This window comes from Cornus florida, unplaced genomic scaffold, assembly GCF_030987335.1.
Source record: "Cornus florida cultivar Cherokee Brave unplaced genomic scaffold, ASM3098733v1 CherokeeBrave_3.0.0_Hap2_Chr11, whole genome shotgun sequence".
NCBI classification, from domain to species: Eukaryota; Viridiplantae; Streptophyta; class Magnoliopsida; order Cornales; family Cornaceae; genus Cornus; species Cornus florida.
Window position 1 is genome coordinate 53606408 of NW_026775581.1, and position 144179 is coordinate 53750586.

A 144179-nucleotide genomic window follows, 5' to 3' on the forward strand; every position below is an offset into this window, starting at 1 on the left:
GCTCTGATACCATTTGTAACGGCCCACTCAATTGTGATGACCTTGTGGGCGAGTGTGCCGTGGGCGGGTGCGAGAGACACTGTCAGGCTAACACACTGGCGAGCTGCGGGTACACAAGTCCCACATCGCCTGGGTAGAGGAAATGTGAAGTGCTTATATGTAAGTGCATCATCTCCAATTGGTATGAAGCCTTTTGGGGTGAAACCCAAGAGCAAAACCGTGCGGGCTCAGGCCCAAAGCGAACAATATCATACCATATGGTGGAGCGGGTCGTTACAAATGGTATCAGAGCCTGACCCAGCCGGAAGTGTGCCGACGGGGACGTCGGGCCTCCAAGGGGGGTGGATTGTGATGACCTTGTGGGCGAGTGTGCCGTGGGTGGGTGCGAGAGACACTGTCAGGCTACCACACTGGCGAGCTACGAGTGCACAAGTCCCACATCGCCTGGGTAGAGGAAAGGTGAAGTGCTTATATGTAAGTGCATCATCTCCAATTGGTATGAGGCCTTTTGGGGTGAAACCCAAGAGCAAAACCGTGCGGGCTCAGGCCCAAAGCGAACAATATCATACCATGTGGTGGAGCGGGTCGTTACAAATGGTATCAGAGCCTGACCCAGCCAGAAGTGTGCCGACAGGGACGTCGGGCCTCCAAGGGGGTGGATTGTGATGACCTTGTGGGCGGGTGTGCCGTGGGCGGGTGCGAGAGACACTATCAGGCTACCACACTTGCGAGCTACGGGTGCACAAGTCCCACATTGCCTGGGTAGAGGAAAGGTGAAGTGCTTATATGTAAGTGCATCATCTCCAATTGGTATGAGGCCTTTTGGGGTGAAGCCCAAGAGCAAAAACGTGCGGGCTCAGGCCCAAAGCAGACAATATCATACCATGTGGTGGAGTGGGTCGTTACAAATGGTATCAGAGCCTGACCCAGCCGGAAGTGTGCCGACGGGGACGTCGGGCCTCCAAGGGGGGTGGATTGTGATGACCTTGTGGGCGAGTGTGCCGTGGGCGGGTGCGAGAGACACTGTCAGGCTACCACACTGGCGAGCTACGGGTGCACAAGTCCCACATCGCCTGGGTAGAGGAAAGGTGAAGTGCTTATATGTAAGTGCATCATCTCCAATTGGTATGAGGCCTTTTGGGGTGAAACCCAAGAGCAAAACCGTGCGAGTTCAGGCCCAAAGCGAACAATATCATACTATGTGGTAGAGCGGGTCGTTATAGTTCTCATGGAACCTAAATGGTTCGATTCCATACTATACGGTTCCGATTCCGATTCTGTTTTTAAAGAACCGTTGTTTTTAAGCAATACCCAGATCTCAAATCTAATCAGAAAACACCCAAAACTACTCTTATCGGATCCCAATAAAACCTTTTTGCCCAAATTCGAGTTCCTTTACTCCGCCGGCATTTCGTGCTCTGAGCTCGCGAAGATGGTATCCATATGGCCACTTCTACTGAAACGAAGCTTGAAGATCCAAATCATCCCATCTGTCAATTTCTTCAAGAATTTATTTAATTAAGATGATAAGCTTATGGTGGCCTTTAAAAGATTCTATGATACTGTAATGTGCTATCATAGTGTTATTACATTCCGCAACATCGAAATTTTGAGACAAAACGGTGTACCGGATTCGAAAATTGTGTGGGTATGTACTTATTATCCTCGGTTACTCGAGGCAAAGCCTGATAGATTAAATGAGGTATTGGAGGATGTTAAGAAAATTGGGTTCAACCCTTCAAAATTCCAATTTGTTATAGCAATTCAGGCATTGATGGCGAGCAAATCAACATGGAAAAGGAGGATGGAGGTTTATAGGAAGTGGGGTTGGTCTGAGGAAGAAACAATGTTGGCTTTTACAAAACATCCTTGGTGTATGATGATATCCGAGAAGAAAATAATGGTGGTGCTGAATTTTTATGTCAACACAATGGGTTAGAAGTCTTCCCTAATTGCCCGTCATCCAAAATTAATGTCACTGAGCTTGGGTAAGAGGATAATTCTCAGGTGTTCGGTACTAAAAGTTTTGTTGTCAAAAGGTTTGATTAAGGAACCCATTAGCATATGGACATTGTTGGATTCCACGGAGAGTTTGTTCCTCAAGAAGTTTGTGACCTGTTATGAGGAAGCTCCTCAGTTGTTGAAACTATATCAAGAAAAATTGGACCTTTCAAAATTACATGGTCGTGATTATGATGGTAAGAGTGGCTCATATCTTCTTCCTAACTGAAGTGGCTTACACATCCCCTATACTTGCTCACCTTTTTGAATTAGGTCTTTATGAACGAATTTTTTTTCTTTGGATTTTAATTATCTTAATTTGATTGTTTTGCCAAGTATTTATTCAATTTTGTTTGGAAATGGTTAGAGATTTTGTGCTGCACTAATATATCTTTCCTTCAACTGAATGATTTTTTTGTTGTTGGTGCAACTCTGTCTTTGCGAGATCTTCTTAATCTTTAATTTCAAACATGGATGAACTAGGTTGTTGTCATGTTACAGGTAGATTGCTGATTTAATTCAATTCTACTTACTAAGCAGCTGCTGTGGGATTTAGTAATCAACTGCGCATAGATATTCTTCATGTTCATGTAAATGGGCCGTTAGACATGCATGTATCACTATGTATGTATCATACAGTTTGATTTCAGGGTAGTTTGGAGGTTGCCATGTGAAGTTAAAGGGCCTCGTCTTCACCAGATGATTCTGAATCCTACAAATCAACATACATCATCATCCTGACTTTTCTCCTCAATTATAACCTCTGATGGAGTTTGACTCGATATCCTACCTTTCCCCTCATTAATCTTTACCCCATCACTCTTCTCAACCATATTTTCACTAGATGAAGCAACCTCGTCACCATCACCGTCAACTTGAACTACATTCTTGCTTTTCTCCAACATCTCCAATTCCCTCTTTTTCTTCTCCAACTCAACCTCCAACCTCTTCAACTCCCTCTATTTCTCCTCCAAATCAACACCACTTGGAACTATCATTCTTATTTTCCTTCACAACCAGTTTCCCATATTTCTTTGATTAAACTTTAATTTCAACCACGTTCTTCATTTCCTTCACAAAAATATCATGCTTCCACCTCACAGTACTGCTAAATTTCTGGGTTTTTACTTGATGTATATTATATTCATTGATATCAAATAATGATGTTTTTGTCATTTCTTTTGCGAGTCCTTTAGCTTGTACTTTATGGGGTTAACTATAGAGAATGAGAAGATAGGTTGGGAAATGTCTTAGAAATAGAAAGCACATGAATTCAACCAACTGGTTTTACAAGCCCTTGTTACTTCATCGGGCGGGTCATGACCAGGGGCGGCTGGAGCCTTAGGTGAGTTAGGCGGTTGCCTAAGGCCCCATCCAATAAGAAGGCTTCATAATTTTTTATTTCTTTATATATTATAACTTTCCTAAAACAATTATAGTATTTCCTTTAATTATTAAACTTTAACGTATAGAGAAATTTGACAGTTGACCTAAAAGATTTATATTCTTTATATTTTTTTTTTTAGGGGCCCCAAAAAATTTTTTCTTTATATATTGTAACTTACCTAAATATATTTTTTTTCTTATATTATTAAACCTCAACAAATACAAAGTGTGCCCAAAATATTTCTATCTTTTTATACAACCACAATTATGAAAAAAAAAAAATTAAATTCAATAAAAAATAATAAAAATATTTCTATCTTTGTATTATTATATATATATATTTTTTTTTTTTTTTGCTCTCTCTCACCCTCATTACATCAGCATATATACACACACTAAATATTAAATATATATTTAAGTGAAAATTGGTAAAACTTTCTATATTTTTCTAAGACTCATATTAATTTTTATTTTCTCTTTTTTTCTTACTCCTTATATATTTTTCTCCTCTCTCATTATAATTTTTTTTTTTTTTTTTTTTTATCTTCTCCACTGTTACAATTTACAATCTCACTCTATAATAAGATTTTGAATACACTTATATTCTATTAAAGAATTTATTGGAGTATTATACCAAATTATTCAAAATTAGTTTCTATTATTCTATAACTTAAATTAATTTATAGTTTTATTAATTTTTGTTATCATAAAATTATATATATTTTGTTTATAATTTTTATTTATATTGTTAAATGTGACTATTAGAAAGCACATGGCCAATTAATTAACAATGGAACTAGAGTTTGGAAAAAATTTAGCGATAGGTTTAAAAATCACAAAACAAATAATTAGCATAATACTGACATAAATATATGGGTAGATTTAATTAAAAGGCCACTTTATTTTTTTTCGCCTAAGGCCTCAAATAACATTAAGCCGCCCCTGGTCATGACAGAATAATTGTTTCATCAGGTACGTTCTTAATAGTTGTATTGCAGTTTTGGTGTGAATAGCAAACTTCTTATTTTCTATAGGCTACATTTGTTTTGAAGTACAATATTTTCCCGGATCATATTTTCATTATTTCCGGAATATTTTCCCAAAACAATCATCCAAAAAAAAAAAATTTCCCGAAATATATTTTCCAAGAGCAATGCTTAGGTCCTCACTAGTGAGGATCTATACCATCCTCAGATGTGAACCAATAATAAATATACATATCATCTTTAATTACTAAATTTAATATTGATGAGCGCTGAAAAGTGTGCATTTAAACCCCTTAAGCTTGAGTATTCTAGGACCTTTATCTATCATACTTTTCCGTTTTAGACTAATTTCGTGTTATTGCCCTTTTCAGGTGCTTATCACAAAAATAAGTCAATTCAGCCAAATAAGAGCATTAAAGGAGTTAACTCAAGCTGAATGGAAGAAAGGAGTTAACTCAAGCTGAATGGAAGAAAGGAGTTAACTCGAGCTGAATGGAAGAAAGGAGTAAACTGAAGCAAAGTGTGGAAATTCAGCATGTTCGATCGATCTCAGCATTTCTTCGATCGATTGAAAGTTCATCGATCTAAACAACTTAAGATGGATCCAAGCCATTGTCCTTATCCAAAAGAATCCAATAAGTTCGATCGATCCAACATTTTCCAGATCGATCGAAATGATTTGATCTTATCCACACCTACCACCCACCTACCACTTTTGTCTTCTTCCCAAAAATATCTCATAGATTTGTCTTTATTCAAAAAGGAGACGCCAAAGAAGATCGATCTCTACAGCATTCGATGGATCTCAGCCATGTTCGATCGATCTCAACACAGTTCGATTGATCGAACTTTCTTAAGTCCGAAAAAAAATAGATTGAGCTCATTAAAAGTTGGGTCATGGTGCAATCATTGGAAGGACCTTCGTGTACGAGCCCAGACCATTGGGGTGACATTTGACCTACCTATATAAGGATTGAGAGCCACTTTTATGGCATAGTTGTTATTCATAACTTGTATTTTCTTATCTTGGAGAGGAGGTTGGAGATTAGAGAGTTTTTACACATTTTGAGAGTTCTTCCATTCTTCTAGGGTTTCTTGATTCCTACCATGGAGATAACCCTTGAGGGTTGGATGACTACTTCAATGAGTGGCTAGACATTTACTTGGGGCTAGAGTAGCCCCTAAGTTTGCTTCCTAGACTTAGTTCTTTGTATATTTTTGGGGATTTATTTGTAACAATGTTTTGATCTTGGATTTTTATATATATCTTGTGGTTTCTACTTGATGTGTATGGATTAATATTTTCAACTGATTATCTATTTCTAACCATATGTCTATGTATGCTAGAATGGATAATTCATGTGTTTTTCTCTAGATTTAGTGGAATTTATGCATGTCTATGTGTATGGATGAAGTTAATCTAGAGATGGTCAAAACATAGAGCTTAATTGAACACTCTTGCAATTTATTTGATGGTTCACACTTGTTTCTTGATGGATTGTACCACAACTTTAGCTTACTTAGTTAAATTTCATGTCTTTAGTGCAAATGTAGTGTAGTTGCTTTAAATTCATTGTTAGGTGGACAATCTACTCTTATTCCTTGGTGTTCCATACTTATGAATGCATTAGGTGTATGTTTCTAGATAGTTGTGTGTGCATAAATTGTGGTTTCATTGAATGGATTTTGGTCTCATTTGATAGGTTGTGCTTTTCATTTGATTTAACTTGACAAGCTATATTTATTTGTCATCTATGCCTAGTTTCAATTAATATTACACACACACACAAGTTACAAGTCAATTTTCCCATTAATTTACAATTGCTAGTGTCTAGTGAAGTCAAGCTTAGTGGTGAGCTCTAGTACCCCAAGTCCTTCCCTCTATATCTTTCTTTAATTTATTAATTATTGAATTTTGTTTACTTTAATTTCAATTGCATAATAGTTTAATCAATCAATCCAACCAATCTTTGATCACTCGACCTTCTAACCCTATATATTGTTTCCATTGCAACGGTACCCATAAATCCCTTGGGATGATCCTTACTCACCCTAGCTATATTTTTAGTTAGAGGTAGTGGTGGCTTTTACAAATTTAAAACTTGGCCACATTGCATACTCACACTCTTAGTTCAACATCTTTTGCAAATTTTTGGTGCATAAGTACGGCACACACCAAATATGGTGGGTAAATACTCACTTACCAAATCACAGAAATGGTGATTTATTATTGGTCCACATCACTAGTGAGGATGGTGTAGATCCTCACTAGTGAGGGACCTAAGTATTATTCATTTTCCAAGGGTTGTAACATTCTTATATTTGGCTGCAAACATTGCAATAAAATAACTATGTGAATGTGACAAATAAATGAAATGTAAAACTTTTTGTAGTTGAGTTTGTTAGGTTTGTAGAGGATTGGGATTTTGAATTCTCCTACTTCACATTATTGTATTTTCCTAATGTCATTCATTCTTGTTACGCCTTGATTTTTATTTTCATTGTAGTTTTAGGGATGACTGTGGTGTGTCACCGTACCATCAAGTTTGAGAGTGTGCATTAAGGCGAGGGCCAAGAGTTTTACATTTATAAAAGCCACTACTACCTTTCACTATAAATATAGCTAGGGCGAGTAGGGATCGTCCCAAGGAATTGTGAGGGTTGAACAAGGTTGTGGAATCGCTGTTAGGGCTAGTAAGTTGAGTGATCAAACAATTGGTTGGTTGGTTGATTAGACTAGAGAGCAACTAAATTAAACTAAGTAATAACAAAATAATGCAACTAAGAATAAATAAGAGAGAGAAGAGTCTTGGGGTTTAGAGATCACCACCAAGCAATGCATTTCTATACCATTGACAAGTGACTAATGAGGGCAAATGGTGTGTTGCAATATTGGTGTGTGTGTGTGTGTTTGGTGGATTCAACAAGCAAGGATGGCTAGTCAAGCATGTATTGTCTAAACACCATGTGAAAGGCACTATATATCTAAGCAATGAAGCATATATTGTCTAACAACATGTGAAAGGCACAATAGATCAAAACAAGTCATTAATCTTTTCATTAAGCTCACAATTCAAATACAACACAAGGTTAGAGACATATACTACTTGCATTCAAAAGCATAGATCATCAAATAACAAGCATGGATTATCCTTCCATTTAACACTACACTATAACTACACTACATCTACACTACTAGCATGAAAATAAACTAAGGGAGAGGCACAATCCATCAAGGAATAAGTATGAACCATCAAGAAAATCACAAAAGCATTCCATTAAACACTATGTTTTGACAATCTCTAAATCTATAGCATCAATACACATAGACATGCGTCAATAATACAAAATCTAGAGACAAGCACATGAACATCTATTCTAACATACATAAACATATGGATTGAATGAAATGATCAATTGAAAGCATTTAACCACATAAATTATTGAACAATCAAGATCTATATATATCAAAGTGTCAAAACATTAATTACAACACTAATCCCTCAATAATACACAAGATTAAGATATAGAAAGCATGCTTGGAGCTAACTCTAGCCCCAAGAGGATGTCTAACCACTCATGGTGATGTTGCTCCAACCCTCAAGGGCTAACTCCATGGAAGGAATCTGCTCCTTGTTGATGAAAAGTCTCCAATGGTGTCTCTAGCCTCCTTCTCTTTTCTTCTACACTAAGAATAGCCTCTAAAGTTGTCTCTACCAAATGTTAAGTGTCTCCCTCAAAAAGTGCATCATATTCCTTTTATAGGTAGGTCAAGTGACACACAAAATGAGTTGGGGTCGTGCAAGGCATATTCCCCAATGATTGGATAAAGGACAACTTTCAATGAACTGAAAATTTAACTTTTTCACACTGGAGGAAGTTCGATCGATCAAATCTTGGACTTGGATCAATCGATTGCTGAGATCCATCGAACTTAGGCTGGATCGATCTTCATTGGTGGCGTTTTTTGGATAAAGAAAAATCTGAGATATTTTGAAGATATTTTTGGGAAATGGACAAAAGTGGTTGGTAGGGTGGTACAACTAGATAAGATCAATCATTTGGATAAGGACAAAGTAATTCGATCGATCGAAGAATAGTGTTGGATCGATCGAACTTTTGAGATCTCTGAAAATGTCATCATGGCTCTGATCCATCTTGAAGTACTGAGATCGATCATATTGGATCGATCGAACTTTGATCTGAGATCGATCGAAAATATTGATTTCCACCTTTTTCTTCCTTTTACTTCCACTTGGCTCCTTTCTTTGATTCATCCCAGAATTGCTTCAATTAAGCTCTTATTTAGCTGAGTTAGCTTATTTTCGGGATAAGTGCCTGAAAATGGAAATAATACGAAATCAATCTAAAACGGTAAAGTAAGATAGATAAAGGTACTAGAATGCCTAAGCTTAAAGGGTTTAAATGCGCACTTTTCAGCGCTCATCACACCCCCAAACTTAAATATTGCTAGTCCCTAGCAATGAACTAGAAAGTAAAGGAATGAAATAAACAACTATACAAGTATGAATCTATAAAATAATAAATGGATAATGCCACTTTCGTAGGGAACACGATTACATTTAGTATATGCAATAAGCCTTTTAAACCCCTAGGTTACCCCAAGTGGATGAGTGAAGTCTCGCGAGGGTTTCTAGAAATGATACCCACAAACATTAAGCTCATTCTTTCCAAAAGAGGTACCAACATTGCAAACAAGCATTGGGAGAAAACTACCTCAAGTATGCAATTTTTCAAACATTTCCAAGCAATCTCCAAAAATCTCAACATCAAGCAAATAAGTATGGTCCTCCACATATCAAGAAAATGATCATGCAAATCAAAATAACTCTAGAATCCTTTTTGAGTTGACCGGCACCAACTAAAGAAATGATCACATCCTTACCCTCAAACTAGCACACAAATCTAGTACCGATCATCAAGACAAAAAGTGAACCTTTTTATTAAAGCTTTATTATTCTAGGTGCGTTTATTCTTTTCACTCGATTTTTTTTTTTTTTTTTTTTTTTTAAGGATCAAAGATGGAAGCATAAGATTTCTAGTGATTCATGAGGTCGAGCGTTAGGTCAATGACTCCCAAACCAGACGGCTTTAGGGCATTAGGCATTCAAATACCCCTACGGACTTACAAGCTTAAATCAACTAGGCTACAAATCAAGACAACCTTGGTCTAATCATTTCCCACTTCTCACCATTTGGGAGAAATTCTCACTTTTTTATTACTTTTGCAACATTTTTTTTTTCTTTTTTTTTTGTATTCAGTTATTAACCTAGAGTTTGGGCCCTCTACCTTTCGGCGCGAGATTTTCAGTGCTTGATGAGGCTAGAAGTCCGGCTACTTAGTGAAAAGGGGTTGTTATCCACCTTTATCAATAATGAAAGCTTTCAATGCACTACTAGCTCAATTGGGATATAACCAATTCAATAATCAACAAAGCATGTACCCCACAAATGAATGCAAGTGTGCACCGGTGCTAATATAGAATCCTAGAATGAATCTCAAAACAATCACAAAATCAAGATGATGTGGACCACAAATGCAAGCAAGATATCAATCTTTCGAAAAATTTACTCCTAAATGGCTTCCAATAGGCATACAAGGAGTATTGAACTCTCAAGTCAAGCAATTTTTAAATTTTAAGTAATATAGTCCTCAAAAGATCAAAATCATAGCTAGATATGGACCAATCATAGAAATATCCCTCAAATACACAAGTCATACTCAAAATCTTGAAATTTAAAGCTAACAATGCAAAGCACCATTCCCCCAAACTTAAATGGCACAATGTCCTCAATGTGCAAAGAGAACAAAGGAAAGAGTATACCAGTGCAACTAAGCAAGAATGATCGGGACTGAAGTATCCAAAGTGGGTGGCATGGCCCCCCCAAACTTGGGATTAACTATGGTCCTGAAAATTGGTACTTGGATAAACTCATTAGATAACAAAATGGGATAATTAGTACACAGTAGACATGCAAGTGTAAATGGGATAAATAGATAAAGAGATAAGAGAGGTATAAGGGTGGTCCTGAAAATCGGATAGCACTTTCTCACTGAAGTCACTGTGATGCACCTGATGGAGTCAAACATACAAATATGAGAATATAATCATATGACATCCATCATAAAAATAAATATATAAAACAGATAAAGTGTAGGTACAACAGAAATATCAAAGCCGACAAACCGGCTGCAAAAATAATAGTACTGTACAGTGACAAAAGTAAAGTATCAATAGTAGAGAAGGATCATGAAAAGATAGAAGAACTGGAATCTTAAGAAGATGGGGTAGGACGGGCAGGTAGGGCTCCGCGGATATCTCTGGATAGATCTCGAAAAATAGTCGCGACATCTGTACGGAAGGTAGCAAAATCAGCTTTGTGGGCAGTAAGATCAGCTCGTATAGCAACAACAGCATCCTCAAGAGTCTGCAGGTGTACTCCAAAGACGGGGGTCTGATCTGGAGCCTCAGGTATAAAAAAGTCAGAAGAAAGATCATGAGTATGCTCCTCCTCATGTACTGGCGACCTGGCTGGAGAGTGCTGCTCTGCATCATCTACAGGTCGCTCTAAATCAATGTCTATATGCTCGGCAGCTGGACTGACTGGTACATCGTCCACTGCGGGATTTGCTGCTGCTGCCTGAGCTGCTGCTTCTGCCTCCTCAGCCTCTACCTCCTCTGCAGCCACTACTGTGTGGTCCTGCAGTCTAGTAATGATGGCATTGTAGCTCTTGTCCCAGTCCTTCTTCAAGAAGTGACAGGAACCTCTCTCAGGGTGCTCCCGAGAATGAATAGGGTAGCGCTGGTCGATCAAAATCTGGGTGATGAGGTGGCCGAATGGGAGAGACTTAGCCCGTCCGGGCTTCTCCTTGCTAATATAGTCGTCAAATAGCTTCCTCATCACGCTCTAGATGAGCGCAGGAATAGATACCCAGTGGCCTGTGTAGAATGCGTAGAGGGCTGTCAGATAGTCTCCTCTCCGCTGGATCTTGTGCCCGGCCATATATATATATTCTGAAAAAGAACGGAATCGAAAAACCATAGGTCATCTGGAAGGAATGTGCGGGTGGCGAAAGTCTCGCCATCGGCATGGTGACCTGTAAGAAATACTGCCATGTCGGCATAAAAAGGCCTGTATAGCCTCGGATATAACTCTTGTAGCTCGGAGGGCATCTGTGTGGACAATGGCAAGATCGGGCTAGCGAGTCCGCAGTGATAGTGATCTGATGGCCATCTATAGTAGTGATCAGCTCTGCTGTGGTACGCGGGGATGGTCGGAGGTTCTGGAAGAACAACCGTACCAGCCGCAGGTAGACTGGCTCTGTAACTGGGGAAAGAATAGCTGCAAGGCCCCTCTGAATAATGTCGTGGTAAGCTGATCGGATCAGCGCCGATCTAGAGAAAAAGTCTGTGTCGAACATCGACTCATGGTCTACCGCCATATGTGTATATCTAGGCGCGGGCCTATCACGCTCCTGAGCTGGCTGAGTTGGCTGGCGTGGTGGAGATGGTACTGGTGAATGCTCAGCTCCAGCATGTGGTGGAGATAATGATGGTGTAAATGCAGCCTGAGCTATAGAGGTGGATGGAATATGATAATCCTCAGCCTCATGAGCAGGTGACTGAGGTGAAGTAGGCTGTACTGGCTTCTCCTGTGCATGAAAGGGCTCTGTTGGCTCCTCTATCCGTGGTCAGATATGTCTCTGAGGCCCGTGTTGCCTCTTGGCAACAGTCTTGCACTTAGTCATAGCCTGAAAAATAATTTAAAAACTTACAAGGGGAGTTAGTACCAGAATTAAGAATTGAAAGCACAAAATAGAAACATGCATGTCAAATAAGATAGACAAATCATATAGATGACATGAATCTATGCAAGTGATAGGATATGAAATATGCTAAACAATATAAGTATGAAATGCATCCAATGTGGAATGTCACAGGCATTGGGCATATATGAGATAGCATGAACATAAGGCATGATGAATGAAGTGTGTGTGAGATCTGTGAAGTTCGATCGATCACAAAAAGGTTTGAGATCGATCTCAAAACTTCGATCGATCTGAGGTATGAGTTCGATCGATCTCTCAAGATCGATCTGAGATTGAAGTTCGATTGATCTAACTGTGCGAAGGTGAAAACTCAAAGGTCACAGATCTGTGACTTTGGAAGCATGGGGGCCACACAAACAAAGTCGTGGGCCCATCAACATAACAAATCATCAATTACCATCACCCAAACAAGGCCCATACTCCTATAATCAATTCGAAAATCAAAAATATAAAAACATATATACACATATATATAAACATGCTTCAAGCTCATCAATGGTGGATTTCATCATCATTCATCCTAGATCTAGCATGTAGGCAACATATATTATCAAATCAAAGCTTGAAATGACAAAGTGTGGTTCGAATCTCACCTCTTGTCGCGAGAGAAGAGGAGATGAAGAGGGAGTGAGATTCGGGGTGAGCTTAATGTCGCCGGAGGTGTCACCGGAGATGAGGAAGATGGAGAGGGTTTGGGGTTCACGGCGACGATGAGGGAAGCAAGGGGTAGGGTAGGGAGTTATTGGATCGATCTTTATAATCGATCTCACAACTCTCGGTTTTATTTTTTAAAAACATTTCCTTATTAGTTCGATCGATCAAACTAAGATTTCAGATCGATCGAACTTTGATGAACTATCCTCAAAGTATTTTTTTTTTTTTTTTTTTTGAAATTTTTGAAAAATGAAAAACTAAAATTAAAAATTGTAAAATCAAATAAAATATTTTTGGATTTTTTTTTAAATTTGAAAAGTCAAAATAATGAAATGAAGAATTAAGATCGATCAGAATAAGAGTTCGATCGATCAGACAAAGAGTAAGAATATGCAGGTTTATGGCTCAGAAAATTGGCTAAGTGTTGGAACTTGAGATCGATCGAACTTGAATATTCGATCGATCGAAGAACTTCAGATCGATCTTGGAATGTTTTCGATCGATGAGACAAAGAGCTGAATATGCAGGTTGATGCAGGCTCAAAATTTTCTAAGTGTTGGATCATGAGATCGATCAAACTTTGAAGATGGATTGATCTAAGGTCTTCTGATCGATCTGAGAATTAGTTTGAACTATGGGACAGAGAGGTGATTTGGATGCAGGTCAAAAAAATTTCTAAGTGTTGGATGCAGGTGGAAGTTCAATCGATCGAACTCTCATTTGAGATCAATAGAACTTATGCAAAATGCTCAATCACAACACAAAAATTCATGCAATCCTAATCACAGTTCCTATTAATGCATATGAACCAAAAACAAGTATCTAAACTTCGCAAGAAATGAAATTTAAGATAGAAATAAGGGAGGAATAGGGTTTTGACACCCTACGAAATGGTTTTTGCTAGTCTTTAACATCTTTACCAAGACATTGGGCTCTTTTAGTCCGGATCAAAGATCTTATAATGCATCCCCTCCTTATTGGGGTGATAAATGCTTTGAACTCCACCCAACAAATGGTTCTTTGAAGAACTTTTTGGATCAAGCTCAAAAGAAACTTTTGATCCTTTATCTATGCAATCACAACCTTTGGGCTTCCATGCTCTTTCAAATCAAGAATTTGAAACAACACTTTGACAATGTAAGGTTGAAGGTGATCCCTTTAAAGTTTTGGTCTTATACAAAAGCTCACTTCCTTGACATTGAAGATCATGACATTTATCTACAACATTAACCTCTCCTTCATATTTGTCAAATAAATTGGATGTGGGATTAAAGATATTCAAATTCACCATCATGTGGCCAAATGAGATCTTCATTATCCCCGTCCTACAATTGATGTTGGCATTAGCGGTTGCCAAGAAAGGACGGCCAAAGATAACGGGAATTTGGCTCTTAGGATTGGGGACCGGTTCCGTGTCAATGACAATGAAATTAACCGGGAAGAAGAATTTATCAATCTTTATCAAAACATCCTCAATGACACCTCTAGGCCTCTTGATAGATCGGTCGGCAAGTTATAAAACTACCAACGTCGGTTTTAATTCACCTAGTCCCAATTTGATATAAACTGAGTATGGAAGAAGGTTAACACTTGCTCCTAAGTCAAGAAGCGCCCGATTAATGATATGGTCACCAATGATGCATGAAGTAGTATGTAAACCGGGGTCCTTAAACTTTGGCAAAGTGTTATGTTGTAAAATTGAGCTTACTTGCTCGATCAAAACCACTTTTCGTGGTGCTTGGCTTTTGTTCTTCCATTTTTGGGTGCACAAGTCTTTCAAGAATTTGGCATAAGCCGGAATTTGCTTGATTATATCCAGAAGTGGAAGATTGACTTTCACTTACCTAAACATTTCCATGATTTCATTGGTTTTTGCCTTTTGCTTTTCCTTCAAAATGGACCCTTTTAAGGCATCCAGAAATGGAACTTTTGGTTCAAGCACTTTTTCAGAATTTTCTTTTGAACTCTCTTTAACACAAGAAGTTCTTAAATCACTTTGTTTCAAATCATTTTTTAGCAAAACTTTTTCAACATCATTTTTCAAAACTTCTTTTTCAAACACATTTTTCAAGACTTTCTCTTTCACAAGACCATGTATATGCAATGAAGGAGGAATGGGATGTGAAACGGGACGGGTGACAACTTGAGGTTGCACCAGTTCACTCTCTCATTGGACACTTCTACTTAATTGTCCACAATCCTACCACTCCGCAAGGTAGTCACCGCATTAACATATTCAATGGTGTGGCCTACCGATGAGGAATGGGTTTCCACAACACATTGTTGCTTAGGTGGGACATTAATAGGCATCTTTCCCTTCTCTCTTGCATTAAGAGTGCTTGTTATTTACCCTACTTGGGTTTCTAGCTTTGCAATAGATTGAGAGTGAGAATGGAGCAATTGTGTGTTAGCCTCTAAAGTGCCCAAAGCATTCAAAACTTTTTCTTTAAAGGCGGGACTTCTAGTATTTCCTTGGGAATAAGATTGGTTAGGAAAATGAGAATTAGCAAATTGATTCCCTTGTGATTGATAAGGTCTATAACCTTGGGATCCTTGGTTTTGATGTGGAGGTGAAATGTACTTCCCTTGAAAACCACCTTGGGAAGGGTTTGAGCCCTCTCCTTAGTTTTTCCAAGAGAAATTCGGATGATTCCTCCAACTTGGATTATAATGAGTACCATAAGGATTATTCCCTTGGTTCACAAAAGCTGCATTGACTTGTTCATTAGGTTCATTGTGTACTTGTCCGTGAGGACAATGAGAAGTAGAATGAAGAACACTAGAACAAGTCATACACGTTTCATTTGATACACGATGAGAATGGTTAGGGAAGGAAGATACTTGGTTCGCCGAGTTTTGGTTAATCAAAAATTGATCAAACCTTTGAGATAAAGACTTCATTTCGGCGGCTATTTCATTTGAATGGTCGACTTGATGTAAACCAACACTCTTCCTACCTTGTGAATTTCTACCATTCTTGGATGATAATGTTTTATGCAAAGAATTTTCACTCATGCTCTCATAAAGAAGCCACACATCATCCTCATGCCTATTAATGTATGAACCACCCATGGAAGCATCAACCATACCCTTGTAATTGTCCGATAAGCTCTCAAAGAAATATTGAACTAATAACCATTTGGGCATGCCATGATGTGGACACTTCCTAAGCAACTCATTGAAGTGTTTCCATGCCTCATGAAACGTTTCTCCATCCCTATGTGTAAATTCTCTAATTGAAGTTCTCATAGCATTGATTTTTGAAACCGGATAGTACTTCTTCAAGAACTCTTGTTGCATTTCTGCCCAAGAAGTGATTGAAAAAGGCCTAAGATTGTTAAACCAATACTTTGCCTTGTCTTTTAAGGTGAATGGAAAAAGTTTGAGTCTTAAGACCTCTTCCAGCATGTCCGTATATTTTACAGTGGAACTTACTTCAAGAAACTCATCCAAATACTTGTAAGGTTCTTTACTTGGAAGTCCATGATAGTTAGGAAGCATATGAATGGTTTGTGGCTTAATTTCATAATGATGTACTCTAAATGGAGGCAATTGGATGCATGTAGGTACATTATACTCATTAGGCACATAATGGTCTCTTAAAGTAAGAGGTGGATTAGCTACTTGAGGTGCAACATGAGCACCTTGGTTTTGAATTCCTTGATTGATAATGGGAGGTTGTGGAGCATACATTGGCCTTGGCATTCCATATGGAGCTTGGCCTTGTTGTTATGGTGGTTGGTGAGTGTAGGCTTAGGCATGCCTAATGGTACTTGTATGTTCTTATTGTGCACGTTAGGATGAAGAATACCTTATTGATCTATGTGGCCATGGTCCTCAACATGATCATCGTTATGGTCATCCATTGATGTAATGGATCGAGTAGAACTACAACTTCCTCTTCCCCTAGGATTTCTAACTACGGATTCAAGATGCAAATCAAGAGGGACAAGAGTTGGTCTCAATGAACGACGTCCATGCATGCACAATGCAAAACACAACAAGCACAAAGAATGACAAATACTATGCCTTCACAACAATGCAATTAGACTTCTTCCACAAACACTTAATTCATACTCCCATGCTTTAACAACAATGATACAAAGAACAATTAAGATTGCCTCCACGCGGGCTCACGATTTGTCTAAGAAATTAAGAACAAGCCTCCACGCGGGCCGACGATTTAACTAAGGGATTGAGTAAAGAAAGTCTCACAAAGATCCTTTAGCACTTCAACTCCAAATTTAAAACTTAGCTCAGCAAATTTTTTAAATTTTTAGTTTTTTACTTTCTTTGCTTGAATGCTCCTTTACTTGCTTCCTCTCCAACAATGCACCTAGTCAAGTAAGAACAACACAATAAGTAACCAAAAAGAAAAATAAAAATAAAGTAAAGACACGATCAAAAGAGTATTAATCCTAATTGATTCCACAATTCCACGTTGCCAAATCAAATCAATCCCCAGCAACGGCGCCAAAAACTGACTATGGTGTGTCACCGCACCATCAAGTTTGAGAGTGTGCATTAAGGCGAGGGCCAAGAGTTTTACATTTATAAAAGCCATTACTACCTTTCACTATAAATATAGCTAGGGCGAGTAGGGATCGTCCCAAGGGATTGTGAGGGTCGAACAAGGTTGTGGAATCGCTATTAGGGCTAGTAGGTCGAGTGATCAAACAATTAGTTGGTTGGTTAATTAAACTAAAGAGCAACTAAATTAAACTAAGTGATAACAAAAAAATGCAACTAAGAACAAATAAGAGAGAGAAGAGTCTTGGGGTTTAGAGATCACCACCAAGCAATGCATTTCTATACCATTGACAAGTAACTAATGAGGGCAAATGGTGTGTTGCAATATTGGTGTGTGTGTGTGTGTGTGTGTGTTTGGTTGATTCAACAAGCAAGGATGGCTAGTCAAGCATGTATTGTCTAAACATCATGTGAAAGGCACAATATATCTAAGCAATGAAGCATATATTGTCTAAACAACATGTGAAAGGCACAATAGATCAAAACAAGCCATTAATCCTTTCATTAAGCTCACAATCCAAATACAACACAAGGTTAGAGACATATGCTACTTGCATTCAAAAGCATAGATCATCAAACAATAAGCATGGATTGTCCTTCTATTTAGCACTACACAACAACTATACTACATGTACACTACTAGCATGAAAATAAACTAAGGGAGAGGCACAATCCATCAAGGAATAAGTATGAACCATCAAGAAAATCACAAGAGCATTCCATTAAGCACTATGTTTTGAAAATCTCTAAATCTATAGCATCAATACACATAGACATACATCAATAACAAAAAATCTAGAGACAAACACATGAACATCTATTCTAACATACATAGACATATGAATAGAATGAAATGATCAATTGAAAGCATTTAACCACATAAATCATTGAACAATTAAGATCTATATATATCAAAGTGTCAAAACATTAATTACAACACTAATCCCTCAATAATACACAAGATTAAGATATAAAAAGCATGCTTGGGGCTAACTCTAGCCCCAAAAGGATGTCTAGCCACTCATGGTGATGTTGCTCTAACCCTCAAGGGCTAACTCCATGGAAGGAATCTGCTCCTTGTTGATGAAGAATCTCCAATGGTGTCTCTAACCTCCTCCTCTTTTCTTCTACACTAAGAATAGCCTCTAAAGTTGTCTCTACCAAATGTTAAGTGTCTCCCTCAAAAAGTGCATCATATTCCTTTTATAGGTAGGTCAAGTAACAAACAAAATGAGCTGGGGTCGTGCAAGGCATATTCCCCAATGATTGGATAAAGGACAACTTTCAATGAGATGAAAATTTAACTTTTTCGCACTGGAGGAAGTTCGATCGATCGAACCTTGGACTTGAATTGATCGAACATTGCTGAGATCCATCGAACTTAAGCTGGATCGACCTTCATTGGTGACGTTTTTTGGATAAAGACAAATCTGAGATATTTTGAAGATATTTTTGGGAAAAGGACAAAAATGGTTGGTAGGGTGGTACAACTAGATAAAATCAATCATTTGGATAAGGACAAAGCAGTTCGATCGATCGAAGAATGGTGTTGGATTGATTGAACTTTTGAGATCTCTGAAAATGTCATCATGGCTCTGATCCATCTTGAAGTGCTGAGATCGATCATGTTGGATCGATCGAACTTTGATCTAAGATCAATCGAAGATGTTGATTTCCACCTTTTTCTTCCTTTTGCTTCCACTTGGCTCCTTTCTTTGATTCATCCCAAAATTGCTTCAATTAAGCTCTTATTTGGCTGAGTTAGCTTATTTTCGGGATAAGTGCCTGAAAATGGAAATAATACGAAATCAATCTAAAACGGTAAAGTAAGATAGATTAAAGTACTAGAATGCCTAAGCTTAAAGAGTTTAAATACGCACTTTTCAGCGCTCATCAAGGGACTGCACACCAAATGGAAGAACTGTCAACAAAGAGGAGTGAATTGTCTTTGTTTGACATCTAAAAGACCTTAGAGATTTTTTTTAAGTTGTTTCGGGAGATTTTCCAAACACAAGATGATAAAATTATTTTTATTTTATTTTTTTATATTAATGAAAATAACTTAATATTTCACACAAAATTGAATAACTCAACATTTCACATGAAATTTGTGCAATAAATTATTAATTTTTCTTAAAATCTTTATCTTTCATTAATCTCACACTTCATTTTCGTATTCATTAAACTTATAAAAATAAAAATAAATAAATAAATAAATAAATATATATATATATATATATATTAGTTCAATTAAAATCTAATTATAAAAAAGTTTTTTTTTTTTTTTTTTGCCTGTCAAGAAAACATGCCATACGCCATACGACATTTACAACAAGATCATCAGGCAGATACAGAAGATCAAAACACATAAAACACCATCCCAAACTAACTAACACCTCTTATAGTCAAGATCAACAGTTTTGACAAGTCAAAGAAAATATGCCAGCTATAGAAAGAAAACCACCACAACAAAAGAAAAAAGCCACCGACAAAAACCACCGGCGAGAGAACCAAATACACCAGCGCAGGCAAAGACGACAAACGTCAGCAAAAGACGCAGATGCATCAGATCCACTCACAGCACAAAATACCAAAAAGCTCCAAAAAGGAACAGATAAACAAACCCAACTCCGGCGACTCAGCAACCATTTACCTTTGGAAACGGCACAGATTAGGAGATCCAGAACAAAAACTCATGATGAAACATGAGAGACGCTGCGCACAGCGAAACCTCGACGACGGCGAGGAAAATAGTTTTCAATATTTTGGTTCCAACAATTTGAAGATAGTTTTCTCTCCAAATGGACTCATTTTCATTGTTGTCTAACACTATTTATTCGATTTCTCAACCGAATATCGAGGTTTTTGATGGTAAAAAAAAATACCAACGGTGAAAAGAAAAAATTTTATTTTTCCTTCAACAATTGAAAAATCGCTTATGCCATGTCTAAGTCATGTCCAACTGCTCTGGGTGACAAAACACCATTTGATCAAATTTTAATTTGATAAATGAGAAGATCACAAGGTGGATTGAATTGGCATTTCATCCTACTAAAGGTGACCAGAATTCTTCCATGCTTAGTGGGGGAATCATGTAACCCAACATCCTATGTTGATGGGCACAAGGGCAATTGGATGAAATTGCACTTCTGGTAAGCTGGTCATTTTAAAGGATGAACACCATATTCCTTATATTAATATGAATATGGTTTATAATTTATTTCCTTTCAAGTGTGGTTGCAAGGTTATCTTTGAATCTGGTATATTCCTTGAAATAATCTTTTCATTAAAGGTATGTCTAAATTTGTGCAATAATTTATGTTTATATTGCCAAATTCATTAATTAATAATGTGTTATAAACTTGGTCAATGAACTGAATCCTTTTATCAAAGGATTTGTCAGGGATTGATCGAAAGGTTATGGTAAAACCTATATGGGTCAATGCATTATAGGTAGCATATGAAAATTTAGTAGTCTAGCTTTTATATATGTTGAAAGAAATATGGTACCTTATAACTGATCTCTGTCGATCACATTATTGATGCTCATTTTGAATATACTTATATTTATTACTTGAAATCTGAAAGCTATAGTAGGTCACTTTTCGCTTGATTAAATCATATTCTGCGATAAACGAGAAGATCACAAAAGAAGTTTATTGTCTTTCGAGACACGTGCCATCAGTTGATTGAAACTAGATCATCTTTTCACATTACAATTAGTCAAAATCATGCGATATCTATGACTAGTGGGGGGATCAAATGACAATATAAGAAGAAAGCTCTTAAACTTCTAAAGTGGCATGCATAAGCATAATTTCTGGTAAGTGATGCATCTGAAAGAGATCTTCAAATTTACAAATAATGGCTTCGAGGTGAATTCTAAATTCATCAATTTTTCGTCAAAAATTGGTATGATTGTCGAAATGAGCCACTCTATTAACAGTATGCTTTCCAGTTATAAAACTGATTTTTGGTTACTATAAATTTCTTAATTTATGGCATGCCATATACTTGATTACATGAGTTTAAATTCATTAATCAAAAGAATAACCAATGGTAAGGTTCATGTGGATCAAAGTATTACATGTAGTATGTAAACTTTTATTGATGTGTTGAAAAGACACTAATATTAGAAATTTGATCCATATTGACATGTTTGAGATGAGCTAATTATATTAATGAGGGAAAGTGATATGTTATCATTTTATTGATGATACTAATTTTTATCCTTGAAAGCTCATTTTTGAAAGCTCCTAAATAGATGAATGAATGTTTGAGAAAACAATGATTGCAGCTAAATTTCAGATTGATAAAAAGAGATTCCAAGGAAATTTTGGCAATTATTATTTGCCTATCATGTTCTTAATTTGAATTTTTGACATGATGGATCTTAGCAAGGCCGGTGTGATTGTGTAAATCAAAGTGTAGGGCCTCAACATGGATTTACTCTAACGCAATCCAATTTTATCAATTAATCTTAAAAGGTTTAAAATCTTATCAGATGATACAGTCTTTTGTTCTTATTGATCCCAGATCGAAGCCAGTTTGCAATCAAGGTAGTGCATTGAATCAACTTGAATTCTCAAATTATTGGTGGTCATTATGAAGCAATGAACTGTACCAAGGCAAACACAACTTGTTATCAAGTACAGAAATAATCTGGTAAGAGATCATTGCATTTCTCTTATGAGAATATAGAGGTACTTGCAGAGTACTATGGATCATGGGTCAGATTATTGCAAATACCTAGCTGTTCTTTGTTATGGATGCTCAAACTTCGTACCAACTTGAATCTTCACCATGGGTGGAGTTATGATTTCTTGGAAATCAAAAGGGTGGACTTGATAACTCATTCCTCAATGGAATAGGAGAGGAAATTGATTGGGTAAGGAACTTACTGGAGGGTATTCCAATACGAAGTAAGCCTATACTGCCTTTGAAATATTTTTGTGACAATAAGGTTGCGATGCTTCAAGCTCATAGCTAGTGTTACAATGAAAAGTCCATACATGTGCAATTGAAGCACAATTATCTGGAAGAGATCCTGGCAAATGGATTATCATAGTTTATTGTGTCAAGGCCAAATCTCATTTGCAGATCCACTGTCGAAAGACATGTGAAGGGACCTAATGTCCAGGGCTGAATCTAATTTGGCATATCCACTATCAAAAGACATGTGAAGGGACTTAGTGTCTAAGGCCATATCTCATTTGGCATATCCACTGTCGAAAGACATGTGAAGGGACCTTGTGTCCAAAACATCTAAAGGGATTGGAAAGAGCCTGTAATCGACGGTTATGATGTTATGGGAACCCAACCCAGTGATATTTCTCCTGGGTTCAATGGGAAAAATAAGTAACATAACAACTTGTGTGAGTACATCAATGTTCCTTTCACTATGATGTGATGTGGGTGCTCAATCCTGTAATCGAGGAGGTTGAGATTTAGATCTCTTAATAAATCTATAGATCGATTTTTGATTGAAGTGTACAGGATCACTTCTGATAGATTCACTGACTAACCTTTGAGGAGGCTGAGACTTGTATCTCTGAATGAATTTTATAAATCGGATTTCCGATTGGGGTGTACATAATCAGTCTTGATAGATTCACCGATTTATCTTGCAATGAAGAGGATGAGATTAAATTCTCTTAAAGGAGTGAATCCACCCATCGAACAAGCTATGTATAGCACGCCGATATTATTTATCAGTGGGTGGCCGGGATCGGGACCTCCCACTTTCATGGGAGGGAGTGGGGAGGAAGCAAATGGAGGAAGGCAGGGAGCAGCGGCTAGGGTAGAGGCCAGAGAAAAGTTGGGTAGAGAGAGAAAGATAAGTTGATTGTCGTGTGTCAATTATAAAAAAGTTTCATATAGTCTCATTTCAAACAAATTGACACTATGTAATAAAGTGGAATTTATTGACACTTTTACATTCCTTTGGTGCATTAAAATGTAACCTAATGCGATCTAATTATGAAATAGTGATCATTAAGTTAAAGTCGGTTGAAGAATAATTTTTCTTTCTTTAATCCAACTATTTTTCAATGAAGGGACCTTAACTTCATTTTTAAAAGAAATAATGTCATTTTTCAAATTAAGATTGGCTAAGAAGAGAAAGTTCCAAATTAAAATTATTAATATATTTGTGAATTCGGCGATGCATGATATTGTATCTTTTGTCAATGGCTTTGAGAGCAACCACACTAGTTTTTTCAGATTTTGGCTTTCCAAAATGGTCACTTCAGTTTTTTTCCTGAGTCACATCAGTAATTCCAAGAGCCACGTCAGCAACTTTTGCTTTCTAAAAACAAGCACTGTATTAGGCTCTTCAAATTTTCGCTCTCCAACAAAAAAAAAAAATTTCTTAAAAGTATTTTTAACCTTTTCCTAAGGGCCATATTTCTAACGGATACATTTCGTGTACTAGAATTTCTATTATGTAATAATTTTTTAAGATTTAAAATGATGAAATTATTTTTCAACGGTAATATTTTTCATTCAAACAATATCTTTGCAAATTATTAAAAAAGCAAGGATTGATATTATAATTTTCAATAATACATTATCCATTATGGATTAATAAAAACAAATAAATAAATTTAAACAAAAAGTTAAAAAAAAAAAAAAAGTTAAGAAAAAAAAATAGTTAAGATTGAGAAAATAGAAGATGAAGTAACCTGAATGGTAGAGAATAGAGATGGGTTAGATGTGAGGTGAATGGTGGTTTTTTTGGACAAACAGGGCCTAAAACAATATATTTTTTATTTAAATTTTTATTTATAAAAAAGTTCAAAACAACGCATTTTTTAGTTTTTTTCCCAAAAGCTATTCTGCCAAACATTGCCTTAAGGCACTATTGCTGCCAGATTAAAGAAAAACCAACCGCTGCCCCCCAAAACGTTTTGGCAAAAAAACAAAGAAAAAGAAGAAAGAAATTCCACAATCGGGTTCGGGATCGCGCTATTCTGTGAGCCAGCCTACGAGTCCTTGTGGGTGCTCACCCAATTAGCGTGGGGCCGCTGCGGATCAATTGGGCCATTTTGCTCTCAAAAATTGGGTTCTACAAGCGGGCTATAAATGCTCTGCTGACTTTATCTTCTTCATGAGGGAGGGAAATCATTCATGTTTGGAAGGAACTGATGAGTCAAAAAAGGAGAAGGAAAGGGAAAAATAGGAAGGAAAGAGATGGAAAGGAATGGAGGAAGGAGACAAACAAGAGCCAGTGCGGGGCCAGCATTTTAATTTAAGGGGGTAAAAAAAATAATAAATAAATAAATTATATGACATATAGATTCTTAAAATCAAAGGAATCATTGTATGATTTTTGTTAATATTTTCATTGAATAGAGTTGTAAATCTTCGTATTTTGAAAATCATTTATGAAATTACCCCTACTAACTTTATAAAATTATAGTATTAAATTTAAATAAGAAAAATAGATAAAAAAAAAAAAAAAAGAAAAAAAAAAAAGAAGAAGATGGGAAACAAAGTTACATACTACAAGAGGAAAAAAGAAGAATTTTAAGAAGTAGGGAAAAAAGATGAAGAAAAATGAAAGAAAAATGAGAGATCTTTTAAAGGAAAAAAAAAAAAAAATTGTTACATACAGGAAGAAAAAATGATTAAAAAAGGAAAGAAAAATGAAAGATGGTTTAAAGAAATTTAATTTTTTTTTAAAGGAATTTAAAAAGTAAAAGAGAAAAAAAAAAAAAAAAAGTTTAGGGGCATTATATATAATTTTTTTCTATATATGTAAACAATCACAAAAATTATCTTATATTTATAGATGGTGGGGTCAATCCAGGGGCACGTGCCCCTCCTAGGCCTTAATTGGCTGACTAGAGGCTCACTCTTACTCCCTAATAAGGCTTCATTTGGATAAACATGAAAAAAATAAATAAATAAATAAATAATAAAAATGAAAATGAAATGAAATGATACCAATAACCTTTATTCAAATTTGGATAAATTATGAGAAAAAAGAAAGGAAATGATAGTATTTCTATTTGGAAAATATAGAATAGATAAAACAAAATAAATGATAAGAATTTAATTACTATCATAACCTTTTTATAAAATGTTATAAAATGAGAGTCAAATGTTATAAGAGGGTAGTTTTGAAATTATGAAAAATACACTTACTCACTATAATTTCTCTCCAAATCTTCTCATTTTTTGAAGGATAACACATGAGGTAGGAATGGGGCGGGATCTCATTCCCCGTCCTTATCCCCGTTTAATTTTGTTACTCCCATAACCACCTCAAAACCCGTTGAGTTTTTCAAAGTAGCCCTCATTTTTGTCTCCATTTATATAATCGGTTCCCCAAAATCACTCTAAACAGGACGGGACGGGCGGCCACACGCAGGTGAGAATTTTTGCCATCTCTACACATGGGGGATTTAGAGGGATAACTATCTCTCTAAATCTTTCCCAATCCTTTCTTCTCTCTACTAAAAGCTATTCAGATTTTCACTATCTTTCTTTTATTTTCTTTTCTTTCCAAATCACTCAATCCAAACGAAGCCTAAGAAACACTACAGAGTGTATAATTATAGGCTTTGAAATTTTTACTAAGCCATATTTGTTATGGTGTCCTCATATTCATCGTCAACTATTATTTTCCACATCCTCTTTGTATTGTTCGGATTAATCTTTTTTCTTTTTCTTTTTATTATTATAAGTTTATAGTTTTGTCTTTAATATGTTGAGGGCAATCCATATGCCAGTAGGAGAGGAAAGATGGTAGGGGAAAGAAGAGTATGAATGAAAGAGAAACAAAAGAGAGAATAGATTATGAAGACTAAGTTGAGAGAGTGGTACCACCAGAGAAGTGAGGAAAAAAAGGCTAGAGAACACTGTATAATATATTTTTTTAGGGTAATTTTTGTCATATAATTTAAAAAATATAGAAGTGGAAAGCCTTAATATAATATTCCCTTTTTATAAGGTAATTAATAGATTAAAGGAAACATAATTAACACATTAGAAAAAATTTGACAACCTTTTTTTCATTGGGACCACAACTTGCATTGATTAATATAATAGATGCATTTATTTGGTAATTAATATATTAAAGGATTCACAATTAATACATTAAGAAAAATATGAGGCCTCTTTTTTTCATTCGGGCCTTAAGGGGCAGCCTTAACGAATACTGGAGAGAAAAGGCGCAGCCTCTTCTTTGGATGAGTCCTAGTCGCCTTATCGTTGAGCCGGCCCTAGAATCACAGTGTTTTATCACACCTTTAATCTCCAATGATTTTATTTATAGATGCTCGTGTTTTAAATTCAACAATCCATAAACTGTCTCCATCTCTCAAATCCATCTCAACTTCCACAAATCAACACTCATTTACAGTCAATTAGCTCATCAATTCATGTGGGTTGAGTCCACGAACTGCTATTTCTGCTTCCAAATACTTCAATTTCAAACCCTAGACAAAACCAGATTCGGTTCTCTACTTCTTCAAAAAAAAAAAACACATAGTTTGAAGAACTCGAATTTGGGGAAAAGGGTTTTCTCGGGATCAGAAAAACGCCCAAAACTTCTCTATGGGATTCCAAGAAAACCATTTTGCCCAAGTTCCAGGTCTTTAACTCGGCTGGCATTTCGAGCACTGAGCTCACCAAGATCCCAACTATATTGACATAAAGCTTGGCGAACATTAGTGAAGAGTTTATTTCGTACAGATGGTGAGTATGCTTTTGTTTGAAATATAACATGTCAATCAATTCACATTCATTAATCTCCGAGCAAATCTGTGTTCTCTGTTTTAGTTCCGAAAATTGAAACTTGAAGCTCAACAACATGGTGCATTGAATTCTCCGGTACTTTTGTAGCCCTTGTCTGTTATCTGTTGAGATCAGTCTAGGTGGTCTTGGTTTTCTTTGCTATATAATTTTAGAACTAGTTCAATTTGTTAAATTATGATTTTGATTTTTAATTCTAATGATGCAAATATCTAGCTCAGTGTTGTATTTTTTTTTGTTTTTCTATCCAGCAACGGTTATCTTCGTGAAAGTATAAATAAATGACATTGTAAAACGTTGTTGTCTTTGTTCAAGTGTGACATTGTTGGTTGAATTCATGATTCATTCCATATGCCATCTTCCTCTAAAACATAAAAAAGGTTACCAAACCCGTCTTCAACTCTTTGTGCAGTGTGAGCATAAAACGTTAGGTGAAAAAACAACTTGGAAGGTTACCAAGCCTACCTCTAAAACATCCCAAAGTTCAACCTTCTTCTGGGTGCTTTTGCCAGACTCTAAAATATCCCCAAAGTTCACCCTGTTCTTGCTTTTGCCTGACGAAAACACCAGCATTACGAGGGATGCCCGTGGCTGTTCAACATTAGGTATTTATGATCAGTTTTTTTTTTTTTGGTTTTCATGATCTTAATTCAATATTTTGGTTAAGTATTTATTCGATTTCGTTTCTAAATGCTTAGATACTTTGTGCAGCACTAATATATCTTTCATTAATCATGTATGCATTTAGCTGAATAATTTAGTAGTTTTTGTTACAACTCTGACTTTGCAAGATCTTTTTAATAGTTAATATGAATAATTTGTTACAACTAGGTACAGTCATGTTGTTGCTGGAAGATTGCTAATCTAATTCAGTTCTACATCAAGATAACATTTTGTTCCAATTCCCTAAGCAGCTGCTGTGGGATTTCATGACTAGTACTGATCGGTTTAAGGAGATTGTGGAGGAAGTAAAGAAAATGGGTCTTAACCCTGAGAGAATGAATTTCGCTTTTGCAGTTCATGCACTGAGTAAATCAAATTGGGAAAAGAAGGTGGAGGTTTATAAGAAGTGGTTTTTGTCTGAGGATGAGATTTTGGTGGCTTTTGGGAAGAATCCATGGTTTATGATGAAGTCGGATGCTAAGATTATAAAGAAAATGGATTTTTTTGTCAATAAAGTGGGTTGGGAGTCTTCAATTGTTGCGACGAGTCCAGTGCTTATTTGCTTGAGCTTGGAGAGGAGGATCATTCCAAGGCATTTGGTTTATTAAAGTCTGCTGTCAAAAGGTTTGCTTAAGAACAAATTTGGCTTGAGTTGGATGTTGGAGTCTCCTGAAAGTTACTTCCTAAAGAACTATGTGAAAAAGTACGAGGAAGAAGCTCCAGTGCTTTTGAAGTTATTTCAGGAGAAGTTGAATCTTTCAAATGTTCAGCAGGTTCCGACTTCATTCTCGTGTTCTCACTATGTAAAAGTGAAGGCAGGTGGGGGTTGAACTTCCAAGCGAGCTGGTCAAGCAGGCGTCAATGCCTTTATCTAGTTACTGTCGGAAGATGGTGGTATAAACAACCCCATAGCGAAAAAGCCTTCAGTAAGGAGTTCGGGCAGAGGAAGATAACCCATTGCATTCACTACTAGAATATGGGAAAAATGAGGAACAGAGTGGACTTCCTTTTCAAGGTCATACCATACATCTCTCTGAATCCAACTATACATTGGTTTCTCCTATGTTTACTCTTGTTGGCCCTGGGTGGTGAATTTGCTTTTGCATGAAATACAACGTGGCAATCAATTCACATTCATTAATCTCTGAGCAAATTTGAGTTCTACGTTTTACTTCCGGCTTCCGGGAATTGAAACTTGGAAGATCAACAACATATTGCATTGAATTCTAGGATGCTTCTGTAGTGGTTTGGCCCATTTGGGCTTGGTGTGATATACCATTGTCCGTTTATCTGGGAGATAAGCCTGGTGATCTTGGTTTTGTTTGAACTAATTCAGGTTGCATTTAGTAACGTGTTCGTTTTCTGTTTTTGCAGTCGCAAAGAAACATAAACATAATTTTGTTTTTCGAAGTAAAAACAGAAAGCAAAAATAAGGTTCAGTAACTTTTGCTGTTGCCACAATTTTAATAACAAAAAACAAAAAGCAGTGTTTAGTAAAACATTTATTACAAAAAAAATTTTCTTTTGGAAATTTTTTTAATTTATTTTTTCTTCCATCTATCAAAATCTAACTTTCAATCACAATAAAAAATATAATCTAAAAAGGATAAAAAATATATATATATATATATATATATAGGGCAAGATAAACGTACAATTGTATAATGTATATATATAGAATATAAAAATAGATTTTATATATACATATATATTAACAAAAAATCTGAAAACAAACCACAACCAATACATGTATAACAATCAGAAAAAGCTAAAAAAAAATATATACAGGGCGTACAGTTGTATAATGGAGATATATAGAATATAAAAATAGATTTTGTATAATGTGTATATATATAATATAAAAGTACTAATGGAGTAATATCAGTGGTTGTGTAATGTCAGTTGTTACTAAAAAAAAGAGGAAAGCAGTGGTGAAAACGTTTCCTCTGCTACAGTGAAAAAACACAAGAAACATCATTTTGATGTTTTCTCTTTCTTTCATAAAAATGAGAAATGTTTTTTATTAAGAGGAAATAAAACAAATTATTAAACATGATTTTTGTATTTGTTTCTCCTTTTTAAGGATTCACAATAAAAAACAAAAAATGTTTTAGGTTATTAAACACACCCTCAATTACGTCAAATAATGATTTTGATTTTCAATTGTAATAATGCAAACATCTAACTCAGGGTCGGGTTTTAAATATTTATTTATTTTTTAATCCAGCAGCTGTTATCTTCGTCTTTCCTTCAGAGCACAAGTAAATGAGATTGTATAACGTTGTTCTCCTTATACGTGTGACATTGTTGGTTCAATTCATGATTCAGTCCATATACCAACTTTCTCACAGTCTGTATTGAGAACTTTCTTTAAGCTTGGTTATGATGTTTAATTCATGATTCAGTCCACTTTTAACCAGCTATATGTAAAAGCATAACAAGCTATCTTTTGATCCTCAAAAATAAAATGAATTGCTTAATTTAGTCAAATTATTTGGTTAAGCAATAGAGAGTATTTGATTGACAGTTTAAGGACGACAATTTTAATGGCACAGACAGGTACGGAAAAAACAAAAAAATAGAACTTGACGGTGATAGGATTTGATAAAAACTCGTCCTACCCTTTATATATATATATATAAATTTTTTATTTTTTTATAACTATATATGCATTTGCGGTTATTGCTTCTGTGAAAATAGTAGCTAAATAATCTCTCTTAAGTTCATACTAAATTAACCTAACCTAACAAACTCTTACCAACAAGATTTTTTTTTTTACCTTACAAGTTTAATGTTTTTTATTATATATATATTTTAATGGCCCTTCAGTGGGCTTTCATTATTTTATTTTATTTATTTATTTTTCTAGGTTGCTGTTTATTTTGTTATCCAAACGGTTGACGGGCTCACTTATCTCCCAAGGGGTGAGTATGGATTTTGAGAAATCAACTTGCCTCCGGTTAAGTTAAAAAATTTCTTCATAATATACAAAATATGCAATTAAATCTCTCGTGTTCGAAAAATTTCCTTATATTTTTTATAACTTTATGGGGTAAGTGTAAAAAACTCCCTCATAATATAAAAAATGTGCAATTAACTCACTGTTCCTACATTTTACAATTTGTACAAATAAGGACATTAGGTCAATTTAGTCATTGAAATGTCTAAAATACTCGAATAACAAAATTAAAAAATATATAATAATAAAAATCAAAATGTCCTCTCTCTCTCTCTCGTGTATATATATTGTACTCACTTTCTTGTGGGTCTCTCTCTCTCTCTCTCTTTTGTATATATATTGTACTCACTTTCTTGTGGGTCTTTCTCTTTCTGACTACTTTCATATTTGTTTTCATATTTGTCTGTTTCTCTATCTTTTGTTTTGTAACAACTATATATATTGATAACAGTGTGAATTCATGAGATATATATATGATATATATATATATATCTCATGAATTCACACTGTTATCAATACAATTATACAAGCCTAGTTTTGTTTCTCTAAAAATCTTTCTTCTCTCTCTAGGGTGCTAGTAACAGAGATGCAATTAACCCTCCTACTAACAGAGATGCAATTAAGCTACAGTAACTCTAGTTTTAGAAGCAAAGTCTTTCTTTTTCACTCTAACAATTTGTTGCTCAGATAACCAAAAGTTAGGAACCACCGCGTGTAAGATTATTTATTTAATTGTAGCCCACATGATTTGAACATGTGATATATTACTTGATGACTAAATAAATAGATATCAATTAATATTATTTATTTTTGGTCAACTTATAATTACCTTTTTGGTAATTACTTATTAGAGAAGTGTTTTCTTTTTTTATTAATTACTTTGATGGAAAGTAGAACTATGTTACTAAAAGGAAAACTGATCATCTCTCTACCTTTATAAAAGTGTATATACTCTATCAATTATTATGTACGATTAATGATACAACACGTAAAAGTTTTATATGTGCAAAAGGTTAAGAGAGAGAAACTAGTTTCCACCTTTATTTGTTGATCAAAGTTGCAGATTAGTTCGTGGTTAAATGATCTAGACGTTGGATTTAATCTCAACAAGATTTAGTATCATGAATCGAGGTATTTATATCTAACCATTTATTTATGCATTATATATATGTGAAAATCATCAAGTTCTAAGATATGGAATTTATATAAATTTGTGATTAATGGCTTAACATAAATTATTAAAGTTTACATGTGGTATCAGAGCTTAAGATTTAGGAACTCGTGATTTTCCTCTAAAGTTGCATAAATAAAAAAATAAATAATTGTATAATTTATTTTTTATAAAATTCGCACACATATATATTTAATGATTATATAATCCATTCTATTTAGGCTCGTGGGAATAATTGTTTAATATATGATTAATCTCCTAGTGGGTTTGTTTTGATCAGTTTGTATAGCAAGCAATTTATTTGCTACTTTGATTTTCAAGCATGATTGAATTGGTTGGAAGGCTGTTAATTGATTCATGTATGGATTTACAATACAAGTGATTCATGCACATGCACATGTGACGAATTTTGCTTTGATGATTGTTTTTTTGTCTAATATGAATATTTTAAATAAAGTAATTAAAAGTATAATTAATAATATAATTGAATATTAATATTCAACTTATGTGTTTATTTTGTTTATACCATTATACTGATTGTTTTGTATAAACATTGGCTTAATTAATTACACATTAATGTTACCCGAAAGGTCCCTTAATCATATATGTCATGAACAGTATTTTATTAAGTAATTAAATAATTACTTACTTAAGTTTTATTTTATTTTATTTTATTTGGAATCGAATCTCTAAAATAATATGAGTGTTTAAAAATTTGATTTTATTGGACATGTAAATAAATTATTATATTTGTACCCATACATACATACATGATGAAGAATCAATTTTAGATTAATTCAATTATGATCTTCAAGTCCGAAAATAAAAATAACATATTTTATTATGTATATAACGTAAAAGGATATTTTTTATTGAATTTTTGCACTATTAAGTTTCTGGGATTGAACCTACCTAAATTTGGATCGATCAGTATGAGTATGTGTGTATAATGTTAAAAGGGTAAATTAATGATAAATTAGTAACTAGCTAATTTAATATTCATGTTATGTGAGGGTTAGTAGCTACCAAAGTGGTCTAATCATAATGGTTAATGAATATTAATTTTAGTAGTAAACATAATTGCAATATTTCATGAATTATGATGTTTATTATTTTTTGTGATATTCATGAATATTGAGTTTATTTAATTATGAGAAATAATTCTCCAAAGAGAATTGATTTTCAAGTGATTAAATGAAAATTAAGGGATTGCATGTATTTTTTATTTAGGTAGATATATGATATCCAAATGTAACTTATCTGTTTAAATACATCACCAATAAAGGTGTACATATAAATACAAAAAAATATCATTATTAGTATTTTATAGTTGTCACCCAAAAGGGTACTATAGTTATACATTGTATTTATATTTTTTAAGTTATATAAACATGTTGTTAACTTAAAGCATTATTGTTGTGAGCATTTTATCTTATTATATTTATTTTATTATATCTCTTAATGCGCATGCTACATCTGTTCTGATTCTCAATAGAACTAACTTCTTATAATAGAATGAGTAAGTTGAATTCAAAATTTAGATGTGTTAAATCTTGATTTAGCATTTTAAATTGAGAAACCTACTATTATTACTGATAAAAACAGCGAGGAAGAAAAGATTCTCTATAAAGTTTGGAAGAAATCGAACAGATTAAGCATTATGGTTATGTGAATAATTGTTCCCCATAGTGTTAGTGCTAGGGAATATTTGACTATAAGAATATTTTCGTATTATAAATAAATATCTAAAACGAAAATTATTAATTTATATCATTACTATGCATTTTTATTGGTACTCTTACCATGTATAGGTATGTTCTTAAGATGACTAATGTTGCTACAAAATTAAGAACTTTATGGATGATTGTGGATGAGAATTTTCTTATTCAATTTATATTCTCAATTTTTTGTCTACTCAGTATGGGTCATTTCAAATTAACACTATTAAGACAAGTGGAAAGTGAAAGAATTGACCATTATGTTAACTTAGGAGGATACAAGGCTTAAGTAGCAAGGTAATCATTAAATTCATCTCATGACCCAATAAGTTATAAAGAAATTTAGGAATAAACCTGAAAAGACATTAAGTGGGCAACTACCAAAATTAAGAGATTTAGGTCAATCTACTAAAAGAAAGGAATATAATAATGTAAAAGTGTCATTAATGTATTGAACACTTTTAGAAAGATTACATGGAATATAAAGAATAATTCAAAAAAGAATGGTAAGCTTTTGGCTTTTGTATATTTCGAATTACTTATTGAAATTCTTTTTAATCCATGATAGGTTGACTTAAGTACTAATGTTTCTGTTTCTAATAGATATCAGAATTTTTCATGGCCTAAACCACAAATTCAAATAAGAATTTCTTATTTATGATAATTGGAAAAAGTTTTGATGAAACCATTATGACATTATGTTTAATGTTAGACAGTAGATTTTATTTAAATTATTTTAAACTTTTTATATTTATTCAATTTCCTATACTTTGATTTTATTTCAAAACTTTTTGTTAATGGTTTTTCATTTAAATTTAATAATGATGTTTGTTCAAGAAATTCTAATTTGTGAGTTATGATATCATTGTTGATGATTTCTGTAAATTCAAACTTGATAGTTTATTTATTAAAAAATCTTTTGATCTTGCATCATAATATTAGAATTAAACATAGCTCAATTAATAGAAAAGACTAAGTCAATATCTAGTAAAAGGTTAGGAAAATTAGTAAAGGATATGATTATTCTGAATCTAAATTTTACTGTTTTTGGTGTGTGTGTAGATTGTATTAAAAGTAAACAAACCAAACACACAAAGAAATGAGCCACAAGAAGTACAGAGCTTCTTGAAATAATTCATACAGACATTTGTAAACCTTCTGATGTTCCATCTTTTGGAGAAGAAAAGTATTTTATCGTCTTTATAGTTGCTTTTTCACATTATGGATATATCTATTTATTGCATGAAAAATCTCAAGCAGTGGGTATTCTTGAAGTATACATAAATGAGGTTAAAAAACTATTAGATAGAAAAGTGGAAATCATAAGGTCATATAGAGGTGGTAAATATTATGGAAAGTATGATGAAACAGGTTAATACTCTAACCGTTTGCTAAACTCCTTAAAATATTTGGCATTTGTGCTCAATACACTTTGCTATACATGCTACAGCAAAAGCCTGTAGCTGTAATGCATAATTGTACTCTTATAAAATTGGTTAGGAGTATGTTAAGTAATTTCTCGTTATCCATAATGTTGTAGATGTTAAGTAATCTAAAGGGTACAAGTTTTACTATCCTAAACATAGTACGATAATTACTGAAACCAGTAATGTCAAATTCGTTAAGAATAGTGAAGTCAGTGGGAGTGATAAAAAATAAGAATTTGATCATTCCAGAACTCAGAGTACAAATCTCTTTACCCATAACTTCTAAGAAAATAATTGTTCCTTCAGTTATTGAATCGTATAATAACGAAGAACAATTGAATGATCAACAACTCTATAATAAGATTGTTACCAATGAATAGATTGTAGAAGAATCATAAGGAATAACATTAAGACGATCTCAAAGAGAACGGAGATCTGCTATTCCGGATGACTATGTGATATATCTGTAAGAATCTGATTTTGATATATAGATCCGGTTACATATTCACAAGTCATTAACAATATTGATTTTACTAAATGGATTAGTGCCATGAATAAAGAAATTATAAAGAAACATTCTCTCCAGTATCTAAGAATGAATCTTTTAAAATATCATGGCATTAGTAACTTATTATGATTTAGAGTTACATCAAATAAATGTGAGTACAACTTTTATGAATGGGAGTTTATAAGAGAAAGTCCATTTGGAACAACCTGAAGGCTTCACATTAGAGGGTAAAGAATTCATGGTCTATAAACTTAAGATGCCAATATATGGATTTAAACAAGCTTTCTAATAATGATATATTAAGTTTAATGATATCATTATTTCTTTTGGTTTTAAGGAAAACACTGTTAATCAGTGTATATACTAGAAGGTTAGTGAGAGTAAGTTTATATTTCTGATTCTATATATTGATGATATTTTATTTGCTAGTAGTGATCTTAGTTTATTATATGAAACTAAAAGTTATCTCTAAGAACTTTGAAATGAAAGATATGGATGAAACATCCTACGTGATAGTAATAGAAATATTTCATAATAGATCATGCGAATTTTTAGGATTATCTCAGAAAGCATATATTGAAAGAGTTCTAGAAAGATTTGGTATGGAACATTATTCAACCAGTATTGTTCCATACATAAAAGGAGATAAATTCAACCTAATGCAATCCCAAAGAATGAGTTAGCTAGAAGGTAAAGAAACGAAAAATATTCCTTATGCATATATTATGGAGTTTGATGTATATACAAGTTGATATGTGATAAAAGATTATGTGCTCACACTTAGGAAGACATTTTTTAATTGGTTATTTATTTCTTTTGGTTGAAAGAACAATATTATGAAAAAGTATAAAGTAATTTTTTATTACTTTGTCTATTATGAATTTTTAATTAGTAGCATGTTTTGAGGCTCCAATTTATTGTTGCTGAATTTATTTCAGGATTTGGAGTTATGGGTACCATTTTCAAATTGCTGAAAATTTATACTATAATTGTTGATCTTCTTGTGTGAAAAATGATAGGTATTCTAAAGTTGAAATACTTTATCATTAAAGAAGATATTTAGAAAACAACAAATATCTATTGAATATATAAGTATACAACTTATTATTACAATCCATTAATGAATGGACTACCACCCAAGACATTTATGAATATGTTAAAAGAATGGGTCTTGAATGCAGTCAATGATGATTATTTTTTAATTGTGGATTGCTTAACAGTGCTTATATATATTTGACATTTTACGCTCATTAAATGTGTTTATGATATTTTCTATTAATTAATATACATGTACATATTGCTTTAATAAGTGGTAATATGAATAGTCTTGGAAAAAACATTATTTTTTAGATTATTATTGATACTTCTCATTTATAGACTATGTTGAATAGATTACTAGTGTTGTGGTACATGGAAGGGACTGTGTCATTTATAGGAACATACAACCGCCATGACTCACATTGGTAGTTTGTTTACCATGATATTTATGATGACCAACTTAATACTTTAATTTGATTTATGGTGCACACTAATGACTATTTTACTAAACCACTACAGAAATTATCATATGTGCCAAGTGGGAGAATGTAAGATTATTTATTTAATTATGGCCCACATGATTTGGACATGTGACATATTACTTGATAACTAAATAAATAGATATCAATTAATATTATTTATTTTTGGTCAACTTATAATTACCTTTTTGGTAATTACTTATTGGAGAAGTGTTTTCCTTTCTTATTAATTACTTTGATGGAAAGTAGAATTATGTTACTAAAAAGAAAACTGGTCCTCTCTCTGCCTTTATAAAAGTGCATATACTCTATCAATTATGTATGATTAATGATACAACACGTAAAAGTTTTATGTGTACAAAAGGCCAAGAGAGATAAACCAGTTTCCACATTTGCCTGTTGATCAGAGTTGCAGATTAATTCATGATTAAATGATCTAGACGCTGGATTTAATCTCAGCAAGGTTTGATATCATGAATCGAGGTATTTATATCTAACCATTTATTTATGCATTATATATATGTGAAAATCATGAAGTTCTAAGATATGGGATTTATGTAAATTTGTGATTAATGGCTTAACATAAATTATTAAAGTTTACACCACGAACAAATTGGAGTAGTGGTCATTGTAGGGATATATATAACAATGTTCATGTACTTTAATTTTTTTGGGTTTTTGGAATGTAAATGCTGCTTTGAGAAGTAACAAAATGATCTAACATAGATAAACAACAAAATGGACACAATTGAGCAGGCTACATGGTGATAGGCGAAAACTAAAGCAAATTGAGATGATGCCAAAACCAACACAACATTTATCTTATTGTAAAAGTCTGTATATAGACTAAGGGCATATTGAAAATATTCATCTTCAACGAATATCAATAATCTGTATATTTCACGTTCCACAAAATAAACACGTTGATTGTTCGTTTTCTTCATGTTTTTACCAATTAAATATTTTGTGGTGTTAGTTTCATTTATATATATAATCTTGAAATGCTATATTGTTTTTCAAGCAATTTTCTTTAGAATACATAATATATATATATATATATATATATATATATATATATATATATATATATCAAAGTAGTGATTTTTCAGCGAGAATATAATATTTGTTATTTATTAATTTATTTATTATCAAAATTATGATTTTGCAGCGAAAGTTAATTGGTTGTTATTTAAGCCTATGAAACCGTGTGGTGATCTTCTATGTTGTAGAGAGAGAAAAAGACTTACCCAAAATATATATATATATATATATATATATATATATATATATATATATATAAAGAAAGAGAGAGAGAGCTGAGAGTAGGGGTGCATAAAAGAATCGGAATCGTGGAACCGAAACCGGAACCGCGAAAACCGGAACCATTTTTACCGGTTCTCACGGTTCCAGTTCCGGTTCCAAATTTAAGAACCGTGGACATACGGTTCCGGTTCCGGTTCCAACCCGTGGGAACCGGTAAGAATCGGAATTGTATATATTTAATTTAATACTAAAAAAGAAGTAAAGATAAGTCGCTGGACATTAGACACGTGAAAAAAAAACATATTTTTTTTTTAGTTTTACCCTAAATCTCTCACTCTTTCAGTCCTCGCCAGTCGCCTCCTCTCAAATTCCCAATCTCTCAATCTTAGGGTTTGATGAAGTGACGAATGCCCAAGTCGTTCTGCTGTCAGTGGTTCCGTCTCTGTTTTCGAGGTTCGATGCGGTGACTAAACTCACTCTGAAATGCGATCGCAGATCTGTGAGCATCGGCAACGAAGCTCTCAAGCTCACTCTTTCCAATGTCGAAACCTAACCCGTCTGAAGCTCCGTGCTTGCTAAGAGTTGACCGACGCCGGCATGTTGGTCATTTGAGGAGATCATTATCGATGCTCTTGATCTCCCCGACTAAATCTCTAACCTTCCCGATGAGTGCTTAGCTTGCATATTCCAGTCGCTTGGCTCCAGTGATCGGAAACGATGCTCTCTCGTCTGTCATTGGTGGTTTCAAATCGAGGGACAGAGCCATCACTATCTCTCTCTCAACGCCCAAGCCGATCTGCTCTCGGTGGTTCCGTCTCTGTTTTTAAGGTTTGATGTGGTGACTAAACTCACTCTGAAATGCGATCGCAGATCTGCGAGCATCGGCGACGAAGCTCTCAAACTCATCTCTTTCCGATGCCGAAACCTAACCCGTCTGAAGCTCCGTGCTTGCCGAGAGTTAACGGTTCCATACTATATGGTTCCGGTTCCAGTTCTGTTTTCTAGGAATTGTCATGAACGGTTCCGGTTTCGGGCGGAACCGTAAGGAACCAAACCGTGTGCACCCTTAGCTGAGAGAGATGGTTTAGAAAGAAAGTAAAGACAAATTTTCTTCTTTTTCTTCTTCTTCTTTTCTTTTTCTTACAGCAACAAAGGCATTTTGGGATTTTTATGATTAGGGGGCAATTTGCTCAAATGGTGGATAATTCAACGATTTATATGCACTTAATTTTTAGTGGGGGTGTTTCTTGCACATTTTTTGTATAGCAAGTGGTTTTTTTGCACTGAACCCTAACTCTATATATAATCTCTCTTAAGTTCTTACTAAATCAACCTAACCTAACAAACTCCTACCAACAAGATTTTTTTTTACCCTACAATTTTTACTATTTTTTACCATATAGTATTTTTTTAGGTGGCTCTTCAATGGGCTTCCATTATTTTATTATTATTATTATTATTATTATTTTGTTGATATTTATTTTGTTGTCCAAATAATTAATAGACGGGCACGGGCTCACTTATCTCCCAATGGGTAGGTATGGACTTTGAGAATCAACTCGCCCCAGGTATAGGATTCCCATTAATTAAACAAGTCGGGGATGGGGTTTAGGCAAATCTGTGGCATACTCACTCCATTGCAATCCCTAATCAGCTTTTTTTGGTCAATTTTAAGAGCTTATTAACTATGTAGCATAGATATGGACATGGGACATGAATACGGCTTGGACACAAGTATATAAATTTGAATTTTTATTTATATATATGTATTTTAATAGTATTATGAAACTTTAATTCATTTCTAATTTTTATACTATGACTTTGCGAGTTGTAATGATTTTTATATCACATATATATATAGTTATTCCACTACTTACAATATTATTTAATGATTCGTTTGTGGTCATATGTGTATAATGTCAATTTTTCATAAAGAAAAAGTTGAACACTGAAAGGTTGGGAAATGTAGATGGGCCTGAGCCGAGTCGGATGCAGCCCAACACACTTGACCAACTTGGCTGCTCACCATCCTAAAGGTCCAAAAGTCAGGCTCAATGCACGCAGAGTCTAAAACAACAAGAAAAGGCTTCCATTTGGGTCAATTTGTATAGTTGGACCACCCCACAAAGGAGGGAGGCCAATCTTAGAGAAAAAATATAAGAAATTAGGGTAAATGTGAACTTCTATAAATAGAAGTGAGAAGGGGAAAGAGGTTGATTGTTTGGAATGTAAGAAAATCTTTTCCTAATATAGAATGGCATTGCTTGCATCTTCGAACACTTTAAAATGTGTTCATATTATTTTCAAGATTATCGGGTAGGCTTGTGTTATAAATGTTTGAAAGTGTCGACCTAAGTGTCCAAGAAGTGTTGGCAAAGTGTACGGAAGTGTCGGGAAAGTCTCTAAAATAATAAAAATTTATTTTTATTTACGAACACGTATATAAATGATCGTACATGTGTTCAAGGAGTGTCCAACACAAACACGATACGGCTCATTCGTATGTCCGTGATTCATATAGTTACTTTACCGTTTCTAGTTATATATGTATGCTTTTCTAGTTTTGTAGTTCATCAAAGTTACTACAAGCTAATATTAGTAAACAAAACTTTTTTAAGTGAAGGATGTGCTTAGATCTTATTCAACCCAAAGAAGGTTTGCACTAGAGCGAAACCGGATATATAGGGAAAGAAGTGGACAAACTGTTGGAGTCAGGTTTCATTAGAGAAGTTCAGTACCCTTCTTGGTTCATTGATTTCACAAACTTAAACAAGGCTTGTCCCAAAGACCACTTTCTCTTGCAAAAAATCAACCAAATGGTAGATGTAACCACTGGGTACGAGCGTTTAACTTTCCTGGATGCATATTCGGGCTATAACCAAATACCCATGCACCTAGATGATGAAGAGAAGACATCTTTCGTGATAGAGTGAGGGACTTATTACTATATGGTAATGTCATTCGGCCTAAAGAATGTAGGAGTCACATATCAGAGGTTGGTCAACAAAGTTTCCAGGCAAAACCGTGGAGGCATACATTGATGATATGGTGGTGAAAAGTAAAAGAAAGGATGATCATCTCTCACATTTACAACAAGTGTTCGATACATTGCGGAAGCATGGAATAAGATTGAACCCCTCCAAATGTTCTTTCGGAGTTGGTTCCAGATAGGTCTTAGGGTATATCATCAATAGTCAGGGGATTGAGGTGAGTCCCACCTAGGTAGAGGCCCTAGTGCGATGCGAGGAGCTGAGAACTCTCATGAAAGTCTAGACCCTCATAGGAAGAATAGTCACACTCAATAGATTCATCTCAGACCGGTGCAAACCATTCTTCAACACGATTAGAAACAGCAAAAGACAGACTTGGGGAGCGAGCAACAACCCCTGTCTGAGCTGAAAAAGTATATACGGAATCCACCAACCCTATTTGCACCGAGGCAAAATGAGCGATTGTATCTTTTCCTTATCTCAGACTTTAAATTGCTGGCAAAATCCAATCTAATTAAAATCTAAAGTGTGAAAAGTTCATTTCTTAATTGAAATTTAAGTTTGAAAATTGTTGATCATTGAAGCTAATTGAATAATCATTTTTATTTCTCAATCCTCTTGTTTTTTTACGAAGTGTCCTTATTCTCATTTTTAAAGCATTAGAGCAACCCCAGTGCACATATTGTTTCCCATTCCACACTTTATATAAAGTGTGTAGCCACATCATCAACTTTATGTAAAGTGTACAGCCACGTCAGCATTTGATTGTACACTTATTTTGAAGGTTCTAAGTTCTTGTTGTGCACTCATTTTTTCATTGTACACTTTATTATATTATTATTTTTTAAATAATAAAATAAAATTTATTATTATTATTATTATTTTTTTCTTAACAGTTTTATTCTCAACAACTATAATACTAACGGCTATAATTGTTTGCTCTGATTTAGATACAAGATTTTAAAAATATATATATATTAAAAAAAACAATAATATTACATATATATATATATAAAGTGTATTACATAGCTTCCTACAAATAAAATAAAACAATACAATTTGGAAAAAAAAAATACATTAACACTTCCACACATGAAAAAAAATATAGTAAATATTACAATTAATTGCCCTTTTTTGCATAACGCGCCATAATTTTATTATGTTGATCCTCGATCTATGCTTTCACCGCCGGTATTGCAGCATCATTTGGATTTTTTTCCATCATTTGTCTTTCCCAAAGAACTTGCTCCCGCTCAATCTCCATCATCTCCATTTCTTTTTGCGCCTCAAGCTCCTTTAATTTCATTTCTTTTTGTAGCTCAAGCTCCAATCGCCGTGTTCGTTCTTGCCCATACCCAAATCAAATTTTGATTTCATTTTTCAAGTACGAGATTCGAGTGCTAAGTTGTCCATCAACTTATTTTGCTCGGCAAATCCTTGAAACGATATAAGAAATAAGTCATTTTGTACCTTTATCTTTACTTTTACGACCCTTCTTGGCAGCTTTTCGCCCAATAGGTCGTGAAGTGTCAAAAAGTACTAAATTTTTTTTTTTTTTTAAAAATAATAATTAATTAAAGGTTATGCAAATTAAATGACTCTTTTTATTTATTTAGAAAAAAATGACTTTTTTTTAATTAATAAAAATTTAACTATCTTTATATTAATTAATTAATCTAATATACATATAATATTTATTTTACATATCACTATACAATATCAAATTTTCATTTTGTATTATTCTCACACACAAAGCCCACAAAATGGCCCACTCCCCTACTGCCATTTGACAGGCGCTACTCCATTTTTCACCTGTGGCGTGTTGAGCGTGTAATATTGGATGGGCCCGCAAGTGTGTAAGATGCACAAGAAGCACTTTGCTTTTACACAGTCATACATGTTACACAAATTGATGGTGCACTGGGTTGCTCTTAATATAATTTCTATAATATATATATATATATATATTTTCAATCATTTCTAAAATATAGATTATTAATATATATATATATATATGATGGACAGCCGGACCTGGTTTGGTGTGGGCATTCTGCTGTCTGGAACGATGTCGTGTAAGGCAGTATAATAACCCGGGAGAGTACTTAGGGTTCATGAGGAAAGAGGAGTTTTGGGAAGGAGATCCAAATTTTCAACAAGATTCCCTCCGAAGAACAAGAACACAACAGGTGAGTACCTTCCACCACTAAACCATGTTTAATTTCGTATTCAAATCTTTGAGGTGTGTTGTTTCAACTTCACCAACTCAGAAACTGTATTTTCTTCAAAACTACTCATTATCTTCATCATCCTCAACACTCAAATCCACATCTCGCACTTCAAATCAACACTCATTCACTATCGATTACCTCATAAAATCATGTGGGTTTCCTCCAGAAAAGGCTCTCTCAGCCTCCAAGTACATGAACATCAAATCCCCAGACAAACCTGACTCTGTCATCGCATTCTTCAGCAACCATGGATTCACCGAAACCCAGATCTCACTTCTCATCAGAAGCTCGCCTCTGATACTCTCGTCCGATCCCGAGGAAACCCTTTTACCCAAAATCGTATTTTTCCACTCTAAAGGTCTTTCAACGAAGACAGTACCAAAATAATCACTGCAACACCAGAATTTCTGAAAAGAAGTATTGAAAATCAAATAATCCCATCATACAATTTCCTCAAGAAATTGCTCAAGTCTGAAGAAAAAACAATTACAGCTATTAAAAGCTTTGCGGGGCTTTTGTTGCATGATGTTCACATCTATGCACCCATTATTGAAGCTCTGAGAGAAATAGGTGTGCCCGTATCAAATATTGTGGTTCTCTTGAAATCTCAACGTAGAGCTTTGAAGACTACTGCTGATAGGTCTAAGGAGATTGTGGAGGAAGTAAAGAAAATGGGGTTTAACCCTGTGAAAAGGACATTTGTTTTAGCAGTTCAGGCAGTGTGCCAAATGAGTAAATCAACTTGGGAAAAGAAGGTGGAGGTTTATAAGAAGTGGGGTTTATCTGAAGAGGAGATTTTGGTGGCTTTTGGGAAGTATCCGGGGTGTATGGTGGCATCAGAGGATAAAATTATGGGGTTAATGGATTTTTTTGTCAATAAAATGGGTTGGGAGTCTTCCTTTTATTCAAGGAGGCCAGTGCTTATTTACTTTAGCTTGGAGAGGAGGATCATTCCGAGGTGTATAGTTTATCAAATTCTGTTGTCGAAAGGTTTGCTTAAGAAGAAATTTAGCTTGTATCGGATGTTGGAGTCTCCTGAAAGTTACTTCCTAAGGAACTATGTGAAAAAATATGAGGAAGAAGCTCCTGAGCTTTTGAAGTTATATCAGGAGAAGTTGAATCTTTCAAAGTAATTAGGATATGGGAAAATGAGGAACAGAGTGGACTTCTTAACGTCATACATCTCCGATTCCAACTATACATTGGTTTCTCCGATGTTTACTCTTGGGTAGTGAATATGTCAATCAATTCACATTCATTAATCTCTGAGCAAATTTGTGTTCTCTGTTTTAGTTCCGGCAATTGAAACTTGAAGCTCAACAACATGGTGCATTGAATTCTCCAGACTTTTTTAGTGGTTGAGGCTTGGTGTGTTATGCCATTGTCTGCTATCTTGGAGATCGGTTTAGTTGGTCTTGGTTTTGTTTGACATACAATTTTAGAACTAGTTCGATTTGTTAAATTAATGATTTTGATTTTTAAGTCTAATGATGCAAATATCTAGCTCAGTGTTGTATTTTTTTCATTTTTTATCCAGCAAGGGTTATCTTCCCCTTTCATATAGAGTATAAATAAATGACATTATAAAACGTTGTTGTCTTAGTTCGAGTGTGACATTGTTGGTTCAATCCATGATTCATTCCATACGCCATGTTCCTCTAAAAAAAATAACAAAAAAAAAAAAAAAATTGATTACCAAACCCGTCTCTAAAACATTGTGCAAGTGTGATTCATTGTTGGTTCAACTCTTTGTGTAAGTGTGAGCATAAAAGGTCATGTGAGAAAACAACTTGGAAGGTTACCGAGCCTACCTCTAAAACATCCCAAAGTTCACCCTTCTTCTGGATGCTTTTGCCCGACTCTAAAATATCGCCGAAGTTCACCCTGTTCTTGATGCTTTTGCCTGAGGACAACACCAGCATTACAAGGGCATGCCCGCGGCTATTCAACATTAGGTATTTATGATCAGTTTTTTTTTTTTGGTTGATATGATATGAATTCAATATTTTTGGTAAGTATTTATTCGATTTCGTTTAAAAAATGCTTAGACAGTAATATATCTTTCATTAATCATGTATGCATTTAGCTGAATAATTTAGTAGTTTTTGTGCAACTCTGACCTTGCAAGGTCTTCTTAATAGTTAATTTGAAGCATAGATAAACTAGGTACAGTCATGTTGTTACTGGAAGATTGCTAATTTAATTCAGTTCTACATCAGGATAACATTTTGTTCCAATTCCCTAAGCAGCTGCTGTGGGATTTCATAATAATCCGCGCATAGCTATTCTTCATGTTCATGTTAATGGGGCCTTTAGGGTAGTTGTAGATGTTGTCATGTAATCTGTGAGGCCACCACAAGCTAATAGTTTACGAGATAATTTTGTGTCATACCACAAAAACCATTATGATTACACCTCAAAGTGCCACTGAATTTCTGGTTTTTATGATGATGACTTGATGTATATTTCTATTCATTGATATCGAAGACTGATTTTTTTGTCATTTCTTTTAAGGCTCCCTTAGATTGCACTTTATGGGGTTGAATAACTATAGATAATGCAGTAGTTTGGAAATGTTTCTGAAATAGAAAGCACACGAATTCAACAATCTGGCCTTACAAGGCCTTGCTGCTTCATTGGGGGAGTTCATGTCGAAGTAGTTGTTTCATAAGCTACATTCTTAGAAATGCTTTAAACTTGGATTGAAGATCCCTCGGTTTGTTCTTATTCTAACTCTCTAGTGGATCTTGGGTTCTGTGAGGAAATTGGCTGATACTTAATAGGCTGGAGCTTTCATGGAGAAGATGATGGAAGTGAGTTGGTAAGGCCCGTTCACTAACAGGAATTAATTCCTACTTTTACTTTCTTAGAAAGTAAAATAATGATTCCGAGTTCTTAGGGTGAAACAAAAAGTAAAATGAGGATGATGGGTGAGAGAGAGCTGGTCTACAGTATAAAAAGTAGAGAAGACAACAAAACCTCACTTTTTTCTTTTCTCCGTTAAAAGAGGAATTACTTTCTTAAAGTTGAAAAGTAAAATTATCTTAGGAAACATGATTTGTACCTTTTCTTTAAGTTTTTAGGAATTTATAGTAAAAAACAGGGAGTAAAAGTGAAAGTGAATAAAGAGGGAATGGGCTTGAAATAAGGAATGAGCTTGTATTATATTTTGTTTTATCTTTAAAATGGACAAAATGTTATTAGTTAAAGTTGGGTTGGGGTGCATTGAATTTGGATGGCCTTTATTGATGGGTTAAAATGAAATATTAATGCGGATTGATTAAATATTCCGTGAACTCAAACATATACATATATATATATATATATATATAGGCTTACACAGATGGGCTGTAAGGGATATAGGCTTAGGGCTGGACTCTCTTTATCTTTAAAATGGACAAAATGTTATTAGTTAAAGTTGGGTTGGGGTGCATTGAATTTGGATGGCCTTTATTGATTGGTTAAAATGAAATATTAATGCGGATTGATTAAATATTCCGTGAACTCAAACATATATATATATTCCGAGTTCAAAATAAGCCTTTATACGAATCTGTTCACGAATGCTATGAACAAATGAACACGAATGCAAAAGCATTGTTCATTTACAGCTATAGGTATGGTTCGAGGAGAGGTTATACCATTCGGCTAGTAGCCCTTTGGTAAGAGATTCAAATTCCTTTCAGCGCAATGTAGAAAGCCATGGATCAAAAGGTTTGGACAACTCCATTCACAAGGAATTAGGGTAAGGGTGATAATGATTATGTAATCATTATGTTCATGCATAAACATATATAATTGATATATATATATATATATATATATATATATATCAATTATATTCATTCTATATCATTAATTTACTATTCAAGGTAATAAATTGCATAATTAGACATTAATTACTACAAGATATTTTACGGTAAAATCAATTTATGTTGTGTTAGGGAACATTGTTAGAACGAAATTTCCTCCGATTTCAATTTTAAGGTGCCTATTTAGTGCTCCCCAAACATAACTGTATGTGTGTTCTACATTCAATAGTTTGAATTCAACTTGATGTAATCTTTCTTCAACTTTATTCTTTCCCTCATGTTTTATGGAGTATATTAACGTTTCTCTGTTGAAGAACGGAATAGCAATCTTGTTTTACTTGTGTATCTTTTATCCATTATATTTGCCAATAGAATGTGTGTGACCCTAATGAGTGGTCAATCATACCTAACGTTAAAAACATCCATCATGTTAAGAACTTCACACAAAAATCAATTCATTAGGCCTCTTTTGACATGCGTTTTGTTTCTGCTGTTTTTGTTTTTGGTCTGCTAGAGTGTCAAATTTGGCGACAAAAGCATGTTTGGTGCGGTTTTATTTTATTTTACATAGTGTCAAAACACTTCGTGAACAGTGGTCCAAAACCAAAGCACAAAAAAGTTATTTTTTCTTGTTTTGACAATTATTCATGACCCAAAATCATAACAGTAGCGTAACACGGGTCTGACATTTCTACAGCAAGACACCGTTCCCAAACGTGCTTCTGATTTTTTTTCAAAACACTCTTACAATAAAAACACTATTTCTGTTTTAACCAATAATAAAACTAAGGCCTTAATGTATTCAAATTTTACAATTGAATACAATAAAAAAAAAACAGAGGAAGAACTTCGAACCAAAACAAAAAGAATTAAAACAGAAGACGCAAATGGAAAAACCACAAAACACCAAGGAAGAGACGTAGGGAAACCAGATCCCTAGTAACATAATAATATGGAGATGAGTCAAAGTAAGACCACACAAGGCAAGATTCTCTAAGCAAGCAGAAGAAGAAGTAACATCCTCAGCCTGCCGTGAGAGTGATGGGATAAAATAGTTTCACTAGCCTTCTAGAAAAGATTATAAAATTATAGATTTGTTATTTAGGAAATTAACTATAAATTTGTTTCAATTTCATCGATTAACCTTCTAGAAAAGATTATAAAATTATATTATTTACAAACTTATACATGGAGCCCACCTCGATCAATTGGGTGATTTTGAGACCAATATTGGACCATGTAACAACCCTTAATTATGTGTCCATTCTCACCTTTTGAGAAAGGCCAAAGGTAGGTTGTTTGGGTTTATTTTTATATTTATTTTTTCTCTGAAACTAAATTTATAGTTATTATATAGTGTAGAATTCCTAAATATTGTTTTCTGGGCGAGGAGATATTCATTTGACCAAGTGTGGTTTCAATGTTCAGGCTGTTGATGATGTTGATCGGGCGCATGTTGAAATTCAAGCTCTTTCCTATGATATTCAAGTGGTACTTCGGAGCTTTTCATCCTCAGGGCTTAGCTATGTCTATCAGACCAGTAACGAGGTTGCGCATGCTCTTACGAAGCTTTTTAGATGTCATTGTTGGGATTTATATGCCCTAGCATAGCAAATTTCTGTTTGGATTAAAGTGACATATGTTCCTGACGTTTTTGAAATATTTATATTTTATACAATTGGTGAATTCAATGTATTATATTTCGATTCATTATAGAATTGATAGTGTCCATTTGATTACAAGAAATATTTATATATATATGTATGTGATGGCAATCAATGCATGATATATAAATAGTAATCATAAATGGTTCATAGTCGGTAATTATGGATGGACTCATAATTATTTAAGATTTGAACTGGATCCGCGTTAAATTGAGATATATTGCGAGAGCCGTCGTATGCAATTGCTCCCTATCATTGTCATGGCATTTGACTCTTAAGCATGAGAAAATTATAGACTCTTTTATTAATTAATAATTACTTTGATTTGTTCGGCGGATTTTTCGGGATCCTTAGACCGACACTTTGGGTAGTTATGTAATTAATAGTTAGAGGGTTATATTTTCAATATTTGCATCATTGTTACTTGTATTTATTTTGTATTGATTATGGTTGATCACAAAGTAAATTCGAAGGCCTTCGTGTGTTTTTAGACAAAATGATTTATTATATATTTATTTATTTAAATTATTATTTTTGTCAAACAAATGTTTTATTGTGATCGAGCCAGAAATAATCAATGGTACCAAAATAAATATATTAATTAAGTAGTCGGATTGATGGCTTTATTTATCCGATAACTAATTAAGAATAGAGGGGTCAAAGTGCAATATTGAATTAGAGGTTATTTATTATTTAATTGGAGTTCAATTAATTTCTTTTAGTGGAGTAGAAATTAATTTATGAATTAATTGAATTGGGTCCATGAACCGGGCCAATTATTAATTCATTGTAGCCAATAAAATAATAGGCCCAATGGATTCTCACTCATAACCCAACTTGATATTGGAATCATATTAGATTTGAGACATATGATTGAGAAGGATTTGTGGTTTCCTTTTCTTTATTTTTATGTTGCCTATAAATATACATGTCTATGTATATTTTGGGTGTGATTTTTGGAAAGAAGGAAAAAGGAATAAATTTTCTCTCTCTAGAAAATTAGGATTTATGTTCTCATCTACTGGAGGCTCCCACAAGCCTAATTTTCCAAGGTCATTCATGGAGACATATGAGTGATTTCTAAAGGCAAAACAATTACCAAGAAGATAGAGATCCAAGAAGAATGCATCTTGCTAAGGGATCTACAATAAGTGAGAACATTCACTTTAGAGGAGAGATCTAAGGTTTACTCAAACCTTGATGTAAGTATTCAATTTTTTAATTGAATGATACATCATGTTTTATTTTTGCATAAAACTTGTCTCTATGTAATGAATCAAAATCTATGAATTTAAATCCGTCGAAAAGTTTTTAAAACTAGCACGTTTCCCTACAGTCATCTCACTCAGGATATGACTCTTGTTCATATTTCCATTAACATCCTTATTTTAGCACCATCCAATAGTATGTATTAATCCGTATTTGTTTGTGTTTGTCAAGTTAAAAAAAAAAAATCTTAAATATTGTTTCAAAGCATATTAAATAAAATTTGTTATTGTATTATTTCCGTTACTGACACATTTATTTATTATGAATTATTTCTTTTGTTTCCGTCACAAATACAATAATATTAGGTTAAAATACTCCATAACTAAAAGTCTCTTATCTTGTAGTGGGTGACGGGTGGGTGGGGAGAGAGAGAAGGGGGGATGGTGAGAAGGATATTTTCATCATATATATATATATATATATATATATATATATATAAATGAATAAAAATACCCTTCTCGCCATCCCCTTCTATATATATATATATATATATATATATATATATTCGTGAAGCTCTTATTCTATATGTATCTGTATATATATTTTTAAATAACAGATAATTTTTAATATCACCACCTGTAACAAAGAATATTGATATGAAATTCTAATAAGTTAGGATTTTTGACTTTTATTTGTAAAAATATAGAAAGATAGTCAATTTTTTAAATAGTTAATTACTTTATATTTTAAAATAAGTTTTATTATATTTGACACATAATTAGTCATATAAACCCGTAAAATACTCGGTAAAGTAATAAGTTTATAAGTTTTTAATCATCGAGCTGAATAGTAATACTTATAAATTTTAGATGCTTTCATTTAATTGCATTTCAACTTACCATCACTGTCAAAGAAGTAAAAGTAGAAGTAAAACAAATAAAGTCGAATCTTTCGTGATTCTCATATATCAACTTTACAATATTACATTTGTTTGGTAAAAAAAATTCACATGAACTACTATTTATTTCTTTGTGTAGTAAAATTAAAATAAAAAATAAAAGAAGTAGCATCAATTGTCTCTAAAGTCTAAACACATCCTATTGCCACGGACTTAGAGTATAGGCGGGGCGTGACACTATGCATACTTGGACGTCTTGTTTCTTTACTGGTGACTGAAAGAAAAATCATCCAAATGTTTGAAAAAAAAAATTAATAAAGAAAGAAAAATCATCCAAATGGCTAACTTTCCTTCTTCACTCATTAGTATGTCTTGGATTCCAATTTCGGCGGCCGGTCTATTGAGGGGCCGTTGGTCTATAGTCTATTTAGGCTTTTGTTTATGGTCCTTTTGTTTATGGTCCCAATCAATAAAAAGATCTCAATTTTATGTTTTATTTTTTTATATTATATTTTCCTTAAAAATTTTATTTCCTCATATTACCACCCCAGCAAATATAAAGAACTCAAAAATTATATTTCTTTATTATAACTTTTAAAATTATTTATTTATTTATATTATAATCTTCTTAAAAATATTAAATTCTATCCAATAGAAAGGGTCTCAATTTTTTTTTTACCCCTTATATTATAACTTCCTTAAAAATTTTATTTATATTAATTATTAGATCCAAACAAATAGAGATTTATTAGGGACCAAAAGATTTCTATCTTCTTTTTTTTTTTTCATCTCCGTTTATTTTTTCTTCAGAATTTGTAAAAATTTTTATATTCTTATTTTAACTTTTATCTTCTTTATTTTTATATATTTATTTTTTTCCTTCTTATTGACTATATATACACATTAAAAATCCACTTTTATAATTTTTTTTTCTTCTTTCGCTCAAGGCCTCTTAGCCGCCGCGAGTCTATATATATGCTACTCATGTATGATTGAACAAAATATGTAGATGAATATTAATACACATATAGTCAAAATCACTGTCTACTCTCTCTGAAGCTCTTCAGCTTTAACAATGGCAATGAAGAAACTAGAGGGCAAAGTAGCCATAATCACCGGGGGCGCCAGCGGCATCGGCGAGGAAACGGCCCGTGTTTTTGCCGATAACGGCGCACGTGCGGTTGTGATCGCCGACATCCTAGACGAGCAAGGCCGCCGTGTGGCCAAGGCTATCGGCCCAAAATGCAGCTACGTCCACTGCGACGTGACCGACGAAGACCAAGTCAAAGACATGGTGGAATCAACGGTCCAGATTCACGGCCAGCTGGACATTATGTTCAGCAACGCGGGCGTATTCAGTGACTCCGATCAGACCGTTCTTGACCTTGACTTCTCTGAATTCGACCGTATATTGGCCATCAACGCGCGCGGCATGGCAGCCTGCGTGAAGCATGCGGCGCGTGTGATGGTGGAGCGGCGCGTGAGAGGCAGCATCGTGTGCTCGTCCAGCGTGGCGGGTAGTAAAGGTGCGAAGAAAGGGACCGATTACTACATGTCCAAGCACGCAGTGATTGGGTTGGCCCGGTCAGCTAGCCGGCAGCTCGGGGAGCACGGGATTAGGGTGAATAGTGTGTCGGCGTACGGGGTGGCGACGCCTATGGTGTGCAAGTCGTTCGGGATGGAGGCGGAAGATGTGGAGAAGGTTTTTGAGTCGTTCGCGAGCTTGAAAGGGATTGCACTGAAAGTGAAACATGTTGCTGATGCTGTGTTGTTCCTTGCCTCCGATGACTCCGCATTCATCTCCGGCCATGACCTTCTCGTCGACGGCGGGGTGTGCACAGCGGCTTCTTGGTCTTGATAGTCAGCTTTCTTGTTCAAGTGAGAGTTTCAGAATAATTAAAATAATATGTTTCTAAATAGTAGGTCAAGATTGACATCTGGGCTTGGGCCCTTGGTGCACCAAGGTTAGGTCTCTAAACACACAACCCGTTCCAGCTTGAACTTGGCCCTCCAAAGAAACATTCTAATGATGATAAATAAAATTTTAATTCACTATGTTTAATGTCTGACATAAGTCTCTTTATAAAGCTTCTATACTTGCACTCTAAGCATATTACTTGTTTTCCAAGTATTAGATCATACCAAGTAGGAACAATCGCATTAAGGAAGGTTTTCTTACCACTGAACATTTGCATCGATCGAACTGGTGCGATTTCGATCTATCAAAGTGTCTTTAAATTCGATCGAGCCATATATGATTTTTTTCGATCAAACTGGCATGATTTTCGATTGATCAAGAATGCTATTTTTCTATCAAAATTTTACATGTTCTTGGGATCTCTTTAATTTGTTGTGTCAATTAAAGTGTAAAAAGTCTCGATTGATTTTCTTCAGTAGGGGTTTTTTTATTTGGTTAAAATAGTTGATTAGACTTGTCAACTAAAGTGTAACAAGTCTCAATTGTTCAATGTCAACTGAAGCAACAATGGGTTGTTTTCTGATGGCATTTACAGACGGATTACAAACAAAAACGAGAAGACAGCAAGCTTCTGCCTATTAATTTATTTATTAATTTATTTTTTTCTCGCCTATTAATTTATTTTATCCTCTACAGGCAGTGACCTTAACGTAAAATTTGAAAGAGTCAAAATTTTCTAATAATCATACTAAAAAAATCTTAAGTTAAAGCTGCCATTGACAATGACATGTAGTAGAAAGTTTGGAGAAAGAATTCATTTGGCCTGCAACATTTATATGGAATTAAAACAAGATGATGATGATTAACGATGTCTTTTTTCATAAAATTACCAAAAGTTTCATACTCTTCCATTCTAATTGTAATCATGTCAAAATGAGTTGTTAACATTCAAGTTTTAGAGATGTCAACATTAGTTTCGTCACGTGTGAGGATGTTTCTAGAAGGAAATGAACACAAGGAGGGAGAGAATAGCAATAATGAAATATTTGGTTAAAACACTTGATTAGAGGGCGCCATTTGCACCGAAACAAATAGTAGGGGTTTGTTTTTTGCATCATTTGTATACAGTGAGGATGTTTCTTGCACTTAAGTCTATATAATAATAATAATAATAATAATAATAATAATAATAATAAATTTTCAAATCTTGAACAGTGGCATTAAGATAATTTAAATAAACCTTATAATATTTACTAAAACTTTATCATGTAACATTTAAGTCTTACAACTCAAACTGGATTTGAATCCTAATAGTTCGATGCAAGGCTCGAACCCTTAATATAAAAAAAGATTCTTGAAACTCAACATTAACAGTTTGAATTTCACTCCATTTGGCATTTAGTTAACACAATTATCTATCCTGATTTTTACCAACACTCGAACAAGCAGAGTTATTTCACCTCACCACTACACAATTCTCAATTTAGAAGCTACATTAAAATTTATGGTAAGGAAGTTACATAATTTGAAATTTTAATATACCTTCCAAAATATATACACGATATGGGTGATAAAACAATGAAAAGGAAGCAATTTTCACCATCTAATATGTTATGTTGGTATATAAAAATAAAACCTAATTCCACAGTAGTGATAAATGAAATGATTAGGGATGGCAATTTGACCGCCCCGCGGTTACCCACCCCACCCAGCAACATTTTTGGCGGTTTTGAATGACCGTTTTGCTTATTTGGACGGGGATGGTTTGATATAATAAAAATTCACGCGGGTTTGGTGCGGGGGCTGGGAGAGGTCACCCCGCACCGTCCCGTTTAGATAGGCAAATTATTTAAATACCCTTATTTCATTAATATATATATTTCTCACTATATTAAGTACCCTATATAACAATATTAAAGTAAAAAATGGGATTAAAATGAAATTTGCAATGGTGAAAAATTGAAGATGAGGAAAAAAAAAAAAAAAAGCAAATCTATTTTAACAATAAATAAATTATGATCTTAAACGAGACGGGACGAGTATTCGCGAGGGTAAAAATGTTAAACGGTTACGGAGATGGAGTGGAAAATACTCCCCTTTTTATGGTTTTGGGAAGGGCGAGAGCGGAGTTTTCAAACGGTTGTAGGGGCGGGGAGGGTACACCCGCCCAAACCCTCCCCTACCATCCCTAGAAATGATGGTGGAAAGCAATAATACCAATAAACAATTTCCATCTAATTTGTTTGGTTATAGACCATATAGAATTATTTAATTTAAAGCATTATCTTATGATACACATGGAAATGAAAACCACAATCCTTTGAAGCCAATCTATATCTACTGATTTACTCTTTGATCTGAAGTTAAAAACTGCATATAGATTCTAATTCTACCCTCGATTTTCTCGTCACTCATCCATCTTAGCCTCCCTTGATTTATTGATATAAAACCAAAATCCCTCAACAGATCGACCTCTCAACATAGAAATAGAAGCTTCCCAGTACAATAGACCAGATTTGGTTATACAAAGGAAAGTTCAAAGCAGAATGAACAGACCAACCAGACTTATGGCACGCCATACATTGACAATCTAACAGCAGAAGCAAGAGTCAACAGACCTCTCAACGTAGAAATAGAAGAAGCAAGAGTCACCAGACCTCTCAACGTAGAAATAGAAGCTTACCTGACGATAAAACTATGCAGTTGTTTAAAACCAGTTCTTTACCCATCTCCTTAAACTCAAAACCCTTTTCCTCATCAATGAGTCGAAAAGGATACAGTGGGACTGAAGTGGAGATTGTAAATGAGTCGAAAAGGATACAGTGGGACTGAAGTGGGGATTGTAGTGTCGAAACTTTTAATGCTTGTTTCATCATTGTTTAACTTGATAAAATGCTCAAAACTATGCTTAAAGAGAGACGGTAATTACATTGATTAAATATTTTTCTTTCATATTTTTGTTCTTTATGTAAATATATATATATATATATATATATATATATATATATATATATGTATCAAAAGCACACTATGCGATTTCAAGAGGGACATGTGGATTGAAGGGCATACAAGAAAGGATGGAAAATTTATAAATAAAATGGTGGAGCCTGGAGGAGACGGTGGTAAGATATATTTCCCTTTTAGTTTAAGTAGCTGATTATTTATATACTTTTTATACTAAACAAATATTATTATTTCAGAGAAAAATGCAACCAGACAACTGAGTTCAGGTTAAGGTGATGATGCACTCAGGCCTCTAATAGGCCCTAACATGGAGGGAGAGAGAGAGAGAGGGCTTGAGTTTGGGGTCACACTGATAAAACTGAAGGCCATATGGGAGGACTATTGATGAATTGCAACAAAATTTGCGATTGCAAGAACATACGAATCAGCAAGTGAAATTACAAAGACAAGAACAAATGATGCAACTACTTCAATCAACTTTTGTAAGAAATCTCTATAAATTTGATACAAAATCTCTCTAATTATAACACTAATTATGAGAAGCATTATTTACATTTTTTTTTTCTTTCTATTATTGTGCTTGGGACAGAATGCTAGCTACCAGTCCTCTCCCATTGCTTCACCTCAAGTCTCATCTTCTAAAGATTTTGTCGGCAAGAGTTGTTTGTTATTGCATTTTGATGGGACAAAATTAGTTGTCGCCAAGGGTGAGATTGATTCAACGGATCCAAAGTCTCTCATAAGTTCTGCACCACTTGATCCGAATGTTGGAAAGTATGGATCACTGAAGTCATTGATGTCAGTGTGCCCTTATATAGGTCTAAAATTCGTTGCTTTGATTTGAAAGACGCATATGTTAAAGCAACTACAATTGCATGGCCTATCAAGTACATCAAAATTTGTAAACTGAGTATTAAAAATACCTGTACGTTCTCCTTCAATATCTCTTCAAGTAGATTTTTTGACACTTCAATAGTTACGGGCACCATCTCTCGTGCTAGTATTGGAAGGGCAAATTTGTATTTATTACCAATTTCCCCCATTGCATACCCCTTGTTAAACTCCACACGAGCCCTCTTAGGTAACTATTGTTGATTTCCCCCTGCCCTTTCCACGTGAGCCCTCTTAGGTAATGACTCTGTAAGACCGGCTATTGTTGATTTTCCCCTGCCCTTTTTTACCACTTTGTTGCTTGGTCCTCATGGTTAGGGACTTGAGAAGTAGGTGTATAAGTAGAGTTTGAACCCCATCAGAAATGGGTATGGCTGAGGGTGTACACTTTAGTGAAGCTACGCTCCAGTTGTTGTCTTTTCCCAGCCCCTTTGGAAGACTTCATTTCAAATACATGCAAATCAATTGAAGAAAATATAACAACAAAATACACCATAAGTGGAGACAGTTAAATGAAAAAACTAAAAAAATTCATTGATGCTTACCTCAGTGCATTCAGACATAATGAAAATACCTGCTTACAAGCTCAAAAATCTGCAATATGAAATTGGCAAAAAATAAGTGCCTGCATACAATAACTAAGTAATACTAGGATTCAATTCAATCATCATCTCACTATACCAGGAATTATGTAAGTTAACTATAAAAATGCTTTGATCTTTAGTCAACACGAGGAGTTTTAAGACTTATTTTGTGAATCTTTTTGTTTCTTTCCTCCAAGTGTAATAGACCATAACACAGCTAAGGCCCTTTGTTCTAGCCAATCTTAATTTGTAGATCCAGGGAAAGGAAGCTGAAGTATTTGAAGTAAGTATCATATAGTATCAAAAACAAAAAATAAATTCAAGGGCCATCAGGTCACATGTAGTTCCTTCCTCGTTACCCTCCTAAAGTGAACCCATAATCAAGCAGAAAGGCCATATAACTTACAAATTTTGATGTACTTGATAGGCCATGCAATTGTAGCTGTTTTAGCATATGCCTCTTTCAAATCAAAGCAACGAATTTCAGGCCTATACAAGGGCACACTGACATCAATGATTTCAGTGATCCATACTTTCCAACATTCGGAACCAAGTAGAGCAGAACCTATGAGAGACTTTGAATCCGTTGAATCAATCTCACCCTTGGCGACAACTGATTCCGACCCATCAAAATGCAACAACTCACAACTCTTGCCGACAAAATCTTCAAAAGGTGAGACTTGAGGTGAAGCAATGGGAGAGGACTGGTAGTTAGCATTCTGTCCCAAGCACAATAATGGGAAAAAAAACAAAAAATAGTAAATAATGCTTCTCATAATTACTGTTATAATTAGAGAGATTTTGTATCAAATTTATAGAGATTTCTTACAAAGGTTGATTAAAGTAGTTGCATCATTTGTTCTTCCCTTTCCTCTTGTCTTTGTAATTTCTCTTGCACTTGCTGATTTGTATGTTCTTGCATTCGCAATTTTTGTTGCAATTCATCAATCGTCCTCTCATATTTTCGACAAGCACCATTTTGGGCATTCAGTTTTATTAGTGTTACCCCAAACCCAAGACCTCTCTCTCTTCCTCCATGTTCAGGACCTATTACAGCCGTGAGTGCATCATCATCGTATCCTGAACTCTGAGTTGTCTGGGTATACTCTTGCATTTTTCTCTGAAATAATAATATTTGTTTAATATAAAAAGTATATAAATAATCAGCTACTTAAACTAAAAAGGAAATATATCTTACCAATATCTCCTCCACCGTTTGATTTATAAATTTTCCATCCCTTCAATCCACACGTCCACTCTTAAAATTGCATCGGGTGCTTTTGACTTTTTTTTCTACATAAGAACATAAATATGGAAAAAAATACTTAAATCAATGCCATTACCATCTCTCTTTAGCATAGTTTTAAGTATTTTATCAAGTTAAACAATGATGAAACAAAGCATTAAAAGTTTTGACATTACCATCCCACTTCAGTCCCACTATATCCTTTTCGACTCATTGTGTGTGGGGTTTCATTTTTAGCCTGCAACTCTTGTTGTTTTTGTCTTAGCAACTGTAAATAAAAATTGCATTTTTTTTAAATAAGTCGTTGGAAAAAAAAGAGGTAAAAAAGACATATAATTCTATATACTCACAGCATGCGCCGCTGATAAACGTTGTTGGGCAAATCTTTGCCACTCCTCCATTGTGGGCACATTTTCAGACTTCATGAGTTGTATTTTTCATAGATTATTTCCCACCTCTAGCAAATTATTTGTTAAATTTGACTTATGTCTGTGCCAGGCAGCTCCCATCATTTGAAATGTGACATAGGAATGACTGTTGTCAACATCAAAATCTTTCTGCAATGAAATGACAATATTAAAAAACAAAAAAGAAAAAGTAGCAGGGAAACTGAGTGTTCCTATTTGTGCTTATATATTCCTTTTGAAATATACCTGTACGTTATCGCTTCAAGCAAATTTTTTGGCACTTCCTTCCATGATTCAATAGTTACGGGCACCATCTCTCGTGCTAGTATTGGAAGGGCAGATTTGTATTTATTTCCAATTTCCCCATTGCATGCCCCTTGTCGTTAAACTCCACACGAGCCCTCTTAGGTAGTGACTTTGTAAGACCCGCTATTGTTGATTTTCCCACTTGAGAAGTAGGTGTACGAGTAGAGTTTGAGCCCCCATCAGAAATGGGTAAGGCTGAGGGTGTACGATCTAGTGAAGCCTCAATTGATCGACGCTCCAGTTGTTGTCTTTTCCCAGTCCCTTTGGAATACTTCATTTCAAGTACATGCAAATCAATTGAAGAAAATATAACACCAAAATACACCATAAGTGGAGAAACTTAAATGAAAAAACTAAAAAATCCATTGATGCTCATTTACAAGCTCAAAAATCTGCAATATGAAATTGGCAAAAAATATCAAGTGCATGCATACAATAACTAAGTAACGCTAGGATTCAATTCAATCATCATCTCACTATACTAGGAATTATGTAAGTTAACTATAAAAATGCTTTGATCATACTTTGTGAATCTTTTTGTTTCTTTCCTCCAAGTGTAATAGACCATAACAGCTAAGTCCCTTTGTTCTAGCCAATCTTAATTTGCAGATCCAGGGAAAGGAAGATGAAGTATTTGAAGTATCATATAGTATCAAAAACAAAAAATAAATTCAAGGGCCATCAGGTCACATGTAGTTCCTTCCTCATTACCCTCCAAAAGTGAACCCATAATCAAGCAAGCATTAAGCATTAACCATGTGCCCCTTTGACAATTGTAACTTCATTAGGATATGCAGTATACAAACTCAAAGACAGCGTGACATTCCCATTCTTTTGTGAACTTCTCTCTCTTGCAGTTTCAATTCTCTCCTGATTGTATACACACACACACACACACAGGAAAAGTCGATCTCGAAGTCTATGAATGGTTGAAGCAGCTGCTCAACTCACGTTTCTTTCTTAGAGTTTGTATGCTACATATCTTAATTTGGGAATATAAATATTTTTTACTACTCCATTTGATTTTCAATTTCCTTTCAAAATAGTGTTTGGATGATATGTATTTACCAACTTTATTACCAATTTCAAAATGAACAGACCACATTTGAAAGTGAAGACCATAATGATAATAGTAATACTATATTAATTTTATGTTTTTAATTTATTACAGTATTAGATTATAGTAATGGGTTTGCACCATACTTGTTTGAACGGTGTCATTGAATTTTCAGAAAATGACACCTTCCCTTGGTTTATTCTTAGCAATCTTAATTAATAACATGTATTATTGACAATGAGATGTTTTCTTTGTTTTCAAAACGTTGATTCCCATGATGTGTCAAGCACTGCTAACTAACAGTATCTAGCTATACTCTTCAATTTGAATTTGGCTCAAATGAGAAGTGTGTAAATTTATCTATACTGGATTTTTTTTTGTTTGCACACTGATCATTGTGTTGAAGTGATTTCGGACATGCAATGGCTTCCTTTGGAAGCGTAAAGCTTTCAGAACTGTGTATAACAGAGTCGCTGGATATGAATTATACACGAAATGATATGAAAATAAACTCTGAAAATTTTACAGCGTGGGGAGCTGGAAATAGGTAAAATATTGCTTGAAATATATATATATAGCAACAAGAAATACTACTGGTACCATTGTGCAACAGAGTTTGCTTTGACAAATAACAATCCTTCTTGTTCCTTATATCTTTGTTAAAATCCATTGTATTTTGCTGAGCTAAATTTCTATTTTCTGAACAAATTCAAAGCCTCTGTTCCTCACTCTCACTGAAAGCTTCATCAATTCCAGCCCTATGAGGTGTAAAACTTAATTAAATTTGTGGGTTTAGTAATCACATAATTTTGTTTAGGTGTTCAACAATTAGGAGGATCAATTCCAGACTGAAAAGCAGATTATTATAAACAGCTGAGCGTTTTGTATCTCCTTTTAGAATGTCTAGAAAGGTCGGTCTATAAAGTGTAAGCATAGTCAGTTGATCCCGCTGTATGGAAACTCATCAAATAGCAATTGATTCAACGTTCATTTAGACTAAAATGATTTAAATGTATTTGCAGATAAGAAAGAGAGTGGGCTTCCAAGAAACTAGATTTTACTTTGATGTTGAAAGCACAAAGTTAAAATAGAAGTGATTTCTCATTTTGCCTAGAATATATGTTACATTAAAAAAGGCTGAACATAGTGATGCAAGTATGTAGAATATATATTCCATAAAGATGAGTACCTGCTATATACTCATTCAGCCTTTATTTTGAAAACTGACAGAAAAAACATCAGTGTTAATAGCAGGTTTCTTTAAATTCTTAAGCATATTACATTTCTCTCAATTCGAATACTCAATTCTAACATTAATTGCAGGATGAAATGATAGATTAGTCCTCACAAGTTTCTCAAAATTCTGATGGTACCAGTCCGATCACAAATGATGTTAATATTTCAAATAGAAGAAAAGAAAATACTAAGAATGATAAAAAAAAATAAACCTCACCGGGGGTTTACACCAAATCTTCAAAATTAATCGATTATTGCTTCAAATCAACAATAGAAGCAGACACGATAAATTAGGGCTTCAGTTATCAGGGGTTTGACGCCAAAGTTTGCTTCGAATGGGAGAGAGGGGGTTAGGGCTTGGATAATGGGGGCTTCGAATGAGAGAGGGAGGGTTAGGGCTTGGATAAATGATCTTTGTTACACAAAGATTGCTTCCACGACTCCATGCTGCTTCAAATCAGAGACAAAGGGGCTTCGGTAGAAAGGGGGTTAGGGCTTGGAGAGAAAGGAGCTTCAAACACAATATTCAAGGTTTCGCTTCTGAGCCTTGTCTTATCATTTAGGAGTTGCGGCTGAAAGGGGTTAGAGAGAGATATTAGGGCTTGGTTCGTTTTGGAGGAAGAAAGAAAGTGGTTTGTTCGCGTCCCGGTGGTCAAAGATATCCCGGCATGGTCAGAGATATCCCGGCGTGTTTGGGTGTAATCGCAGGAGTCTCGTCGCCGGTTTTGATCGAAATGGGAGAAAAAATTTCTGTGTGGGTGTGTTTTGTGTACCAACATATAATTTTTTATTTTTATTATTATTATTTTTTTTTACGGCCATACAAAATATATTAGTGGGAACCCGCATAGAGATTAAAAAAATTAAATTAAGGGCTCACCCGTGGTAGAATATAATTTCTACCATGGTTTTACATTGACCGTGGTAGAAGACCATTTCTACCACGGTCCACGCGTAGGTTTAAAATTATTTTTCAAACATTATTAGGATAGTTAAAAATTATTTTTCTTGTAGTGGAAAGAAACATTCTTAGGATTTTACCATGTAACAGTCAATGGTGCCATTAAAATTTTCTAGTTGTAATTAAATATTCTTGGATTTTACATGTTCCAATCAATAGTGCCATTAAAATTTTCTATTTGTAATTAAATATTCTTAGGATTTTACCATGTACCAGTCAATGGTGCCATTAAAATTTTCTATTTGAAATTAATTATTTTTAGGATTTTTCTGCCAGTCGAGAATGCAGATTTTAGAATAAATGAGAAAAGCAAGAAATAATTAATGTCACATCCTTAGTACAAAATGGAGCGTCAAACAAGTATAATAACATCTCAAAAAAATACCTTTTTACTTCTTTTTTTTTTTTTTGCCTACGCCATCCATTCCCATCAACTCTATTCTTTCAGTAAAGTAACTTATATTATCAGGACAAAAGATAGAAAGTTGTAAAAGTGTTAACAAACTTGTAAACCATATATTCTGAAATTGAAAACTAATATTTGAACTTTGAAATCATTGGCATTAACAAATTGTTAAGCTATCACATCAGAACAATATTATATATAGATACAAAAACAAGAAAAAAAAAAAAAAAATCAGTATGTAAAACATGAATAAATAAATGTAATGAATAGCTATAAATGCCAATTAAAATTTTGAAAAGTAGGAGTTTGTTACCTGATGAACGAGGAGGCATGTTTCTTGACCCTTGTTCTTGTTAATTGTTAAAGCCCAATGCTAACCCTACAAATAAGAATCCATCAAAATAACATGGACTAGTGAGCTTAATTATACTAAGAATTAACCATATCAAAACGGACACAGATTCCTTCAACAGGATATTTGGATAGAAATCGAAGAAGAAGAAGAAGAAGAGGAAGTGATCGTGGCAGTCTTAAGAGGTTATCGACGGCGTACCACTACGATCTTCGAAGGCCTCCTTATGTTCTGTATTTATTCTGTATTTGGTTAGGCCCCAAATGGATATAGTTGCAGGCGAGTTTGGTGATGGAGGAGATGAGAGGTTAGAGAGAGAAGTTTTGATTGATCTTTCACTGCTGAGGACTGAGGAGTGAGGTGGCAGGCTTGAGGGTTTTTCACACTTTAGGGTTACAAAAGATATGATATATATATATATATATATATAAATTGTATGTAAGACGGGCGGATGTTTAGTAGAATCCGTTCCCACCGCTTGACCCGCGACGGATTTCAATATTTTACCCGTACCATCCCAATAGGGCGAATGGCTTGTATTTTTTTAAAAACTTTCAATAGGGCGAGAAACAGATTTTACCCTGTACTACAGTAAATGGTGCCATTAAAATTTTATACCTGTAATTAAACATTCTCAGGATTTTACTCTGTTCCAGTCAATAGTGCCATTAAAAAAGAAAAAGAAAAAAAGAAACGTTGGACCAGTCCCGGCGTTCAAGCAGTAGGTTTCAAACGTTGGAGAAAATCAAAGTTGGACCAGTCCAAACTCCTTGGGAAGTTGCGGAAATTGCCTTAATGGTTTTGGACTTTGTAGAACAAGTTATGTTCCATTGTTTGGCACTGTATATAAACCTTAATAAGATTTTAAGGTATAACTTCAATAACTTATATGAAGAGAGGGTTGTTTTGTATGATTGATTAATTTGTGTCAACACCATAGCAATTGAAAAGAATGCAAGAAAAAATTTTATTATAATTTTTCATCTTTTTCATAGTAAAATTATTCGGTGTGCTCCGTGAACGTAACCCTAAAATTTGGATAGACCATGTATATCTCTTCGTGATTACTTGTGTTTATTCCTCAAACAGCGGGTTTTTTTTTTTTTTTTTCCTCATAACATATTTGTTGGGTATATTTTATCAGATATTCCTATTCACATGTGAAGAGCTTGGCACTTTGTGTGAGGAGCATCCTCTTCTCTTTCTGTGTTTGGTCTATTAAATATCAATAAAAGCAAAATTCTAATAGCAAAAACATAAAATTATATTATGTTTCTAACTCTAAATTATATAAACATGACAACAATTTATCGAAATAAATAATGAGAACAGCACCTGGATTCAGGCCTTTGGAATATTGAACTATGCCATCCATTCCAACACATGGTAAATGCTTTTTTTTTTTTTTTTTTTTTTTTAGATAATTGATCCAATCAAGCCTGTAACATGGTAATTGCTTTGCCAAGCCTTTGACCTGAGATAATGATTTATCAGCCTAATGAAAATAATAAGGACATAATCTCACAGAAATAGAATTGCTCTGGTTAACGTGTGCTACATCGGTAATTGAATGATTGAGCAAGCAATACTCGATTTGCTATAATAGAGAGTATCACAACCACGTTATACATATACTCGAATAAATTATCAACTCAAGAATCTGAATTTAGCCTTGTCCTCTTTATGCATAACAGTTTTACAAGTGCAAATGTGAATTTTTTTTTAAAAAAAAATTATACAAAAAGTATGAAATATTAAGCATCACAAACCTTCTTTAAGAACCGCAAGTATTGTAAGCAAACAGCGTGCATCTTTCTCTTAAGCAGTTAGACATTTCGAGTCTTAAAGGAATGGAACAAGACTACCTTTGGTTCCATTCAATATCAGGTTTCAGATGCTAGGAGGAGGTTGGTTGCAGACCAGCAAGAGCTTCTTCATGTTACTGAATATTTTTCTAATATGATGGCTACCAAGGTGAATGCACATCTGATTGAAGTCCGTATACCAAATAGGGTGGGATTAAAGGTTTCTCGTCCAGATGACCTCTAGATCTGCTATGCACATCTCTAGAGTCTTGGGAGAGTTCGCTGCCCTTTCTGCTTCTTAAGCAATGCACTGAATATATTTCGTCGGGGAATGGTAAGTTTTGCTTCAAGACCGTGTGGGTGTCAGTCCGACCACCTCACAAGCCTCATGTTTATTGGCACAAATTATCTTGGAGTGGCTGCATGCTTAGAGTCCAATCCTTGTGTAATTTGAGACATAGAGGACATACAGTGGTGGTTATTTGTTATCTTTGTTTTGCTGCAGAAGACACTACTGATCATCTCTTTGCTGATTTTCCATTTGCTTGGGAAACTGTGGTTGCGGTTAAGTGACTTGATGAGTGCAACAAACTGGTTTGTTACAAACTTTTCTAGCTCCACTTTCTCAACTACCCTCTGGCATACATGGAATGAAAGAAGCCGACCTTTTTGATTCTCCTCAAAAGCCGCCATCCTCATAACACATTCATACACCCAATCTTCATATATGCATATGCATCTCACAGATAAATTTGAATGGGAAACGCATGTTCATAGTAAATTACTGCTTACTGCTTACTGCTTACTGCTTACTCTTACTCTTACTCTTACTCTTACTCTTACTCTTACTCTTACTCTTACTGCGGCTTACTACTGCTTACTGCTTTGATATCCAATAGTGAACAAATGAAATACTGAAGAGAGAGAAAAAAGTGTATCCAAACTAATGGACTAGCACTTCATCCACAAAGGGAAACCTGCAAACAAGCCTCTTTCGTGCTGCAATAGATCCCTGTATCTTCCCATAGCATGTTCCTCAGAATATCGATTATTTGCAAGCTTATTCTGTCGCCTGGCGATCTCCAAACCCATGGAAGCTAATTGATCAGCCACCTCATTTCCTTCGCGCATGGTGTGCTTGAAGTCGTAGAAGGGGAATCTTTTCAAATTCCAGAATATGGAACTGAAAACAGCAAAACTTATGTTAGATCGAACAGCAAAATTGTAGCTTTTCTATTGGCAATGGTGAAATGTTTAAGTTAATTAAAGATTTTTGGGAAGTATTGTTAAGAGTCTAATGGAGTAGCTTTTCTATTAGCAATACCATAATGTTTAAGTTATCTTCATCATCGAACACAAACACAACAATGCAGTTGCTCAAAGGATGCAATTAAACTATACTGTAAGAATAGAAAGGCTACCTGGTTCCCAAACCTGTATTCCATAAAGCAATAAATTCCTAAGAGAAAATCCAAGACCACTCAAATTGTGTATGCACTCAAGTCAAGAACCAAACATTGAAGTGTCAGTTTACCATAGATTAGAGAGTGAAAACACATTTCGCATAATGTTTAGTTCTCTCACCAAGTTTAAAGCACAACTAGGAAAACTCATATGGTTATTTATAATAGTATCTTATTTACCTTACCATTTTTAATTTTTCAATTTTCTTAATTGCAAGGCCAATTCATAATTCTATCATCAATAAAATAAATAAAAAAGTTTATATCTTGGGAAATCACACTAAATTCACTAATACCATCCCAAGATCTCGTCGCGCTTCCGCTGCGCAACTCTGATTACGCTTTATGCAGAGTTGTACAATTCAATTGGTATGTTAACCTTCTATACTATGAGGTCGGATATAATGCAGAAAACTTTAGTACTTGCAAACTGCAAAGGAGGAAAAATACCATAGAGGCTACATTTAGGGTTTCACAGTGCTAGGGTTTCAGCGAGGAAAGAGAGAGTTTTGTTGGTATAGAGGAGGATCAGTCCTCCTCCTTACAACAGTTGGTGCCACCTTATCCCAAACCAGTATGGAGTTTTTTGTTTATGGGTGAAGGTCAGAAGGCTGCTATTGATTTATAGTATCATGTAGAGTGCAAGCAAATGGATCCTAGCTGACCCCCTTCGGTACTAGGTATATGCGAGAAGCTAAGAGTGTCAAGGTCTAGGTTGGACCTCTTATCCAAGGCAACCGATTCAACAATAAAATCTTCGGCTTTTTCTGCCACTTAAGCTTATATGTCACCAGTTTCACACATCGCAGACACGTCACCACCATCACCATCAATTACCACCCCATCTTCTAATGGACCATACAAATAGGGCCTATTCTAGATCTGCTACAATGTAAAGAAGAGTTGCTACCATTGAAATACCTGGGTTTGCCTTTATGTTCCTCTGGTTTAAAGCAAAATCATTGTCTTGCATTGCAATGTAAAGAAGAGTTGCTACCATTGAAATACCTGGGTTTGCCTTTATGTTCCTCTGGTTTAAAGCAAAATCATTGTCTTGCATTGGTCGATAAGATCACTCAAAAACTCACTGCATGGAACACAAATTTGCTTTCTGTTGCAGAAAAAAATAGAGTTGATTAGGTCTGTTGTTACGCCTATTTGTTTATACTGGTGCAGAGTATTCCAGATCCAAATAGCTGCGATAAATCATATTCAAAAATTGTATAGAGATTTTGTGTGGGCTAGTAGAGATAATATCAAAAAAATGCCTCTCTTGAGCTGGGACAAGATCACAATAACAAAGGTTGAAGGGGGGCTAGGCATCTGAAAATTGAAAGATCTGCAGACTGCGTCTCACTGTGTATTAACCTGGGATTTTCTGATGAGCAAAGACAGGTTATGGGTTCCATGGTTTAAGAACAGATACCTACATCATGCCTCTTATTGGAATGTCCTTCCAAGGGTTTTTATTTGGAAAAACATGATTAACACCAGAGATATTATCCAACAGCATCTTAACTTCTCAGTGGGGAATGGGCAGCTTTTTAAAACCTTGACTGATCCTTGGTGTGATGGGCAAACCTTGATCCAAAGATTTGGTTATAGAGTGGTTAGAAGGTTAAGGCTGCATTTGGATTCTACTACTATAAACTGTTTTTTGGCTAATGGAAGATGGAATATGGATTTGTTCCAAGAAGGGCTCTATCATCCTAGTAGAGATTATTTGACTACCATTCCAATCTATAACAGGGAAGACTGTTTACTATGGGATGGTGGAGGAATAACTTTCAAAAAGGCTTGGGCTAGCTGCAGAGAGGCTAACACAGAAGTAGATTGGTTTGGAGCTTGTTGGGGCAATGCTAGATCTCGGTGGTAGGTCAATGGGGTGGTCACGTTTCATGATAGATTGCCCAGTATGTCCAACATGCAGAAAAGGAATTTCCATCTTGCATGAACTGGACAAGAAACTTGATTTTTTGAACTGCTAAAATGGAGCGAACATAAGGCTGAAGAAGCTTCTAAAGGCTTGGAGATACAGGGGTACAGAGAGATGATAAGGTGCCTATTCTGTTGGTTGGTAATCAGTGTGTAGGACAGGTTTAAAGATGTTTGGCTAGCCATCAATTCACAATAACAGTCCAACAATTAATATTTAAGAGGACCAAATTAAATAACATAGAGACCAAAATTACAATTGATTATTTGGTGTCACATGCTTGTCTCAATCACTGTGTTAGGCAGTTCAAATTCCATATTCTGATGTGACTTAAATAATAACCTAGAAACACATGCATGTAAAAAAAGCATGGAACAAGAAGAGCATCCAGAATTAAATGTGCTTTTCTTTCTCTATATTTTCTGGTTAAGGAATTGTAATCAATATGATTCAGAACACAATATTGTCTAGAAGAAGACATTCAGAGAAACAAAGGATTAATATGATTCAAATGACAGTGATAGCTAATAAAAACAGTAGAAAGAAGATACATGGAAAATGATGTGAAAATAAACTCCGAAAAATTTAAAGTGTGGGGAGCTGGAAATAGGTAAAATATTGCTTGGAATATATATATATATATACGTATATATATAGCAACAAGAAATACTACTGGTACCATTGTGCAACAGAGTTTGCTTTGACAAATAACAATCCTTCTTGTTCCTTATATCTTCGTTAAAATCCATTGTATTTTGTTGAGCTAAATTTCTATTTTCTGAACAAATTCAAAGCCTCTGTTCCTCACTTTACTGAAAGCTTCATCAATTCCAGCCCTATGAGAAGTAAAACTTAATTTAATTTGTAGGTTTAGTAATCCCCATAGTTTTGTTTAGGTGTTCAACAATTAGGAGGATCAATTCCTGACTGAAAAGCAGATTATTATAAACAGCTGAGCGGTTGTATCTCCTTTTAGAATGTCTAGAAAGGTCGGTCTATAAAGCGTAAGCATAGTCAGTTGATCCTGCTGTATGGAAACTCATCAAATAGCTATTGATTCAAAGTTCATTTAGACTAAAATGATTTATATGTATTTTCAGATAAGAAAGAGAGTGGGCTTCCAAGAAACTAGATTTTACTTTGATGTTGAAAGAACAAAGTTAAAATAGAAGCGATTTCTCATTTTGCCTAGAATATATGTTACATTAAAAAAGCTGAACATAGTGATGCAAGTATGTAGAATATATATTCCATAAAGATGAGTACCTGCTATATACTCATTCAGCCTTTATTTTGAAAACTGACAGAAACAACATCAGTGTTAATAGCAGGTTTCTTTAAATTCTTAGGCTATTACATTTATCTCAATTCTAATTCTCAATTCTAACATTAATTGCAGGATGAAATGATAGATAAGTCCTCACAAGTTTCTCAAAATTCTGATGGTACCAGTCCAATCACAAATGACGTTAATATTTCAAATAGAAGAAAAGAAAATACTAAGAATGATAAAAATAAACCTCATCGGGGGTTTACGCCAAATCTTCAAAATTAATCGATCCTTGCTTCAAATCAACAATAGAAGCAAACACAATAAATTAGGGCTTCGGTTATCAGGGGTTTGACGCCAAAGTTTGCTTCGAATGGGAGAGAGGGGGGGTTAGGGCTTGGATAAATGATCTTTGTTACACAAAGATTGCTTCCACGACTCCATACTGCTTCAAATCAGAGAGAAAGGGGCTTCGGTAGAAAGGGGGTTAGGGCTTGGAGAGAAAGGAGCTTCAAACACAATATTCAAGGTTTTGCTTCTGAGCCTTGTCTTATCATTTAGGACTTGGGGTTGAAAGGGGTTAGAGAGAGATATTAGGGCTCGGTTCGTTTTGGAGGAAGAAAGAAAGTGGCGTGTTCGCGTCCCGGTGGTCAAAGATATCCCGGCATGGTCAGAGATATCCCGGTATGGTCATAGATATCCCGGCGTGTTTGGGTGTAATCGCAGGAGTCTCGTCGCCGGTTTTGATCGAAATGGGAGAAAAAATTTATGTGTGGGTGTGTTTTGTGTACCAACATATAATTTTTTAATTTTTAATTTTTTTTTACGGCCATACAAAATATATTAGTGGGAATAAGACCCGCATAGAGATTAAAAAAAAAAAAAAAAAAATTCAAGGGCTCACCCGTGGTAGAATATAATTTCTACCACGGTTTTACATTGACTGTGGTAAAAGACCATTTCTACCACGGTCCACGCGAACCCTGGTAAAAAGTGAGTGGTTAAAAATTATTTTTCAAACATTATTGGGGTGGTTAAAAATTATTTTTCTTGTAGTGCAAAGAAACATTCTTAGGATTTTACCATGTACCAGTCAATAGTGTCATTAAAATTTTCTATTTGTAATTAAATATTCTTGGATTTTACATGTTCCAATCAATAGTGCCATTAAAATTTTCTATTTGTAATTAAATATTCTTAGGATTTTACCATGTACAGTCAATAGTGCCATTAAAATTTTCTATTTGAAATTAATTATTTTTAGGATTTTTCTGCCAGTCGAGAATGCAGATTTTAGAATAAATGAGAAAAGCAAGAAATTATTTATTTCACATCCTTAGTACAAAATGGAGCATCAAACAAATATAATAACATCTCAAAAAAACAAATACATACCTCTTCTTTTTTTTTGCCGACGCCACCCATTCCCATCAACTCTCTTCTTCCAGAAAAGTAACCTATATTATTAGGACAAAAGACATAAAGTTGTAAAAGCGTTAACAAACTTGTAAACCATATATTCTGAAATTGAAAACTAATATTTGAACTTTGAACTTTAAAATCTTTGGCATTAAAAAATTGTTAAGCATCACATCAGAACAATATTATATATATATATATATATATATATATATATATATATATAAAAACAAAAACAAGAAAGAAAGAAAAAAAAAAAAAAAATCAGTATGTAAAACATGAATAAATAAGTGTAATGAATAGCTAAAAATGCCAATTAAAATTTTGGAAGGTAGGAGATTGTTACCTGATGAACGAGGAGACATGTTTCTTGACCCTTGTCCTTGTTAATGGTTAAAGCCCAATGCTAACCCTAGAATCCATCAAAATAACATTGGACTAGTGAGCTTAATTATACTAAGAATGAACCATATCAAAACGAACACAGATTCCTTCAACAGGATATTTGGATAGAAATCGAAGAAGAAAAAGAAGAAGAAGAGGAAGTGATCGTGGCAGTCTGAAGAGGTTATCAGCGACGTACCACTACAATCTGCGAAGGCCTCCTTATGTTCTGTATTTATTCTATATTTGGTTAGGCCCCAAATGGATGTAGTTGCAGGCGAGTTTGGTGATGGAGGAGATGAGAGGTTAGAGAGAGAAGTTTTGATTGGTCTTTCACTGCTGAGGACTGAGGAGTGAGGCGGCAGGCTTCAGGGTTTTTCAAGCTCTAGGGTTACAAAAGATATGATATGTATATATATATATAATTAAAAAATGAATTGTATGTAAGACGGGCGGGTGTTTAGTAGAACCCGTTCCCACCGCTTGACCCGCGACGGATTTCAATATTGTACCCCTATACCATCCCTACCGTATAAAATTAATTCTCATACTAGGGTTTAATGGCTAGGAGCTGAGAGGTATAAATTGACATCCCTGTAGATACATGTGACGCTCTTATTGGTGGGTACGAGACATTTATAGACTATCATACTGAGTGAGTTACGGGTGCACAATTCGTATAACGGAAAGATAAAGTGCTTATGTGTGGTGGTATTATCTTCAATTGGTACAAAGCCTTTTGAGATAAAGCTCAAAAACAAAATCGTGCGAGTTCGAGTTCGGCTCAGGCTCAAAGTGAACAATATCCATGTAGTGGAGTAGGCCATTACAAATGGTATCAGAACTTGACCGAGCGAGGTGCACAATCCCACATCCCAGCCGCTCTCTTTTTGTATTTTATGAAACTCACTCGTATTTTAATATACAAGTTGCAGAAATTAAAAAAAAATTTAAAAAATTGAAAAAGTCGTCCACTTATGAGCCCATCTCAATCTCTTCGTATTTTAATTTTCATATATACAAAGTTGCAGAAATTAAAAATAAATAAATAATTGAAAAAACTACTATCGAAACAGAGTTGAATTCTCCACCAACTCTGTTTGTAAGTAGAAAGCAAACCGTATTTCAATTCAACTCTCATATATAAGGAGTATATCTATGAATCGATATATATATATATACTATATTTGTATCCTCTTAATTTTGCGGAACCTCCAAAGCTACTACTCTCTGACGCTAAAACCACAACCTGAAACCGAGAGACCAAGTAGAGCGAGAAAGCTGAAGCCAGCCAAGATGGATTTGCTGAATCTCCAGGCTTGTTCCTCATCAAATTTAATTAAGCTAATCATTCGGGTTGGAATGGGCGTACTTGTTTATCACCGGTGCATTTAAGCTCTAAACCGTTTTTTATTTGTGGGGAATAATAATGGGTTATTAGTCCATTAAAAATCTACCTAGTCCAAACCTACCCAATTGACACTCGTAGTAATGAGGAACAGAGCTGTTGGGCTTATACCAGTTGTTTTATTCTCTTTGTTGTTGTATTGTTGGGCCCTGTCCACTATTCCTGGGCTGGATCATTGGTTTGGGCATTGGCCTTGTACATTCTTTTTTTGTATCTTTTTCTCTCTTTACAATATTTAGCTTCCAAAAAAAACAAAAAAAAAGAGCATAGAATATTCCAAGGTTTAGATGGATTAAAGGGGGAATGGCTTGTATTTTTTTTAAACTTTCAATAGGGCGAGAAACAGATTTTACCCTGTACTACAGTCAATAGTGCCATTAAAATTTTATACCTGTAATTAAACATTCTCAGGATTTTACTCTGTTCCAGTCAATAGTGCCATTAAAAAAGAAAAAGAAAAAAAGAAGAAGATCGATCTATAAAGAAAATGCCTCTCATGAACAAATTTTTTTAGACTTAATGAGAAAAGCAATTAATAATTAATGTCACATTCTTACTGCACAAAATGGATCTTCTAATCAAACAAGTATGATAATATCTCAAAAAAAACATACCTATTTTTTTTTCTCTTATTCTACTACCCATTCCAATCGACTCTTTTCTTTCAGAAAAGTAACATATATTATTAGGACAAACAAGGGAAAGTTTTATAAGCGTTAACAAACTTGTAAAATATATATTCTGAAGTTGAAAACTAATATTAATTTGAAGTCTTTCCTATTAATAAATTGTTCAAGCATCACATCATGACAATATTAATATTATATATAATATATACATACACACACATAATAAACGGTCCCATCCGGTCCTAAAGGATCCAAATTGGAACCGAACCGTAATTTTACAATTCCACCATTTTGGAATCATGACCAGATGATTTTTGGTACAGTCCTAAAGGATTTAAAATCAAAACAATTTTTCAGTTTCACTAATTTTTTATTTATTTATTTTGGGCACCCCAATGCAGTTTAGATGATTTTGTTCGAATTTGAAACTGATTTTCAAAATTTAAGTGGATATGGAGTTTTTATGCCCTCTTAATATTGATCAATATAAAAACTCAATTTGAAAGTGACTTAATAGTGAAATTAATTTAGATTAGTTTGAAGTGATTGTCCACCTTTTAGATTAATTGATTTGGAGCCCTTGGGAATTATCATCGGTTATGCTCATTAATGAACTTTTATTAAAAAATAGTCAAAAAATAATAATAATAATAAAATAAAATATTGGTAGTATGACATATCCACCTTAGGGATTTGACTACTCGATTATGCCCATTTGTGGACTTTTACAAGTCCGAATAGTGAAAAGTAGCCTAAAATGAGAGGTGTGACAAAATGTGTTGTACATAGTTTATTAGTAACTTGTTGTACATGTTAGCTTCATCTGAGTTAAAATTTCTGGTCAATCGGAGTTTTGTAGATAGAGGTATGGCCATTTGGGTGGTCAATAAAAGACCTTAATAACCTCTAAGAGCATCTCCAATCCAAAGTTAAAAGGCCTGTTATTTCTAAAATATAGCAAGGAGACTTCAAAAGGGGCTCTCCAATGCAATGCTAAAAGGGCTGCCAATTTTTAACTTTGCCAAAAGTTTTGCCAATTGTAGCATAAGAAATAGCTATTGTTATTTCAGAGAGAGAGAGAGAGAGAGAGGGAGGGAGGGGTTCTCAGATTTGGCATATATATATATATATATATATATATATATATATATATCATAAAAAATTTCACCAAATAATATTTAGTTTGCAAAACAAGAATTACAGACCTTGATTAAAAAAAGAAAACAAAAATCGAACCTCTTTCTCAATGGGTTTGGTGAAGAGATTCTCGGCCTTTGATGTCAAGAAGGAAGAGAGCAGAGGTTGCCCCTGCCATGGATTAGTTGATTTAGAAAATAATTACAGAGAATTACAGAGCTTCATTAGTTGATTTAGAAAAAAAATTAAATCAAAATCCATACATACAAGTTAGCAGTTGCAGAGAGAGAGGGAGGGGGGGGGGGGGGGGGGGGGGGCAAGCTTGAGAGTTGAGAGCCAACAACTGAAGCTTGCGAACGGCGAACCTGAACTGAAACAGCGAGAGGGGGCAATTTCAGAGCTGAGAACGAGAATAGAGATGGAGGCGATTGGGGAGGCTGAAATGATTTGCCCTAAAAATATATATGGCTATTTGGGAGGCTGAAACGATTTGCCCTAAATATATATATATATTTTTAATAATAATATAATCATATATATAATATACATATATATATATATATAATATATATATAAATTTCCTAAAAAGAAAAAAAAATTATATAAAAAAAATTATATAATAATATAATCAAATAAAAGTTCTGCAATTTAGCATTTAGCATTGTATTTCAGGTTGATCTGATTTTTGTAGGAGTATTTCAGGTTGATCTGATTTTTGTAGGAGGAGATATGGCCATTTGATTGATTGTAGGTCGGTGTTGAAAATTTCTAAAAGTTGATGGAGTCTAAGGGTGTGGTTGGCTAGGCTCTCGTCGGGTATGGATGTCGGACACGGGTATGTATCCATACGTTAGACGTGTCAAATCTCCAAATAGAAGGACACATAGACACGGGTGTCAGACACGGTTAACTGAGATAGTGCAACTTGCAGCCAAAATTTCTCAGTTAGTCTGAGCAATTTGTGAATTTTGTGTGCACCCATTCTGTTTTTTTTTCTTTACTCTGCATCTGGTTACTTGTTTTATCCTTGAGTTAAAAATTTGAACAAATGGTTATTTGTGTGAACTGGTTATGGGTATGTTCGGGGTTTTGTAAGATCTGCTTTTGAAGTTCCCAAACAGGTGGTTGTGTCATACATATTGTAGCTATTCATTTCTTATATTTTCTGTTCACATCTTATTTTTCATTTTTATTGAAATAGTTTGAGAGGCTTGACATTGTATCTGCGAGTGATCTCTATTTAGGAGACAGCACTGGTCAATGGTCATTTCATCAGTTGTTTGACCCTTTTATTTTATTTTCTGAGATTTGTTATGTTCATATATCTGTGTACAAATCATTGTAATTTCTTTCTTAATTTGATGTACAAACTAGACTGGTAGTTATTTTTATTTATTTATTATTTTTTTTTTTTCAGATTTTAGGTTGTTTTGGATTAGTAAACAATGTTATCATGCTTTGTTCTCGATCTATTTTAATTTTTATTGGCTTACTAAGCAGCGTGAAGAGCTTTTTATGTATTATATTTCACTATTTCTATGTTGTGTTCTAAGCTGGTATAAAGAGCTTTTAATTACTGGGCTTGAAAGGTAATGAAATGCTGTCTACGTAAGAGTGTGAAACATTAGATCACAGGAGGAACTCTATTGTTCATTTTTTTTTTTTTTTTACTCCCTCTTGGCAAACTAGGGTGAGGGGACTCAAACAGGCACACTTGTTCGGGTGCAAGGTGCTCGACTAACTAGGCTACTGGGTACCTGTTCGGTAGCAAGGTGCTCAACTAACTAGGCTTCTGGGTAGTACACATATAGGAGGAAACTCGTAAAACTTAACAATTAGCTGCATCAAAATGGGTCACTCACCCTGCAATATGCCAGGATGAGCACCCAGATGTTTTCCTACTGAATGGTTCTCTCCCCTGATGTATAGTTGGCCACTTCTCCAGGAAATGCAGTAAAAATACTAATCAAAAGAGAACCAAATACAAAGAAAGTGTAGATTGTACAGAACAAGAAAGATCTACAATTATCATCAATGCTATGGGGTCAGATATCTATCCACTGATCACTGTTAATCGAGGATCCGTTGTGCATAGAACGGTGGAATGAATCATAGCCACTGCTTGTTCTTCCCGTGACATGTGCTGTCAGGTTTCACTCATACTAGAGCATGATATAAAGAATTTGATCACAATTTTTTTTCAAGAATAAATTTGCTTCAAGATCAGGAATGATATTAAGTATCAAACACGGGAGTGTTTACCATACAATGGTAGAGAATCGCAGGCGAGATGATCAGAACAGAAAGAGTCTTTAAGTAATTCGTTTCTTTAAACACATATACGGCTTAGATTTGTAATGGTAGCCGACACATTCGAATTTACAACATCATGGTGGGTGAGACGTGAAATGATACTAGCCTTGCACTCCGGCTATGGAAGATGCGAACAATACACTATATGGTGAAATGGGATTTCTGGATCTGTTCTGCTGAACGACTATTCAAATTGAGAGTCTTCATGTTCCAGCTGCAACTCACTCATCGTACTCCCAACGACATTCAAAACCTAAGCTCCAAACATATTTGAGCCAGGTTGCAGAATTAAAGCATAATATGTTTCTCGATATACGAGGAGGCAGCAAAGCTTCTAATTCCATGGACTTGACAGTCGGCCATCTCTGAATGCTGAAGTGCCACCAGATGCGGCAGGGGAGGGAGAGGAGGCAACGTAATTTGTTCCAGATACAGAGACTGTAGGCAGATTTGCGGGGTGACCTTGGTGCCCTGAGGGAGCAAAGCGTGATGGACTACCAGCAACTGCCGCATTCGCTCGAGAAGGGTGTGGAACCTGCGTATAAGATACGAAATACATTTTACATCAGCAGAATAGCAGCCGCCAAGACTAGTAATGAATATAAAGTTAGGCCAAATTAGAATCTACAGATTACCATAATGGATTTGTTGACAAGTTAAGCTCCGTTTTACTTTTTCTATTCTCTTTTTGCGGCAGGTTATTTAATTCCAGGATGATGACTGAAGTTCTTTAGCTCAGCTAAGTAATATCAATGCAAACGAATTCTGAATCATATACACTAATATATATACCCAAAAAAAATAAAAAAATAAAATAAAAAGAATTCTGTAGTGCTACTGCACTTGAACTTGATAATACCCTGTTTGGGGTCGCTAATAAATTGTGTCAATTGAATAATTGCTAAACTACAATGACCTAAAAGTTAACTTGTAAACCATTTGTGACGCTCAACCCACAATCAGGTTATACGTGAATTGAATATATAACTAAGGCTACGGCCTGGCATATATTGTATTCCTTCTAAAACAAAGAGGACACCAATATTCACAAATAATTTTAACAAAGCTGGCAATGTACCAAAAGAGAGACCAATAAAGTTTAAGGGTCAGTTTGGTGCAATGGAAAAAGGAGGAAAGGGGAGCGAAGGTGATGGAGGGGGATTAAAATTTTGTGTTTGTCAAAAATTGATGGAAGGAAAGGGAAGGGTTTGGAAGGATATCAGTAGGCTTAAACAGTAACTTTCTTACCCTCTCAAAAATGGGAGGAATTGGAAGGAAAGGGAAGGAGAGACTTGATGAATAATCTCTGATGCCAAATTTACCCACACAAAATCAAGGATTTAGTTTGCAAAACAATAATTATGGGAGGAATTGGAAGGAAAGGGAAGGAGAGACTTGATGAATAATTTCTGATGCCAAATTTACCCACACAAAATCAAGGATTTAGTTTGCAAAACAAGAATTACATACCTTGATTACTTGATTTAGAAAAAAAAAATTAAAACAAAACCCATACATACAAGTTAGCAGTTGCAGAGAAAGAGAGGGGGCAAGCTTACAGCGGGCCAGCGGCTGAAACTTGCGAACAGCGAACCCGAACTGGAACAGCCAACGATGGAAACGGCAAACCTGAACTGGAACAGCGGGCGACGGAAACTGAAAGATATGGGTTTTGATTTTTGAAACAATCTGAAACAATATGCCGATATGGGTTTTGAACTTTTGATTCTTGCAGACAGATAGATAAACTGAAATATATCGGTTTGGAACTTCAGATTCTTGTAGATTTTGTAGTTTGCAGCTGCACACGGAGAGAGAGAGAGAGAGAGAGAGAGAGAGAGAGAGAGGGGGGGGGGGGGGGGGGGAGGCTAAAATGATTTGCCCTAAAAATATTATATTTATATTACATAAGTTTTTTTTTTTTTTGGTAAATATTACATACTTAAATTTATAAATTTTTCTTTTAAAATATAAAAGGGTATAATGGTAAATTTATTAAAATACTTTCCTTTCCTTCCTTTTCTCAAACATGATCATTATCCCTTCCTTTCTTTTCCTTCATTAATCAACCAAACACAATAAGGGGTTAAAATTATCCTTCTCTTTCCCTCATAACTAATCTTATCATTTCTTTCCTTTGCCACCTTACCAAACGTAGCCTAAAGGACTGCTTTGTGTTAAACCTATGATTCAGAAAAAATGGGTAAATCATTCAGGGAAAAAAAAGGGTAAATCTTCAGATTGCATAATTCTGACAGATTAACCTACTTAAAGGTTTTTTTTTTTTTATTTAACTGTGGCTGTCAAGCTTTAAGCAATTCATCATTTGGAAGATACCACACAGTCATAGAAGTTAAATCATCATCATCATCATAATCATCCTTGCCTTTGTCCCATATGGATGGGGTCGGTCATACGAATTCTTTTTTTTCATTATTTCCTATTATATATCATGTCACCTCTAATATTTGTTTTTTAAAAATAAAAATTTTATTTTACTTCATATCATGTAAGTTTTGGTCAGCCTCTATTATAAAATAAGGATCGAGTAGGAGTTTATGAGAATAACAGAAAAATAATGACAAGAAAAACAAAAATGGCACACACTGAAATAAGATTCATCTTCAGATTCGGTACATGTCGCACATCTGACAATGTTCTCACCAACCCATTGTGCATCTTGATTTGGATTGTGCCTATGCCAACAGTCTTACAGGGATTGTCGTTCCCCATTAAGACAATACCACCATCAATAGAACGGTAAGTAGAAAACCAGGCCCTATTTTGTTGTGTTCTTTACCTCCTTCTTATGAGCATTTTGTTACCACATTACTCTATGGAAAAGGCACTATTAGTATGGAGGATATTAAATCCTCATTGAACTCTCAGGAGTTGAGGAAAAAGGTGTCTGGGAATATTGGAGATAAACAGGCCGAGGGTCTATTTGTAAGAGGCAAAAGTGAGACAAAGGGTTCTGGTAGTAAGGGAAAATCTAGATCTCATAAAATTGTGAAAATATTACAAGCTCACTTTGAGTTGATGATGAGGATCAAGCACTATCCCAAACTAAGGGCAAAGAATGGGAATGGCAAAGAGAAGGTTCAGGAAGCAACTTCTGTGGCAACTGCTGTAACGAGTAATTCGGAAAGTGACGAATATGTTCTCATGACAACCTCGTGTTCAAGTATGTCATTTAATGACAGTTGGATTCTTGATTCTGATTGTTCCGTTCATATGTGTCCCAGTAGGGATTCTTTCTCTTCCTATAAAGAGGTGAAAAGTGGTTCGATTTTTTACAGCGGACAAGAAAGCTTTCAAAATTTTGGGAATTGGAACAGTTAAGATCAAGACGAACGATGGGTTGGTGAGAACATTGTCAGATGTGCGACATATACCGAATCTGAAGATGAATCTTATTTCAGTGTGCGCGCTATTTTTGTTTTTCTTGTCATTATTTTTCTCTTGTTCTCATAAACTCCTATTCGATCCTTATTTCGTAACAAACTAGTATCAGAGCTCGGTCCGTGTATTGTGTACATATACTGTTCACACATACTATTCGGGTACTGTCAGGGACAGAGCCAATGAAGGCCTAGGGGGGGCACGTGCCCCCCCTGAATTGGCCAACAACCTATAATATATGTGGTAATTTTTTAAAAAAATTCCATATATATGACAAAATTTATATAGTGCCCCCCCTCAAATTTGTAATTCCTAAAATTATATTCTTATTTTTTCTTTATTTTCTCTTTTACCCTTCACATTCCTTAAATTTCCTTAATAGAAAAAGTCAAAATTTTCTTCCTCAATTGAAACTTTTTAACTATTTCCTATTAAAGTTTTTCATTTTTATTTTCCTTTTATATTTTAATAATTTTCTTCTTCTTTGCCCTTTTAAATTTTATAGTTGTTATATATATATATATATGTACTCCGTATTATTTTTATTTTTTTTTTGCCAGTGTGCCTCCCCTCACTTGAAATCCTGGCTCCGTCACTGGGTACTGTTCACAAATTCGGTACTATTCACCGAGAATTTTTTTTTGAGTTTTTTGAGATGTCGACCAAATACGAGTGAGAAATTTGTTGGCAAGATTAGCTTCAGTCTTTGGCGCATTAAAATGCAGGCCCTGCTGACTCAGCAAGGTATAAAGAAGGTGTTGTTCGGGAAGGACAAGTTGACAGAAAATATGTTCAATAAATGACAAGAAAATAAAATAAAGCACACAAACAAGACAAGGATTTACATGGTTCGGCTATGCCTACATCCACGGGAGAAGACAAAACAATATTTCACTATGAAAATAAAGAGATACAATGCTTAAGTGGCTCACACCCAAAACCCAGTTATACCAAAAATCTCACACACTTTGCTTTGCATTTACAAGCAATCACTCTCAAATTTTGGATGCCAAAACCATTAGAAGGCCAGGCTTTTTATAGCCAAAATGGGTTACCAAACTTGCTGCCCACGAGCTCTTAGAGACCAAGAAAATATGCTTGTTGAACACATAAACTTGGAGGCTTAGTTGATGACCAAATGGGTGATGCACTTGCTGATGTCATGGGTGAGCTTATTGCATGGTGAGTTGGCAGAAATTGAGCCATAAAATCAACAAAGAATCAAGAACCCATTCAATACTGGAGTGACAATCACTGACAGAAACTGAAAGAACATTTTACGACATTCGAGGAACTTTCCTCAGCAACCCTAGCAATATCAGAAGAATTACTTAGTGGATTTATCCTTAGAAAGAGCATTGGCTAGCCATGAAGTGGATTCTTCGGTATTTGAAAGGTACAACAGATATTGGCTTAGTTTATCAGAAGAGTAGTGATGATTTTGGCAGTTTTGTTCGTTTTGTGGACTCCAACTACACTAGTGATTTAGACAGAAGGAGATCTCTAACAGGATACGTCTTTACTCTCTCAGGTTGTGCAGTTAGTTGGAAAGCAACTTTGCAATCCACAGTTGCTCTCTCTACTATAGAAGCAGAATATATGACGGCCACTGAAGCAGTGAAGGAAGCCATTTGGTTGAGAGGTTTGGTTAGTGTTTTGAGTTTGCAGCAGAGCTCAACTGTTATTTATTGTGACAGTCAGAGTGCAATATATTTGACCAAAAATCAAATGTATCACAAGAGAACCAAACACATTGATGTCAGATATCATTTTATTCGGGATGTCAAATCAAAAGGAATTACTACATTGAAGAAAATTGACACAGCTGAAAATCCGGCGGATATGATGACAAAGTCCATTCCGACTCTCAAGTTCAAGCATTGCTTGGACTTGGATGGTATTCTCAATTTTTGAAATTGCCCTTAGGCGCTTAGTAGAGAAGACAATTTTGTTTAACAGAGATACAGTAACTCATTTAAATTTTCGCCAAGGTGGAGATTTGTTAATTTTATGGCTCAATTTTTGCCAACTCACCATGCAATAAACTCACCCATGACATCAGCAAGTGCATCACCCATTTGGTCATCAACTTGGCCAAGTTTATGTGTTCAACAAGCATTTTTTCTTTGTCTCCAAGAGCTCGTGGGCAGCAAGTTTGGTAACCCATTTTGGCTATAAATAGCCTGGCCTTCTCATGGTTTTGGCATCCAAAATTTGAGAGTGATTTTGCCTATAAATGCAAAGCAAAGTGTGTGAGATTTTGGGTGTGATTAGGTTTTGGGTGTGAGCCACTTAAGTATTGTATCTCTTTATTTCCATAGTGAAATATTGTTCTGTCTTCTCCCGTACATGTAGGTATAGCCGAACCGCGTAAATCCTTGTCTCGTTTGTGTGCTTTATTTTATTTTCTTGTCATTTATTTTTTCTCTTGTTCTCATAAACTCCTACTCGATCCTTATTTCATAACAGCCTCTTTGTCACTTAACTCCTAGGTAAACAACTTTTCTTCTTCTAACCGGTGTTTATTGTATACGACCATACCACCTAAGTCTATTTTCTCTAATTTTATCATTAACAGGCTCTATTCCTAATTTTTCCCTTACTCCTTAATTACTAATCTTATCTCAAAATCGGTTGAACCAAAAAACCGGGGGTTGTTTGGTCCCTTTTTATGGTACGCGTTTCCGGTTTCAAAAATAAGAACTCTTTAATTAATAGTTCGATTCTCGGTTTGGGGTCCTATAGGACCGAACTGAACCAAACCGAACAGTTAATTAAATATATATATATTTATGAATTTGACATATATACTATAAAAAATTTCTTAATCCTAACCTAATAATATATTTTGATACATACATAAATCAATGACGTACATATGTTGAATTAGTTTGAGAACAAATTAGAAACAAAATATAAAAAATTCAATCAAAAAGGCTAGCTATGTTACATGGACTCGGGTACGGGTGTCGGACACGAGTATATATCCATGCGTCGGATGTGTCAAATCTCCAAACAGAAGGACACATGGACACGGCTAAATATTCATTTTATTAATTATTTTATTTTATTTTATAGAGTAAGGTAATGTTTTTATCAAATACAATGTTCAATATAGGCATTTAACTCATTTTAAAGTAATAATATTAATGTAATTGAATGATTGGATATGCTTTTTAAGTACATGTCCAACCAAAAGTGGCGGACACATATTTCATACCCATGTCCGAGGGATACGGGTCCGACACGGGTACTTCACTACTTTTGAAGAGTCCATGTAACAGAGAAGGCTAGGACTGTATACCGAAATGAACCGAACCCATCTCTCATGATTCAGTTCCAATGGTTCCTATAGTCCACTGAACTAGTCTCTCATGATTCGGTTCCAATGGTTCCTGCAGTCCGTTTTGGTTCCAATTTTCATGGAGTCATTGGAACCAATTTGGCCCTAGTTCATGCCAGATTTGGTCCAAACTGAACCATGTGCACCCCTATTTATCTCTTCTAGTCACTCCTATTATCCATCGTAGCATCCACATTTCCTCTACATGAATGAGTTGCCCATACAATATAATTGGCCTAAAGACCGTCCTATATAATTTTTCTTTAAATTAATTTGAAGAGTAGTGCCATTTCACCCGACTACAAAAAAACCGACAAAATACGACTAACATTTGTTTGTCACTGTGTGGGCCAGCTGTTTACAAGAAACCTACAATCCTTCTTTCTTTTTCTTTTTTTTCTCTCTCCACCGAAACAATCATGCATCATCAACCTGTTAAACGATTCAACGTCCCCAAGGGTTGCTACTGTGAATTTTTTTTCTGATGCATAAAACCAAACTGAAATTAAATAATTCCCCATAGAAAATATCACTCAAATAACTAATTCTTGAAAGAAATCAGGAAAGTACATGTGATTGTCATGTGGGTCAGTGACATCAAATTCAATCCAGGCATGTAGGACCCAACTCTATCTGTAATCTTCGAATCGATGTTGTTCAAGTTGATTCTGATGTGATTGTTCAGGTTCTGGCTGGTGATGAATTCTACGGCGAGGAGTGTGGCGACGCTGGGGACAGTAGCGTTGGAGAAACCGTCTTAAGTATTGGCCGGAGAGAGTGTCATCAGGTGCAGTGGAGTTGGAAAGGATGAAGGTGAGGCCAAAGCTGGGACTGAAACTGATCTCCGATAAGATGAGGAACACGAAGAAGGTGGAGAAGGAAGAGATGATGGTGGAATTGGATCTGGGTTTCACTGGGATTTGAGATTGATGGAAGACATTGAGAACAAAAGAAGGGAAGGAAAGAGAAGAAAAAGAGAGGGAAGGGTTTTGCAGAGCAGTGAGAGAGAGGAAGAGAGAGGGAGAGTTGAGCATAGGCACGTGTTGAGTCGGTTTTTTCCAGTTAAAACTAGTTGAACATTATATCATTTTCCTTGTCACAAAGGATATAACTAGCTTCCCTCAATTTTGTCCACACTGCTCCAATCCTGCTTACTACACCATCTATCTCCTTTTTTCTTTTGCTTTTTTGTAAAATTGACCCTAAATAATGAAAGTAGTTATTTTGAGCAACTCTTTGGTCTTTAATTGTAATATTTATGTTGTCAGTTTCTGCTAATTTATCAAATTTACATTTCATATACTCTTTTTAGTTTTACTGATTTTTACCCTTTTTTTTTATTTGAATGTCTTTCTCCATGTTTCTAACTTTGTTGCTAAGGCTTCCTTAGAAGTATCTTAATAAAACCGTCATTAGCAAACGACATACACCATGGAATATTTTCTTGGATCTCTTTTATTATTTCATCCAACACCAATCATAAATGTTTTAGGACTTAAATAAGGAAGAAGAAAACAAAAAGAATATTAGAAAGTAAGCTGGATATGTGTTTCCTTGGTCTAGAAGTTTGTAGGAGATTTTTCCCTCAGGTGTGGTTATGAATTGTGTGTTACAAAAGTCTACTCTAATGCCTCTATTGTAAGTATGATAACTGATTTGTGTGTTCAGCAACAAGGTCCGATGTGAACAGTGGGGTTAACTGGTTGAACTTGTTTAACAAAAAGAGAATTTGAAAAAAGGAAAAGAAAGAAAGAAATGACAGTTTGAAATGACAATTTACCCATGCTTGTAGAATGGGGGTAAGAGAACAAAAAATATTGTAAACAACAAAATTTCTGGATGGACTAATAGCCACATAGACTTCAATAATAAAAATGGCCTCATGTTTAGCATTCAACAAAGAAGGATGATGAATCTAAGGAAATTCTAACAGAAAAGACACCATTTGGACCAATGATATGAATTGCAAAATGCTGAGATGCCTCATAACAGATTTTACAGCAATAGGTTCATAGGTCAGCAACAGTTGTCTTCACGATTAGAGTTACATATATTTATAGATTCCACATACTTCATGTCATATATTATATTTGTTGTAAAACTATTCAAACAGTTAGTTTCTCTGGGCAAATAAAACATTCTATATGCTTCATAAAACACATGCAGCATCATATTCATTGAAATAATAATCTATGAAATTAATTTAAAATACCGTATTATGTTGGATATAGGCAGGCCTTCTATAAGGAGAATCTGAAGATGGCGATGTACTGCTCATTCGAAGCAAATGACGAGAATGAACATTATGGTTTGAAACATCATCAGCTTCTCCTCCTTCCATATCACTGCCAAGGTTTCCCTCTGAGCCAATCCTAGGAGTAGCATGCCTACTCATTGATCCAGAATCATTTGCAGTATCCACTTGAAGTGGAACAGATGGACGCATTGCCATTCCTTGAAATGGAATATTACTTCGTCTCTTCAATTCTTCTTCTGCGTTTAATATCTGTTAAACACCACCAATTACACCCTATTTATCAAACATTGTTTGGACAAAGCTGTGGGAAGCCATGTCCCTAAAACATCCAAATGAGTGTAATGAGATATCCAAAGATCTCTTCTCACATAATATATGGTGACTGGAAAGAAGCTGACCTGTTTTAGCACTTGTACTAAATTATGTTTCTTTGCTTTCAAATTCTGCAACTTTTCTTCGACCTCTCTTTTCCTTTTCTCTCTATCAGTTAATGGCAATGCATCAATTTTTTCATTTGTCTGCAGCTTAAAACAATAAAAACAATTATTAAAGATTTATACGGAACAAAGATGAGTAGATGAGAACTATCAAACCTGGTTAAAGTAGTAGTTTTAGGATGTTTGTGAGCTTTCCTCAAGGCAAGCTCAATACAAGCTATCTAAAGCACAGCCTCAGATGTTTAAATTAATAGACTTTCAAGCTTAAAGCATGGTGCATTAAAATGGTGGATGCCTTGAATCGCTTAGATATATATAAGCATAAAATTATGGTGTTCATCGCATCAAAGTGATTTTTTTCTTCTCTCAGTCTTATTTTCTTTCTGTGTTTAGTTTATAATTTGGAAATTGTAGCTTTGACTGTGAATTTTATGCCCTCACAATTCACATAATTCTTTCAATCTCCATCCAAATCAATGACATGTATGTATAACAATTATATTCAAGGTAGATACAAACAACTTAGACAACTGAAGAATCTATGGAACTGAGGTAAACACATTGAAATTTGATACCTCTGTGTTAGGGTTCTCGGAAGCCACAGGCTTTTCACCTCGTGAATCACCACGTGAGTCCACTGGATTGGAGCTGCTTTCAGGTACTACCGGTCTGGTATCAGATCCATCAACCGGTTTCTCCGAACCACCACCACCACCGTCCGATCCTCTGTGGTCCTTGACTTCCTCTTGAAACGAAGAAGGCCCTTCCTCAGGATTGCTAACCCTTGGTGGCTCCGATGGAGGAGGCTGGGGTTCATTGCTGGAAAATTCATTGTCTTTAGGGTTAGGGTTAGAGGTGGTGGCGATGGTGGTAGTGGTGGTGAGGAGGCGAGAGAGGGCAGTGGAGCGGCGGTGGAGAAGGATCTTGAAGTCTTTGAGGGAGATTTTAGGAGTTGGCATCAGCCATCGACGAGGGGCATCGGGAACCCTGTGGAGGTTGCCTCTATACAGAGAGATTGCCACCATTTTCACTTCTCCAATCTTCTGTTTGCTGTTTCTCTATTTCCTCTCCCTCCCCCTTCTATACCCACATATATATATATACACACACACTAGTATATATGTATGTATATTTCTTCTATTTGCTGTTTCTGTATTTCCTTTCTCTCTATTATATAACAATAATACTTTGAGGTTTCGTTAATTTATACTGTCATTCGTTTTTGTTTATTAAAATTATATTAATCTTTTCTATCATACTTGTTGATTTTTTAATGTTACTATATATATTTATTGTGTTTGATTGTAATAAATATGTCTTTCAAAAATATACTTAGTAATTGATATTTAAAAGTTACAAAAGAAAATCAGCATTTTTGGTCATGGATGGTGGTGTTGAGGATTCAAAAGAAGTAAATATAATTAGGTCTTAGTGCACTAAACTTCCCAAATTGAATTTTAATAATAAAAAAGACCAGTCTTTCACCAGTTGTAAAATCATGAATTAGGCCTTAAGCCTACAGATTCTATAACAGTTGCTGACGGTTCATGGAATCCAAATTGAGCAATCTGAAAAAAAATAATAATAATAAATAATAAATAAATAATAAAATAAAATAAAAATTAATTGTTGTTGTTTGAAATCAAAGAGGATTCAGTCTCTAATTGAACCCTGTTTATGCTTTTGAAAAGGGTTTTAGCATTTTTAATTTGTCGGTAATTTTTTTTTTTTTTTTAATACAAACCGAAATATGTGCATACATTTATGCTTGTGAATAGAGTTTTAGGGTTTTTAATTTGTCAATACATTTTTTTTTTCAGTTCAATTAGTAGTATGTCCATACACTTATACTTGTGAAAAATTGGTCTATGGTTTTGGATTGACATCCTATTTTTTAAGATTGATAAAAAATAAAATTTATTCGACTATTTTTTTTTTGGGTGTGGTTCAATGTACAATAGCAGAACAAAATAAGAAAAATATAAAAACAAAAATAAATAAGTGAAGTATCCACAGTATATTCAAGAGTAAATTACGTTGAGCTACTTTGAGAAATCATTAATATACACTAACATCTCCCTTATTTGTTAAATTAAAGGTGTTAGTCTTGTTGCAACAAGTAACCTCTATTTACTAATTGTTGCAACTTACCCCATTTAACGAACGAATGTCAAAAACTTGATGCTAAACTAGTCAAGCCTATCATGAACTCATTATTTTTGACAAAATTACCCTTACAAATCTTTCACTTTCAAATTTGGATCTCTCTGAGTCATTTGATAACAGTTTTGTTCTTATTATTCTTCCAATTTGAAATTCTGAATAATAATAATAATAATTATTAACCTTAATACAGAGACACTCTATGTAACCCGTTGGCTTGTGGTTTGAATTAAAAAATACGTTTTCAATATATATATGAATTGACAAATTGCAATTGACAAATTGCAAGCCCTAAAACCCTTTTCACAAGCACTAGTGTATGGACATACTACTATTTGAACTGGGAAAAAAAAAAAAAAAAATGTATTGACAAATTAAGAACCCTAAAACTCTATTCACAAGCATAAATGTATGCATACACCACGGTTTATTTATTTATTTTTGGCTTATTATTCCAGCCTTCTTGCTCTTTCTCTATATGATTGAATTTTTTTTTATTTCTTTTTGGGTTGCGTGGCTTCAAACGAGATTGAGAGTCCTTTTTATTTTTACTTTTATTTTTATTTTTTTAATTCAGATTAACATAGACTTGAATTGAAGACTTGCTTCTATTTTAGAATGGAACGAGGCATTACTAGGTCAAAACCCTTGACATTTGTGTTTGACCGGACTTGTCTGTTATTTTAAATGGGACTTGAAGTATCTAACATTATCTCTGAATTGTAAAGTTTTCTTTTTGGTTTTTCTATTTAACATTATATTGTAATTCTTCACTTTCTAATTTGAATTGAATTATACAAATTCTATTATAAATAGAAGATATTTTGTTGTCTCTATATACCACTTATGTAATAGGGGTTGACATCAAATTCAATAAACTTTAAAGATTTATCAGAAACCCTTACCAGATTGCAGCCTCTACTCGGGCGAGTAAATAATTGGTATGTCAAGCTGTTCATTTTCTTTTTTTTTTTTTTTTTTTTTTGGTTGTGTACATCCCTTGTACACATATTCTCTTTCATCTTGCGTAGTCATGTGACTGGCATTGACGCTCAACTTCTTTTCCTTCTTTCCACTTTACTATGATTATGATTAGATATAATAAATTCATTAACTTGCATAGTAACCACCACATGCCCAGTCAACACATATGAACATAGCCACGTACATAATAAAACCCAAATATGTGATATATATATATATATTTATATTTGTTTTCTTCTTTTGTCTTTTTTTTTTTTTTTTTCAAATCAAAATTTTCTTTTATGTTTTTCCTTTCCAAGGTATTCTTGCCAAAATCAATTTGTTTTTAGTGGTGTATTGTATATGTTTCTTGTGCGCTTTTACATGTAGGATTGTTTTTAGCCTATATCTCTACCATGAAAGAAGACACTGTTTTTGATGATGCATCTACTCAAATCAGGAAAACCTCTTCCCAACTTGAATTATCTTTTGTTATATGCATAGGATTTATTTTCAGGAAAACCTCTTCCCAACTTGAATTATCTTTTGTTATATGCATAGGATTTATTTTTATATTATTTTTACAACATTCATGAAGAGCCATTTCATTAGAAGCTACAACCACGCCTAACATAATATAAATACATATATATATATATTCCTCTACGAGATCATGCAAACTTCAAAGTATCCAAAAATTAATAATTGAATACTTAAGTTATAATACCAAAGGTGGTGAGAAACAGACATGTAATTTGCATATTAAAAAAAAAATATTAAAAATTTGAATTTGGATTACTTATATATGGGGTAACATTAAACTGGTCCAACTCAATTCAATTTCGAGTTAAGTTTAGATTGAGACCGGACTGAATTGGACCTGCGCAATTTACACCCTTACATTGCAAATGAAATCAAACAAGACAGAGTCACATGCATAGTGCTCTATGACTATGGGTTTATCCGAAGTCATAAACAACTCTCTTGTTCTTTTTAATATGCTTTTACCTACTCTCTTGTTTACGAAATTATTACCTGCTTTACACCAATCACAATTTGTGACATTCACTTGCATTTACTAGCATATCAGTTGCATTTACTAACATGTCATAGAGTTCTGTATCATACAATAATTTCTCTACTTGTTTTCCAAGACACAATACAATTCGTTGCAGTTACTAACGTTCTCTATCATACAATAATTTCTCTGCTTGTTTTCCTAGACACAACAGAGATAAATAAAGCTTTTCTTTTATGTGAAGGACAAAGAACAAGAAGACGAAGAGAGCCAGCAAATACAATGAACATAGCTCCGATGATGGCACCGACGAGGATGACGGAGATGTGGGCGATGATAGGCTCAACCATTGCCAGTTTCATGTTCTTTTGGGCCATCATAAGCCAATACTGTCCCTACGAGGTCCGTCAATACTTGTCAGCATATACTCAGAGAATCAAGGGCTACTTGTACCCCGACATCCAGATTTCTATCTACGAGTTCACCGGAAGCCGGCTCAAGCGCAGTGAAGCCTACTCCGCGGTGGAGGCCTACCTCAGCCTGAATTCGTCCACAAGTGCTAAGAGGCTCAAGGCTGAGATGGGAAAGGACAGCAGCAAGTTGGTTTTAAGCATGGATGAACATGAAAAAGTGACTGATGAATTTCGTGGCGTGAAGGTCCGGTGGGTTTCGACTAAAATCGTGTCACCGGCGAGGACCACGACGTACAATCCGGAGCCGGAGAGAAGGTATTACCAGCTCAAGTTCCACAAGCGGCATAGGGAGTTGATATCTGAGGCTTATCTGGACCATGTATTGAAGAAAGGGAAGGAAATCAGGGTCAAAAACAAACAGAGGAAGCTCTACACAAACAATCCTTCTTATAAGTATTGAAGCCACAAGCACACTATGTGGAGTCACATTGTGTTTGAGCATCCTGCAACGTTTGAGACGATGGCGATGGAGCCGGAGATTGTTGAAGATCTATTGACGTTCAGCCAGAGTAAGGATTTTTATTCAAGAATCGGGAAGGCGTGGAAACGGGGATATCTACTTTATGGTCCACCGGGGACTGGGAAATCGACAATGATCGCTGCAATGGCGAATTTGTTGAGTTATGATTTGTATGATCTGGAGCTCACAGCAGTGACGGACAATACAGAGCTGAGGAAGCTTTTGATTGAGACTACGAGTAAGTCCATTATAGTAATCGAGGATATTGACTGCTGTCTTCGTCTTACAGGACAACGGAAAAAGAACATTGAGCAATCTTCAGATGATGATGAAAATGATTGGAATCGAAGCAAAGTCACCCTTTCAGGGCTTTTGAATTTCATTGATGGGATCTGGTCTGCCTGTGGGGGGGAGCGGATTGTGGTGTTCACTACAAATTATGTGGAGAAGCTGGACCCTGCTCTGATAAGAAGAGGGCGGATGGATAAGCATATTGAGCTTTCCTACTGCAGTTTTGAGGGGTTTAAAGTGCTTGCGAAAAATTACCTGATGCTGGAAACACATCCAATGTTTGAATCGATTGAAGGTTTGATGAAGGAGAATAAGATTACACCGGCTGACGTGGCAGAGAACCTGATGCCCAAGTCCCCAAGAGAAGGTGCAGAGAAATGCCTTTCGAACTGGATCCGAGCTCTTGAGGATGTGAAGAAGGAAGCAGCAGCCGCGCTTGTGAAGAAAGCCCAAGAGGGAGTAAAAGAAAAGGAATTGGAAGCACCTGCGCCTTCTGTGAAGAAAGCTGATCAAGAGGAAGTAAAAGACAAGGGATTGGAAGCAGCTGCGCCTTCTGTGAAGAAAGCTGAAGAGGAATTAGAAGGCAAGGAATTGGAAAAGGAAGATGCATAGTTAGTGATTTCACCAAGATAAGCAAAACTACTATGAAATAACACGAGAGTTATGTTATTCAAATCATTCTCATTTAGAATTATATGTTTACTTTTTGTATTGCTAATATTTTGGCAAGTTAGAAATTTTATTAAAAGACAATGGAACCTTATTTCAGCAAATAGAACAAGCTGATCCAGAAACTGTAAATCATAATATTTTACATCCCAAAACATCTTCCTCCGCATTCTTATTGCTTCAAAAACATACTCAAATTTAGTTCGAGGCCATGTCTTGTCTGATCGATGGACCAACAGGCGAAGTTTTCACGTACGCCGATGTCGTGCTCACAGCACGAAAGGTGGCGTCTGGCCTCGACAAACTCATGTTTTTGCTACCAACACAGATATGATCATGCAAAATGTAGTGATCGATATAAACAGAGACTTGAATAGTTGAACAGTGATGAAAACGAAATCGAAGGCAAGTTGTGCGATTATATATTTAAATCGCAATTGTGAGCCAAATATAGATCCAGTTCATAGAGAACAAATAATGGACTTGCAATTGCAATGTGAACAAACAGAGCATGCAAGGAATTAGTGATGGGTGGAGGTGGCGGTGGAAATAGAGGGAAAGAAAGAAGGGGTGGGCGGTTGTAGAGGTGGCGATGATGGGTGGTGGACCGGTGGTAAAGGTTGTGGTGGTTGGGTGGAGAGATGGATGAGGAGGAATGGTGGTGGAAGACAGATACGGAAAAAGAGATGGGGGGAGAGAGAGTCAACGTCACGAGTTCGACACCATCGAAATGGAACGATTCCTTTTGTAGTAATCATCAGGGGGATTCCGAGTTTGTTTCCAAGACCGACATCATCCTTGACTAAAAAAAAAAATTGATTTTAAAGTCTCTTCAGTTACTACATGGCAGTATGCATTTCAAAATAAACAATTTCAAAATAAACAATCAATAAAATGGACTTTTGTTAGTAACAAATTGTTACAAGGGAAGATTTATCACTTATGGGATTTTCATAGAAAATAAAATGGGTATATATGAATTTAGTGTTAATTTTACTTAATAAATTAATTTTTTTGAAAGTTACGGTATTCAATTTTTTTTTTTCCTCCAGATATATGGATCTTATATTGTTCAAACAAAGATTAAAGAACCCAAATGGGAGAGAAAATTTGGAGATCAACACAACTGTCATAACACTGTTTAGAATGACATGCTAGGTGTTACATTATATAAAGTATATTTACAATTAAATTTTTTTTTTTAAATTTATTTAGTAACAATGTTGTTTAAAGTAATTTTAATTCTAATTTTACAATACTGTCACATATACTTTTATGGAAGTACAACTTATCGTTCAAAAAAAAAAAAAAAAAAAAAGTTCTTTTGTAAAAGTGTTGGTACTTTCTAACAAACTTTAAATAAATGGTTAATTTGACCGACACTTTCTTAAATTTGACCAAATATTAAATTAAAATATATTTAGAAAATTATTAGCACTCAAACCTCAAATCTCTTTTAGGTCAATGATACCTTTAAAAATGTGCAAAAAGACAAATTGACCCACAATTTTTTAATACTTTTTATTTCATAAATATCAAAAGATTGAAAGAACTAAAATACCCTCAATTTTCTATGAAAGTACAATACACAAACCTTGGTTTCATGTCATGCTCTTCATCATGATGTGTAAACTGAATGGAAAAAAAATATAAAAGTAAAATAAAATAAAATAAAATAATTTCCAATTATAAACTCACTTCATCATCATCATCTTCTTATTCTCATCATCATCATCTTTTGCAGTTTATGTCGAAGGCTCGAAGCCCCCTCCCTAAGTAAGATGGATTGCCTAAACATTTGATTAATACCCATCAACTGGCCTTTATGTCGATCATGTCAACCAACTTGGAAGGTAAGATGTATCCATGATGTGCACTGTTCTTAAAGAAAAATTGGGCTTTAATAAAAGAATTCCCAGTGATGTATTTGCTTTACTGATCATGCTATGTTCTTTTTTATCGCCATGTGTGTATATATATAATTTTTTTTGGATAATGAATATCTAAAGAGAGGACTCCAGTGGTGTTGGTGGTGGTAATGGGTTTGGTGGTGGGAGTGATTTTGATGGCAGTGGTGGCAATTTTGGGTTTGTGGTTCCTTGAAGTTGTGCTTGGAAAAAGAGGAGGTTGTGTTACACCAGATTGCGTTATATATAGGAAAAATTACGTATAAGTGGTATTAGCATAGGTATATTACCATTACATGAACGTAGTTTGCATATTTACGATGACATGAACCAAAAGTCAAGGCACTTTATTTGACCCCTTTAGTAAGTTAAAATTATATTTTCACCCTTAAAGTTTAGTTTATGCACAACTTACCCAAAGAAACACTTATGGAAGTTTTAGAATTTTGTCAAATAGCACTTAGGAACTGTTACTTCGCCCAAGAATTAGGAGACACACAACGCGTAGTCTACAAAGAAGAATAAACGAACTTAGATCGAAAATTATTTTGGTACAAAATATTTTAGAGGCTAGAAGGCAAGTTATTCTAGACCTTATAACACTCGAAGCATGTCAAGAATTATAAGATAATAATTTAGAATTTATACATTTAGGTGTCATAATGATAGGATTAGTAGGATTAGCCAGAGCAGAAACAGGAACTAGAGCACTTGCTTATATTTACAATGATCGATGGAATAACCATCAGCAAGCATAAATAGCCAGCGCTGAATAAATTTAGCCGACAATACAGCAATGGTAGGATGTATCCCCAATTATACGATGACAACTAGAGAATGTAGTAAACATATTAAGATAGCTATATCCACAAAAGGATATAATATGACTGGACAATTTAAAAACCTACCTGTTAATACTTTATTTATGGGAAAAACAGTTAATCAGTATAACTTACAATTTAAAGCACAATTCAGTGAAATAGTTAAACCATTTAGTAGTAAGTATGTTTAGATGATAGAAGTTAGAAAAGTAAGTACTATTACCCATGAAGGAACAGAGTAGAGATTACCTAAACTTACTACTATACCTAAAAAGATTCCTGAAAATAATATGATATATGTTACAAATAGCAGCGAAGCTAGCATAAGGTTTAGTAATTATAAAAGACAAGACAATTTAGTCAATGATACCCAGGAAGACTTTTTAACTACACTCATAGAAATAGAATCTCCTGCAGCAATAAATGTCCTTTATGATAGATTAAAAAATGAAATTCTAGAAAAAATAATGTACAATTTTGATAATTTAGAATTAGAAGTCTTGTAAGACAAGTATCTAGAACCTAAATACAAACTTATAGAAATTATTTACTTAGGAGAAGGAAATAATGATGATATTAAGAAAAATATTCTGAATGTAGGATTTGAATCCTTCTATACAGTCTTAGAATTAAATACAATAAAAGAAGAGTTGAATATTATAGAACAAATAGAGAAGGAAAAGAACTAGAAGGATTAACATCTCAGTCAATTGATCAAGAAATGACTAACCAGAGAAGGACTAACACCTCAGGTAGTAATACCATTAATAACGACTATACTACTGGACAAAGATTAAATCCCTCACGAGAAACTTATGTAGAAAATAGAAATATACCAGTACAACAAGCAGGAATAATACACATGGACACAATATCGTAGACATTATGAAAATATACCAGTACAATAAGCAGGAATAATATTAGATATAGTAAGACACGATCCCCAAGATTGGGCAAAAGTAATCAAAAATTGGGAACAAGATTGTATTAGGTAATCTATTCTGACCAATTTTGACAATAGAACTCAAGCCCTAACCTATTGTGAAACCTTATTAAGAGGAACCATTCATGATTGGTAGAAGTCTTATAAAGTAACTTATCCCAATGATTATGCCCTCTTACGTGATAATTTTACAATTCAAGGCTTTACCAGCCTAATAAAAAAAGTATTAGTTGGCGAAGATAGATTATTAGATGACACCTTAATAAAACAAAACAAAGCTTTACATAATTTAGAATTATTGCAGATTTGTGATTTTAGATACATAAAAGATTACACCAATAAGTTTTTTGAGTATTTTGCAGCTACTGGTAAAACAGGTGATAAAACATTACTCGATAGGTTTCTTCAGAAATTACCCGGAAGTGTAGGAACAAAAATTTGGGAAAAATGGTTAGACAATTCTAGACAAGAAATGCTAACCATAGGAGATAGAGTTAATCATGTGTATAATATGCTAAGAGCAGAATGTAGACAACGTAAAGAATCTAAGCAAATCAAAAAGAAATTTTATTATACATGTAGACAAATAAATTTTCCACCTCAGTATGATTGTATGCCTTAGAAAAATTATAATTATAACCGTAATAAACCTAAAAAAAATATAATTTACGCAAAAGTAAGACCTACATGAACTATCGTAATAAAAAACCTTATGTCTAAACTAACCCTAGGCAATTTAGAAAGCGGCCTTGGTATAAAAAGCAAAAAATAAATAAAAAGGATAATAAAGACAAAGATAATAAGGTAAACACTTTGCCCACAAAAGAAAGACATTGCAAATGTTTTATCTGTGGAGATCCAGGATATATAAGATCAAATTGCCCTTATCGATATAAGCAGAATCCTATCAAAAGGATGCAAGAAAAGATCATTATAGTTGAAGATATTGAAGAACAGATAGAAGAATTATATGAACTAGAAAGTCTTTATGATTCTGACGATGATAATGAAAGTATATATAGTATCGAAAGTTTAGATAGCAACTTTGATAATAATGAAGACTTTGAACAAGGGCTTCATTCAATAGAAGATTTAGTTTATACTATAAGTAATCCATCATGTCACTATAATTTGGTTAATTTTCAATTTTCTTATTATAATTGTAAACAGTGCAATACATCTATTAAAAAAGGTTATTATTGTGAAAATCATTGTAAAACTTTATTATGTCATGATTGCTATACAAAATATGAAGATAAGCAAGAAGATAATCTAGTCAAATCTATAAATTCAATATATAAACCATTTAGTCCAATCAAATTCCCAGCAACATCAGAATTTAAAGAAAAATTGGTAAAATCCTCAGCTATGTTGGATACTGGAGCATCTAAAAACATAATTCAAAAGCATTTAGTACCAGAGGAAACATTAATAAAATAAAATTATAATGTTAATATAAGTCAATATAATAATGAAAAATTACCAAAAACCCATTGTGTTTAAAATGTGCCTATATTAATTAATAATGAGAAATTTGTGTTACCACAGACCTACGTAGTCAATAATATTCCTAGTACTTATGATTTTATTTTAGGATTAAATTTTATAAATTCATTCACAGGAGGATTTAAGACTAACCCTTAATCATTTAGTAATTAAACTAATTAACAAGGCATGCAGTAATCAACTACTGAACTAATTAAAAGGAATGCAGTAATCGACCAATTAATGCAATCATAACAGAAAATCCCACTTTCCTTATGACATCTATCAAAGCTTACTGATGAAGAAAAATATATATATAGATCACAAAGCTCATACATGGGTTAAGAGATTATACTACTGATACATAACTACCCACATATCCATCTTTTTAGTAAATCAATTACTTAATCCAAGCTAAGACATTTTTAATTTATGTTATTTAATATTAAAATATATGTGTGGGTGTGTGTATATATATATATATATATGAATTAAATATTTAATTCAAGTGCTTGCTGGTACATAAAAGGTTTCCAGTTCTTATATATACAAATAAAATTTAAGAATTGAAGATACAGTCTCTGTCTAGTCCAATTCCATTAATTAAATACCTTAACCAATTAATTAAGCAAGAGTCCTTTAAATTAATACTACTCACCAAGCCAAAACTCATAATAAATGAATATATCTTGATGCATATAGCAACACAATTCCATCCAAGGAAACATGAATACCCGCACCTATATATATAGTCTGTATACAAGTGATCTTAAGCTATTATAAATCAAGTCACAAATAATGGTTCCCATTATTCATGGGCAGTAATTTAATAATCCAGTACCAATTCAACACATGTAAATACTTACTATCAATATTTAATTAATCAGAATAATCTATCGTAGACGACAAATATCTCAAGTGCTCCAATCCAATGCAGGGTTTACATTTATTAGAACCTACATGAACATATATATAGATACACCACAATTACATCTACAATTTTGTATTGCTTTTTATTTATTTATTTATTATTATTATTTTAAATATCAAACAGTGAATTAACACTCACCTAATAATCTGCTCATCATAGATTTTAGTCAAATAATTGGCTAAAATTCGCTAGAACATGCTAGATTAATTCTTTAAGAAATTTTTTATAAATCAAGTTGTAAACATATATAAAAATATAAGGCAAGATTAACTTGCCTGAAAACACTAATCCCTTCTACTAAACGAATCTCCGACTACCGACTTTCTTCCCAGAAACTGCAGGCAGGTACGCGACATCAGATCTCACTTACTCTGTATAACCCTCTTATCTTTTCTCTCTTTCGATTTAAAAAATATATATATCGTAATTTGATATACAGAGCAAGATAAACTTATAAAGAGTAACAATAACCGGTAGGTGAGATAATTTAGGATTCTTTTTTTTAAAATTTCAAACTTTTTAAAAGGAAACCTATTATTACTAACATTCCTCAAAAAGTCAACTAGATAAAAAATAAAAAAAAATACGGGTATTACATTCTACCTTCCTAAAAAGAAATTTTGTCCTCGAAATTTGCGTACCTTATTCGAAGAGATGTGGGAACTTTTCCTTCATTTCAGACTCTAGCTCCCAAGTAGCCTCTCTCTCATCCTGATGATTCCACTGCACCTTCACTAGAGGTATCTCTATCCTCCTCAACTATTTCACCATACGATCAACAATGCGAAGAGGTATCTCAACATAGGTTGTATTAGAGCGCAACTGAACCTCTATGCAATCAATAGCCTGGGTTTTATCCCTCAAGCACCTCCTTAACATAGAGACATGGAAAACATTATGAACAGCAGAGAGTTTGGGTGGTAAAGCCAATCTATATGCCACTTCCCCAATCCTCTCTGTGATCTCAAAAGGTCCAATGAATCGAGGAGCTAGCTTCCCTTTCTTTCTACCAAATCTCGTAACCCCCTTCATTGGTGATACTTTTAAGAACACTAAGTCTCCCACACTAAACTTCAAAGCTCGACGGCGTCGATCTGCATAACTCTTTTGTCGACTCTGAGCTGTGCGAAGTCGATCTCGAATGATAGCAACCTTCTCCGTAGTATCTTGCACCAACTCTGGCTCCATAAAACTACTATCACCAACCTCGGCCCAACAAACAGGTGAACGACAAGGTCTACCATAAAGTGTTTCATATAGTGCCATACCGATACTACCCCGATAACTGTTATTATAAGCGAACTCAACCAGTGGAATGTGATCCTCCCAACTGCCCCGAAAATCTAGTGCACAAGCACGAAGCATATCCTCCAGCACCTGAATGACCCTCTCGAACTAGCGATCGGTCTGAGGATGAAAAGTAGTACTCAAACTTAAAGGAGTACCAAAAGATGCATGGAAACTACCCCAAAACCGAGATGAAAAACGAGGATCACGATCTGAAACAATAGACACCGGCACTCCATAAAGCTTAACTATGTCTCTGATGTAGATCTTACACAATTCCTTTACAGTATCAGTAGCTCGAATGGGTAGAAAATGAGCTGATTTAGTCAATCAGTCCACTATCACCCACACTGTGTCATGGTTATGTATCAACCTCGGTAACCCTATAACAAAATCCATCGTCACATGCTCCCATTTCCACTCAAGCACGGGCAAAGGCTATCATAGTCCTGCTAGTCTCTGGTGCTCAGCTTTCACTCGCTGACAAGTGAGACATCTAGACACAAACTCTGCCACATCACATTTCATGCCTTCCCACCAGAACTGCCTCTTAAGATCATGATACATCTTAGTGCCACCTGGGTACACTATGTACCTAGAGTGGTGTGCCTCTTCTAAAATCTCTCTTTTGAGGTCTGTTAAGTCTGGAACACATAGCCTACCTCGAAATCTTATACCACTATCAGCTCCATACGTCCAATCGACATTACTTTCATCATTAACCGCGTCACCTGCTTGGTTCTGTAACATGTCATCCTGAGTCTGAGCATGAATGATCCGGCTGATTAAAGTAGGTTAAACGATCAAACTACAAAGAAGAGCCCCTGTACTCTGAGAACTTGGCATGATAGAGAACTCTGCTAATGCCTCTAACATCATCCATTCTTGAATCATCATAAAGGTAACTAATCCTCTCGGTTTCCGACTCAAGGCATCTGCTACCACATTCGCCTTTCCAGGATGATACTGAATGGTCATATCAAAATCCTTCATCTTCTCCATCCACCTCCATTGCCTCATATTCAACTCCTTCTGAGTACAGAGGTACTTGAGGCTCTTGTGATCAGAGAATAATTCAAATTTCTCGCCATACAAATAATGCCTCCACACCTTCAATGCAAGAATTACTGCTGCCAACTTTAGGTCATGTGTTGGGTAATTCTGCTCATGTGGCTTAAGCTGCCTAGAGGCATACGCTACCACCCTATCATCTTGCATCAAAACATAACCAAGACCCTGATGTGATGCATCTGTGTAGATAACAAATCTCTCACCACTAACAGGAATGGTAAGAACCGGTGCCGAAGTCAATCTCGTCTTCAGCTCCTCAAATACTTGCTCACAGCGATGATCCCAAACAAACTTCACATCCTTCCGAGTCAAACGAGTCAAAGGTGCAGCAATCTTGGAGAAACCCTCAATGAAACACCTGTAGTATCCTGCAAGTCCCAAGAAGCTACGAATCTCAGTGACAGTAGTAGGCCGTTTCCAACTCATCACAACCTCTACCTTGGCGAAATCTACTAAAACTCCATCCTTAGAGATCACATGCCCCAAAAACTGAATCTGCTCCTGCCAAAAGTCATACTTCTCAAACTTAGCATAAAGTTGATGCTCACGTAGAGTCTGAAGTGTAATGCTTAAGTGTCTCTCATGCTCTTCCTTAGTCTTGGAATATATCAAAATGTCATCAACAAATACCACAACAAACTAATCCAAGTAAGGTCGAAACACTTGATTCATCAAATCCATAAAAGCTGCCAGGGCGTTAGTCAACCCCAAAGGCATGACTAAGAACTCATAAAGGCCATAACGAGTCCTGAAGGCAGTCTTAGGAATATCCTCCTCCCTAATCCTCAACTGATGGTAGCCAGTCCTTAAGTCAATCTTAGAGAACAACTGCGCCCCTCTGAGTTGATCAAATAAGTCATCAATGCGTGGCAATGGGTACTTGTTCTTAATAGTCACCTTATTCAGCGCACGGTAGTCAACACATAAGCGGAGTGACCCATCCTTCTTCTTGACAAATAGAACAGGTGCTCCCCAAGGTGATGTGCTAGGTCGAATAAACCCCCGATCTTGCAACTCTTGAGTCTGCTTCTTCAACTCACTCAATTCAACCGGCACCATTTTATAAGGTGCCCTAGAGATAGGTGAAATACCAGGAGTGAGGTCGATACAGAAATCCACTGCCCTCTTAGGAGGCAAACTTGGAATATCCCGAAATACATTTGCATACTCTGACACTGTAGGCAACTGCTCTATAGTCACACATTGCTCAACCACCTTAATGTGGGTGAGAAATTCCATAGTCATAGTGCCCTCGAACTCTCCACACTTATATCGAGAAGGTGATTGTCCTAGAATTGAGAATACAATAGTCCTCTCATGACAGTCCAACTGAGCATGATATCGAGCCAACCAATCCATACCCAGTATAGCATCAAAGTCTCTCATACGCAATACTATCAAATCAATAGGATACTCCAACTCCCCAATTGTATTAGGACAAGCACGACATATTCTATCAAGTGTCGTCGCGCTCCTGAGTGGAGTTACAATAGATAAGGAATTACTCATATGTCTAAGTTCTAATCCCAGTGTCTCCACAAATGATAATACAATAAAAGAATATGAAGAACTTGAATCAAATAGTACTATAGCTACACTGCCATAAATAGTAAGTGTACCTTCCACTGCTGGTGGTGCACGGTTCTGTCTCCTATCTGGAACAACTGCATTAAACCTTGCACCTCCGTGCTGCTGTGGTGCCTGACCTCTTTGCTGGTTATTCTTGTGAGGCTTGGGACAATTACGAGCCAAATGTCCTTGCTCACGACAATTGTAGCAATGCCCGCTAAACTGATATGGCTGTGCATCACGAGGTGTAGCTGGTACTAAAGATGTGGATTACTCACCTTCACCAACTCTCTGACGTTTCCTAGCTCACCAATCTTGTCTACCTCTCTGCCAAGACTGACCTCGCCAGTTTCTCTGAGTCTGCTGCTGCTGACCCTTCTGATTCTGTTGAGAGCTGCTCTGATTCTGTTGAGAGCTGCCCCTTACTTTTATGTTCTGCTCTACGCTCCTTCTGTTTCTGAAAGGCAATGATATTATTCTCCTTTACCGCCATGGCACATTCCACCACTTTAGCATATGTATCACAACGATGACCTACCACAAACTTCTTTACATGAGAGATCAACCCTCGCTCAAACTTTCTAACCTTGTGCAACTTATTTGCAACAATGTGAGGAGCGAATCGGGATAACTTTGTAAACTTCTTCTCGTACTCACTGACTGACATTTCATTATTCTGTTCCAACTGCATAAACTCAGTTGCCTTCTTCTTCTCACTGATAGTGGAAAGTATTTGTCGTTGAACCGAGTTTTAAAATCATCCCAGGTCATAGCTGTAATGTCCACAACCATCTTAGTCTCTGACTGCCATCACTGGCGCGCCTCACCAGATAAAAGAAAACACCAATCTTCCTTTTTTGTACCTCAGTGCAATCCATCATCTCAAAATACTTTTCCATATCTTCAATCCACTTCTCGGCATCAAGTGGATTGGTAGGTCAGACAAATTCAACAGCTCCCAATTTGCGTATATCTCTGATAAATCCAATCATAGGATTCGGCGCATAAGGTACATCCGCCAATAGAACATTATCATGGTCAACACCACCACAACCAGCACCTCCCTGACCTCTGCCTCTAGCAGGTCGTCATCTGCCTCTTCTAGCTCCTAACATCTTATTTCCAATAAAAAATGTCAATGATAAGTCTCACAAGTAACTTATACTTTAAACTGGAGCATGGTAAGAGAGCAAATAATTCGAATAAGTGTATACTAGTATTCTTACTATCACTTCATTTAGCCAGGTAATTCTTAACCTAGGCTCTGATACCAAACTGTCACACCCCAAATTTTAATACAAAACTACTTGTTCTACATATAAAATTTAAAGTATAACTTCCACCCAATCTCAACATACATCCATTATAAATAGAACTATAATGAATCTCCATCATCCAATTTGTTAACATGAGTGTCTTAAAAACATATACAAATAATGAATAGAGGTAAAATTGCCTCTAACATAATAAAAATCCAATAACCACTCAGTCAACTAAATAAGGTCTCACAAATCACCATCTTTATTATAACAATCATAATAAGGAAAACTGAGTAACAAATAAATAAATATGCAACGAGCTAAAATCCGTTCCCGTCATATGTCTCAATCACGTTCCTATTCTACGAGCACCTGAAATGTGATAATGGGGTGAGCTCACAAGCTCAGCAAGAAATGCTAAGCACAATCATCGTTCAGCAAGCTAACCTTACCTTGTATTCCCATATATATAAGCAACTCAATAAATGCATTAGTTAAATATGCATAATCCAGTTAATTAAAAATTTAATAAATAACCATAATTTATTTTTAATAAATCTGCATATCTCATATGAGCCCCGGGCTCCCATCCAATAAAGTGGTGTGAATCATGTAGTCCCTGACTACCAAAAACACACGTGCGGCTGGATTGTACGTCTACTCCCCAAATGATCCCTTATCACGTCCACACAATAAGGGCTCATTAGACCCATGGCCATAATAAAAGGGTAGTGCACTCCCAATTAGGCAGGTCCCTGACCATACCCATAAAGTCATCATTGGGTCAGTCCCTGACTACCCCTCCGACTAATCCAACTTATCCATTAAATAAATCTCTAAATGTACAGAATTAATAAAGATCATTAATATTCAATAATTTCAACTCATAACCTCATACTTTAGACTAACCCTTAATCATTTAGCAATTAAACTAATTAAAAAGGCATGCAGTAATCAACTACTGAACTAATTAAAAGGAATGCAGTAATCGACCAATTAATGCAATCATAACAGAAAATCCCACTTTCCTTATGACATCTATCTAAGCTTACTGATGAAGAAAAATATATATATAGATCACAAAGCTCATACATGGGTTAAGAGATTATACTACTGATACATAACTACCCAAATATCCATCTTTTTAGTAAATCAATTACTTAAATCAAGCTAAGACATTTTTAATTTATGTTATTTAATATTAAAATATATGTGTGGGTGTGTGTGTATATATATATATATATATGAATTAAATATTTAATTCAAGTGCTTGCTGGTACATAAAAGGTTTCCAGTTCTTATATATACAAATAAAATTTAAGAATTGAAGATACAGTCTCTGTCTAGTCCAATTCCATTAATTAAATACCTTAAACAATTAATTAAGCAAGAGTCCTTTAAATTAATACTACTCACCAAGCCAAAACTCATAATAAATGAATATATCTTGATGCATATAGCAACACAATTCCATCCAAGGAAACATGAATACCTGCACCTATATATATAGTCAGTATACAAGTGATCTTAAGCTATTATAAATCAAGTCACATATAATGGTTCCCATTATTCATGGGCAGTAATAATCCAGTACCAATTTAACACATGTAAATACTTACTATCAATATTTAATTAATCAGAATAATCTATCCTAGACAACAAATATCTCAAGTGCTCCAATCCAATGCAAGGTTTACATTTATTAGAACCTACATGAACATATATATAGGTACACCACAATTACATCTACAATTTAGTATTGCATTTTATTTATTTATTTATTATTATTATTTTAAATATCAAACAGTGAATTAACACTCACCTAATAATCTGCTCGTTAATTTCATACATCCACTGATCATAGATTTTAGTCAAATAATTGGCTAAAATTCGCTAGAACATGCTAGATTAATTCTTTAAGAAATTTTTTATAAATCAAGTTGTAAACATATATAAAAATATAAGGCAAGATTAACTTGCCTGAAAACGCTAATCCCTTCTACTAAACGAATCTCCGACTACCGACTTTCTTCCCAGAAACTGCAGGCAGGTACGCGACGTCAGATCTCACTTACTCTGTATAACCCTCTTATCTTTTCTCTCTTTTGATTTTAAAAAAAAAAATATCGTAATTTGTTATACAGAGCAAGATAAACTTATAAAGAGTAACAATAACCAGTAGGTGAGATAATTTAGGATTCTTTTTTTTTTAAATTTCAAACTTTTTAAAAGGAAACCTATTATTACTAATATTCCTCAAAAAGTCAACTAGATAAAAAATAATAAAAAAATATTCCTAATAAAAAAAAATACGGGTATTACACGGATTGTCATTTTTACTACAAATTATGTGGAGAAGCTGGACCCTGCTCTGATAAGAAGATAGCGGATGGATAAGCATATTGAGCCTTCGTACTGCAGTTTTGAGGGATTTAAAGTGCTTGCGAAAAATTACCTGATGCTGGAAACACATCCAATGTTTGAATCGATTGAAGGTTTGATGAAGGAGTGTAAGATTACACTGGCTGACGTTGCAGAGAACCTGATGCCCAAGTCCCCGAGAGAAGGTGTAGAGAAATGCCTTTCGAACTTGATCTGACCTTTTGAGGATGTGAAGAAGGAAGCAGTAGCCGCGCTTGTGAAGAAAGCCGAAGAGGAAGTAAAAGAAAAGGAATTGGAAGTAGCTGCGCCAATGAAGAAAGCTGAAGAGGAAGTAAAAGGAAAGGAATTGGAAGCAGCTGCGCCTTCTGTGAATAAAGCTGGCATGGAATTGGAAAAGGAAGATGCTTTGTTAGTTATAACAAAAGAGTTATGTTATTCAAATCATTCTCATTTAGAATTTTTTGGTAAGTTAGAATTTTATTGAAAGATAACGGAACCTTATTTCAACAAATAGAACAAGCTGATCCAGAAACTGTAAATCATAAGGCTACAAGTATGTTCAACTGGAAAAATAGAGAAATGTGTGTTAGGGAAAAATAGAGAAATGTGGGTTAGGGATATTAATTATCAGATTGTAAAATACTTCTATTTATGGAGAGAATAATTAAACAACAAATATAATTGTATCAGAACAAAAAACAGATTAGAATTGTGAAAGATAGTGCTGACCTGTTCGATGGAGAGGCATGCAATGTGATATCCTAAAGCCTTTCAAGTTTCCCTTATGTATAGGTAATTACGATCCATCAAAGACTCCAAGATACAACTCCAAATCCATCAAAGACTCTAAGATACAACTCCAATTGTTCCCTATTTGCACGATCACAAAGAAGCTTTCACCAAATTTTGATGTCACGTTGCCCCAAAATTGAATATAAGAAACAGAGAATATATATGGGAGTAGTAGACTGTATGATTGCAAAAAGTATATGTTGTTTTTTATGAGAGTAGAAGAGAACTTGTTTTATTAAAAACTCTGTTAATCAAAACCTATATATTTATAGACTTTATCACGTCTTTTTTTTTTATATACTAAATTACTGTTATAGCCTTTAATTTAATTTCCTTTACGTTTTAATTATTATCACATGTAGTTAATTAGTTAAGGACTTTTGAATTTCTAACCAATAGGAATTCTAGAGTTTGAAGTTTTAAAACTTCTTATAACTCTAACAGTCCCCCACAAGTTTTAAAACTTTATAAAATAAAGATCATATAGAATATAAGTAATTTATATATATATATATATATATATATATCATAATGGGGCAACTGAATACTATGCAATGGGTGCAAGAGTCTTCTGGACTTGAACTTGCACTTAGTGTCGATAGTTTTCATTTTAGGGTCCTGAGAGACTTGGTCTTGAACTCGGCCCTTGAGTCAAACTTTAACATATCACACACACAGTATTAACAATAAACTTGGTTTCACGGTTTAGCACTATTAATGGCCATGTGCTTGTATCTTGATTCTCATGTGAGTTACTAGAGAATGTACAACCCAATTCTCATAGTCGCGGCCTCACGACGACTCCCATTTACGTGAGTCCCCCAAAGGTACATGTGACTGATACCTTACAAGAGTATGCCTGCCTCGGGTTCATTCAGGGTAATACCTTTCCTAACGTCACATTAAACAGCACAAATGCCATAGGGATGGGTAGGAGAGAATCTTCTTGAGAAACCTCCTAAATAAAGTGTTGTAAACAAGTCATGTAGTACGGATTGTTTCTACCCATTAAACATTCTTCATGGGACCTCCAATCACAAAGGATGGGTTACCTTCGAAGGTGACTCCGTTATGGGCTTAAGCCTATCCCCCTCGACAAATCTAGAACTACCTTCCTAGACAGACCTTTAGTCAATTGATCGGCTATATTCTTTTCCGACTTAATATAATCTAAGGAGATTATACTCCTATTCAACATGCTCCTCAAAGATTTATATCTTACTTGTATATGTCTATTCATTTTCTTATTTGTATGGGATTGTGTCACTAGATCAATAGTTGCCCTACAATCACAATGTATATGTATTGCTGGAATTGATTTATTTACTAATGGTAAATCTAATAAGAGACTCTTGATCCATTCAGCATCAGTGCATATTGTCTCTAATGATATAAGCTCAGATTCCATTATACTTCTGGATATAATTGTTTGTTTTCTAGAACTCTATGATATTGTAGCTCCTCTTAAGAGAAATACATAGCCACTGGTGGATTTAACCTCTAAACTATCAGTAATCCAGTTAGCATCACTATATCCCTCTACCATCTCAAGAAAACCTTTACAACATAAAGAAATTTCAATAGATCCTCTTAGGTATCTAAAGACTCGCTTTAAATTAAAGCTGTCTAATGTTCTGTACTTGGGTTATGAGTATATCTACTAAGTCTTCCCACAACATATGAAATATCAAGTCTAGTTTTATTAGCTAGATATAGTAAAGATCCAATCATTTGTAAATATTTTAATTGGGAAATAGGATCACCACTATTTTTCTTCAAATGTACATTAGGATCATAAAGAGTTGAAACAGGTTTACTCCCAAAATAATTAATTTTTCTCAGCATCTTCTCAATTGTATTAGATTGACTTACAATAATTCCTTCTAAAGTCTTCTCAATTTTCATTCCTAAGATCACATAAGCTTCTCCTAAATCTTTCATATCAAAGCTCACAAATAATTATATCTTAATATATTTTACTATTTCCAAATTTGTTCCAAAAATTAATATGTCATTCACATAAAGACATTGTATCACATGATCTCCATTACTTTTTTTATAGTATAAACATTTATAATGCTCCATAATCCAAAATAACTCTATTAAAATTTTCATGCCACTGCTTAGGAGCTTGCTTAAGACCATATAAAGATTTGACTAATCTACATACCTTGTGTTCTTGACCTTTTAGAATATAATATTCGGGTTGTTCCATATAAATTTCTTCATCTAAAACTCCATTTAAAAATGTTGTCTTTACATCCATTTGATGAATTACTGAGTGGTGTATGGATGTTAAAGCTATTAATATCCTAATAGTGATAATACTAGATACAAATGAGTAAGTATCAAAATAACCTATTCCTTTCTTTTGTGTAAATCCCTTAACTACTAGTCTTGCCTTATTCTTGTCTATACTTCCATCAGGTCTTAACTTCTTTCTAAATATCCATTTACAACCAATGGCTTTATTTTCGGAAGGCAAACCAGTCAGCACCCAAGTATTGTTTTGAATTATAGATTCAAATTCATTATTTATAGCCTCCTACCAAAAAAGGAGCATCTATTGAAGACATGGCTTCCTTGTAGGTGTTTAGTTCTCCTTCTATTACAAATGTATAGAATCCTTCTCCAAAATTCTTCTTTATTTGGGGTCTTTTACTTCTTCTAAGTTCAACTTGAGATTCAGGTTCCTTTTCGGAAGAAATACTTGAAGAAGGTTTCTCATAAGTAGAGTTTGATTACTTATCAACTATATGGTGTGGAATTCTTGTTTTAAATAGAAAAATGTTTTCAAAAAATGTAGTCTCTAGACTCAATTATTGTATTATTTGATATTTCACTAATTTCAGAGTTAAACACTAAAAATCTAATAGCATTACTATTTTGGTATAACCTAAGAAAATACCATCTATTGTTTTAGGTCCTATTTTCTTTTCCTTAAGTTCAGGTATAGCCACATTTGCTAAACACCCCCACACTCTTAGGAATTTAATATTAGGTGTTCTTCCTTTCCAAATTTCATATGGGGTTTTTTCATTATCTCTAATAGTTACCTTATTAAGTATCAAACATGCAGTGAGTATTGCTTCCCCCCACAAGTTCTCGGATACACCAGAACTAGTTAACATAACGTTTACCATGTCCAACAAAATTCGATTTTTCCTTTCTGCCACACCATTAGATTGAGGTGAATAAGGGACAGTAACTTCATGTATAATTCCACTTTCTTTATAGAATGCACCAAGAATATTCCATTGATACTCTCCTCCTTTATTGGACCTGAGTCTTTTAATTTTCTTCTCTACTTGATTCTCCACTTCATTTTTGTACAATTCAATCTTTCAAACACCTCATCCTTTGTTTTAATTAGATATATATAAGAATATTTTGAACAATCATCTATGAATGTCACAAAGTACTTTTTCCCACCTCTAGTTGAAGGTCTATCTGAATCACATACGTCACTCTAAATTAATTCTAAAAGTTGGGTATTTCTTTTTATAGACTTAAAATGTTTTCTCGGTTGCTTTCCTTGAATACATACTTTACATTTTTGCTTCAAATCAACCTCAGTCTTTGGAATTAAATTTAAATCCATTAATCTTTTAATTTTCTTCAAGTTTACATGTCCTAATTTTCCATGCCATATGTGATACCCCCGGCTTTCTGAATACGGGTTGGCTAGGCCCACGCTGGAACGCTCGGGGATATCAAAAATAAATCAACAATAAATGAATATGGAATACAAAAGGATAAATAAGAAGATATAAAATGCTGAAATAAAAACTAAAATGATAATCCAATATTGAAAACTTCATAATAAATTTCTATTGATTAACAAATCCTTGTGATACAATTAATCCTCTAAAATAATACAACTCGGGAATTCATACTATGTGGACCCCTAGAAAATCCAAGCTGAAAGCTGAAACATAAATGAATCTCCTAAGTAAAATCAGAAGAATGAAGTAAACTGATCCCTGCTCAGTATGAACAACATCTACTCCTGACGAACACTTGAAAAATAATGGTGGGTTAGGCTCACAAACAATTTCTACTCTATTACAGTCCAAGTAGAGATCCGATATACGTATACATCCTAGTCAATCCAACAATAATTAGTTATCCGTATATATATACACACACACACACACATACACACTATAAGTAGACTATAGGGTTGTCTCAACCTAAATAGTAGGCAACATGCAAAATGCACATATAGTGGACATGAGTATCTAAACTTACCAGGGTATACAACTACACTATATCCAACTACACATCCCTGGCAATATACGTACCTTAACCATGATCCCGAGACTCAAGCTCATATCATAGCATCATAATCATGTATATAAAGATCTGTATAAGCATAAAATAAATGTCATCCATCTGATACAGTGGCCTGACACGAATAAGGAGGACTTAACTCTATGGTTAATCCATTCACTTATAAATAAACAGGTAGAACTTAACTTCTTTGGTTAATCCGTCCCTAGAATGCCACTATCCCATACCTGTGCATTAAACTATACAGTCCAATAAATGATGCAACTGATAAATAGTATATTATTAATCCAGAAATAATATGATACACATCATACAGATATCCTTTGCATATATTTTAGCAAATACAATAATTTAAATAGCATGTAGTTAACTTACATTCCAAGTAATTAACCTACATCTCAATTAAATTATATAAAGGTTCATAGCCATTATTTAAAATAATATCGACATTAATTTAAATTATTAGAGCAATTAAATTAATTCTTTCATCCAATTAAACAACTTATAGGTTATTTCATTCCCAATTATCAACATCCTTAGCACATATAGGTATATTATGCATTATGGGATTTTCCAAGTCCATTTAATCATTTAATAATTGATTAAAAATAGATTTAAACAAATCTAGATGCTTAAAACCAAAAATCCAAGGTCGTAGCCTAACTGAGCAGGCTCGGTTGCAACTGAGCAGGCTTGGTTACAACTGAATCAGTTCAATTGCCAACCGAGTCAGCTCGATTACCAATCGAGTCGGTTCAGTTCCAACTGAGTCGACTCGGTTGATGCTGAAAGTCGTCTTCTTTATCAGTTCAGTGTCTGTAAAGCCTAAAACTCCATTGTTAAGGCCTCTAAGCTTCAACCCAAGTCATATAAGTCTATATTAATTTATTTTAGATGTTTTAACATGTAAAGATCAACTTAAACACCCAATTATGCATTAAAAATCCAAGAACATCAAAATTAAGAACACGTAAATAAACACATTAAACCCTCTGTTCTAAACCGATTCAAGCATGCATAATTATTCAATTTTAATGATTAAGCATCTTGGAATTTTCAAGGCATGTATAAAACACAAATATAAGGGAAAGAGATAGAAGAATAACTTGTCTCTTAAGGATTTCGAATTGAAACCTTAAACCATCTTCTTCCTCTTCTTTTCCGGTGACTCCTTAGCTGCTGTCAAGCCTCTTACTGCCTTGGTGTTCCCCACGAACAACCCTATCTTCTTCTTCCTTTGGTTCGGCCTTCTTCCTTGGGCGCACCTTCTCTTTGTCTTTTCTCTTCTCTCTGCTAACTCTTTGTATCTCTTGCCTCTCTCTAATATCACGTAAAAAACTATCTCCCACAAACTTATAATGTATTTATATATATACTATATAATAAAACCCTAATGTTATTCCTTCCCCAACTTTGCTACATTAAGGGTTAAGAAACGAAAAAGGAAAAATATAAATACACACACGCACACACATATATATATAACAAGGTCTGGTATATCAACGTGATATAGAGATATATATATTTATATTTAATATATAATTTATAATTATATATAATACTAACTAAGTAAACTATTAATCTTATTAATTAAAAATAATCATTATATTATCCTTCTATGTACATATATACCCACATATATATGTACCACCCTCTATGGGTAAATATCCGTACCCATTTATACTCCGATCCAAGTAGTCCATACGACTCTATTGGTTGGTCCACCACTACTATCCATAACTATCATTTAAAATACAAATAAACTAATATTTAAAATAAACAATTAAATTCCTAAACAAATATACATCATCACATATAATTTAATCTACACAAATAATTCAATTAACACGTAAACAAATAATTCAATTAACACATAAACAAATAATGCAATTAACACATAAACAAATAATTAAACTAGCACATAAACAAATAATGTGATTAACACATAAATAAATAGCCAAATAATCAATAAAACAATTAAAAATTTAATTAAAATAAATAAATAAATACCGAGACTATCCTTTTAAAACTAGGGATATTACACCATACATCACAAGATTCAACACTAAAAACTTAAAGAGAATTCTTATTAACTTCAGAAATTACATTCATCTTAAACAAACCTTCGGTAACATAACCTTTTCCAATAAAAATATTATTCTTAGTAATCACTATTCTATTTGACTCCATTACAACTTTATATCCTTGTTGTACTAAGGATGGTCTACTAATAAGATTTCTCCTCATTTCGAGAACACGTTGCACATTCTTGAGAATCAAGTCTTTCCAGAAGTCATCTTTAGCTCTATATCTTCAATTCCAAGTACACGTCCGATCGAGTCATTCCCTAAAGTTACACTTCCTCCACTTGAGTTCTGAAAAGTTTTAAAACAATCACGATCAAAACATACATGTACATTAACACCAGAATCTAACCACCAATCTCTGTTATGATAAGTGTAATTAATAGTTGGATTGAGTTTATATCTTAGTGCATTTTAATTTGAATTTTCTTGAATCCACTAACATGTTAACTTGAGCTTTAGAACCTTTTTGATTTTGAAATGACTTATGCTTGGGCCTGTACATTTTAGTTTTCTTGTAAAAGCAATCCCTCGCTTTGTGATTGATCCTCCCACAGACATAATAATGTTTACCCTCATTGCCCTTAGTATTTTTGAATTTATTATCCTGATTATTCTGGATATTCTTATTAATTTTTTTGTGGTGGTTGTTATTTCTAGTTGTTCCCTTACAGTTCCTCTCTTTAGGTCTAAAGTAATTCCTATTGTTATTAGAATTACTTGTATTTTCAACTAAGTTTACTTTAGTTGTCTTTTCATTTTAACTTTGGACACTTGACCTATGTTTTTCTTCAACCTTCAGTGAATTAATTACATGGGTCAAGGTTAGATCTCCTTGTTTATGTCTAAGGGACCTAGCGAAATCAGACCAAGAGGGAAGTAACTTTTCAATAAGACAAGACATTCTAAAGTCCTCACTTAACTTAGTTTATTTCCTTTCCACTTTCCTAAGTAGCTCTTGAAATTCATGGATTTGATCACTAACTCTTTTATTTTCCACCCTCTGAAAGTTATTAAAGTTTGAGACAGCAAATCGCTCTACACCAGCATCTTCAATTCCATATTCTGCTTCCAAGGCATTCCAAAGGTCTTTGGCACTATTAGTGATAGACATCATAAAGGTGATCAGATAGTGCACTTGAAATTTTATTGTGGCAATGAAATTCAATTTGTTCAGGAGTTAACCAATAGAACAATTCTAAGTTACTTTGAGATTCCTCTAAGGCAGATGTAAGTCCTAAGACAGTCAGCCAATATTTTATTCGTTTTGTCACCTTCGAAAATTAACACCATTAAACTTTTATGATTTAACCATGTTAGCCTCTTCCAATTTAGACATATTCATGTTTCCTAAAAAATACAAAGGACAAATCAAGATATATAAATCTGTTGAAAATTAAAATAAATATGTCACTATATAATTCTATTTTTTTTAATAATATCTTCCAATTCAAGTAACAGTGAAGTATACAATAATAAATTATTTGACAAGACATACAATAAATTTGAAACAGGGTAAAAATAATTAAACAAATTATTGTTATTATTATTCAAACAATATTGTTTAATTTTCAGAATGAAAGATCTTCAGAAAAATAAATCAAAACACAATCTCTTACTAACTTAAAATTACCCACTAAAAAAAAAAAATTAGTTAAATTGAAAACAATTCATGCAATAAGCAAATAATAATTTATAAAGTAACAATCTCTTTTTATAAAGTATCGATTCTATAAGGTGATGATTCTATCAGTAACAATTCTATAAAGTAATGATGATTTATTAAAGTAATCTATCAGTGCGTATGCAAATGTTATATATAAACATTCAGATATATATATATATATATATATATATATATATATATATATATATATATATATTCACAGCAACAATCTAAACCAAATTGGATAGGCAAATAGAATAGATAACTTAAATCAACATAATCAATATTAATTACAGCATGTGAATAATAAATTACCAAATTGAAACAATAAATTCAAAGGCTTTAGATTGTTAGGGATATTAATTATCAGATTGTAAAATACTTCTATTTATGGGATGGAAAATATGTTTTAAAATAAGAGAATAATTATAATAAAACAATTAACATTTAAAAATAATTAAACAACAAATATAATTGTATTACAACAGAAAATAGATCAGAACAGAGAAAGATAGTTATGGCCTATTCATGGAGAGGCACGTAATGCGCTGTCCTAAAGCCTTTGAAGTCTCCTTCACAACCAACAGGCCTGTGGCCTAGCGGTACAAGGCTCTTACTTCCCAAAAGGAGGTCAAGGGTTCGAACTTTAGTGGAGGCAATGTGTGTGAGTCCTAAATAAGGGGGAAAAAAAATGCCCTAATTTTAGAAAGGATAGTCTTGGTATTTTAATTAATGATTTTAGATTTTGTTGCATTTTTTATTTAATTATGTGCTTATTTGCTTAATTGTGTATTTGTTTAACTTAATTGCTTATTTGTTTTAAATTAATTATTTAATTATAATTGTTTATTTATTTTAATTTAATTGTTTAATTGTTATTTAATTTAATTATTTGCTTAATTGGTATTTTAATTAATGTGTTATTTAATGGCTTGTACGACTAAATTGGTTTATACTTTATATGTGTCGTATATAGTAGGGTTGTATTTGTATGTAATTATAGTCGCTGACTTGTAATTCATTTGGGGTTTAGTGGAAGCTTATATATATACCGTATAATCTAACTTAGGGTTTAGCCGTATATATATATATTCTTGGTTATGTCTGCTAGGGTTCGAGAACCTTATTCACGTACCATGAGGCAGAGAGAAACAGAGAAGGATTTGGGGAAGAAAAGAGAGAGAAACTTGAGAGGAAACAGTGTAATGACCTAGTCATTTCCTTCCCTTCCTTTTTCCTCAGATTTTACGGATAAATTTTTTTTTTCCTTGAAATCTCTTTTCTGATGTCTGTTTCTCGTAGTTTAGTATCATCTTGAATGCTCGGAAATAGTTTCTGAGACTCTTTTCTTTGGATTGACAACTTTCTTTAAGGATCGAGTCATTTCTACATTTTTCGTTTTGCGACACTATTCACTTTTGTCTTTTTCCCGTTTGTCACTTTGTTGGCAAAACCTTACTTTTCATGTTTAGTTTTGCTTCCATTTTAATATGCACTCATGATATATGATTTTTTAGAAATATGTATTTCTATTTTCTTAGAAGAGCACGCCAAGTGCTTACTTTTCTTGTAAAGGGTATGGATGCATAACCTTTTTGTAATATTCTTAACTTGTAGGGTTTTAGTATAATTACATAAAGTAATTATTTTTTCTCTTAGAGACCATTTTGCAATTTAATTTAGAAGATATTTTGGAAAATGATCTTTTTGCAATTTTTGAAAAGTGTGACAAGTGTTACACTCCTATGGAACCACTTGTTGACATTTTGGTAGATCCACTTGGAAGCTTAATTTCCTGACACATGGAGGGTGGAGATTCACCCATTTTTTGGTGTAGGATTGGACCACTTGTTGACTGGGATGAGTGACAAGTGTATGCTCTAAATTAAGTCTTGCAATTATTTTTGGACCACTTTAGGATTATGGTTTTAAGGAAGGGTTTTTGTGTAATTAACCATAAATGTGTGTGTTGACCATGGTGTAGGATCACATAGTGAGTAAAGGATTTCTATTTCCCCCACTCACACTTCTTCACCTTGTTTCATTATCTTTCTCACCACAAAACCTAGCCACCATTGAAGCAAAGCTTGGCCTAGAGCTTTAAGCTTCATTTTGAGGCCATTCCACTCACCTTAGACTATAAAAGCTTGGAATACTTTTTGTTCCTCTCATCCTCCTCTATATAACCCTTGAAAGGTTTTCCATTTTGTGTTGATTTGCCTTGGATTCAAGAGGAACAATCCTCTTGTGAGGTAGGGGGTTTTATAGTTTAATTTTAAAGTGTTTTACTTGCTTTTGTATGAAATACAAGTTGTATGCATGTTTTAATGTTAATTTGAGAAATTAATGATTGTTGTAACTTGCATATAACTCACTTTTGACTTGATATATGCCATGGCCTTCACTTGATCCTTGTTATATAATTAATTGGAGCCATTTGAATGAGTTTCTAAATCTAGAGATTTAAATAAATTTAATTTGATTTAAATTCTACTAAATTGTACCTTTCTTGTATTTCATTTTTGACTTGATATATGGCATAGCCATGACTTAGTCCTTATTAGATATTTAATTGGGTTCATTTGAACAACTTTTGAAAAATTAGAGATTTAATTAATTCAAATTAATTAAAATCTACAAGATGATGTCTTGCTCATTTTGCTCTGTTAATTTGATATATGTAATGAGCATGTTATGTTGTTTAACGTATATTAATTTGAGGTTATTTGGAATAGATTTGAAATTTAGAGATTTTTCATGATTAGGTTGAAAATCTCTTAAAATGTAATATTTTAATTACCTTGTGAGCATGCTACTAACTTGATGTAGAATTAGTACTTGTGGTTCCTTAAAATGGTAATTGGACTTAGCATAATATGGAATATCATTGATTTGAATAACTTGTTTAAATATATCTTGTGTAGGTATTTAACTTGTTAGAATATTACAATTGTTTACCTTGGAAGCTAGTTACTAAATTGAAGCTTATTTAGTACTTGTGGCTTAAGATGGTAATGTCGCTCAATTGTTGTAAAATATTTTTGCTATGTGTATAAATTGCATATTGAGGACATGACTTGTCATAAACTATTTAGACTTGAATTCTAGGACATGAATTGCGTGTATTCAACCCTACTTGTGCATGGAATTTGGTAACTTGCATTTGATTTTGTATAGGTGTTGAACTTATTGATTTTGGAAAGCTTGTAAGGACATAAATTATGTGATGGCTAGGGTTTGGCTCTAGTACTGAGATAAGAGTCTTTTAAATCATAAGTGCGCACTAGGTAGTACATTGTGGGTCGTAATTACCCGAAAATACTTTTGATCTAACGACCGCATGTCCTAGTCTTTCCATTATTTGTTTCACATTGAATTTCAAGTTGTTAATCATGGATTACTTGTAGCTTGAGAATTGATGCTTACGTTGGGTATTTGAATCCTATTTAGTATACTTGAACTTGTATACTTGCTCCGTGAGTTTAAATTGCATTCAGTATACTTGTGCCATGTATACTTGTCTTATGCATATCTTGTTTGGCTTAGTATACTTGTGTTTGTGTATTTGATTTACAAGTTTTTTCATATTAAATATATACTTGAGTAGATATGCTTGGACGTTGTATAACTTGTTTTAATATGGTTTAGTATACTTGAAAATGTATGCTTGGATGTCGTATAACATGTTTTAACATTGTTTAGTATACTTGAGCATGTATACTTGTATTCCGCACTTCATTTCAATTGCATGAGTAGCTTAGGATGCTCCTTAAGTCTCACCTTGACATAGACGTTAGGTGGCATGACCCTTTTAAATTGTTTCAAGTTAATGTAAAAATCTCTAATGAAATCGAGTCTATGCATGCTCATTCCCTACGAGTAAACTTGTTTACTCACCCAGAAGTTATTGGCGGTTTTGATCAGGTATGAAGATTTAGTTCGTGATGTTCATCATTGCTTGGATGATTGTAAACTTGAGGGTTTTGATTTTTGTAAAGGTTGGCTTGAAATGCCACTTGTAGCCTTTTTTGTAAAAATGTGTATATTTGATTCCATGTATGTAATGTGTACATAAGTACACTCTTTACAATGTATTTGACATGTATGAAATAAGGCCGGTGGCCAATGATCATCATTTTGCATCCTATGTAATTTTTGACTTCATGGAATATTATGAAAACCTTGAAAAATTGCAAGTCATTGATTCACCATGTTTGTGTCGGGAGTGGGAATTCCATTTTTATTCTTTTATAGGGTCTCATTAATCTTGTATGAAGTGTGACCAAGGGCCAAACAGTCATTTGACTTCATTTTATATTTTTAGATTTCATGTTTTCCATTTCAAGTCCATTTTTGCCTTTTTGGCCGTTGGGGGGTCGGATTTTGCATCGGTGGTATTTTTAAGTCATGGACCATTATAGCACGTCCTAATAGGTAAGTTACATTTGCGTTCATTGTCGTTTCCGGGCAAAACTCCATCCTTGGTGATTTGAGCTTCCTATGGACTCATTTTGCATTTTTATTGCATAATCCGGTTTAAGAGCATTTTGAGATTTTTCTTCGAGAAATAATTCTGTTCTCGATATGGTCACTTAGAAAACATGATTTTAGGGGGGGTTTCTTTTTTGTGTTTTTCCAGAAAATATCGTATTGGTATTGGAAATCCATCGCAAAGTTTAGCTTTATGTTTTTCATTTAGTAGCTTTTTCGACCCTCATGACCTGATTTCATGGAAGGGCATTTTGGGCATTTTATATTGTATTTTTTACATTTTCTCTCACATTGTCATAAAGAAAACTCAATTTTGAGAAGAGTTTCTTCTTTACATTTTTCCAAAAAATGTCATCTTGGCCCTCAAAAATCCATTTTTTCCCATAAAACCCCTGTTGTCAGCTTTTTGTCGACTTTTAGTACAAGTGTGCGAATGGTAGCCTCCTCGTAACCGGTTAGATGAGCTTGGGCAGTGTAGTGGTCATGATTTTTGGCCTCCTAACCGGTTAGGAAGGTTTGGTAACCTGTTAGATGACCTAGGGTTGGCTCCTTTTGATCTTTTTACCCTTCTTTCTTCCGTTAGCCATATCTTCTTCATCCGGACTTCAAATCGAGTGAACTTTTTTTTGAACTTGATTAATTTTTCGTTGTCTTTCCAATGGTGTGAATGGTGGCACTCATTTCTGGGTAAACTAACCATTTTACCCTTAGTATTTTTCTTGTAGGGTTTTGGAATCCTTGGTTCCTTCTTGCTTCTGTTGAGCCACGGGACTCCTCAGGAAGCCATTTTTGTGTCTTAGGGATGAGGTATATCTCTAGAGGCCATGTTTCTTTTTAGCTTGCACATTTTTGGATCCGTTTCGGGTCACCACAGGATACACTGAGTTTGTAAAATCCAGGGTCGTCACAGGTGGTATCAGAGTTCCTAGGTTCGAAAACCTTAGGACGACGAGTTTTGGGTGCATATCATGCTTGTCTTGCTATTCTCTGTGATTTTATTTGCTTCTTGATAACATATTGAATGTGATCACATGTTTTTGTGCTTATGTGGATGTATATTTAGAAGTTTACTTTAACTGTCTCAGCATGATATACATGGTTGTTGCTTTAGTATATTGTATGTGCTAGTCTATCTAAGTACATTATATATACCTGTAGGTCTCAGCATGTTGTGTGTGCTTATCTGTCTGAGCACATTGTATATGTTTGTTTATTTTAGCTTGTTGTATGTACTTGTCTGCCTTAGCATACTATATATGTTTGTCAGCTTCAGTACATTGTATGTGCTTGTCTGTTTTAGTATGTTGATTTACGCTTGTCTGCTTAGCATGAGGGTTATACATGTTTGCCTTGGCGTATTTGCATGTGCTTGTCATTCTTAGTATGATTGTATGATGCATTCATTAACATGCATTATGTGATTCCTTTTTACTTGTGTGAGTGTGTAATATATTGCTATGTTACATGTCAACTGCTTACTTTTATGTCTTGTTTAGGCATTGTGGGTTGTTCCATCTTGGTTAGTTGAGATTGATGCTAGGGCATCATCTCTTGGGATTTTGTGGTGACCTTGATGTGATGACATCATTGGGGTCTTGTTTCTAAAGTCATGGGACGACGAGTTGGATTGATTCGAGTCCTTCCTTAGGGATCGAGAGATTTGTTTTCGTGAGCCTCAACGGTGAGGTCCTCACTTCTCTTCTTCTTAGAGTGATGGTTAGGGATTTGATAGGTATGTTGACCTGGAATTCTTCTTGTTTTGCCTTGGACAGCTCTTACGAGCTTAGGTTGGGGTGTGAATGGTTTCGTGTAATTAATTGCATTGGTGCAATCAATTACTCTCCTTCGTCATTGGAGTCTTGGGGTTACGTTTAGGGTTCCGATTAGATCCTGTAGAGTTCTCATCAAACTCATCGGCATCTTGAGTTGAATTCTCTTGTTGGTGTCTTGTAATGGTTAGTATTGGGACTATCCATTGCATCATTATTTGTCTTGTGTGCTGTTAGGACTCCACCTTGGGTTTGAGTCAGTCTTGGGAAAGACTTGTAGGCTCTTTATTTCGGGAACCTTAGTATTTATTTTGGGAGATGATTCATTTCCTCACGGTGAGAGATTAGAACCATCCGGGTTTTTGGGGATTCACTTTCGGTGAGTTTGTCCTTTTGAGAGGCATTTTCATCCCTTCTTGCTTATGATTTTGTAGGATTGTTATTTGCATAGTCATTCCTACATGTTTATATACCTTGTTGTTTTGAGTATGCCTTAGAAACATGTTAGGCGATGTGACTATTTGATAGTTATGTGATGATATAGTTGATGTGTTTTTCATTTACAATATCTGCTTGTCATGCCAGCGTCATAGGTGATGTGTAGCGTGTCTCTGATGCTTGACCCCTATGTGATATGTGGTATATTTGATTGCCCTTATATACTATGTGTTTAGTTGTTTGGTGTGTGGATTTTTGTTTACATTTAATATACTTGTACTTAGTATGCTTGTACGTTGTTTATCTCAGTTCATTTTGGTTTAGAATACTTGAGCATGTATACTTGTCTACCATGGATTTAGTACTGCTTAGTATATTTGTGGATGTATACTTGTACATATGTATACTTGTACATATATATACATTGCGTTTCTGTTTGATTTTGCTTAGTATATTTATGGATGTATACTTGTACACATACATATATTGCATTTCTGTTTCGATTTTGCTTAGTAACCTTGTGTATACTTGCATATGTATATATGTTTCATGACTAATTGCTTTATTAGTTCATTCCTTTTTATCATTTCGTACTGTGCTTGGGGTTTTAGGACTTTGGTTGTCAGGATTGTGTTTGTGAGCTTAATCTGATGTCTTGATTCCTAGGCATAGCCTTGTAGTAGGTCAGCTTTAGAATGACGTGGAGGATTTTGGATGCATTGTTTTGTTGGGAGTCGTTGTGACTAGGGCGATGATGATGTTGTTTGATTTGTAAAGTCCAATCCATTGGCTTGAGGGCATAGACTTGTCAGGCTTTGGATTCGTGACTGGTGTGGTTGACAACAGTGTTTTGAGACTTGTGGTTGTCAGTTTTTCCAGTATTGAGGATTTAAGGCCTAAAGCGTAGCAGTGCCTATGACATTGTTGTCAGAGTTTTGGATTGGCCAGAATGGTCCGGCCGGACATTTTGGACCATATCGCAACTCTCACAGTATACTTGGTTTCCGTGGTGCTTTTGGTAATGATTATTTTAACATTGATGTCATTTGTATCGATAGGTTTCACAAGTAAGCTTATTGGGGGCAGGTGACGAATTAGGGCTTTATACTGTCATGCTACCGTACAAGTTATGTGTGGTGGGCGAGTGCTAGTTGTCGTCGATGCTACCTTGCATTACCTAGCTAGTAATGTAAGTGTGGGCGGGCTGATGCTGTCAATGCTACCGCACCTTGGGTACGTTGTGGGCGGGTTCAAGTCAGTATTCGGGCTGCCATGTTACTCCTGGTTGTGTTCTTAGTTTTGGTGTGTAGTTGCCTTGATCTCTTTTGGGTGGTTGACATTGGGTTAATATGTCAATTCGTTTGGAGAGGTGTCTCACTGGTTGCGGTTTCACGTTTTTTCATTGATTTTGAGACCTTTGGAGTTGTCCTTAGGTACCTTATGATCTATTCCTTGGTATGACCTTGTATACGGTCCTTCTTCAGTTCTTCTGGAAATGTTCCTGATTTCGGGGACGAAATCTCTTTAAGGAGGGTAGGTTGTAATGACCTGGTTATTTCCTTCCCTTCTTTTTTCCTCAGATTTTACGGATAAATTTTTTTCCATTGAAATCTCCTTTCTGAGTTCAGTTTCTCATCGTTTAGTGTCGTCTTGAGTGCTCGAAAATGGTTTCTAAGACTCTTTCCTTTGGATTGACAACTTTCTTTAAAGACCGAGTCATTTCCACATTTTTCGTTTTTCGACACTATTCACTTTTGTCTTTTTCCCATTTGTCAGTTTGTTGGCAAAATCTTGTTTTTCATGTTCGGTTTTGCTTCCATTTTAGCGTGCACTCATGATATATGATTTCTTAGAAATGTGTATTTCTATTTTCTTAGAAAAGTATGCTAAGTGCTTACTTTTCTTGTAAAGGATATGGATGCATAACTTTTTTATAATATTCTTAACTTGTGGGGTTTTAGTATAATTACATAAAGTAATTATTTTTTGTCTTAGGGACCATTTTGCAATTTAAATTAAAAGATATTTTGGAAAAGGATCTTTTTGTAATTTTTGAAAAGTGTGACAAGTGTCACACTCCAATGGAACTACTTGTTGACATTTTGGTGAAACCACTTGGAAGCTTAATCTCTTGACACATGGAGGGTGGAGATTCACCCATTTATTGGCCTAGGATTGGACCACTTGTTGGCTTAGATGAGTGACAAGTGTATGCTCCAAATTAAGTCTTGCAATTATTTTTGGGCCACTTTCTGATTATGGTTTTAAAGAAGGGTTTTTGTGCAATTAACCATAGATGTGTATGTTGACCATGGTGTAGGATCACATAGTGAGTGGAGTATTTCTATTTCCTCTACTCACACTTTTTCACCTTGTTTCATTATCTTTCTCACCACAAAACCTAGCCACCATTGAAGCAAAGTTTGTCCTAGAGCTTTAAGCTTCATTTTGAGGCCCTTCCACTTACCTTAGGCCATAAAGTTTGGAATACTTTTTGTTCCCCCCATCCTCTTCTACATAACCATTGAAGGGTTTTCCATTTTGTGTTAATTTGCCTTGGATTTAAGAGAAACAATCCTCTTGTGAGGTAGGGGGTGTTATAGTTTAATTTCCAAGTGTTTTACTTGCTTTTGTATGAAATACAAGTTGTATGCATGTTTTAATGTTAATTTGAGAAATTAATAATTGTTGTAACTTGCATATAACTCACTTTTGACTTGGCATATGTCATGGCCTTCACTTGATCCTTGTTATATAATTAATTGGAGCCATTTGAATGAGTTTCCAAATCTAGAGATTTAAATGAATTTAATTTGATTTAAATTCTACTAAATTGTACCTTTCTTGTATTCCATTTTTGACTTGATATATGGTATGGCCATGACTTAATCCTTGTTATATATTTAATTAGGATCATTTGAACAACTTTTGAAAAATTAGAGATTTAATTAATTTAAATTAATTAAAATCTACATGATGATGTCTTGCTCATTTTGCTTTGTTGATCTGATATATGCAATGAGTATGCTATGTTGTTTAACATATATTAATTTAAAGTTATTTGGAATAGATTTGAAATCTAGAGATTTTCCATGATTAGGTTGAAAATATCTTAAAATGTAGTATTTTAATTACCTTGTGAGGATGCTACTAACTTGATGTAGAATTAGTACTTGTGGCTCCTTAAAATGGTAATTGGATTTAGCATAATATGGAATATCATTGATTTGAATAACTTATTTAAATATATCTTGTGTAGGTATATAACTTATTAGAATATTATAATTGTTTACCTTGGAAGCTAGTTACTAAATTGAAGTTTATTTAGTACTTGTGGCTTAGGATTGTAATGTGGCTCAATTATTGTAAAATATTTTTGCTATGTGTATAAATTGCATATTGAGGACACGACTTGTCATATGCTATTTAGACTTGAATTCTAGGACATGAATTGCGTATATTCAACCTTATTTGTGCATAGAATTTGGTAACTTGCATTTGATTTTGTATAAGTTTTGAACTTATTAATTTTGGAAAGCTTGTGAGCACATAAATTGTGTGATGGCTAGGGTTTGGCTCTAGTACTGAGACAAGAGTCTTCTAAGTCATAAGTGCGCACTAGGTAGTACTTTGTGGGTCGTAATTACCCGAAAATACTTGTTTGGTCTAGCGACTACATGTCCTAGTCTTTCCACTATTTGTTTCGCATTTAATTTCAAGTTGTTAATCATGAATTACTTGTAGCTTGAGAATTGATGCTTACTTTGGTTATTTAAATCCTATTTAGTATACTTGAACTTGTATACTTGCTTTGTAAGTTTAGATTGCATTTAGTATACTTGTGCCATGTACACCTGTTTTATGCATATCTTGTTTGGCTTAGTATACTTGTGTTTGTGTGCTTGATTTACGAGTTTTTTCATATTAAATGTATACTTAAGTAGATATGCTTGGACGTTGCATAACTTGTTTTAATATGGTTTAGTATACTTGAAAATGTATGCTTGGATGTCGTATAACATGTTTTGACATTGTTTAGTATACTTGAGCATGTATACTTGTATTTCGTACTTCATTTCAATTGCATGAGTAGCTTAGGATGCTCCCTAAGTCTCACCTTGACATAGATGTTAGGTGGCATGACCCTTTTGAATTGTTTCAAGTTAATGTAAAAATTTCTAAAGAAATCAAGTCTATGCATGCTCATTCCTTACGAGTAAACTTGTTTACTCACCCCGAAGTTACTGGCGGTTTTGATCAGGTACGAAAACTTGGTTCATGATGTTCATCATTGCTTGGATGATTGTAGACTTGAAGGTTTTGATTTTTGTAAAGGTTGGCTTGAAATGCCATTTGTAGCCTTTTTTGTAAAAATGTGTATATTTGATTCTATATATGTAATGTGTATATAAGTACACTATTTGCAATGTATTTGACATGTATGAAATGAGACCGGTGGCCAATGATCATCATTTTGTATCCTATGTTATTATTTACTTCATGGAATATTATGAAAACCTTGAAAAATCGCAAGTCATTGATTCACCATATTTGTATCGGGTGTGAGAATTTCATTTTTATTTTTTCATAAGGTCTCATTAATCTTGTATGAAGTGTGACCAAGGGCCAAACGGTTATTTGACTCTATTTTATATTTTTGGATTTCATGTTTTCCATTTCAAGTCCGTTTTTGCCTTTTTGGTCGTTGGGGGGTCGGATTTTGGATCGGTGGTATTTTTAAGTCATGGACCATTGTAGCACGTCCTAATAGGTAAGTTACGTTTGTGTTCATGGTCGTTTCCGGGCAAAACCACATCCTTGGTGATTTGAGCTTCCTATGGACTCATTTTGCATTTTTATTGCATAATCTAGTTTAAGAGCATTTTGGGATTTTTCTTCGTGAAATAAATTCTGTTCTCGACATGGCACATTGAAAACATGATTTTAGGGGGGGGTTCCTTTTTCGTGTTTTTCTAGAAAATGTCGTATTGGTATTGGAAATCCATCGCAAAGTTCAGCTTTCTGTTTTTCATTTAGTAGTTTTTTGGACCCTCATGACCTGATTTCATGGAGGGGCATTTTGGGCATTTTATAGTGTATTTTTTTTTTTTTTAATTTTCTCTCGCATTGTCACATGGAAAACTCAATTTTGAGGGGGGTTTCTTCTTTATGTTTTTCGAAAAAATGTCATTTTGGCCCTCAAAAACCCATTTTTTTTCCTGAAAAACCCCTGCTGTCAGCTTTTTGCTGACTTTTAGTACAAGTGTGCGAACGGTAGCCTCCTCGTAACCGGTTAGATGAGCTTGGGCAGTGTAGTGGTCATGATTTTTGGCCTCCTAACCGGTTAGGAAGGTTTGGTAACTGGTTAGATGACCTAGGGTTGGCTTCTTTTGACTTTTTTACCCCTCTTTCTTCCGTTAGCCATATCTTCTTCATCCGGACTCCAAATCAAGTGAAATTTTTTTTGAACTTAATTAATATTTCAATGTCTTTCTAATGCTGTGCACGATGGTACCCATTTTGGGGTAAAATAACCATTTTACCCTTAGTCTTTTTCTTATAGGGTTTTGGAATCCTTACTTCCTTCTTGCTTATGTTGAGCAATGGGACTCCTCAGGAAGCCATTTTTGTATCTTAGGGATGAGGTACATCTCTAGAGGCCATGTTTCTTTTTAGCTTCCATATTTTTGGATCTGTTTTGGGTTATCACAGGACACACTGGGTTTGTAAAATCCAGGGTCGTCACAAGCAGAGAGGTTGAAGGACTAGGAAAGGGAGTTGCTCGTAGGTGGAACCAAGAGGCAACAGAGGAGGAGAACAGTGAATAGAAGTGGAGAACAGTCTTGGGATTCGCCGGAATTTAGAGACGGTGGTTTAAGGTTTCAAAACTGAAACCGAATGCAAGTTTTATCCTAACTCCTTCCTTCAAACCTATGTTCTGTACATGCTATATAGTCTCCAGGAATTAATCCAACTTTTAAAATGGATGTTTGATGCATGTTTTACCAAACTGTAACCTGTCTTTATGATTAATTAACTGAAATCGTTTTTGTTGCAGAAATTATTTCGTTTATGTTTTAAGTTTTTGTCAATGAATCTATGTTGGAATTTGAGGAGTCTCTAGGACTTTTAGGACTTAAATTGGATCCTAAAAACTTTAAAAAAATTGGGACAGAGGACACGCACTTCGCCGGAAGTGAAAAAGAAGAACAGAGGCAGAGAAGCTGGGCTCTCAGGGAGAGAACCGGCTTTCCATGAGGGAGAGCCGGCTCTAGAAGCATGAGAGCTGACTCCCATGAACGGGGAGCCAGCTCCCTTGATGGTGCACCCCTACGGGGTGTTTTTCTGAGGTTTTACTGGTTCCAGGGGTTTAAAGGTAATTTCTGGAAATTGATGGGAGGTTTTAAATGTTTAAAATTAACCTGTTAAAACCTTAGAATAGTTAGTATATGCTAGTGTGCTAATCTTTAGGGACATCATGAAATATAAACATATAATATGCATGCTGCCAAGGAAGGAAGAAGATTTAAACTGCTAGTTTGTTTTAGCAACTTAAATGGACTGGTATAAAATTACTTATGTGATGTTATATAAATAATATATATAATGTAATGAAGGCTAGAAAGGTTGGTTTAGGATATGTTTATAGACATCATGAACTTTAGATACTAAATTGCATGCTGTCAAGAGTTGTAGAAATTTTAGTTGCTAGTTTTGTTTTAGCGAACTAAATGGACTAGTATTGGAATACATTTGGGGTTTCATATAATGTACTCCGTGTAGAATTTTGAGTGTCGTTATATCAGGAATAAGATTTTTAGTTGAGGATTAAAGGGACGTCATGAAATTTAAACATTAGTTGGCATGCCGTTAAGGATTGTGCATGTTTTAATTGCTAGTTTTAATTTTAGCATACGAATTGGACTAGTATAAGAGTACTTTTGGAATTTTATATAATGTGCTCAGTGTATACTTCTGATTATCATTATATCGTGTTATGGATGTTAATTGAGGAACTGTTATAAATTTTGTTCGGTTAATTATATGGATATGGATAGTTAAATTGTGTATCATTACTCTAGCAATTTAAAAGGAGGTTCTATGATTATAATCATATACTGAAAGCATAATAGGATCTTGTCTATATCTGATTTCTATTATGTTTGTCTTTGGATGGATTTGATGTTCAAATGAGTGTGCATCATTTATGGATCATATGCATTATATGCACCGGTATGGGATGGTGGCATATTAGGGATGGATTAGATCAAAACGCTAAGTCCTACCTATTCATACATACGGAATGGATTAACTAAAATAATTAAATCATACATGGATGCATGTCTTGTCAACTAAAACAGTTGAATGACATATCAGATGTTTGTTTATTTTTTCTGTATTAGGAAGGATTTATATATATACTTAATGTACTGTGATATGAACTTGAGTCTCAAGATCATGGTTATGGTGCGTATATCGCCAATGATGAGTAACTAGATATAGCTGATGTTCCTTGGTAGGTCTAGGTGCACATGCACACCGTAATGTGTGATTTACATGTTATCTTCTATTCAAGCTGAACTACACTATACGCTAGTGAGCGTCCTATAGTGTGTATCTATACCTATATGGACTATTTTAGTTATTGTTGAGCTATCAAGGATGTATCTGCGTATCGGGTTTATGTATGGATTGTAATAGGATAGAACTTGCATGTAGGCCTGACCCACTCTTATTTTTTTAATGTTCGTCAGTACTAGGCTTAAAGCTTGATCGTGATGAAGCAGATACATTCACTTACTCTTTTGACTACGTAGGACTTCCTTTCATATTTTAGTTTTGGATTTTGGTTCTATAATTTATTGTTCATTTGGGATTATTAGGGGTCCACTGGATGGATTCCCGAGTTGTACGGATTGAAAGGCGTAAATTATATTAAACTATTATTTTTGGAGGATTTTTACATTTAGAATTCTTTTCAGCTTATTATTTTATTCTTGTTTCATTTTGTATTCATGCTTGTTTACATATTAATTGTTTAGTATCCCTCGAATCTGTGTTCGGACTTGATCACCCGTGGTTCTAGAATCGAGGGGTATCACAAAAATATAACACCAATTATTTCCTATGCGTACGATCACTGATAAGCTTTCACCAAGTTTTGATGTCATGTTGCTCCAGAATTGAATATTATAAAACAGAGAATATATATAGTAGTAGTAGACGGTATGATTGTAGAGAGAATATGTAATTTTTTTGAGAGTAGAAGAGAACTTGTTTTTATTAAAAACTCCGCTGATCAAAACCTATATATTTATAGACTTTATCACGTCTTTTCATCAACAGGTATAAACCTAAATGTGTCGTTTGGCTAAATTACTGTTAACGTTATTAACAATTATAGCCTTTAATTTAATTCCTTTACGTTTTAATTATTTATCACCTGTAGTTAATTAGTTAAGGACTTTTGAATTTCTAACCAGTAGGAATTCTAGAGTTAGAAGTTTTAAAACTTCTCTTATAACTCTAACAATATGTTACCTTTTTTAGGGAGGAATCGGTTTCTAAAATCTAATCATATTATAAACAGACCTAAACACTGCAAAAAGATGCCATCTTTATATCGAAACTCCTAGACATTTACATCCCAAAACGTACATTTTACTCTGCATTCTTATTGCTTAAAAAACATACTCAAATTTAGCTCGAGGCCATGTCTTGTCTGATCGACGGCCCAACATATTCAAAGATGCGATCGCCATGCAAAATCTAATAAAGAGAGAAAAACAAAAATTGATTATAATGATCTATGAAGTAGATGAGCTAAGTTTGTGACTACAAAAATTAAGGTTTCGATTGTAAGGAAGGCCAGTGGTGGGTGATGGCTGTGAGGGAGGAGGTTGAATGCAGTGTGAGTTTTTGCAATTGCAATGTGTACAAACAGAGCATGCAAGGAATTAATGATGGGTGGTGATGGGGTAGTGGATCGGCGGTTATGGTGGTGAGTGGAAATAGAGATAAAGAAAAAAGGGGTGGGCGGTTGTAGAAGTGGCAATGATAGGTGGAGGTAAAGGTTGTCTTGGTTGGGTGGAGAGATAGATGAGGATGGTGGTGGAAGATAGATACGGAAAAAAAAGATGTGGGGGAGAGAGAGTCAACCTCACGAGTTCGACACCATCGACAACAAGATCACACGAATCTAGGGATGGCAATTTCCTCCGACCTGTGGGTTTCCGCCCTGTCTCCGTCCCTAATAGGGTGGATTTGGTGTTCTCCTAAATGAGTTTGGGAGGGATATGGTAAAATAATTGAAAACCCGAAGCGGGTTTAAAGCAGGACCGGATTTAGTGATGAACCCGCTCTAACTTCGCCCCGATTATATATGTACCTTTTAATTTTTTTTTATATATAAAAAATATATATTTAATATTTTTAAGACTCTTGTTAGTTTGCTGGAAGTGTCCATTAATATATTAATATTTAATATTTAGTAATTTAAAAGTTGAGTCAACTTATTTATTAGCCCAATTTCAACACATTAGAGTAGTTTTTTTTTACTACATAATAAAAAAAACATAACCCGACCCACTCCTGCTGTGCCCAGAATTAAACGGAGTACATGGGGCGGAGTTGGTACTTTGTCTACCGGAGTAGGGGCAGGGATGGTATAACAATTACAAACCCGTTCCGGAGTAGGGGCAGAGTTGGTATGACAAATTTTCTTACGGGACGGGATAGAGTTTAGCCAAATCTGCCCCTACTCCGCCCCATTGACATCCCTACACGAATTGATTCCTTTTGTAGTAATCATCAGGATTATAATGGTCTTTTGATTTTTTTGTTTTTATTAAGAAAACATTAAAAAAAAAAAAAAATGAGGTCAATGTAGACATTTCATGAACAATTTTAATATGGAAATACTGACAGGGGTGCCACTGCAAAATTTTCACCAAGTTTTATCTGTCATGGAGGATAATCTCAAGAGCTGTCACGGCACTTTACCAGGGGCAGAGCCAACATGTGCCTAGGGGGCAGTTGCCCCTACCCTGTGCTGGCTCGCTAGATTTTTTTAATTTATTTATTTATTTTTCTCTGTACCTAAATTTGTAGAAATTGATAAAATGTCTTCCCTAAAATTAGTAAAATGGTCCTTTTGCCCTTGAATCCACTAAATTTTATTTTATTTTATGCATATAATTTGTAAATATTTATAAAATACCCCATAAAATTTATAAATTATTCCTTATAAAATTATCTATTTCTAAAAATGTCTTTAATTCTTTATTCTTTTTCCTTCTTATTCTTTAAATTTCTTTTTGTTGTCTTGAAAAACTATTGCATTATTTCTCTACAATTAAAACCTATTTTTTCCTTCAAAATTCTCTCATATATTTTTCTTTTTATTTCATTTTCTTCTTAAAAATTTCTTTTTTCTTTCACTCATGCATAATTTATGTGCAAAAGCTTTTTTTTTTTTTTTTTTTTCTCTCTCTCTTCTTATTCATTTTTTATTCACTTATTATAATGCACTGATATTACGCTATTATATTTTTGACCTGTTTAAAAAAAAATTATTTTGTCAATGTTAACATGCCACTTAACCAAATTCCTGACTCCATACCTGCACTTTACCCTAACATAAAAAAATATCTTCCTATTTTTTCATACATACGAGGGATGAACATCTTAAGAGGTTCTTACTTTGAGGCTTGGAATTTGGAACTGGATGAATTTTCCAAATGCATGTGAAATGAAAGAATCTACATGTATTATGTGGTGGATTATGAGTGACAATTAGGATTCTGTCACAAGTCACCTATGTCTTGTGCCTAATGCAATCACTCTAAAAGGATATTGCACTTGTGTACAGGAAATAGACTCCCCCTAGACATGATCCGAGTTTGTTTTTAAGGACCGACAACACCCTTGGCTAAAAAAAAAAAAAAAAATGATTTTATATGATGCTATTTAAACTTATCAAAAGTTGGTTTCTTAAGTTAGTATATGGGAGTGTGTGTGTAAATCAAAGAACAAATAAATTATTGTTGTAACGGGAGATTTGTCACAAATTCAATGGAAAGTAAAATAGGTATATATAAGGTGGATGTTAACCCCACTTAATAATTAAAATTTTTTTGTTAAATCGTAAAACGCCCTACCCATTACAACTACTTGTTGAAACGTTAACCATTTTTTAATATATAAATCTTATGTTGTTCAACATGGGGCATTCTGACTCAAGTTTATGTTCTCACATTGATATTAATTTGTAATGTTTTTTGTTAGTTTATTTTGTATAATTCGGGGACATTATCTATATGGTATTACGAATGATTAATGAATAGAATTAGTGAAATTAGTGAAGGCTCTGATGCGAATATGTTTACATGTCAAATTCTAAAAAGAAAAAATAAGATATTAGTAAGGCATAGACACGTTTATATATAAATATAAATTATTATTTATATACTTCTACTGATTAATAATATTATAAATTTTAATTCATTTAAAATTTTTATATTAGGAATTGCTTTAAAATGATTTTAAAAATAAAATTATATCATTATTTTAATAATTTTTATATCATACATACCGATATTCTATTATTTTGTCATAATAATATTTTTGTTTTAAATAAATACGCATCATTCAACTTAGCAGTTCCCTTATTGGAACCTTGGTTGGCCATCATAAGCATCCTTTTGCCCTTGAGTTTGCATTTCAAGGGCTAGACCTAATCTGAATTCTACTTGTCTTTGTACAGACTCCTTTATATTTCACTTGTGGTCAACTTTTTTCTTTAAGAAAAATTAGCATTATATATATATATATATATATATATATATATAATGCTAGGTTGTTTTTTTTTTTTTTTTTTTTTTTTAAAGTTGAATACCTTTAGAATATGTTTATATTATTTTCAAGATTATCGGATAGACTTATGCTACAAATGTTAGAAAGTATCGGCCCAAATTTTTGGAAAGTGTTGGCGAAATATCTGAAAGTGTCCAAAATAACAAAATTAATAAAATTTAATTTTTATTTATGAACGCGCATATGAAGTGTCGAACATGTATTCAAAAAGTATTCGAAGAATGTTAATATCTGACATGTACACAACACATATACAATTCTTTTGTAAAGTATCCATATTTTTTAGCAGCCTTTCTATTGTACATAAAATTTACCCAAGTATACTCAATTTTTGACCAAGGCCAAAAGCATTAATGCTTGTGGATAATGGATGTTCTTTCTCATCATGGACCACCTGTACAAAACCAATCATGATCCAGCTGGTCTATTATAGCCCATCAAATGAGGTGCTTCTCATCTATCCAAACTTAAGTTACATAATCCTTTTCAACATCCTTTTCAACAGATATCGTTCTCACACTTCGAGCGCACTTCCGCTCTCGCTCAAATTCTTATTACTTATGATTTAATTTTGTCACTCTCATGCTCCCGCTCTCGAATTCGCTCTCGCTCCTGCTCTAACTTTATGTAACTTAGATCCAAACCAATTCTTTCCAAGTCTTATTATTTTCCACTTCCTTCATTTTCTGTGCATATATTGGTGCCTCATTCTATGCATAATTGTTGCAAAAACAAAATGAAATTGTTGAAAGTCACCCAATTTATTTTTTGCATACATTTTTATGAATAATAATTATATATATATTATTTATTTATTTGATTTCTCATAAACTTTGAAACTCTAAAACTCAACCTCAACCAAACTAATTTGTTACCTCTAAATTCTCAACAACTTGGTCTCTTTGAAACTGAGAGTATTTAGTTTGTCAAAGGATAATTTTCCACTAATAAAATGCACATTTATGGGGAAAAAAAATCAAATGGTCTCTAAGAAAGATTTTTAACTTTTAGATTTAGTAACTATTTATCTTTTCTTAATCTTATGGTCCTTAAAGAGCAATATTGATTAGATTTGATCACTATCTAATTTTTCCTTCTTCGTTTTTTGATCAAATTTGGAAATTGCAATTGTTGCCACTCCAATTAATTGCTTATTCTGTTAAAAAAAAAATTAAGTAATTACTTGTTTAGTAAGGTTGAACTTACCCCCCTACTTGAGAATTTGGGAGTGCTTTTTCAGTTTAGTAACATGGAGAATTGCTTTCAGTTTACTTTTAGGGTTTCTTCTCACATTAATTATATTAATACAATATTACTAATTTTTATATATATATATATATATATATATATATATATATTACTTTCAATATGTTTAAAAGATTATATATTTTGCTATGCTATGTTTGGAAGGAAGGAAGGAAGGATTAATGAATGATGAAAGATATGATTCATAGAAGAAGTTTTTATTGTTTTGTTAGAAGGAAAGAAAGAGAGAGGGAAATATCCCTCCCAACCCATGTTTTTAAAAAGTTTTTATCCCCAAAGGAAGGAAAGAAGAAAAAGTTACCGTACAAACATGTACGTAATACTAAATTTAACCTTTAATTACTTATATAATCACTTATTAAAATTCTCTCGCACATACAATAAAGATGTATTGATAAAAATATATATAAAAACTCTTGTTTCCTTCCTTCCAATCAAAAAAAAATTGTCACCCCATCTAACATCCAGGGATGCCTCATCAATCCCTCCCCTCATCCTTATATCCATTTTTTCCAACCAAACAATAATAATGTTTAATTGTGTAAGTAATTAATGGGTTAGAGAGTCAATAAATTACTAACTTTAAAAGAAATGTAATAGTAGTTGTATTTATTTGATAATTAATTAATACAAACATGAAATATAACTAGAGGTGGTAAAAGTTGACATGACCTGCCAACACGACTCGAACACGACACGAGTTAAACGGATTTGGGTTGACCTTAAACGGGTTTGAGTCATAAATAAGTCGACACGATTAACCTGTTTAATTAATTGTGTCGTGTTTTGGTTAATGGGTTCAATCCGTGTAACCCGTTTATACATGTTTAACTATATATGTTGTAAATAAATTTCTATTTAAGTTTTAAAATTAGTATATAAACTTGTGTCTTATAATTTAATCTTTTGTAAATTAGAAATTATTTAGTAATGTGGTTGATTAAAATTTATATTTTTTTTAGTATTTATTATTTTATTGAGTATTATTAATAATTTAAATTATATAATTTTTTTGTTTGTTTGTAAATAGGTCATTAAACGAGTTATACGTGTAACCCATTTAATAAATAGGTCGGTTTAGCGTTGAGAGTTCCTGACACAATTATTAAACGAGTCGTGTTTAGGTTGAGCTATTTAGAATAATACCCTTAAGTTAACAGGGCACGATTACGATCCGCGAACACGAATTGCCACCCCTAAATATAACTCATCCATTAAAAGAAATACATAAACAATATAATGAGATCACATGCTTCTTCTCTCATTAGGACTCAGACGACCACCTTAATTTCCTTACGATGGAGCCGCCTTATTCGACTTTTGTTTTAAGTTTGGGTTAATTACAACAACACTCCCTGAGATTTAACGTAATGACAGTTATATATAAGTTGAGCCTTTTTTGAATAATGACACCCCTTATGTTTGATAAAGTTAACAAAGACATCCTAGTAGTCGTAACAAACAGTAAATTGACATTATTACCCTTTAACACATTAAATTATTAATTTACCCAAAAACATTTCTTTTTAATTGACTACAATACCCTAAGACCCACCCCACTCGTACTAATAAACCAAGCACCCACACCCCATCACACCTACTGCCACCATTGCATAACTTCACCATAGCCACCACAACCTATATTATGAATGCCAAATTCTAGTCAATTAAAAAGAAACTTCACTGGCTGGTTTAATTCAATCTTTTGTTTCATTGTTGACTGTTGATTGGGTTCATTTAATCTAAACTTTGTTGAATAACATTTGATTAGTTTGTAGTTAGAATCTACGATGATCGTGGTTCAATTTAGATGAATTTATTTTGCCAAATTTTGTTGTGTTATGTAAAGTTTTTCATAATCTTAAAATTACTGATGTGCAGACCCTTTAAGTAGCAATGAGCACAATTTTTTTTTTTTGTAAATTCTTTTGCCAAAAATCTATTTCCATTTCCTGCAATTATTGGGTCATTTTTTGTTCCCCCAGTGTGAAGGTTGGTATATTTTAACAAATAATTGTTGAAAACATTTTATTGTATCAAGAAATCCGTTGGACAAGCGGATTCACATACCCTCATCTACATTGCCAGTGGCCAAGATGGATCATCTCCATTGACAATCCACGGTGGCGAAATTGACGACAACAGCGGTGTCGGTGGTGGTAAGTGGTGATTGGGTTGATTTTGATTGGAGATGTGAAAGCCTTTGTGGTTGTTGGGAAGAAGGTCAGAAGGGTCAGTAATCGCCGGCGGTAGATCAAGAGTCTCTAATGGCCATTAATCAATTGGGGTTTGATTGGAAACCTAGGCAGTGGTGAGTGGTGGTGGGTGAAATCAAAGGGGTGGGTTCTTTCTGTTGGGATATGTGTGCCCTAACATAACAAATTATTTTGGATTGTAAAAATCATGATTCTTTATCTGAATATTATTATTAAGGCATTATACAATTGGTGAATAAAATGTATTATTTTTCGATTCATTATGGAATTGATTGTGTTCACTTGATTATAAGATAAATTTATATATGTATCTAATGGCAATTAATACTAAGTTATAAATTAGTAATCATAAATGGTTCAAAGTCGGTAATTATGGATGGACGTTTAATTAGTTAAGACTTGAACTGAGTCCACGATAGATTGAGATATATTGCGAAAGCGGTCGTATGCAATTGCTCTCTATCACAGTTACGACTTTTGACTCTCAAGCATGAGAGAAGTATATACTCTTTTATTAATTAATAATTACTTTGATTTGTTCGGCAGATACCTCGGGATCCTTAGATCGGCACTTTGGGTAGTTATGTAATTAATAGTTAGAGGTTTATATTCTCAATATTTGCACCAGTGCTATTTGTATTTATTTTATTTTGATCATGGTTGATCACAAATTAAATTTGAAGGCCTTCGTATGTTTTAGACAAATATTTTCTATATATATTTATTTAGTAAATTACTATTTTTGTCAAACAAATATTTTATTGTGATCGAGCCATAAATAATTAAAGGTAACAAAATAATTATATTAATTATGTTGTCGGATTGATGACTTTAATTATCCGATAAATAATTATACATAGAGGGGTCAAAGTGCAACATTGACTTAGAGGTTATTTACCATTTAATTGGAGTGCAATTAATTTCTTTTAATGGAGTAGAAATTAATTTATGAATTAATTGAATTGGGTCTATGATTTAATGGACCAGACCAATTATTAATTTATAGTAGCCAAGAAAATAGTAGGCCTAGAGGATTCTCATCACTAGCCCAAGTTGATACTGGAGTCCTATTAGAATTGAGAAAATTGAATTAGAGATGGAGAATAATTTATTGTTTCATTTTCTTATTTTTATTTTGCCTTTATATACATGGGTCCATGTATATTTTAGGTGGGACTTTTAGAACAAGAAAAAGGAATACACTTTCTCTTTCTAGTTTTTAGGGCTTGTTTTCTCTTCTAAAAGAGGCTACCACAAGCCTTGATTCCAAGGTCATTCATCAAGACATATTGGTGATTTCTAAAGGTAAGATTATAATCAAAAAGAAGGAGAAATGATCTTACTAAGGGATCTACAATAAGTGAGAACATTTATTTTAGAGGAAAGATTAAAAGGTTACTCAGACATTTGATGTATTTATTCAATCTGTTAAATGAATAATACATCATCTTTTATTTATTTTTTTTGCATAAAACTTTTCTATATGTGATGAATCAAGATTTGTGTATGCAAATCCCTCAAAAGTTTTTTAAAACTTGCACGTTTCCCAACACTTTCTTGGGTTGTCTTCAATTAGGTGGCGGGCAGAGGTTGGGGAATTGGGAGTGGCAGCGTCAATGAGGGTGGTGGCGGTGTCACTGAGGGTGGTGGCGGCTGGTGCTCTCTCTTCCCCGCTGCTCTTCCTCTTATATATATATATATATATATGGGCAGTAATGTATAAAACGTATATATATATAAGGGCAAATTTGACTTTTCATGAGTTATAATATTTTACAATAAAAATAAATTAAATATTGAAGGGCAATCTCGTCTTTCCTAACATTTTAAGGACTTTTTTGGATCAAAATTATCACAGGGGGTGCCTTTGTTCAAAAAATAATTAAATTATATATAATTATCAATATGTCAAACTTCAAGAGGCGTGTCGTTGTAATTAACCCTTTAACTTTTATACATATACTCTAAATTAGAGTCTCTTGAAGCTATTCTTCAGCCTTTCTTATGAGTTGCATCCCATCGAAGCTTTCTTTGGCAATGTGGTGTTTTTATTTATTTATTTATGCCTTATTATCCTAGCCTTCTTGCTCATTCTCTATATGATTTTTTTTTTTTTTTGGCTTCAAACAAGATTGAGAGTCCCTTTTTTTTTTTTTAATTTTATTTTTTTAATTCAAATTAACAAAGACTTGAACTGTAGACTTACTTCTATTTTAGAATGGAAGGAAACACTATTAGGTCAAAATCCTTAACGTCCGCATTTGGCCGGACTCATCTCCTATTTCAAGTAGTACTTGAAGTATCCAACTTTATTTTTAAATTTTGAAGTTTTTTTTTTATTTTTTTTTTACTTTTCTATACAACATTAGATTGTAATTCTTTATTTTTCAATTTGAATTGAATTATATAAATTCTATTATAATTAGAAGGTATTTTATTACTTATATATATTGCTCAAGTTACTGGTTTTAACATCAATTTTAATAATTTTTGAAGGCTTATTAGAGTGCGAAATTGGTACCTCACACTCAACTTTTTTTGGTTGTGTACAGTACACATATATTCCCATTCATCTTGTATAGTCATGACACATTGACACACGTCTTTATCTTTTTCCACTTTACTATCATAAGATATAATAAATTCGTTAACTTGTAAGAAACCACTACGGAACGTCTTTTCCTTCTTTCCACTTTACAATCGTTAGATATAATAAATTCATTAACTTGTAAGTAACCACTACATACCCCGTCAACACATATGAACATAGCCACATACAGCACATAATAAAACCCAAATATTTGATATATATATAAATATATACATATGAACATAGCCGCATACAGTACATAATAAAACCCAAATATATGATATACATATGAACATAACCGCATACAGTACATAATAAAATCCAAATATATGACTTAATTTTCTGAAATTCTCACTACCTTAATTCTGACACTCTTAATCTCAAATTTATTTTTACTGTTACTTAGTTCGTCACTTTTTATTTATTTATGTATTTTTTTCTGTTTTTTCTTTCCGCTTCTCTTCTATTTTATCTTTTCTTCTTTCTACTTCTTCTTTCCACTTCTGTTCTATTTTGTCTTTTCAATGTTGACGGGACAAAATTTCACATGGGAACCCACCACCTTTAAAAAGCTAAACATTAATGGGAAGTCCAAAAAAATAAAAATAAGTAAAAAAAAATACCCCACAGACCATCCAAAGTTGTCATTAGTCCATTACATTTGACAAGTAGGTTATACAAGATGATTTCTAAACCCACGCACAAAGGTGGTCGTGTGGTCCACTTTAACACACACACCTGCAGAAAACATGGTCCTTGCAGTGGCCGTCAGTGCGTGAAGGACTATGAGTTTGTCCAATTTTTCCTAGCGTCATTGCTGAATCTTGGTCCACACATAGTCCTATGTATCAACGAAACCAAACAAAACACAGTCACATGCAGAGTGCTCTATGACTATCAGTTTATCCAAAGTCGCTTGTTCTTTTTAATATGCTTTTACCAACTCTCTTGTTTACACACCAATCACAATTCGTCGTATTTACTTGCATTTACTAACATGTCATAGAGTTCTCTATCATACAGTAAATTCTATACTTGTTTTCCAAGACACGATAGAGATAAATAAAGCTTTTCTTTTGTGTGAAGGACAAAGAAGAATAAGAGAGCAAATTAATTCAATGAACATATCTGTTCTTTTACCTTCTCTCTTGTTTTACAATTCACAATAGAGAGAGAAATAAAGCTCTGCTTTTTTGTGAAGGACAAAGAAGAAGAAGAAGAAGAAGAGAGCCAGCAAATTCAATGGACATAGCTCCGATGATGGCACCGATGAGGATGACGGAGATGTGGGCGATGATAGGCTCAACCATTGCCAGTTTCATGTTCTTTTGGGCCATCATAAGCCAATACTGTCCCTACGAGGTCCGTCACTACTTGTCAGCATATACTCAGAGAATCAAGGGCTACTTCTACCCCTATATCCAGATTTCAATCTACGAGTTCACCGGAACCCGGCTCAAGCGCAGTGAAGCCTACTCGGCGGTGGAGGCCTACCTCAGCGTGAATTCGTCCACAAATGCTAAGAGGCTTAAGGCTGAGATGGGAAAGGACAGCAGCAAGTTGGTTTTAAGCATGGACGAACATGAAAAAGTGACTGATGAATTTCGTGGCGTGAAGGTCCGGTGGGTTTTGACTAAAATCGTGTCACCGGCGAGGACCACGACGACGTTCTATCAGGAGCCGGAGAGAAGGTATTACAAGCTCAAGTTCCACAAGCGGCATAGGGAGTTGATATCTGAGGCTTATTTGGACCATGTATTGAAGAAAGGGAAGGAAGTCAGGATCAAAAACAGACAGAAGAAGCTTTACACAAACAGTCCTACTTATAAGTATTCATACGTCAAGAAGAGTATGTGGAGTCACATTGTGTTTGAGCATCCTGCAACGTTTGAGACAATGGCGATGGAGCCGGAGAAGAAGCAGGAGATTGTTGAAGATCTATTGACGTTCAGCCAGAGTAAGGATTTTTATTCAAGAATCGGGAAGGCGTGGAAAAGGGGATATCTACTTTATGGTCCACCGGGGACCGGGAAATCGACAATGATCGCTGCAATGGCGAATTTGTTGAGTTATGATTTGTATGATCTGGAGCTCACAGCAGTGACGGACAATACAGAGCTGAGGAAGCTTCTGATTGAGACTACGAGTAAGTCCATTATAGTAATCGAGGATATTGACTGCTCTCTTGATCTTACAGGACAGCGGAAAAAGAAGATTGAGAAATCTTCCGATGATGATGAAAATGAGAAGGCCAAGCAGGAGGAAATTGCTTTGGAAGAGGCCAGGGAAGCGATGCGAAGCAAAGTCACCCTTTCGGGGCTCTTGAATTTCATTGATGGGATCTGGTCTGCCTGTGGAGGGGAGCGGATTGTGGTGTTTACAACAAATTATGTGGAGAAGCTGGACCCTGCTCTGATAAGAAGAGGGCGGATGGATAAGCATATTGAGCTTTCCTACTGCAGTTTTGAGGGATTTAAAGTGCTTGCGAAAAATTACCTGATGCTGGAAACACATCCAATGTTTGAATCGATTGAAGGTTTGATGAAGGAGATTAAGATTACACCGGCTGACGTGGCAGAGAACCTGATGCCCAAGTCCCCGAGAGAAGGTGCAGAGAAATGCCTTTCGAACTTGATCCGAGCTCTTGAGGATGTGAAGAAGGAAGCAGCTGCCGCGCTTGTGATGAAAGCCGAAGAGGAAGTAAAAGACAAGGAATTGGAAGCAGCTGCTTCTGTGAAGAAAACTGAAGAGGAAGTAAAAGGCAAGGAATTGGAAAAGGAAGATGCTTAGTGATATCACCAAGATAAGCTAAACTACTATGAAATAACAACATAGTTATGTTATTCAAATCATTCTCATTTAGAATTATATGTTTACTTTTTGCAATGCTAATATCGGGGCTATAATGGTCTTTAGGTTTTTTTTTTTAAAATTAAAAAATATGTTAAAAAATGATGTCAATCTAGACATTTCAAGGCATTTTTAATATGAATGCAAAATTTTCACCAAGGTTTTTTAATGTGTCATAGAGGATAACCTCAAGAAATGTTGTTGCACTTTACCGAACATTATATATATATATATATATATATATATATATCTTCCTAATTTTTTATACATATGAAGGATGAACATCTTAAGAGTAGGGATAACAATGGAGCGGGGTGGGGCGGGGATCTCATTCCCCATCCTCAGTCAAATTTTTTACCTCCATCCCCGTCCCATACCCGTTTAAATTTCAACCCCTTCCCCCGTCCCCGCCACATTAGTCGCCATCCCCGTCCCACCCTGCCCCGCATAACTTCTTTAAAATTTTAATTCACCTTCAACAAAATTAACACAACTATAATATTTTTCAACCTAATAATTTAATAAAGCTTCGGCATAATTATAACAATTTAAAACATATCATTTCAACCCGATCAAATTTATAGCATAATCACATATAACATTTTTTTGGAATAGTCTGAAAATTTTCAACATGATCAATCAAAACAAATAACATTCTTCCAACAACGACTATGCTACGAGGGAATAGATCTAGGGCTTCAGAAGTGAATATATTATATATATAGTTATATAATTTAGTAATATTTTATAACATGTAAGGGCAATTTTGTAAAAATGCATTATAAACGGGGCGGGGAGGGGCGAGGTTACCCTCCCCCGGCCCCGCCCCGTCCCCCGCCGGGGTTTCAAATACAATCCCCATTCCCTCCCCAATTACATAAATGGGTCCCCAAACCCGCCATAATAGGGGCGGGGTGGGGCGGGGACCTGCCGGATATGGGGATTTTGCCATCCCTGCTTAAGAGGTGCTTAGTTTTAAGGCTTGGGATTTGGAAATGGAGCAATTTTTCAAATGCAATCACTTTAAAAGTGTGTTGCACTAGTGTACAGGAACCCCCTAGACATGAGGGAATTCGATTTTGTTTTCGGACCAACATCATCCTTGACTAAAAAAAAATAAAAATTGATTTTATATGATGGTATTTATACTTATCAAAAGTTAGTTTATTAAGTTACCATACGGTAGTATGGAAATCAAAATAAAGAACAAATGAAATAGACTATTGTTACAAGGGAAGACTTACGGATCAGATTCACATGGAAAGTAGAATAGGTATATATGGGTTAATTTCACCTAATAACTTATTTTTTTTTTTACTGAATTACGAAATACCCGACCCGTTACAACTACCTACCATGCCGCCGTTACGTTATTCATTTTTTTATTATTTTATTGATAGATAGATCTTATATCGTTCAAATAAAGGTTAAA

At 34.3% G+C, this 144179-nt stretch overlaps 4 protein-coding genes, 3 long non-coding RNA genes, 1 other non-coding gene and 1 pseudogene across 14 annotated transcripts; 7 read left to right on the top strand and 2 right to left on the bottom strand.

Annotated features, from left to right (window-relative positions):
- The first annotated feature begins 1567 nt into the window (after positions 1-1567).
- Positions 1568-2230, top strand: LOC132281080 (uncharacterized). The gene is made up of 2 exons (XM_059782818.1): positions 1568-1934; positions 2040-2230. Exons 1-2 carry the CDS (start codon positions 1568-1570, stop codon positions 2228-2230), a joined length of 558 nt encoding a protein of 185 aa, XP_059638801.1.
- A 13794-nt stretch (positions 2231-16024) lies between these two features.
- Positions 16025-16133, top strand: LOC132287433 (small nucleolar RNA R71). The gene has a single exon (XR_009473022.1). It is a non-coding gene; the product is annotated as a small nucleolar RNA R71 (small nucleolar RNA).
- A 10402-nt stretch (positions 16134-26535) lies between these two features.
- LOC132285023 (uncharacterized) lies at positions 26536-29327 on the top strand. The gene is made up of 3 exons (XR_009472418.1): positions 26536-27111; positions 27581-27773; positions 28000-29327. It is a non-coding gene; the product is annotated as an uncharacterized LOC132285023 (long non-coding RNA).
- A 13891-nt stretch (positions 29328-43218) lies between these two features.
- LOC132285071 (uncharacterized) lies at positions 43219-49134 on the top strand. Its single transcript, XR_009472425.1, has 2 exons — positions 43219-43570; positions 48853-49134. It is a non-coding gene; the product is annotated as an uncharacterized LOC132285071 (long non-coding RNA).
- Positions 49135-51983: 2849 nt separating this feature from the next.
- LOC132286279 ((+)-cis,trans-nepetalactol synthase NEPS1-like) lies at positions 51984-53269 on the top strand. The gene has a single exon (XM_059788587.1). It carries the CDS (start codon positions 52271-52273, stop codon positions 53051-53053), a length of 783 nt encoding a protein of 260 aa, XP_059644570.1. The 5' UTR covers positions 51984-52270; the 3' UTR covers positions 53054-53269.
- Positions 53270-56542: 3273 nt separating this feature from the next.
- On the bottom strand, positions 56543-75279 carry LOC132280760 (uncharacterized). 6 transcript variants are annotated; one of them, XR_009471693.1, is made up of 14 exons: positions 75242-75279; positions 75074-75145; positions 71763-71828; positions 71393-71454; positions 64859-66511; positions 63485-63550; positions 59452-59782; positions 59149-59355; positions 58975-59066; positions 58751-58845; positions 58382-58672; positions 57959-58271; positions 57514-57562; positions 56543-57407 (listed from the first exon to the last, which is right to left on the bottom strand). It is a non-coding gene; the product is annotated as an uncharacterized LOC132280760 (long non-coding RNA). The 6 variants fall into 6 exon arrangements; XR_009471695.1 differs by lacking the exons at positions 75074-75145; positions 75242-75279 and adding an exon at positions 72000-72254 and having other exon boundaries at positions 56543-56861; positions 57001-57407; XR_009471692.1 differs by lacking the exons at positions 75074-75145; positions 75242-75279 and adding exons at positions 67800-67902; positions 72000-72254.
- Positions 75280-77265: 1986 nt separating this feature from the next.
- On the bottom strand, positions 77266-87832 carry LOC132282559 (uncharacterized). 2 transcript variants are annotated; one of them, XM_059784284.1, is made up of 4 exons: positions 87302-87832; positions 86688-86807; positions 86245-86538; positions 77266-77822 (listed from the first exon to the last, which is right to left on the bottom strand). In XM_059784284.1, exons 1-4 carry the CDS (start codon positions 87749-87751, stop codon positions 77622-77624), a joined length of 1065 nt encoding a protein of 354 aa, XP_059640267.1. In that variant the 5' UTR covers positions 87752-87832; the 3' UTR covers positions 77266-77621. The 2 variants fall into 2 exon arrangements, with proteins under 2 accessions (XP_059640267.1, XP_059640266.1); XM_059784283.1 differs by having other exon boundaries at positions 86688-86813.
- A 3335-nt stretch (positions 87833-91167) lies between these two features.
- Positions 91168-92812, top strand: LOC132283752 (AAA-ATPase ASD, mitochondrial-like; annotated as a pseudogene).
- A 48132-nt stretch (positions 92813-140944) lies between these two features.
- Positions 140945-142789, top strand: LOC132286046 (AAA-ATPase ASD, mitochondrial-like). Its single transcript, XM_059788300.1, has one exon. It carries the CDS (start codon positions 141140-141142, stop codon positions 142685-142687), a length of 1548 nt encoding a protein of 515 aa, XP_059644283.1. The 5' UTR covers positions 140945-141139; the 3' UTR covers positions 142688-142789.
- Positions 142790-144179: the final 1390 nt, after the last annotated feature.

Bases quoted from the DNA above. Each gene is read 5' to 3' on its own strand.
- LOC132286279 (XM_059788587.1), top strand. From the start codon at position 52,271: ATGGCAATGAAGAAACTAGAGGGCAAAGTAGCCATAATCACCGGGGGC.
- LOC132281080 (XM_059782818.1), top strand. From the start codon at position 1,568: ATGTGCTATCATAGTGTTATTACATTCCGCAACATCGAAATTTTGAGA. The intron at 1,935-2,039 runs GTTAGAAGTCTT...TGTTGTCAAAAG, and splicing joins TTTTTATGTCAACACAATGG to GTTTGATTAAGGAACCCATT.
- LOC132286046 (XM_059788300.1), top strand. From the start codon at position 141,140: ATGGACATAGCTCCGATGATGGCACCGATGAGGATGACGGAGATGTGG.
- LOC132282559 (XM_059784283.1), bottom strand. From the start codon at position 87,751: ATGGTGGCAATCTCTCTGTATAGAGGCAACCTCCACAGGGTTCCCGAT. The intron at 86,539-86,687 runs GTCAGCTTCTTT...GGTGTTTAACAG, and splicing joins TAGTACAAGTGCTAAAACAG to ATATTAAACGCAGAAGAAGA. The intron at 77,823-86,244 runs GTATTTTAAATT...TCTTATACGCAG, and splicing joins CCTATATCCAACATAATACG to GTTCCACACCCTTCTCGAGC.